Source organism: Polyodon spathula, chromosome 4 (genome assembly GCF_017654505.1).
Source record: "Polyodon spathula isolate WHYD16114869_AA chromosome 4, ASM1765450v1, whole genome shotgun sequence".
Classification (NCBI taxonomy): Eukaryota; Metazoa; Chordata; class Actinopteri; order Acipenseriformes; family Polyodontidae; genus Polyodon; species Polyodon spathula.
In genome coordinates this window covers 92064914-92190874 of record NC_054537.1, presented here as the reverse complement: position 1 = coordinate 92190874, position 125961 = coordinate 92064914, and the positions used below count along the sequence as shown (strand labels likewise).

At 38.0% G+C, this 125961-nt stretch overlaps 4 protein-coding genes across 5 annotated transcripts; 2 read left to right on the top strand and 2 right to left on the bottom strand.

The window, feature by feature from the left end:
- Nucleotides 1–46591: 46591 nt before the first annotated feature.
- On the bottom strand, nucleotides 46592–80206 carry plekha8 (pleckstrin homology domain containing, family A (phosphoinositide binding specific) member 8). The gene is made up of 15 exons (XM_041249049.1): nucleotides 80004–80206; nucleotides 74198–74314; nucleotides 72446–72601; nucleotides 71504–71581; nucleotides 71414–71472; nucleotides 70857–71018; nucleotides 64822–64862; nucleotides 64097–64227; nucleotides 62853–63078; nucleotides 56284–56369; nucleotides 54478–54536; nucleotides 52233–52363; nucleotides 51936–52006; nucleotides 48949–49010; nucleotides 46592–47820 (listed from the first exon to the last, which is right to left on the bottom strand). Exons 1-15 carry the CDS (start codon nucleotides 80041–80043, stop codon nucleotides 47623–47625), a joined length of 1617 nt encoding a protein of 538 aa, XP_041104983.1. The 5' UTR covers nucleotides 80044–80206; the 3' UTR covers nucleotides 46592–47622.
- Nucleotides 80207–80544: 338 nt separating this feature from the next.
- Nucleotides 80545–85030, top strand: fkbp14 (FKBP prolyl isomerase 14). The gene is made up of 4 exons (XM_041249048.1): nucleotides 80545–80871; nucleotides 82225–82376; nucleotides 83308–83435; nucleotides 84544–85030. The coding sequence occupies exons 1-4, from the start codon at nucleotides 80675–80677 to the stop codon at nucleotides 84700–84702; spliced, it is 636 nt and encodes a 211-aa protein (XP_041104982.1). The 5' UTR covers nucleotides 80545–80674; the 3' UTR covers nucleotides 84703–85030.
- Nucleotides 85031–85966: 936 nt separating this feature from the next.
- Nucleotides 85967–99958, top strand: LOC121313888 (secernin-1-like). Its single transcript, XM_041246673.1, has 8 exons — nucleotides 85967–86207; nucleotides 88071–88230; nucleotides 89427–89608; nucleotides 93081–93283; nucleotides 93692–93886; nucleotides 96335–96500; nucleotides 96907–97087; nucleotides 99137–99958. Exons 2-8 carry the CDS (start codon nucleotides 88072–88074, stop codon nucleotides 99320–99322), a joined length of 1272 nt encoding a protein of 423 aa, XP_041102607.1. The 5' UTR covers nucleotides 85967–86207; nucleotide 88071; the 3' UTR covers nucleotides 99323–99958.
- A 2060-nt stretch (nucleotides 99959–102018) lies between these two features.
- On the bottom strand, nucleotides 102019–124062 carry LOC121315122 (WAS/WASL-interacting protein family member 3-like). Of its 2 annotated transcripts, none has more exons than XM_041249046.1 (8): nucleotides 123850–124062; nucleotides 116540–116698; nucleotides 114484–114607; nucleotides 114262–114390; nucleotides 113167–113904; nucleotides 111248–111403; nucleotides 104683–104784; nucleotides 102019–103990 (listed from the first exon to the last, which is right to left on the bottom strand). In XM_041249046.1, exons 1-8 carry the CDS (start codon nucleotides 123904–123906, stop codon nucleotides 103950–103952), a joined length of 1506 nt encoding a protein of 501 aa, XP_041104980.1. In that variant the 5' UTR covers nucleotides 123907–124062; the 3' UTR covers nucleotides 102019–103949. The 2 variants fall into 2 exon arrangements, with proteins under 2 accessions (XP_041104980.1, XP_041104981.1); XM_041249047.1 differs by lacking the exon at nucleotides 123850–124062 and adding an exon at nucleotides 123612–123713.
- Between the last annotated feature and the right edge of the window lie 1899 nt (nucleotides 124063–125961).

Genomic DNA, 125961 nt, shown 5'->3' with positions numbered 1-125961 from the left:
GAGAAACCGTCATTATTAATCACAGGGTACAGTGCTTCCAATGCAGCTTGGAGGAGTCCTGCATCCCCTGTAGAAGACTCCCATACAGCAACCCTGGAATTGGAGCCTTACTACATTTAGAAGTGCCAGAAATATTCATGCTCGATAAAGGCAACTGTACTTCCCTCCCATTGAAACAGGTGGACCGTGAACTTGTGATTTAAGCAGAAGACAAGCTGCTCTGCCCATGGCTGTGAATTAAAGTGCTTGTTGTGTTACTGCAGGGTACACCAGGAATTCCAGGTGTAATGGGGCCAAAGGGGGAGAAAGTAAGTCCCTGTCTTGTTTGTTTATTTTCTGTATAGATATTTGGAATGTTTTATAAATTGCCAGGCCGGTATAAGAACGGAGGCCAGTATAAAGCAGTCAGTATGTTCGAGAGATTTTTCATTTATTTGCTCAGACATGAAGGTAAAATATGCTGTTGACTTAATTTAACTCTCCAAATCTTCAAGAGCACAGACAAAGTAACACGTGAAAGATACATGGCAAGGGGAAAACACAGGTACAAAATTCAATATTATACCAATTCAGAGGGTCCACCTTTTATTTTATTCACACGCAACCCTCAGTCTCCTGCGTATAACATCCAAAAGTAAATGGAGGCAAGGCAAGGGATGGTAAAGAGGTCATTACATTTTCATTTATATGCATATTCAATTAAAGAACACTTTTCTAGATTAACTCTGGTTGTGGGGCTTATCCCAAAACATAGCGACTGCCTAACTCCACAGTGCTACTCTTGGGTGTAGCTCATGCAATTCTGTCTGTGCTTAATATACTGCCGGTAACCAGAAGACAATAACTATCTAAATCCATTGAGCCCTAGTTAGTTCTAAAAGTCTGTTTTTGTTTCTGGTCAGACAGCTTGTATCACGTTATGCTCAGACACACTGTTTACTGGAGCCAGGGAATGCCAGGGAAGGCAGTTTTTAATGCCACTAACTGTATGACTTAATGATTAGCATACCTGTAGGTCCTTTTACACACTGGAAGGTTATTATGGGGTTGATTCCAAGCTGAATGATCGTTTGGAAAATTGCCTAAAAGAATTTAGCCAATCGGAGCCTGCAGCTTCCTGCAGGAGTGTGAGGAGGCAGGCTTCGCCAGCCTTGTCACTCAAACTTATTAAGCAGGGCTGTTAAACTTTATTTCTGAATCTGCATATTACTTTGGAAAATAAATTACGGGGAGTTTTCTACACATATTTAAAAGAAAACTAAATATGCACCTTTTAGAAGGAAGTTCACTGTTATATTTCTTTAGATGGCAGGATGACATCAATTTACAACTTTCTTTGCCAAGAAATTCCTTACCAGTCTTTGCCAAGTCATTCATTTCCACTATCCCAGCACAGGCTCCAGTGTAAGATATTTAAGGGTTAGACTGAACTCCTGCAATGGCCCATCTCACCTTGAAAGTGTGAGTCTGATCCAGAAGATCAATGGAAATACATTTTGATTTCTAAATACTAAGAACAACAGCAACGCTTTTTTGAGTTTTCCATTCAAAGTTTTTGTCTACAAATACACAGAATAATGCTGCCTTGTGGTTTTCTGTTTCTAGGGAGAAATTGGCAGACCTGGCTCAAAGGTGAGTATAGGCATTCTTTATTAAATTGTCTAAGTAATTGGATTTTCCCTGAATATGTGACAGCATGTATATTTTGTTGCCACTGATTTTGATGGATGGAATAATGCTTCTACTCAGCAATATGGGATTCTAAGTAATTCCAACCTTGAAACGGACTACAGGGACGGTCAATTCGCCTAAACCCAAAGCCAGTGCTGTAATCGACTCACAAAACATGGGACTCAAGTAGCGGCACAGGGGGGTAAGACTCAAGTTGAGTCTTTGACATGCCAAGCTCGAGTCGAGTCGAGTCGAGTCGAGTCACAGAGTTTGCTCGAGTCAATTCGAGTCATTAGTTCTGACAGATTGAGGCAGTTTGATTTAATCAGATTAGCAATCGAGAAGTACAAATAAAATACAATTTCAATTAAAAATACAAAAATGAGATGCACAATAATGTGGTCCTACTTGCCCCTATTCAGAAGCAGATTTTGTTATTGACCACACAGAGGTATTATCAGTTGGGTTGGATGTTCAGTCATAGATACCACAAAACAAAATAATGCATTTCCCATTATTTATAATTTTTCTCAACACTGAAACTCCCTGATAGTTTTTTTCAGATACCTTAACCATATGAAAGGACATTTTGTGGCATTTAATTTGATGTTTGATATAGAGATCTTGCTTCTAGGCCTTAAAACATAGCAGCTACTGAGATGAAATCAGTTTTAAAAGCATTGCATACTTGCACATATATGCTCCACTTCAGAATCAATAAACTCAACCTAATTTGCTTAATATTACAGAAAGAAATATATCTTGGAAGGCTAAGAGTTTAGCATAATAATGCATGTTACAAAGTAAGCTATTTTCAAATAAAAAAGGGTTGTTCACAAAAGCGTTAAAAAAATAGGGAATATATTTCACACAGAACACATCGCACCATAAACCCTTTAACTACCTATACCTAGCACAATCAAATCCCAGTTGTTTGTCAAAATAAAACCATTGTATCTTGAATAACCCTACCAACGTAAAAGACAGTTATTATAGCTGCTGTTTCACAAACACATGCAAAATACCCCAGCAGCACAAACAAACACCTTTTTTTATTTTTTTTACCAGTGTAATAATTAATCTGCTCACCCACTATGACAAAATCTACAGACCACTTCTTAATAATTAATTGAAAACAATGCAGCTCCTTCCTCAACCTCCTTTCTTGCAATGTTGATTGTGCCTGTTCTCAAAATCATGCTTCTGTGGTCTGGCCTGCCATTTTCATTCTTATGAATTTATTCTTTAAAAAAGCAAAACATTTTTAACCAAACTAACTCTAAAAAATCTATCCAGCATGCAAATCCTGATGTATTAAATGAATCAAACACATTTAATTATGTTAAATTATGTGTGCAAAACAATTTAAAAAAAGTGTATAAGCTTGTACATGAGTTTGGATTTGCAAGTTGTAGTTTGGATTTTAAAAACAACAGTTTTAGCAAAATATGGCTTTTTTGCCAGTTATTTTTTGTTTTCTAAAACAATGTTTTGTTTCTTTAAACATAGTATAACTTTAGATCAATATACAATAGACAACAAACACTAAACCCCATTCTACCGCATTTAAATTTTAAACTTACTTAGACAAAAATCTGTTGATTGACCAACCAAATAAGTAATTTATTATTGACACTTTGTAAGAAATAATAAAGACCAAAAATGATTTCAGTTGTTTTTGACACAGTTTATTTCAGTTTGGCACTGCTCAGTGCTGGCAGGATGCAGCCTGTTCATTTCTCTCCATGTCTACTCCATAGTTCTAGCGAACTCGACGAGCGCAGGCACTCTAGATTTACCTTCTATGCTGCTGACGCTCTTCTCTCTGTCTCTATGTTGTCTCGTGTTCCTCTCACTCAGAGGCAGGGCTTGTACGCATCAGAAGAAGGGCTGTGGTTATAGAAAACGAAACTGATCCTGTCATTTATTTTTCCATAAAGACTATAAAGGGTGGATAGTTTTGGGTCAGGACTCGAATCGAGAAGAGTCTTTGGAGCAGGGACTCGAGTCATTACAACTCTGACTAAACTATCTGGTACAGAAGGCAGGAAGAATAGAGTTCAGCCTCTTTAGGCAGCATTCAGGGTGAGGTACCATTTTAAAAATTGAAACAGTGGCAGATTAAAAAGGTAGTGCCCAATATTGTTTTACAAAATGGTAGTTATATACAGTTTTAAAGGTGGTTTCTACCTTGGTATCCTGTTAGAAAAAAGGTGTAGTAAAATCGGCAAATACATATTTTAATTTTTCTAAGGAACGTGGTTCTATTTATACATTGGTCCCATCTTGTTAACAAGGAACAAGGTGTGCTAACTTGACTTACTGTTTTAAATGTTGCTCCCAACTCACTCAATTTAATTGGAATGAGAAAGAACACCATGAGTTAATCTGTGTTTAAATATCTGTTCTGTCCAGCTGGTCAGTTCAAGCCAGTGATAGCACTGGTGACACAGCATGCTGGTTTACATGCCTTTCAGCGCATTAACCCCAGGGGGACTGTGTGTTCAAAAACAATTCAGGTTCCAAGTGGTCCCAACTTAACTCCCACATTAAAATCCATCAAACTCACTACCGTTTAACAAAAAAACATCTGTATTGCTTGAGCGAGGCCCAGAACTGAAGTGCAAGGTAAGGATTGAAGAAGCTCTCCTAAGCCCTGTCAGCAGCCTGCCTGATTGTAAGCAGTGCTGTTGCCCCTCACTTTTCACAAGCACATGGAACGCTGCCTGCAGAGTATTCACAGCACTGCGGTTTCATTTTGCTAAGTGCATGTGCAATAACATAAACCATTTCATTTACACGATTACCTCGCAGAGGTCATAAGATATTTTACAGGTCATCATTTAATTAGAAATAGCAGAATGACAGGGCCCAGTCGAAATAGATGCATCTTTGTCTCTATTATATAGAGTGGACATTAGATAGTAGTGCTGTAGTTTGCAATGTTTATGTTTTTAAAGAGAAGTTATGGGTCAGTCCATTCAAATTTAATAATAGATGTTGAGCTCAACTGTCAGAACAATGAGACTGTTAGATGATTAAAGACATAAGGTACAATTTGCACTACTTATCTGCAAAATGCAAATACTCCAGCAATTATATATTATAAAACTATTTAAGTAAGAAACAATTAGGTGGACCTCTGAGCTCCATTGCAAGTCCTCTGACAGGTTTCTCACTAGGTAAAGGTCTGCAAGAGTTTCCCAATTAGGCTTTCATGCTACTTGTTAATCATCTTTAGAATACTGTGTGAATCAAAAGATATATATATAGGTAGACGGCAATATATCCTTTTTAATAGGTATGTATATACTGAGCATCAAAAGAAATGTATCACTTATATTTGAGCATCAAAAGAAATGTATCAATTATATTTTAACATCAGAAGAAGCTTATCACTTATATTTGGATAAAATTCACTAGTGTGATCAAAAAATGACAAACTCTGTTTTAGAGCAGGTGCAGTGACTTTTTTTAGTTTGTGCTGATTAACAATTGACATCACAAAGATACTGCAAAATGATCCGTCAGTCTTGGGCAGCTGTTGTGACTCTTGGTCTCCCAGTTCGTGGCCTGTCATTGACAGAGTGTGTCAGGTTATGCTGTCTCGCCAGGTTTGAAATTGCTGTCTTAAGTGCATATGCTTCAGTCACAGTCACTCAAGTGTGTCATGGTCAAGGATGAATGATCGACTGATTAAAAAGAAACCAAAAACATTTAATCAATGTCCATCATTTATATACCTTTTTTTTTTTTTTTTTTTTTTTAAATAAATGTGTTATAATAGTGATACGTTTCTTTTGATGCTCTGTGTATGTGTGTGTATATTATATATATATATATATATATATATATATATATATATATATATATATATATATATATATATATATAAATAAAATATCTGGTAACACTATTTTAAGCACTACATATTAGGCATTTATTTTCTATTCTGAAGTGAAGGTTTGAGTTTCATTAATTAAGAGCTTATTAGAAGCATATAGGTCGTTAATAAATTATTTTGCAGCCCTTATTCTGAAGTGAAGGCTTCTTTTACATTAGCTAAGAACTTATTAGCAGCATATGTCATTAAAACAGTTTGGATCTAACAAATAATGCACAGAGAAGCAGTTATCACCAAGGCATCTTTAATCAGCTGTGCAACCTGAAGTATACTGAAGTGAAAACTCCAGGCACCCCATGAAGCTCTTACTCACATTGATGAACCTGACAGAATAATAAATAAATAAGTTAAAGTTAAAAAAAAAAAAAAAAAAAAAAAAAAAAAAAAAGCACAGTCATTTTAATTAGGAATGTATTTTTTTTTTTAAAGAACTGTTAATACTTGTAACAAATTGCTATATAATTAGTTTCCCAGTAAAATATATATTTTATTTTTCCAAAAGAGGTCAGATACATTCTGCATTCCTAAACAGATACACCACCAACTGGTGCAATGTATAATGTATCATTTTTTTTTTCTAAGTACATCAGCAATCTCTTGTATAGGGATAACATATTGTAGCGTGTACAGGGGAAGGCAGCAGCAGGGTGCACAGGGGAAGGCAGCAGCAGCAGCAGGGTGCACAGGGGAAGGCAACAGCAGCAGGGTGCACAGGGGACAGCAGCAGCAGCAGGGTGCACAGGGGAAGGCAACAGCAGCAGGGTGCACAGGGGACAGCAGCAGCAGCAGGGTGCACAGGGGACAGCAGCAGCAGGGTGCACAGGGGACGGCAGCAGCAGGATGCACAGGGGAAGGCAGCAGCAGCAGGGTGCACAGGGGAAGGCAGCAGCGGCAGGGTGCACAGGGGAAGGCAGCAGCAGCAGGGTGCACAGGGGAAGGCAACAGCAGCAGGGTGCACAGGGGAAGGCAGCAGCAGTAGGGTGCACAGGGGACAGCAGCAGCAGGGTGCACAGGGGAAGGCAACAGCAGGGTGCACAGGGGACAGCAGCAGTAGGGTGCACAAGGGAAGGCAGCAGCAGGGCTGGTAGGTAACGTAATCACATACAAAGAATTAAGCACGATATACGCTCCGTATATAGGAGCCAGCTCTTTTGTCTTTGTATGTGATTACCTCACATACCAGCCCTGCTGCTGCTCCCCCTGTGCACGCTGTACTATGCAATTACATTGTAAATTTAAACAAAGTTCTATCTATTTTTTCTGTATTTGGTATTATTAGCATTACAGAAATGGGGATTTTGAAAGTGATTTCTAACATGATTTTCAGCTTTAACATCAGAAATTAACATTAACAGTTAGGGCCCTATGAAAATCATTTTATTTTTTTCTGATTAGAGTTTTTACTGTTTAAAAAAAAAAAAAAAAAAATAGGTTGATTTAATTGAACTTATGGATACAGCAGATGCAGTGAACAACACAAAACCATAAATCTGCAGCTTATTTACCAAAAAATGAAAAGAAAAAGCATATTTATTTTGTTATGAGATATTGGGGAGTTACAGAGGCGGTCTCCTTTTAGAAGAAAGGCATGCTGGGATATCAGCTGATCCCTTGTCGGCTGACAGCAGAGAAGAATGACGGAGATCTGAGGAATAGAGTTTGGAGTGGGCGGCAGACTACAACACTTGGTATCAACAGGCACTGTGACATTTGTTCAAGTTTGTCTTTGTTATGCAAGATCATACATTGCCCCAGTTGGTGCTATATCAGTTTAAGAATGCCAGAATGTGTCTGACCTTTTTGGGAAAATATTTTAAGATTTTGGGAAAACAATTTAAGATTTTTACAAGTTTTAACAGTTAATTAAAAAAAAAAAAAAAAAAAAAAAAATCCTAATTAAAAGGATTTTGTCTGTTTCTTTTTTACTTCAACTTTTTTTTTTTTGTATTTTTGTTTTTTTGTCAGGTTCATTAATGTGAGTCTTCACTTCAGTATACAAGCTTCACCACTGATTAAAGATGCCCTGGTGATAATTTGTGTGTTAGGCTATTTGTTAGATCAGACAGTATTAATGACTTATGCTGCTAATAAGTTCTTAATGTAAAAGAAGCCTTCACTTCAGAATAGGAGCTGCAAAACCCTTTATTAATGACCTATGTGCTTCTAATAAGCTCTTAATTAATGCAACTCAAACCTTCACTTCAGAATAGGGGCTGCAAAACCCTTTACTAGTAACCTATATGCTTCTAATAAGCCCTTTATTGGAAACAAAGTCCAACTCTGGGACAGAGTGTAATCCATGCATGGTTCACTTTGTTTTGCTGCTTTATCACCAAGGTATTTGTCATATACAAGCAGCTAGCAGGACCGAATGTGGTCAAGAAGAGTCTTCATTTCCATATAAGGCATGCAAATCCTTTATTAATGTCCAGTAACCTATTAGTAACACATGTTTGAGAATAAGCGTAAGTACCTAACAAACCCTTATTAGGAGACTATACATGATGCATTATGTGCTAATTATGTACTAATTAGTCACAAATAAGTATAGTAAGCCTATACTTTGTCTTGGTTCTTACAGTGATTTTGCAGCAACAATGTGGCTTTTAATCCCCCTCTTTATGCTACAGGGAAGAACAGGCCCACCAGGTCTCCCAGGAAAGCAAGGGCCACCAGGGTGGTCAGGACCAAATGGGCCTAAGGTCAGTACAGTAAGCCCCTTTTTTGTTGGATAGATGTTTATGTGTCACACAGCCCCACTCTGTTCAACAAGCGGCAGACAGCTCCCTGAAAAACATTATTATCCTAATCCAACACAATGGCTAAGTTTCGACACCCCCCAACCTCACAGCCCACTACCCACAACAAAAAAATAGGTCAGTGTTGTAACCTAATCTATTACTTACTCCGCAGCAAGTCCCTGCTTATAATATGGAAAAACACAGGTTTTCAACGCTGTCAGAGAATTTTTAGTTTTTCACTTGGGGCCGGGCAAAAAACATGCAAGGCTTTTTTGTTTTGTTTGTATAACTAAAACAATACAGGCAATTTTGCTTTAAATTTACATACTTGTTAAAAAAACTGCTTCTGCAGTGCATTACTACTGAACTAGCTGCTTAAAGATGCCTAAAAAGATCTAAATCACCCCTGAGATCGGGTTAATGAGTTTGGCAATAGATATCCAAATGACAAAGATGAACTCAAATGTGAATACTGTTTTTTAGTGTTTATTATTACTACAGAGAAGTATTTGTAACGTGTAAAGTATAATGGTAAGTTTGTTTATATTACTCATTGTTGGCACTGGTGAGCGTGTTACTTCCTTAGAATTTAAACGTGTACTAATAAATACTTCTTGTGTTAACTGTTATTCAATAGTACTGTAACGTCGACAGTCTGCGAGGTAAATGTCACCAGACTCCCTGCTACAGGGAATGATTGATGGAGAGCCACCCTATAAGGAAAAGGAACAATGAACTAAGGCTGCTATGGAACACTGTAAAGGAACTGTTTGGGACTGGTGGGCTGACATTAAGAGGGGTGGGATTAGGGGCAGTATATAAACAGCTGCACACCTTCACCACGAGGAGAGTGTCAGGAGTAAATGAAGAGGCTGGTTAGTGTTGTATACAGCACACCGTTGTTTTGCGTGGTCGAGGCCTACAGCAAACAAATGCATTGAGAAGCCTGTAAACAGTTCATTGAAGCCTCTTCTATTATCAGTTTAAAAGGGACTGCCAGCACATTCAGTTGATACCCAGTAATTGTACAATAAATAAATTGCTTCTAAGTGACATCACTGTTGTAACCTAATCTATTATTTATGAGCTAGTGTAAGAGTGATATGTTTAAAAGTGGATACAGAGTCTTTCTGTTAACCAAGCAGAAATGCCTGTCTTTCTGAGACCCTGACCGTTGTTATTCACTCCTATGACAAGTAGCTGTGTGCCAAAAATGTGCTGCGATCTTCTTGGTTGCAGGTTGGCACATAAATGCTTCACAAGGGTACTAAGTCAGCATCCTCACTTTTGCTAACTCACTAAGACACACTTCTCAGTTGCATTCTTGATTGAAGTGTGCCATGTAAAGTACACAATACAGGGATACCTTTGAGGTCACGTCTAGCAGAATGCTTCCTTACTCATTGAGCTGGGTTCAGATCTCCCCTCGCCTTATTGATAATGTTTCCCTTTGACTGACAGCATAGGAGTCACATCCTTATACTGCACTGTAGGTGTCAGTCACCCAACATAAAAAAGGATAGGAGAATGTTTGCTTTGCAGTTTCCTTTTCCTGGCGTTATATGCTGCAGGGCAATGTCAGGGAACCCACACTTTGACACACTGGCTTATTTTATGTTCGATATAAGAACAGCTGCAGAGAATTAGTCCCAATGCATTTCCTTGCTTGATGATTAAATTCATGTACTGTTATCTAATGTATTTATTGCATGAAAGATGAAAGGAATCCCTGTGGTTGTTTAGTTTTTTCTTCTTTTTTATTTCAATATCACAGGGTGAAAAGGGAGATCCAGGGCTAATGGGACTGCCAGGTGTAAGAGGACCAGCTGGCCCCAAGGTTTGTTAGTCCAGCTGCTGAGCTATAAACACATTCAACACAATTAGAATGCAGCAGGGACAGCTGCAATGCCATTCTAGCTACACCTCTACTGTATATCCAGTACCACATTTCAGAACACTAGTAATTGTGAAGAATTTTTTGGATAGATTTATTCAATAACACATAGACACGTGCTGTATGGAGAGAAAAAAAAAAGTGTTTATAGTGCAATCTGGACTGATCGCCAAAAATGATTGACTGATTGCCAAAAATAATGGCACGAGAGCTTCAGGCATAGTCTCAGCCAATCAGTTTCTGAGTAGTGCGGTCATTAACCCAAAGGTAGATGCCCTTTAAAGCTAGTTTTAGGACTTTAGAATCTTGGAACTGGATTTTAATCAGTCTAAATATATATCCTAAAAACACAGTGAGGTGAAAAACCCCCTGAGGTGGTTATTACTTGTATTATTATTATTATTATTATTATTATTATTATATTTATTATATTATTATTATTATTAATTAGCAGATGTCTTTATCCAAGGCAACTTACAGAGACAAGGCTCTGTGAACTATGCATCAACTGCAGAGTCACTTATGCATTAAAAAATCAGAAATATGCAATAAATCTCAACTGAATGCGTAAAAAGTAGTAAAAATGTATAAAATTCCGCATAGCAATTTTGTTGCACAGCTTGTCTGCGTCCCCTCCCGCCTCACCTAAAACCTGCACTAACAACTACATCTCCCAGAATACAATGGCTTCATTTACTCGGAAACTGTACACAAGAAAAACCAACCCAGCAAACATGTTCCAATCTCTGGCTAGCCCTGTTGTGGTTGCAGCCAATCACAGTGAGAATAAGAACAATTACATTGCGTAAAGACCCCAGTCCAGCTACAAAACCAACTGGAACCATCGTCAGAGGCAAGTGCCTATAATATTAAACAAACTGTTTTAGAACTTATTCATTCATGCCCTTATTTTATTTATATGTATGGTTTTATATTGTAGTTCTAACTTGTTCACTGAATTTAAGAATTTAATGTTAAAATATAAGTAACGCAATTAATTTGCAGTCAGTGTGATACCTCAAAAAAAAAAAAAAAAAGCGCTGAGCCGATAAAGAACCTTGTAGAACACACGCTTGGCTGTACAGCAGTTCAAAGCAACATTGCTGTTAAAATGGAAGGCTCTTTTTTAATGCCTACCCCATTACCATAAAGGTTATAGAGTATTTATCAAGATTCCTCATGACTTCAAGGTACTGTTGCATTTTACTCTGTCAGTGTTAAAATTACCGGGTAAGTCACTCCCAGACCCAAAACCTTATCTAGAGCGCTGAGTTATACTGTTAGTTGGGTTAAAGATTATTTTTTAAAACGGCTCTTTTAGGTGACCGTGACAGACTAATGTGACACTTCTGTGAATATTGTTGTTTGGCACCAAAGGGCTGCACTTGTTAGACAACATTTGTTGATATTTTGGGCTCTCAAAATCTGTTATTTTCTTTTGAGTAAGCCACTCATAACATTTTGGAGATGGACTGTCATTGAGTTGTCTTCTTTTCCCTGTGTTGAGTGACCGTCAGATTCCAACAGAGATAAAGCTGCGTTTTTGTCCAGGCTGTTAGACCTGCTGTTAAATTCTCCTGGTGAAAGAAAGCACATCATTTTTGGTTTGATTTGCAGGAGTTAGAAAATGCTTAAGTTTCTCAGTCTTTTTTTCTCTCTCCCTTTACTCTAATTTTGAGAGCCAGATTTATGGTGATACATTTTTGAAAAGCTGCTAATGTCCAATAATAGCTGACATTTTGTGCAATGCATACATGATGACCCGTATAGGAGGCGTGTCGCGCGCACACTGTAGAAAACCTGTTCAGCACAAACTATTGTAGCATTGCGTGGAAATAAAGGCAGACTCACACCAGGTTTTTCAGCTTCTCGAATTCACGGTTTATTAAGCCAGGATCATGCGGGTCGGCTATGCCGTTTCACACTGCTTTTGATAAAGCAGGGTCGACCTGTGTGACAGAAGTAAGTCCACAGTGCACGTATCAATGCCCCGGAAGCAGCTTGTTACAGACGTTTCCATCCAAGCGTCTCTGGATTGAACATTCAGCCCAAATATTAATTAGAGCAAAGGTTTCTTCATCCCTGCTGCAAACAAAAATATGGCTAAACAGAAACACAGATGTTTCTTGCGGAAGTGAAACCTTCACGCAGGCATGATTGTTTGTTATTTCGTCAGCTTATGAACGGCCGTCATTCATTTTGTCTCACTCAACCCTGGTCAAAGCGTGTCGACCCACATCCTGAGGTGGGTTGCTGGGAACCGGGTCAGCCCGGGTATGACCCAGGTACGTGGCTTCACACTACAAAGAATTGTGACCCAGGTAAGAGTGCCAGTATGACAGGGGTTTAAGTGCAGTCTCAGATTTCTCTCTTGTAGTCTTGCTTCTCTTCTGCACTCTTTAGGTGTTGCTTCTGCGCTCTTTCTTTTACTCCAGCTTGTCTCTCCATCTCAGCAGCCCAGCAGCAGCAGAAGCCCGCTACATACCACTGTGTCCAGGGCACACCCCCAATTTTGCAACGGGGTACCACTCGCGCGGCAAGCTGAGCCCCTGATTGGTGGTGTTTCTCTGACGTCCCTGAACACATGCTGCAGTGAACAGTTGACCCTGGGTCACAGAACCTTTCCCAAAGCGGTTACAGCAGACCCAGGCTCGTACACTATTATTATCACCGTTCAGCCAAAACATTTTAGATTTTTTTAAGTTTAAGGTATGGTTTTAGTCTGACAAAATCATACATTAGTCAACAAATATTGTCAGAACTTCAAAGGACAAGTGCCCGGTTACAAAGAAACTACACAATAAAAAATACTTGAGATTTAAACAAAACAAGCTTTTTATTCAGTTGCGCGACTCTGCTCTGCGGCCAGTCTGATTAGAATGGTACACAACCTTCTGTTCTCTCTACTCTTTACCTTGGTAATACACTAGGCTGAGCTTTATACAATGTCTGTTTATTAAAACCCCCGGTTTCTTGTGTGGTTTGAGACTGAAGCAAATTATGTTATCAAGTAAATGCACCTTCAGCTTGGATATGAGACAACCAATGCAATGTGTTTTTATGTCTTCATTTAGAATTGAAATCAAATGTGTGAAAGAGGAGACTGAGTAAAGCCAGATATCAAAGTTACTAAAGAAGGTCGCTTTAACTCTTTTCACCATGTTGTTGCACTGGATGAAATTGCTTTCGGAAAAATAAGGCAGTCTTGACAACTCAGCACGGTTCAATAACCGACAGGCTCTTTATTTGCAACAGCAGGTTCACAGCAAATAACACAGCTCAGAACACATGATTCTCCACTCTCTGAATCCTCACCCACCTGATGCACCCTCTTTTATCCCCCCAATCAGTGCCCACTGACCTTTAACTAACAACAATGTAACAGATTATAACATTCCTCACCAATCAGAGTCCTGTACAGCCACATGGGGATCACGTGAACAGCAGCACCTGGTGACCACCATGTATACTGCCTGATCCAGCACCAACTCCCAGCACCCTGCCACATGATGCAAGCAATCAAGCCCCGCAAGTTTACAATTCCAGAATGCAATACAGCCACAAAGAAAACCGATCCCCTCCGCTACAATATACAATATAGCTATGGCCAAAAATTTTGCATCAACTACAATTTTAGGATTGAGACATATATATATATATATATATATATATATATATATATATATATATATATATATATATATATATATATATATATATATATATATAATTTAGTCATATTAAGATAAATGATAGGTCAAGAAACTGCAAAAGATAATAGTAAGTCTTACTGGAAGCCATAATAGTAATTTCAAGTTAAGTACATTGAAAACTACAAAGCGGTATGTAATTCAATATGATAACATAATATTTTTCAGCAGGTTTCATTTTGATTTTATGAAGCAAAATTTGTTAATTCTATAGGGTGATGCAAAACAACTGGCCATAGTGATCAGTTTCCAAACTAATACAAAGAAGTATAGTAATATAAAATGTGGTTTCATTTGCAAATACTTTTTAGATCATATGTATTATTGTCCTTCCGCAGGGTTTGCCTGGATTTAAAGGAGAGAAGGTAAGTAATTCTGTTATTTTGTGTTGTATTGGCTTTCCTCCTCATGACACTCCTTGTGTTCATGACTACTTTCAGCAACGCCTGACCTTTGAATCTGGGAAGACTTTAAACCTCACCTGCATTTGCCATTTTATATTGTTGACTAATCTGAAGGCTTACTTAAGATGTGTCAGAAGTGAAAAAAAAAAACAACCACAGTTGTGATTATGAATCAGAGTGCAATAAATGTGGCTCAATGCTAGGGCTTGCTAGGCCACATTTATCGTAACTATATAAATGTACAATCTGTGATATTTAATTACAACTGCAGTAATATTTGGGTCTTCTTAAATTGAAAGGTAAATCAATCATTCTAAGAAAATATGCGGTTAGAAAACTGAAAGAAATATCCTCTTTCCTACAAAAAAAAGTTGTAAAATGAACCTGAAGGTGTGCCCATGCAGAATGCTTGAGTAAGGCTGCAATTCCCTCCAATTGTTTTTTAGGGATCGAGAGGAGAAAGAGGGGAATCGGGCCTGAAAGGAGAGAAGGTAAGACTGCCAACAGACACTGGGTATTTTTAGAAATATTTTCAGAGCATGTGTCTTATGAGTTCCATGTCAATAGATAACTGAATGTCTCATTTTTTTTTAAAGAAAGCTTTAAGGTAAGTAGAAGGAATACAACAATGTTATTGATATGAAACTAGCAAGAAGCTACTCATAACACGAAATGAAATGTCTTTACTTGCAGCTACCTTGATTCTTGACTCTTGCTACATTGGAATTTGTTTTTCAGAAAATGTAGCTTTGCCTTTGCTTTTGCTTCAACATGAGTCCCAAAGTCAAATAATCTGATCTTGCCCACAGTCTTGGCTTTCTCTAAAATGAGCCCATTTGCTAAGAAGTCTGAGATCCAGACTCACTGAATAAGCAGCTACTTTCTAGTTGTATTCTGCAAAGTGGCAGATTAAATAAAGTAATGCTGTGCCCCCCAATGACAGCCCTGCATTAGCAAGAGCCTCAATCCTGTCTAGGAACCCTTAACTATGTACAGCACATATACTATATACTGCACAGCTGGAACATTTGATTAAATGCCGCCATAAAACAGGAATCACACACGTGCTGTGGTTTTTTTTAAAGAAATTCCCCCATAAGTAGTGACATACCTCTAGAAAAATATGCTTTTTCTTCTAGGGCAACATGGGTTATCCTGGAATGCTGGGACAGAAGGTTAGTACATATTTAAGAGAGATCCTCATTCATACTAAACAGCAAGATAAATAAAGCACATATATAAAATATATGGTACATTTAAACAACTCACAGGGTTTAGGATGTCATTTGACAATACAGTACAAATTAGATCAGCAGTTGAAGACACAAAACACTGATGCACCAATCTATCATTGCCCTTACTAAAACACTTTTCCTGTAGTCTGTTTCCTGAACCCACACGTCAGGAAACCTCTGACCATGTTGTCAACAGCTACCTACCTGAGCACAGATCATGGGCCTAATTGCACATTTGGTTAAACCACTTTGCATTAATCCTTATAGTTCAGCACCCACATATTCTAATAAAATTATCAGACCCTTAGATTATATATGGCTTGTTGGTAACGAATGCACTAAAGTTGCAGTATGTGACTCTCTGCTTTGCTTCTTGTTCTTTATTAAAGGGAGAAATGGGTCCAAAGGGAGAGCCTGGGATGGTAGGTCACCGCGGTCCGACCGGAAGACCTGGAAAGAGGGGGAAACACGTAAGAACACACTGCTGTACAGCTTTTTAATATCTCTTCCAAGCATGACGTCATCAGTGGAGTCCATCTTGAGCGTGAATGCATGGAAATTACTTTGGTTTTGAGGTGCAGTCTCATTTATGTATTTCATGACTCCCAAGCTATGACTTCTCATTGCTATAAGCAGTTACAGTAAACAAAGTTTCAAGTTGGTTTGAGGCCTGTGTGCCTTTAGGTAATGTAAACAAAATATACTGTCAGATGCTGTAGAGATGATCGGACACTGTCTGTCAGCCACCGGGTAGAATCTGCAAGTTCAGCACAGAAGGGTATACCTTCACTTTTGTTTTGGTGTTTGAAAAGGGCATACATGCAGTATGCAGTTACCAAACAGTTAACACTGTAATGTGATGTTGCTAAACAGCAATGCAGGGCTGATAAAGGGAGTCAATATATTACAATGTGTGGCTTACTATTTTTCAAGTATATTCTTATAAGGGATTGTATATTTCATTGTGTCACAGCTATACAGTATACAGTAGCTATAAATCATGTTGTAATTGTGAATAAGCGTCTTTGTTTTGTTTTGTTTTTGGGTGGAGGGGGTCATCTTGCTAGAGGGACTGTTATTGAGTAGTTTACCTTGCCGGCCATGTACATTACAGAGGCATGCAGCCAGATAGCAAATAGCAGTCACATGATACCCAGGTAATGAATCTCCTCCTATCAGCTGATGAGTTAATATTACTGACATCAACATGTGACCCATACTTCCCTCTTGACTATAGAGCTTGCTGTTTAGTTGAATGGTAAGATGTTAGTCTTTGAACCGTGTGGTTTACAATTTGTGTCCAACCCTTGCCTTTCCATTCAATTCAATGGGCTGAATTGCCAGATCATTACACCCGTTATCCTGTTTGGTGAATTTTAGAAGGACCAGATACAGAAAATGTCCAGTTATCCATTAAATTGGATCATCTCTGATCTTGTCTGCTTTCTAAAAAAATGGAGTACACAGAAGGCAATGGAACAACATAGTAAACTACAATTCATTCTTGTTTTAATGTACAATGGAAAGCAATATTGTAGCACAGCTGCTTTAAGCAAGATATGAATGCAGTGATTGCACATAAATAAGTAGTTTTGTGTTATATTGCCATTTTTTATTTTAGAAACCTTCTGACAAATCCTCTGCCAATTAGCTTGTTAATGTTAAGGAAAGTAACAAGTCTTTTACATAAGACAGCAATTAAAGCAGTGGTGGCTAACAGACCCAGCCTATAGTTTTCCTGCTAAGCAAGGCAGTTACTGTATCAGTGAAATGACAGCTCTATCTACTAAAAATATAGAAACATAATCCCGCTCTTGAGACAGTTATATATAGTTACTGGCTGTTGGGCAGTGGAATTGCTTGTTGAACAACATACTAAAGAGTCAGAGTTGCTATGATAAACAAGACACCTATGGAAATTTAACTTGTCAACTGTTTGTATTCCAGCATCAGTAGTTGACAAACTAATATAATATTTCAGAAATAATACTACTCTGCAGAAGGCTAAGGTGAGAAGGTATTGACAGGTGTATTTTAACATGAGCAAATTATATATATATATATTTTTTCTGGTGCACTGTTTCAATCCTTATATAGCTACCAAATAAATAAAGCCTGTGCCGGATTGTGGTGCAATGCACGGGGCATTCTGGTCTCTCCACTGTTCTACCCCACTCAGACTAGCAAGTTAACTAGCAATATGAAATTCTCAGAAGGGAGGGCTACTGTAATTGTATACAATTTAATTTCACACTTCATACACATGCATCTATTTCCTGTACCCACGCCTGCTTAATGTAATCCAGTACAGCCATGTTACTTATGGCACAGAGGGTTTAAGTTAATTTAGGAGGGACACTCACTTCCTCTTCCATTTCAAGCACCAGCTTTACCCATTAAATGATTTATTACCAGTTTCAAATTTGATCTGCTCTTGGCTTTTTTTTAGGGCGCCATTACTAATAAAGTATATTTTTTACTTAAGTCAGGTTAAATATTCCATGATTTTTGTGTTGACACGTTTGGAATGTTAAATGTCACTTTCACAGAGTTATACAGTTACATGGAAAAATCCCTTTTGCACTGGATGGCTCCCTGTGCATTGTGGCTCCTGTTTCACATAGTGGCACGGAGCACTGTGGGAAGGAAAGCTGATAGTAAGATAAGGGGCTGTTGTTTACTGTACTTACTGTAATTTTAAAAGTGGTATATCCCTGCCTGATCCAATATCTTGGACTTGAAACATCTATAATACTTATGTTAGTTAAGTCATAGTCATAGGCTCTGTGCTGCCTTCGGTGTTCAGGCTCAGCTCAATATAGGATTTAGTTGCTGTTTTTTGGACATTGCTGGTTGCCGAAGAGGGTCACTGATTTAGATATTTCTTGAAAGATCTGTGCATGTCCCACAAACTCACCTTTAGGTGCTGTGTTTGCACCCTGTATTTAGGCTCCCACCACAACATATATTTGTGTAAACCTCTAAAGTAACTGCAGTAAAGTATCCTGTTAAAACATAAAACGATAATTGAAAGTTGCAGTAAGCAGTACAGTACCTTCTGTAGTAAAATAAGGGCCAGCCTATTGACATTTTCGATCATTTGAATGTGTTTTTTCCTGCTCGTTTGCACTCATTTTCCATGTATTTAACTTCAGGAACATCTGACAACACACACACACACACACAGAGTACCTGACACAGTAATTGTACTAAGAAGTCTGTTCTCATTATCTTCTGTGAATGTCTGAGTGTACAGCTGTCACTCCAAACCTTTATTGGTGGAACAAAATGTGTGTCACCAAGAACTTTTTATATAAATAATAATAAATAAAATGTGTTTACTTACGCTAACATAGTCCGCCATCAATGCTTCCTTAAAGCTCATGAAGCATGCGGTATGATGTGCTGTTGTCTCTTCTGACTCACATACTGTACTGTCTGCTCACCTGCAGGGAGTAAAGGGTAACACTGGTGCATCAGGACCGCTAGGCCCTATGGGTCCTCCTGGTCCCACTGGGCACCCGGGCCCACCAGGACTTCCTGGAACAGGTAAGTAAACAGAATATTATAGAGCCTGCCTATGGGGAAATCGACCTGAAAACTGTTTGAAATGTATTTTAAGTTATTATTAACAATGCAACATTACTGAACAAAAATAACTGAGCCACATAATTGAATTCATTTGAAGTAAATATTAATAAATGATTCAGCGTTTAACCCTATTCATATGAGCGACCTTGTATATATGATCTAAACAGTGGCAGATCTTAATATCAGCTCTGCATTACCCAACTGGGGTTTTCATTATCAATGCATTATTGTGTGCTGCTTACATGATATGAATTACAATTACTAAATCATTACAATGTGACTACATTGCTATTAGTAGAACTTATGGCGTAACTATATATTTTGTCTTTTAGAAATAGTTCAGGGTCTTCCAGTGGCTCACCTGATAAAAGCACAGCCGTGTGATATGCAGGGTGAGTCACACAGTCAGGGCAGCGCAGGTTTGTGTTCTGGCTGTGCAAGTCACCAGTCTTTGCTGGGAATTCCGAAGGGAGTGTTGCATTGACTCTGACGCTCCCATGACACCTAGTGAACTTAAACTGATTGATAGAGCAAAGGAAATCCTTACAGAGGTGTGAAAACAGTATGTCACCGATAAAATGACATTTGGCGTCAGGGTCTAGATTACATCAGTAGGGATCATTTTACCCAGTTGATGAGTTACAAGCAAGAACTTACTAAAAAGTGAGGCACTGCCAAACTCTGTGAATTCACTGCTGCACCAGGATAGCAAGAAAAGCTGAAACAATTTCCACGTCTCCATGTTTACTACTTTTTTAACTACCAATATGTTGCATGGCATGAGTGCAAATGTTACATTTCTGTTGTGAAAATTAAATAGCCTGATATTTTGACTTTCAAGTCTGGTTTCGCTGATCTGAGACTAACTTACCGAATATAATGTTGTCCAGAGTTATAAACATTCAAAATTATGCTTAACATGATATGTGTTTGAGGAGTTATAATGAACTAATGCAATATGAGCTGTTATGAAGAAACATTTACAATCCACTTTAAGCCTTTCACCTTAAAAACTGATCAAGTCAGAGTGTAATAATAAAGTCAGAGTGTAATAATAAAGTTAGTGTACTGATAAAGTAAGTGTGTAATAATAAAATCAGAGTGAAATAATAAAGTTATAGTGTTAGAGTGTAATAACAAAGTCAGAGTGTAATAATAAAGTTAGATTGTAATAATAAAGTTAGTGTATTGATAGTCAGTGTGTAATAATAAAATCAGAGTGTAATAATAAAGTTATAGTGTAATGATAAAGTTAGCGTGTAATAATAGTTAGATTGTAATAATAAAGTTATAATGTAATGATAAAGTTAGCGTGTAATGATAGAGTGTAATAATAGTCAGAGTGTAATGACAGAGTGTAATAATAGTCAGAGTGTAATGATAGAGTGTAATGATACAGTCAGAGTGTAATGATAGTCAGAGTGTACTAATAAAGTTAGAGTGTAATAATAAAGTCAGTGTAATGATAGAGTGTAGTAATACAGTCAGAGTGTAATAATACAGTCAGAGTGTAATGATACAGTCAGAGTGTAATGATACAGTTAGAGTGTAATAATAAAGTCAGAGTGTAATGATAGAGTGTAATAATAAAATCAGTGTAATAATAAAGTAAGAGTGTAATGATAGTCAGAGGGTAATGAAAAAGTCAGAGTGTAATAATAGCCAAGCTGCTATTTCCTGCTGTGGTATGATTCCACACACTGGTGGCTCTGTCGCTGGAGTTTATTTGTTTCAGAACTCATTCTGGAGGGGGAGGGACTCGGAGGTTGAGGTGAAATGTATAGATGTGCATGCATTGTCAGGTTGTTGTCAGGACACAAAGGACACTGTTATAATGATCAAGGAATGATGGTATTGACTTAATAAAATAAGCACTCTGTTTTATCAGGATGTTTGCATTAATTTGAAAGCAATATTAAGAGCTTTTATGCTCATTTGCATACATCTTCGATTTACCTTCAGGAATATGATAATATACAGTTCCATGCGGGCTTTGAGATAGCTTATTTTTAGTAATGGCTTCCTTCTTGCCACCCCGCCATACAGGCTGCTTTTGTGAAGTTTTCTGGATATTGTTGACTGATGCACATTTTCTCCCATCTCAGCCATCTCTTGCAAAGTTGTCATTGGCCTCACAGTGGCATCCCTCACCAGTTTGCCCCTTGCCCGGCTGCTGAGTTTGGAGGGGTGGCCTGATCTAGGCAGTGTCTGGGTGGTACAATGCACCTTCCATTTCTTGATAATTGAGTAGATTGTGCTGACAGAGATATTCAGAGACTTCGATATTTTTTTGTACCCTTCTCCTGATCTGTGCTTTTCAATGACTTTATCCCTGACTTGCTTTGAATGCTCCTTGGTCTTCATGGTTGAGTCTTTGCTTGAAATTCACTACCTGACCAAGGAACCTCACAGAGACAGGTGTTTTTATTCTGAAATCATGAGAACCACTAATATTGCACACAGACAGAGGCCACTCAACTAATTGTGTGGGTTGTTAAGGTCATTTTGTGCACCTGAATTAATTTAGGTTTGCCACAGCAAAGAGTCTGAATATTTATGCAATCATGACTTTTCCACTTTTATTTTATATTAATTATCTATGTACTTCTTTCTATTAGTTTCTGCTTTGAATGTGTGGAGTAGGTTGTGTATATAACACATATTAATTCCTATTTCAAAGTGTCATGACTGCAAGTTTTAAAGCAACAAAATGTGAAAACTGTGAGAGGGTCTGAATACTTTTGCAAGGCACTGTATATACACACTGTACCTGTTTTTTTTTTTTTTTTTTTTTTAAAAGCCATTTATGTGGACACAAAAGCTTGCAATGTTACTCTTTCAAGTCGTCGTATATATATATTATATATATATATATATATAATATTATATATTACTATATATATATATATATAAAATAAACATAATGACTCTCACTCCAAGGACATGTAAAAGTCGGACCAAAGGGTGATAAAGGATCCCAGGGACGCCCTGGCCAGTGTTCCTGCAACGCCCCGGTGAGCCTGAACCACCGGCCCTATGAGGGGCCTTCACCTGAAGCCAACTACCCCAAAGTCCCAGCGGTATGTATACGGCACCCCATCTACACCAAGGTTAATGGAGAGAAGTCTGATCTCAGGAGAGTTCCATATTATTCCATTATTTTCTAAAGGATAGTCTACTAGCACATTGAGTGAGTATTATGTGAGGCGTTGATTAGTCTTAGGAGTAAGTAAATAAAGAGACAAGAGAGTGACAATTCAGAGGTTCAGAAAGCTAGAATGACAACAGGAAGATATGATACAGAAGCCACGCGATAAGGGAGCTAGGTGCAGGTTTCCTTCTGTGAAATGGCTTCTATGAAGCGACTCTAGAAGAACAAGTAAACACAGCAAATCTATATATATAATGTATCTATGTAAGCATCTTTTATATCTTGATAAATGTCACTAGGCCTCATCTAATTATAGTCCTGTCTCGTTCATTCTATGGCCTGCAATGCCAAACAATAAGTGGCCCTGCAACATGTATAATGATATTGTAAGTTATATTTCTAAAAAAAAAAAAAAAAAAAAACTGCATTTAAAGAACACATTACAAAAGTCCTTAAAGACTAAAGACTTATTAAGACATCGGCAATAAGCTTTAGTGCAAGAGGTCCTGGGTTCGCGCCCGCCCTCCGTCTGTGAGTGGATTGCCTCGCCCTGTGCTGCAATTAATCGCAATTAACTTCTGCGATTAATGAGTTCATTTGTTTGGATTTAAAACATTTAAAATGCGTTTGTTTTTATTAATTCTTGATGTTTACTTTTTTAAACTTATTTTTGTATTAGTAAACCAGGCTTTTATTAGCATCTAGTTGTTTGTGAGCTGCTCCGACTGCTTCCTGACTGGTAACAGAGGAAGCAGGTACGTTTTTTAAAATAGATATGTATATATTTGCATATCAGTGAATAAAAACGTTTTTGGTATATTAATGCTGACAGTCTATACATTACCGGGACCTGAAAACTTATCAATTAATCTCAATCTGTCACAAACTGTGTCACCAAAAGAAATAATATAGTCATCAGGGGTGTAGCCAGACAAAAAGAATGGTTGAGGCACTTCTCTGTGCTTTCTGTTTTTATAACGGAACAAAAAAGGTACAATATCATTAGTAATAGATGCTGTTTATTTAAATACAAAGGTTTAGTTAAAATTATTTTTTTCTGAATAAGCTATTATAGAATTTTGGGTATCTGAGGTTTTTATTTTGAGTATCTGAGCAAATTATAGAATTTTGAGTAGCTGAGTTTTCTAAAGTTGCAGGACCTGTGGTTTTGTACAGTGCAAACAGGTAGCTTTTTCTTTGCACTATGCAATAAAGAAGTATCCCACTTACTTCAAATGCAAAGTCAAATGCTTCTAAATACACCAGAAGGGATATTTAGGGTTTGTGGTTTTGGGGTTTTATTTTTGCGTGCTATATGCACAAAGAAGGATGAAATGCATTTTATTTGCGGCAAAGCAATGTGCAAAAGGGCCTAAATAAGTAATTATTAGTATCATTTTAAGCGAGGATCGAGCTGGCTATGTATAATTATGTACATGTGTGTGTACTCAGGTTCAGCAAGAGACAGCAGTGCATCTCCGGCCTCCGTAGAAAAAGCAGGCATGTGCATTGTTGTAACCAAGGAGTCTACAGGCCATGAGTTCTCCCAAAACTTAATCGAAAGTTTGCAGTTTCTGCAAAGTTCATCTATAAATGTAAAGTGACAAATAAGTGCCCCTTCATTGTGCCAGTAGCAGACATTTTTTTTAAAAATGTACCCTGTGTCACCGGGAGCTGTCCTGTGGCCATCAAGGAGACAAATATGTTAATCGTCATCTGGAAAATGAAACTCACCGAGCAAATAGCAGAGTAGTGTCGCTGGAGCAACAAATTCTTTTTGTACCAGTTTCGAATCTTCTCACTGATACATTAAGTATGTTTAAAAATAATCATAATTATTAATATTATTATTGTTGTTTGTAGTAGTAGTAGTTATTTGTATAATATTAATAACATGCATGCGGAAATATTATTATGGTACATTACATGTTTCATATGCTATATTAACAGGTGTACATTTTAAAATAAACTATCACAAGGGTCAGAGTTGAGAGGACCTGGATCAAGCAACGACACAGCACAGCAGCTGGAAAGGGTCATTCTTTGGTCTGAAAATCTCACTGTCTAGGGCTGGACGTCTCACTCTTTGGGACAGTCAACCCTTGGCATCTGTGCATTTATGGACTTGTGAAAGAAAGTGTTCTATAATATTCCAGCAAGCCAGCACAACAAAATGAAACAGAGAGCAATGCCTATGATCTGACTAATGACTACTATTTATTTTAATAAGATAATAATAATAATTATTATTATAAATAATTATATATATATATATATATATATTATATAATATATAGATATAATATATATATATATATATATTTTATATATATAGATTAATAGACACACACACACACACACACACACAGTGTCCTTAGAAAGTCTACACCCCCTTGAACTTTTTTCACATTTTGTTGTGTCAGTGCCTCTGAGTTTCATGCATTTAAATGAGGATTTTTTCCACTTATCTACACACTATACTCCGCACTGTTAAGGGGAAAAAAAGACAGCACTCTTCAAGTCATTCTACAAATTTTCGATTGGATTCAGGTCGGGGCTCTAACTGGGCCACTCAAGGACATTTACCTTTTAGTTTCTTAGCCACTCCAGTGTAGCTTTGGCTATGTGCTTTGGTTTATTGTCATGCTGATTGGTGAACTTCCATCCCAGTTTTAGCTTTCTTGCAGAGGGCAACAGGTTTTCCTCAAGGACTTCTCAGTACTTTGCTCCATTCATTTTCCCTTCTATCCTGACAAGTGCCCCAGTCCCTGCCGATGAGAAACATCCCTATAACATGAGGCTGCCAACACCATGCTTCACTGTAGGGATGGTATTCTTTGGGTGATGTGCTGTGTTGGGTTTGCAGCAAACATAACACTTTGCATTTAGGCCAGAAAATTCAGTTTTAGTTTCGTCAGACTACAAAAAGTTTTGCCACATGGCTGCCGAATCTCCTGATTTTTTTGCTTACTTCAAACGGGATTCAAGGTGGGCTTTCTTGAGTAATGGCTTTCTTCTTCCAACCCTACCATACATGCCAAATTTGTGGAGTGCTTGGGATATTGTTGTCACATGCACACTTTGACCAGTCTCGGCCATAAAAGCCTTTAGCTCTTGCAAAGTTGCCATTGGCCTCTTGGTAGCCACTCTGATCAGTCTCTTTGCTCTGTCATCCAGTTTGGAGGGACGGCCTGATCTAGGCTGGGTCTTGGGGGTGCCATACACCTTCCACTTGTTAATAATCATCTTGACCATGATCCAAGGGATATTCAAGGCCTTTGATAATTTTTTATACCCATCCCCTGATCTGTGCCTTTCAACAACTTTGTTCCGGAGTTCTTTTGAAAATGCCTTGGTGCTCATGGTTGAGTCTTTGCTTTGAAATGCACTACCCAGTACAGGGAACCTACATGAACTGCTGAATTTATCCTGAAATCTTGTGAATCACTACAGTTTAACACAGGTGGAAGCCACTTAACTGGGTGTGTGATTTTAAAGGCGATTGGTTACTCCTGAGCTAATTTAGGATTGCCATTACACTTATCCAACCAATCTACTAAAGTTTTGATTTTTAATAAATTTTCTACAAATTTCTAAAGTATTTTTTTTTTACTTGGAAGTTGTGGGGTATGGTATGTAGATAAATGAGAAAAAACAAAACAAAACTATTTTAATGCATTTTAATTCCAGGGTATAACTGGAAGATAGCAAAAGAGAAAAATATACCCCAAATTTGTTATTTTTTTAAAATCGCTGTCTTTAGCTCACTCACCCCAACTTTGTCACTTCAAATTATGTATTTTTGAGGGGTTTGTAAAGGCTAAAGAAAAACAGAAAAAAACACTTGTGCACATTTTCCACCTGTCTCTGACACAGACCTTGAACAAATTATTGAAATCCGAGACGGCGTTGAATTTATTTTTATTCCTCACGTCTGTTCTGCTCAGTGTGTCTGCACTGACAAGAAGAAGAAAAATAACTCTGTGCTGTCTCAACTCTGCCCTGTGGTCTGTTTTTTCAATGGTAATGTGCACACTATCAAAAAAATGATTTACTTTCTTTTACACTTTAAGTGAATTAATTTTTTTTTATTTTTTTAAGAACATAAGAAAGTTTACAAACGAGAGGAGGCCATTCGGCCCATCTTGCTCGTTTGGTTGTTAGTAGCTTATTGATCCCAAAATCTCATCAAGCAGCTTCTTGAAGGATCCCAGGGTGTCAGCTTCAACAACATTACTGGGGAGTTGATTCCAGACCCTCACAATTCTCTGTGTAAAAAAGTGCCTCCTATTTTCTGTTCTGAATGCCCCTTTGTCTAATCTCCATTTGTGACCCCTGGTCCTTGTTTCTTTTTTCAGGTTGAAAAAGTCCCTTGGGTCGACACTGTCAATACCTTTTAGAATATTGAATGCTTGAATTAGGTCGCCACGTAGTCTTCTTTGTTCAAGACTGAACAGATTCAATTCTTTTAGCCTGTCTGCATATGACATGCCTTTTAAGCCCGGAATAATTCTGGTCGCTCTTCTTTGCACTCTTTCTAGAGCAGCAATATCTTTTTTATAGCGAGGTGACCAGAACTGCACACAATATTCAAGATGAGGTCTTACTAGTGCATTGTACAGTTTTAACATTACTTCCCTTGATTTAAATTCAACACTTTTCACAATGTATCCGAGCATCTTGTTAGTCTTTTTTATAGCTTCCCCACATTGTCTAGATGAAGTGTCAAGACATTTGAGTCAACAAAAACTCCTAGGTCTTTTTCATAGATTCCTTCTCCAATTTCAGTATCTCCCATATGATATTTATAATGTACATTTTTATTTCCTGCATGCAGTACCTTACACTTTTCTCTATTAAATGTCATTTGCCATGTGTCTGCCCAGTTCTGAATCTTGTCTAGATCATTTTGAATGACCTTTGCTGCTGCAACAGTGTTTGCCACTCCTCCTATTTTTGTGTCGTCTGCAAATTTAACAAGTTTGCTTACTATACCAGAATCTAAATCATTAATGTAGATTAGGAATAGCAGAGGACCTAATACTGATCCCTGTGGTACACCACTGGTTACCACACTCCATTCTGAGGTTTTTCCTCTAATAAGTACTTTCTGTTTTCTACATGTTAACCACTCCCTAATCCATGTACATGTGTTTCCTTGAATCCCAACTGTGTTCAGTTTGAGAATTAATCTTTTGTGTGGGACTTTGTCAAAAGCTTTCTGGAAATCTAAATAAACCATGTCATATGCTTTGCAATTATCCATTATCGATGTTGCATCCTCAAAAAAATCAAGCAAAAAAATCAAGCAAGTTAGTTAGACACGATCTCCCTTTCCTAAAACCATGTTGACTGTCTCCCAGGACCCTGTTACCATATAGGTAATTTTCCATTTTGGATCTTATTATAGTTATTTACTTAACTTAGTGTGTGGTTCAAAGTTATACACAGGACTACTTTATTTGGCGTAAGGATATTTCATTAAAAAACTCTAATAATTTTTTGCCTTAAACATGATTTATGCTTTTTTTCTTCAAATTCACTGCTTTACCTGGATTATAAATGTAATAAGGCCCTTTAGGGCGTCGGTATATGCTGAATATACAGACTTCTCAGGGGTTGAAGGCACTCAACTTCGCCTTGTGAATCACTATGTCCCGTGGCATCTGTATATTCAATGTATGTGGATGCCAAGCCGGGCCAATAACGCGTATATCTATATATATATATCTATATCTATATCTATATATCGACTATCTATCTATCTACCCGAAGTCACTCAATGTCAGTTTAATAAAGTAGATCCCAAAGACTCTATGTATTATAGCTAATTAAATATTTGCAGTGTCTTTGGGCTTGTGGGTATTTTCAATATTTTCCTTCATGTATGGGAGACTGTTGGCTGACAAACTTTTTTTTTTTGCTGGTTTAGATATTTGTGGTGAATAATCTAGAGGAACTGGAAAGGCTGAACACTGATAATGCGCTGGCGTTCAGTAGAGATCAGCAGTCGCTTTATTTCAAGGACACTGAAAAATGGCTTCCAATTAAGGTATTTCATGAAATTACATTTTTATAAATGTAATAGGACATTTCTATGTTGTATAAACCCTTTATCTAAACTGCATGTGAAATAATGAGAATAAACAGAAGTTTGTGCATAGTGTTTATTCTTATGAGATTTAATATTGGTGGCGTGTAGTTATAAAGTTATACATTTTATTTACATTTATAATAGCTTTGAGATGGAAGTACTCTTTCATTTTTATTGATTATAAGTGCAATTCAAACGTCGATCTCTTGTTGTTTCAGCTGTCACCCTTCCAGCGTATTGAGAACCCCCCAGATCCCGAAGGCGTCTGTGGGGATGGGTTAGTTCAGGAGCACAATGCAGAGGACTGTGATGATGGTAACAAGGTCGTTACAGATGGCTGCGTCAGTAAGTTACAGGGCTGATGGTCAGGGCTGCTGGGACTCTTCTTACTGAGATCATCTCTTGCTCACCACGTGTCCGGTGTGACGAGGGTTTTACTTGGGAAGGATGCGCCAGTGAACACAAAAGCCATAAAACTGTAATTTGTATTATTCTTTTTTTTTTTTTTTTCAGGATGCAAAAATGCTTATTGTGGAGATGGGTATCGATATGATGGAGTAGAAGAATGTGACGGAAAAGACTTTGGTTATCAAACATGTAAATCATATCTTCCTGGGTGGGTACAATTATTATTATTATTATTATTATTATTATTATTATTATTATTATTATTATTATTATTATTATTATTAATAAACCATGTTCTTCTTCTTGTTTCCTAGGTCTTATGGAGAACTTAAGTGCACCTCATACTGTTTCATTGACTCTACAAACTGCAAGTTTTTTACATGAAGGATAAAACCAGAAGCATGGGTTGCATCCCACAGTGTCATGTACACCTGGTGCTATTACCCAATCAGAAAGACTGAGGCAATGCAAAAACAAAACACAAAACTAAACAAGGCATCAAATTCATACCCGCTGTTCTCTTGCTGCTGAAAGAAGTGTAGCTCATGGGATTTCTGTAACACAAATGTTCGTCCAGAAACACATAGGACCATTGTATTCTGTCTTAACAATATGTAGGACTCTGAGGCTCATCTGAGCATACCTGAAAATCATTTCTTCAACAGGGATGTCACTTTCAGGGTGAAGAAGATGAAGGTACCGTAGATGCGATCCTTCAGAAAGACTGGTATAGATGGAACAACATTACCTCGACGTAGCACTGTTAAATATACCATTCAGGTTTTTGGCACTGTTAAATATATCATTCAGGTTTTTAGCACTGTTAAATATATCATTCATTTTTTGGGGGGGACTCCAGAACACCAATATTCTGGGTGCTGTGTTAATAGAAAAATGTATCCTTTTACTTTAATGTGAAGTAATATGTATCACATCTGCATGAAGAATATTCAACAAAGGAAACTGAAGTCAGCGCCTGTACTCATGATATTGTATGCACAGTAATAATGCTTTAATCAGGGAGACACATATTCATCTGTTTATCAGTTTCTTGGGTGCCAAGATGCTAATTAAAAATACAAGGCCTGACTTCATGAGGGGTTAGGGTCATATTCAAAAATGTAAACATTCAAACTATGAGAACATTACCAAAGCTGCCAGGCACTGTTAGGAAATTCTCACCTGGAACAGCAAATTCAAATCAGGTCACACATTGTACACTGGCATATATGTCACTAAAGACAAATACCAGTTCTTCTGTAGTACTTTTTAATTGTATATCTTGGGAGCAGCTTTAGGACAGGTTCCTTTTAAAAAGTCAATGCTTCGTTTCATGGGCTAGTGATCCTACAATTTCATTTACTCAGGCAAAGACCAAAAACAGAGGACAGACCTTTACAAAATTGCCCAGCAACATTCTTTTAACTAATAATTCAGTAATATTGATAAATGTCAAGACTGAATGTATACTTTAAAATGGGGCCTTGTTAAAATTTAGCAGCAACCATTGCCTGGTTTGAATGATCTATTGGAATTCTGCATTCTGAAACTCTGTATGACTACATTAAAAAAGAAATAACACGCATAACTACATCTCTCCAGAGTTAGGTACTGTACATTCTTCAGGTTCTTGCAAAGACTGTTACTGTGTTTAATATCTGAAATGCTGCACTGCTATTATAATGCTTTTTGCTGCTATTTACCTTTGAAAGGCTCAGCATTTTCATAATTTTTTTCAGGGGCTGAAATGGAATGTGGCTATAACAACCATTTAGATGAAACCAGGTTGTTTATCTGAAGATATTTGCAAATTTGACATACATCATTGTCAATTAATTGTTATGTCAGCCATAATAACCAAAGTACCCAGTATTGTGGCATAGTTAGTGAAAAGCCAGCTAATCATTGATTAGTACTAACAGTAGTACTGTGTGGTTGCAGTACTAGCCTTTAATGTTCACACTATTATTTGTGAATGTGTTCCTGTGAAAAAAGCCCATATAACACCATGAAGCTTCGGCAATATGTGATTGTCTAATTGTGCACGTTTCTATTGACTGCAACATGTACTTTATATATATTCTATATATATATATATATATATATATATATATATATAGAGAGAGAGAGAGAGAGAGAGAGAGAGAGAGAGAGAGAGAGAGAGAGATTAAATAACATATCTAGGAACGCATATGCATATCTTTTTGACCGACATTTGACTCAACAGAATAATAGGAGCCAATAAGAGTGCTTCCCCTGTGCATGTGCTTCATGCGTCAGGGATGGGATTTAAAATGTTTTTTTCACTTCCTCTGCCAGTAATGTGTGTAGGTAAAATAGATCATATTAATGTAAAATGACATGTACACATCTTTTTGTTTAAGTGTTTTGTAAACCGTGGTGTTATGATACCTCTGCATGTTCATGTTACTGGCATTCAAATGCCAACAGAAATAATAAAAAAAATCAGTTGACATGAAATCACTGTGATTTTATATTAAAAAAACAAGCTAAAAAATATAAAAATGTTGTTGTTATATGTAAGTTCAGAGAGCTTTAAGGATCCTCATATTTACATACTGTACACACACACACACACACACATACGTAGTTTTTTTAAATTATTAGTCCTAAAGCAGCCATAGATGTGATAGTTTGACTGGGTCTGGACTACTCACGTGACCCACCCACACTCATCCACACACACTAAAAACTAAGTGAATAATTTAGCACCAGTAGGCTCTCTGGTACTGACCTTTCAAAAACAGTTTAGCACCAAGCTTAAAATCAATGTGTACCCCTGGAATATATACTGAGGTACAATGCCTTTCAAAACAACGTGTACCCCTGGAATATATACTGAGGTACAATGCCTTTCAAAACAGCGTGTACCCCTGGAATACATACTGAGGTACAATGCCTTTCAAAACAACGTGTACCCCTGGAATATATACTGAGGTACAATGCCTTTCAAAACAACGTGTACCCCTGGAATATATACTGAGGTACAATGCCTTTCAAAACAACGTGTACCCCTGGAATATATACTGAGGTACAATGCCTTTCAAAACAGCGTGTACCCCTGGAATACATACTGAGGTACAATGCCTTTCAAAACAACGTGTACCCCTGGAATATATACTGAGGTACAATGCCTTTCAAAACAACGTGTACCCCTGGAATATATACTGAGGTACAATGCCTTTCAAAACAATGTGTACCCCTGGAATATATACTGAGATACAATGCCTTTCAAAACAACGTATACCCCTGGAATATATACTGAGGTACAATGCCTTTCAAAAGAAGGAGCCTCTGACACTATTTAGACATATTTTCAATACTAATAAACACATGTATTCTTTAGTCTGACCTTGATTTCAGCATACTTGCCTTAAAACAACCAAGGCTGTTTTTTTTTTTTCATGAACTCTTGCAACAAGCCTTGCAACAACTTAAACAGTATGTAAGGTTGTTGAGCAATGGCCTGTCCCACAATACTGTCCCTGCTTTTGCCAAAATATACATTTTCAACCAATACATTTCGTTTCATAATGCAGTTTAAAATTCTGACGTTACTAAAGTTATGAAACGGTCCTTTAAAAATCCCATGCACTGTGGGAAACCCAATTTAAAATGTGTACCTGGTCCGTACAGTTTGTCAAAACAGAAACCAGCTTACATCTGGGCACACAGAACGATTGCACAGTACAATAAAAAACCTATTGATTTTTAAATCAATAAAATAGACATTACCTACCTAATATACTGGTGACAAGATAGGCTTTGGCTAGCACTGGCCCTGCATACTATATTACAAGTGCAGCGCTACTTCTGTTTTATCTTAGTATGTATCTATTAACAGAAATTTATTGTGCAATGAGTATGGCCTTCTAAACTAAACCAGCAAATCGTTTAATTAAATTTGAATAAGGCTGCAGTATAAAACACAAACAAATGCCTCACTGTCGTTTCTTTAGTATTTTCTTTGGAGTGAAGTGTCACTGACTCGTAAATATGGCGACTTTCACCAGAACCTTTGTTTTACCCAAAAAATACATTGGAAAAAAAAAAAAAAGTAATTTCTGGCACAACATTTTACTTCCAGGAGACACTTTCTAAACCATTGTCTGCCTTTTAATGTGGCTGCACCACCCCGTTCTATGATGTTACCACTCTGTGTCAGTCCACTGGCTGCAGCTACGTCTCTGTGTAGATCTGCTACCTCTTCACACTTCTCGGTCGCTGTATATTTTAAAATCCTACAAACAAACAATTCATATTAGTACAGCACTTTTCATGTAGCGCTGTAGATAAGGAGTTACTGCACTGGTATCTTTATATCACTTTGGTTTTTTTTTAGCTGTTTTCCAATTCACACTGTAAGTACTCAGGCAGCAAGACGCTCCCTGTATTACTGTTAAGTTCAAGAGCATGTCTTGTACAGCAGCAGCTGAGTCAGAGCCATGGGTTATTCACACAAGCACGCTGTTCTCATTATTCTAACACACCATGCTTTATGCAAGACATGCATGAGAATCACAGTCCTCTGATTCATTTTGCGAATTTCAAAGGAGTACCACTTCATCTTTTCTATGCCATATACTTTTTCAAATATACAATACTTATTATAATATGTTTTTCCTTTTTAAGAAATCCATTGAAAATGGATTCCAATCTTCCGAACAATGTGAAGCTCCACTCAAATAAACGTCAACCTATATAAGAACTTTCTCAGGAAATTAATTTATTGTCCAAATGTTACCAATTACATTAACAAGATGTTGTGGACAACTACAGAGACGTCAAGATGAATAACCTCGTCAATCCATTCTTTGAGATAATAGAGTAATGTATACAATAAGCTGCAATAAACACTAGCCTCCAAGATGGTGGAACACCATAATGCCTGAAGGCACTACATTTTCCAATGCCAAAGCCTCTGAAGCCATATTTCCACATGCTCACAAAAGCATGTTGTTTCAGGGGCAGTTTAAACTCAGTTCAATAATGAGTGAAGATACTTCTATTACAAACGTCTAAATAAAAGTTGAGGTGCTTATGAGTGGACCAAACTACTAATATCTGTCTGACAAATACAAACACACAGCAACAAGTTGCAGTAGTTTGGCTGTTCAGATGTTGTTTTGATGTGTCGCAAGTAACGTTGAATCAGCTAGGCTGGTCAGTAAAACACTGAATCCATTTTGTATGGAGAATCTCAGTAGCTAAGGCTCATGGTTCATCAATTGATTCAGATTCAGTTGTATTGAGTTTGCCCACTGATGATGTGAGGCAGAACAGTAATTGGATACCAGAAAATATGAAAAACAGTGAGTTTTGTCCTTCTTCAGTATTCTGGATGGAAGGCATTACTCGCAAAGTGACCTTGTGTGAGCAGAAAGAAATGTATAGTAACAATGTGTACAGATCCAGAACTATCATACACGGTGCAGAAGTAACCCTGACACATAAATTAAAACATAATCCTCTTGTTAATTGTGCATGTAATATGTGCCAAAGCAAGCCATCAGTGACTGGGCCCAGACTTTGTCCGGCATGCAGTCATTTGGCTAAACACTGTAGAATCTTGTTTGAATGCAATGATTCTGTAGGAGTTTCTTTCTCTCATTTAAATGTAACCCCAAAAAGATATTAAGAGGATTGAATGCATGAGTTGTGAAAAGGTCACTTAGTGAAATGGGCACATCTGGGAAAATTAGAATGTGAGGAAGGTGTCCCTGCTAAGCGTGTGCAAGTGTCTTGTAGGTACGAGACGATTGATTTGAGAGCCTATTGTCGTGTTCGCCAAGCCAACCCGAGCTGAACCTGAGAACGAAGTGGAGTCCTGTTGGGAGTGAGCTGAAACCTTGGACATGGACTATTTAAAATGAAATGCATTAATGCAATAATATGTGTTATAACCCTTTGTAGTGTTTGTATAATCTTTAGTTTGGAAAATTATGTAAGTCTGTAATCAAAAGTAACGCTTAATGCTGTTTTAGTCAGCAATTGTGAAACTTGTATATTTTCTTTATATAAAATCATGCAGTAGAAACTGATATAGTTTGATACGAGTGGCTAGTTTTGGGCAGTTTTTTATCAATATGGGCTTGATTCCCAGAATTGAATCCTAAGTTTCTACAGCACTCTTTTTAGCCTAAGAAAATGTTGTTAAATGTTGAAATAAGGTTTAATATGCTTGCTTTTTACTAAAAACTATTTGTGTGACCATATGCTTGACACTGCCTGTTATAATAATATACATGAAATTGTTTCTCATCAAGATAAGTTTACATTTAAAATAGTTAGTAATCGTGTGCTATAGGAGATAAACTGTCTAGTTTGACTCTGAGTTAAAAGATGATGCAACATAAAGGGATGTTGTTTGAAAAATAAAATAAGAAGCTTAAACAAATAATAAAAAGTAATTTTAAAAGTAGAGGATAGGTTTTGAAAAAGGTAAACTTTATGTGACCTTTCTTCCCGAACTTTCTGTGAGCCTGTTTTTTAAGAAAAAACCATACCTGGTAAAGGGAGGCATACTTGGCACGCAGAGCGAGAATTCTTTTATCAAAAAGATTATAGCGTCAAGGTTAAAATTTAACAAAGGAAATTATCTTCTCACCCTAGAAGAAGGGGGAACATTGCTAAAAGACATTAATTATCGCTGGAAATTAGGAAGATTGGTGTACCATTAGCGAACCGGTTTTAGCTGGCTTGTGTGCTACTGAAAAAATAAGAGGTCGGCCAACCTTACACTTAAATAAAAACCAAATAGATTATCCATGAAGAGAAACTCTATATTGGAGAAACATAAGATGGAAGTTCCCTATAATATCTGTTAAGCACACGTCTGTAAAGAGAGAAAGAAAATTAATTTGAAAAATAAAATGGTGTAAGGGAATATGTATTTAGGCACCAAATACACATAATCAAATATAATCATAACTGATAGTGCTGTATATATTTTAAACAACACTCATATATTCAAAATAACATTATTCTCTTTGTATAAACATATAAAATAAAGGGATAGCAAGAATCTTGTGAACTATGTTTCACCTAACTTTTTAGATAAAGGAGGTGTCGAGAAATGAGTGGATGAGATCATGGTCAAGTGTTTGGAACAGGTGTCATATCTTGGAAAGTTATTGGCATCTGGCCCTAAATTTTTAGGTTGTTGCGTGCCAAAGAAAGATAAGAAGTGGATTTGATAAAGTCTCTCCATGTATTCTAGTGGAGACAAAAATCTATAAAACCTCATGTCTTTTACAATGAGGCACCACAATCAAGACTCAGCTTGGCAGAGTGACGTGGTCCATCATTTGTAGATCTCCACAAGACAATTCTGATTCCTTTGTTCACGTTACTTTTCCTTATAATAGGAGGTAAGAATAGTATCTACAATATTATATCTCACATGTATTGGTTGTATTGCTATAAGGTACTGAAACTATGTTTTCGTTTTTGAGAGAGTGTTATAGTGAATGAACTGAAATATAGACGTGGGTGCTTTTAGACCGCGTGTATAGCTGGCCCGGTGGCTGCACAAATACATATAAGTGTATTAGGTCATTGGCGTGTGTATAGCTGGCCCGGTGGCTTCCCTGATGTGCGAAGATGTATCATGCCAATTGAAGTATTAATGCCGAATTTGCAACTAACTTAGAAACGTTAATTCTTATTGCATGTTTATGGATTTTGGTGGTGTGCGCAAATTGCCTTTTCATTATTAAAAGCATTTTAATAAAGCGAAGGAGCATTGCTCTGATTCGTAAAACTTCAAATGAACGAGTCTTGTGTGTTTTTCTTGATTAAAATATGGGTTATAAGGACATACATACAAGCTCGCCCAGTGCTTGACCATAAACCAGTAGGAGTTTGTAACATCTCTGTCCTCCTAAAGTCTCCTCTGAAAGTTAAGAGTGTGTGCAGAGTAAATAGAAAAGAGTATGTGAAAATCTGTGAACGCAGCAGACGTGACAGATGTCACCAGCATGTTCTCCATAATGCTAATTATTGGTTTTCCAATGAGAGCTGTTTCCGCTTTGACAAGATAACATGTTTATATATCCATTCAGTATTTACATTGGCCCTTAGACCTCAATGACACCTCTACCAAGAATGCGGTCTCCTCAGAGTCCATTTCATTAGGCAGAAGACAGTGACTAATAGGGGTTTTGATTTGCTTCCAATGGGAGGGCCACAGTGCTGGCAACACAATGAAATGATGGAAGTGAACAGTGAAAACCTCTATCAGCAGTCCAGCACTAAATCACTGTGGTCTACCAATCCATTAGGGACTACAGCAGTTACAGCTTAATCACAGTAATAGGCTGACACAAACAGCCTTAGCAAGCAAATATTCAGCACCGTGTGCAAGCAAAACTCCTTGGAAAAGCTGCAAGCCAACAATACTGTTCTGAAGAGTAGTTTTTTATTTTTTTTATTTACTGGCCTTACGCCAAGTTTTTATTGCATATGCAATTACTAAGTCAGTCAAGCAAACAGAGTACGACCCGTACAGGGAATGGAGATGCTGTGTGTAAAGCAGAGCACATTTTTAACTGCATTACCAGGGATCACTTTTCTCATAAATTATATTAAGGGCATTTGCTGGCAAAGAAACAGCTTTGAATGGCTCATGTATGCTTTTTTCTTCAATTACCTTAATTTTCTCATGGCAGCCCCATATTTTATTTGGAAGGTCCAGCAAAGATGTTTAATATCTCTATTTGGCAATATTGAGGATGACATTCATCATATTGATTTATAAGATACTGGAGTCGGTCTGTTTGTGTGTCTGTCTATCTATCTATACACCCACCCCTCGTTATATCACCCCTCGTTATATCACCCCTCACTATGCTACAGATTCTGATATATTGTGGTCCTGGAGTTGGCTCCCCATTTTTACAGTCTAACTGCGCATGCCTTAGCTGCAATATACATAGACAATTACACTTAGAATTATTGTTTGTTTTATTTCGTACTGCACACAACAAACAAAAATGCACAAAACAATTAAAAACAAAGCATTAGTATCATAGTGTTATCATATACACACACATCGCACAATAGCACAAAACAAATTAAACATCTACTTGCTGCAGTGTTTTTTATTTTAGCGAACAAGGTGTTCACATGTGGCAGCAATGCACTAGCAAAAGCCGCAGGGCAGTGACGTCAGCTCCCTAGCAACAAGCCTGCTATGTTGAGAATTGATTCTTTCAATGCAATGGATTTGTGTAGTTGAGAAAGGAGAGGAAGACTCATGAAATTAATTGGGGACTTAAGTTGATGAGATGCAATTACCCTCCACAGTATGAATTAAAACGGTGTGCTGCTTTTTATACAAAAAATGAGAAAAAGCAGGTTGCATAGAGGATTTATACTGGACCCTGACGCCCCCGATAAAACGAGGGAGTGGTTGTACAGTATTTGTTAGTCTATTTGTTTTTCTATATATATTGTAACATATGTAGCAGGAGAGGGGGCCTGCAATATAAAAATGTTTTGTTGTATGGCAGAGACACAGTAAAAAGCATCCCAAACTACGGCCAAGCCGCCGGCCAGCCAGCGAGTAGAATAAAATATCTCTCTCTCTCTCTCTCTCTCTCTCTCTCTCTCTCTCTCTCTCTCTCTCTCTCTCTCTTTCTCTCTCTCTCTCTCTCTCTCTCTCTCTCTCTCTATATATATATATATATTATATAATATATATATATATATATATATATATATACAGCTCTGGAAAAAATTAAGAGACCACTGCAAAATTATCAGTTTCTCTGGTTTTACTATTTATAGGTATGTGTTTGGGTAAAATGAACATTTTTGTTTTATTCTATAAACTACTGACAACATTTCTCCCAAATTCCAAATAAAAATATTGTCATTTAGAGCATTTATTTGCAGAAAATGACAACTGGTCAAAATAACTGCTAATGGCTGAAATCCACTTTCCCGCCTGTCTGGCTAAGCAGACAAGAGGGACAAGTTGTTCTCCTCTTTTGTTGGTGCGTCCGACAGCACAACACACATCTGGCATTGTAAAATCGAAACTTTAACGACCGCGCTTAGTTAAATTGGCATTGCCCGCCAATGCTTTATGACAGCCAATATGTCCGAGCTGTGCTGTGATGACGTCACATGAAACACCTCACTAGATGAAGAAGCATTTTATTTACAGGAAGCAAATTCTGATGTTCCACGGGGATTTAATTGTAACCCCAACATTAGACACACAGAAACAAACTATGTTCATGTGTTAGGTGCCTGTTTTTTATGTAATTAATATATAATTAGGGCTTCTGTTTTTCGGTCTTTATTTTTTAGCTCTTATCAAATTTGATGTAGATACCCCAAAATTTTTTTTGGGGGGGCTTTCGCTTTTTAGATACTGTATTAAATTATTGTTTTCGGTTACTTTTTTCCTGGTGCAATATGTATAGTAACTCAGCAGTACCATACTTACACACCACCTTCTTTCAATCCTTATGGTCACTGGCATATTCTGGAGTTTTTGTGTGTAGCTATTATTTTAAATTTCAACCACAATTTGTAATTCTGTTTTAAATCCTGCGAGCAAGAACAATCTTCCTTATCTAACTGTAATATAGTTTTAAAATTGATGCTGGATACAGGTCAGGAAGGAGGGACATTGCCTAACTGCACTGGGAAAGGTAGGGTTTTTTTCAGTAGGAAAGTGATGAATTCAACAGGAATTGATAAACATTTCCAGTTTTTCCAGTGTTTACTGGATATACATTGATTATTATTATTATTTTTTGTATTGGGGGTGTTTTATCAGTGTTTATTGGTTGAAACTCAAAATCAGAAACCCTATGTATAATACAAAGAAAATAAAGTATCCAGATCATGTCTGGAGAGATCTCTGAAAAGGAGATGTGTGCTTTGTGTCCTCTGCTGGACAAAAATGAAACTGCAATGTTTTGGTTACAATAATGTCTTGTGATTGACCTGAGAGGAACTATGGAATTATTGAGATATGGATTTTATGCTTCTAATTATATTTGACCAGGGTAAAGTATTGTTAATACATCATGCAAGCATAGGAAAACCTTTTTAAAAGGTACGTTTTTATGAGGAAATCAGCAATTGATAGCTTTTGCCTGCAGCCAAACTGACATTGTCTGGGACAGTCTTGGCCTTGTTAATTAGTAAATACATTTTTAAAGAAACCAAACATGTATTTGATTGCTAAATGCTTAAAATTAGGTAACAAATCCAGACAATGCAGTATGGAAAGCTAATGGAAGTTATTAAAGAAAAAACAAATCTAAATCTATTTTAAATTTCCAATGTTTGCTAGGGTGCAAATGAATACTGCAAATGAAAAGTCACTGCATTCCCTGAAGCCAGCTATTCTTTCCACGTGTACACCTGCTCCCCGGTAGCTTTTTGTTTCTGTATCGTGTTTTTGTCTTCGCTTGTGGACGACCCAGCACTAGTTCTAGATGTTTAAAGCACAGCTGAAGGTATACAGTCATGTTTTTCTTTCCCATACTTTGACATTCTCTTCCCATACTTTGTCCATTAGAATAAGAGAAATCCCAACCAACCCCTTGTAACCCGTTTTTGTTTAAATTGAGTTCAACATCCGCTCTTGTTAGCACCTCTGAGGGTTCAAACTGGATCCCTCGTAAAGGATGTTTAAATAGGACCAGTACAACTAACGCTACTTGTGATCAACAAACACACTAGTTTCTCTTGTAGTTCAGGTTAGTTTATAATAACATTCTAAATCTGACTTCATGGACTCTCCTGATAGTCTTACTGGCATTGATCATCTGTCTAATGTCTCCCTGCTGCCCTCGTAAAGCCGAGGGGACAGTGGTCTATGTTGCTAGAAAAATGTAGAACGGGCTACTTCTTTGTAGAAAGTGACCTGCAAGCTACAAGGTTCAGGCAACTTTGTTGCAAGCCACTGTATCAAAGGACTGTAGATCTTGTAGATGCAACATTATGTCATAAAATAAACAAGCCAATGAAAGTGATGTAAAAAGTGACGTGACTAGCTTCTTCACTGGAGGAGAAAATAAATGCGAAACTGGCATGGGATATTGTGAAGGAGATTCTCCTTAGCGATTGTTTGGACAAAATTATTAATATTATATTCCTTGAAAAAAAAAGATTTATTATTATGAGCCATTTTAAACATAATGCTGTGTTGGCATTGTAGTCTAATATTAGAAATTACAAAAAACAAAACAAAAAAAGGCCTCTCGATTTTAGTGGTGCCTAATTCTAGGTACACCAATCTCTCCCTGGAGTTTCCATGCAACGCGATTCTAGATGCTCTTTTTCCACCATAAGACTCCAGGGGCCTGTTGCATGAAGGTGGTTTAATGAGTTATCCGGATAACTTCCAGGTTTAATTGTGAAAGTCAGGCTTATTCCATTGCACAAAACGAGACAACAATAACTCAGGCTTAAATCCATGGTAACATCACAATTAAACAAACCTGCTCCAGAGTAGGATAACTAAGATTAATCCTGACTTTTAAAAGTAAAAAAAAACAAAAAAAAAATCCCTGTAAAATGGCATCACCTTTTATGCAGAGGAGGAACTGCCCCCAGGGATTCCATCTATAATGGGACACCCCTTATTGGTGGTAAGGGCTAGCTCTTCAGCTGGAGTGAAGTCAGGAGGGCGTGGGCGCTCTCCAGTCTGTCTCTTCTGACACTTCTTCTTGTTTGCTGTAATTCAAAATGATGCCATGAATCTATATTTAATAAAGGTGACACTTTAAAATGAGTGCCTGTAATGAATACAAATAAATAAACACGTTTTCAATACCGCCACTGAGAAACTCTACACGCATTATTTTGAAGTGTTACCAAATAAATAATATCAAATTATAAAGAGGCACTTATTAGGTCAGGTTTAGTATCAAATATTGACTGAACATTAGCTATATATAGTTCTATATTGTTGCCATGTTCTCCTCACACCAGCTGGATTTGACCTTTACAAAAACATAATGCTTTTCATCAGCCTCTCTTTGTAACAAAGTTAACGCAGCCGAATTAATGAAGTTAATTCCATCCGACTGTGTTGTTTAAAAGCATCACTCATATAACTTACTTAGCCTATGCACTGTTGGAGTAATGTAGATTTACTCTTCGTGATATGTGTCTATAAATTATGACCATAAACAATTATGATTCTAAATACAGCGGCACAGAAATATAAAAATAAAGGGGTATGTGATTTTGTGCTTACTAGGGATACTGTATACTTATGCGCTGACAGAGTCTGCTATAGCTTGCCAGGCTGCCTCGCTGGCAAGCTAGTGTTTATTTTTGCTAATAATATTTCTTTCACTTACTCATAAATAGAAATTAAAACTTGCTGCTCGGAGGCAGTAAAAAAAAAACGCACTCTTTTCCATTTTTTTTTTCAACTGCTGTGTAATAAAGGTTACCATGACAACATACACACGAGTGCTATGGAAACTATTGGTTTCCAACTGTCAATCTTTGGTTCCACATACACAGATAGAAACATTAGCCCGGCTTGAGCTATCTAGATAACTTTAAACTCGATCTACGTTGTTGCAACTAGATTAGCGTGCTAAATTATAACCTGTTAATTCAAAACAGATTTAAACTAAACCTGGCTAAACCTTAAACCATTAAAAAAATTAAACTAAACCTTAAACCACCTTTATGCAACAGGCCCCAGGTGTTAAACAGTGGTTCATGGAGAATCATGTTGAAAATGTGCAGTATCTGGCAGTGACAGTTTAAAATCCATCAAACCACTGTGGGACGTTTTGAAATGCCACCTAGATATCGGGGCCCCTGGTGGAAACAAGGACCCACTGCATGTTTGCTTAATGTAGCTTGAAACTTGATCATTGTTAACTGTTTCAGTTCCTTTAATGACAAAATAGATTTTTCTCGACGACCTATGAAAATCTTGTTTTGTTTTATTAAAGGCATTTTGTAATTTCAAATTGTATTTACAATTGTATTTTGTATTGAAAATGCAGTGTTTCCAAAGTAGTGTGTATTTTGTATTTGGATACATTTTTTTATTTTGTATTGAAAATACATTTATGGAAGTATTTTGCCGAAGCCTGGGTATACATTAACTACAGCCTTACATTTGAACTGTAGTCTTACTTTGAACTACTGTACCCATGCTTGCTCTGACAATACAAATAAAAACAACAATTATTCTTATTTGCTTTATTGACCACGAACAATATGGCTGTGAAGCAAATACTCACCACACTGTTTTTAAAATTCAAACACTGCAAATGGAATATACTTAACAAAAGGCTTGCATGCACATAAATACATTTCTAAAGAATCGATAATATTGTATTCCTGACTGATCGCTTTGCTATAGCAATATAAACCACTCAGACTTTCTCCAAAATCAGGAGAATTGTATTTATTATAAATGTATCTTCTAGAAATTCGGTTGACAGATAGGTAAATTGGTAGGTTAGGTTGAGGCGGACTAAGATGACACCGACAAATCCAGAATCCAAAATCAAGAAGCCTGATGCTTATTCGCCAGCCACAAACATGCATTGCAAGTGAATGGATTCAACCATACTTTGTATTTATTTATTTATTGAAAAAACAGACTTTTGTTTCTGGTAATTCCCAGACAGGCTACAAGCTGTCCCATTATTTCTCTAGCTACCGCATGCAGGACATTCACAAACGACCATTGACCAACAAAGCTGTCAGCATAATTGCGTATTTATTCTGCATTAAATTTAAATATCATACATAATTCACATTTTATTCAATGGAGCCCTGGCCTTGTTTATTATTACTCCTTTACGTATTCTCTGGGGTTTGAAACAAATGCATAAAAATAATAATTAGCAGTGGCTAGCCACTGATCAGATAATGGGATGCAAAGCAGTCAGAATCTGACAATGATCACAAGTTACTAGTTAGCCATGGTGCCCATAGCTGCAGATTGGCAGCTACCATTCTAGATTGCCGTTGGGGTCTGACTGATCTTGGAGGTATTGTGGTGACCATTGCCAATCAAGATTTCTTGTATATCCTGGTATATATGTTTTTATTGCCAATTCATTTCCTGTTTGAACCTACTTAAACATTTCAATGGGCCCACTTTACACAACTTTAACTAGCGAGATATTTCAAGAATGCTATCATTTTTGATAAAATGTGATGGTCTAGAAACGTTTCTACCATTGTTAGATACTTTTACACCAGCCTCACAAATACAAAACTGTATTTAATTAAACAAACCCCCCCCCCCCCCCAAAAAAACAACAACATTTCAATCATGTTTTGAAATTGTGCCCAATATGTCTCTGGAGGAGTGCTCTGCCCCTGTGCGTGTGTTATTGCTGTTTTATGTATGTATTGGTGCATGGGGTATAGCTTGGGTTATGTAGCATGGGTGAGTTATAATGTATATTTGTATTTAGGCACAGGGATTGCACAATCACTTCACGTGCAGAATAAAGTGGGTATTTCAATGGAGGCACAGGATGTGCACAATTCGTTCACGTGCAAACTGCCGGGATTCAAGTGAATGATTAATTAACAATCGAGTCCCGGCACAGCTGTAGATAAAAGCAGCACGAATGCCTCACTTGGGGGTTGGTGTGTTCAGAGGCAGAACGAGTCGGGAGATAAAAGGACAGTGCTAAGAAAATTACAATTGCTATGCATGCTGGTTAGACCCCAGCACGATACTTATTTGTTTTGTTCCGTGTCCGTTTATCTGTCTGTTTTGGCCATCGTGCCGTTATGTTTGTGTTCAGTGTTTTGGTTCCTGTTTGTTCAAACCTTTTATTTTGTTCATTTATTATTAAACATGTGCAACAGCGCTTTCATACGCTGCAGTACTGACTGTCTGTGTCCATTCTCTTCCGGTTCTAACTTCAGCCCGAAGCTGTCCAAGACCGTGACAGTCTCATAAAAGTTGATGTCAATACTGCTGTAATTTAACAACACCTTAAATTGGAGAAATAACAATCATTTTGCACTTATTAGGTGGCTAATGCCTGGCATATCCTATAGGTCATAATTTGCACTGAGAAAGCCACAGACCTAAACATATTCAGCTATTAATATAGCTCTGCATAACCTTAACAACACAATATTCCGTTTGCCATATAAATGCTTCATGTGATTTTATACTAGTGTGGTCTATGACCTTGTAGCCAGTAGCTTTGACGCAGTAATAGTATCAGGAAATAAATTCAAGCTGTCAGTTTTTTTTTCTTCTGTAAAGTGTATGATTATTTTAATGTCTGAGCTTTCCCTCAACTATCAGGTTACTCTGAGAGGCCCGCAAGAGGGCCTGAGTGCGGATATCCCCGCTCTTCACCACAATCATTTTCAGGGGCTCAGTTGCAGGAAGGCGGCAGGGCACCAGCTGTTAACGGAAACCTAGTGGAAAACGATGACCTATAGGAAACTATGCCAGGCATGACCACTCTCTGAAGAGCACAGATGAACTGACAATATTGGTGGTGCTTGCTAGAAACATATGCTCAATTAGATGGAACACACTTGTCCTAGTTTTCCAGACATGAATACAATACACAACACATCAACAGCTTTTCAGCTGCTTGTTTGTGTGCATGAAAGAATACACCCTCTGGAGTGATGCTAAACAAAAAAGATAGCACTATGTCTTATTAGAATTGTTTTCTATTGTTTTAAAGGGATCAAACAGAAAGATTTAGTACGAAAAAATGCTAGCAAAAGTTGATTTCAGGGTGTTGTACTACTGGTAACTGAACAGCATGTGTGTGTGTTTTATTTTAACACAGGGCTGTGACAAGAAATAGATGCAGCTGCCATAATTAACTGTAAATAAGGGTGCAGAGCCTCCATGGGCAAGCAGCACGGTACTGATTTGGTGCACCAGGTCTGTAAATAACTTGCCTACATTTTTCTGAACAGATACAAGCCCATTCTTTCATGATTACCACCTCTAAATAATTTAGGGAAAGGGAGGTGGTAATCTGCAGTGCAGCATGTTCTCTAGAACGGCTGGCTATAGTCATGTTTTACTTCTCCTCGTGAAACATCAGCGTCTGCATTCTACCATAAACCTTCAAAGCTCACCCGACTGATCCATCATGAAGTAAAACAACTGGCAGACAAAGATGTATATATATTCCATGAGTCTATAGTTTAAAACAAAAAAATAATAATCTGATGAACATTATTATTGTCACTGTAAAGCCTTGTGCTTGGCAAGAATAAATCTGCAAGTATTATGGCTTACCTTCTCCTTTTCATTCTTTTTTTGAGTAGCCTTTTTAACACTAACTCTTGAAACTGCATGTCTATTTCTGCCATTACTACATGTAAAATGAGAAGATATGAAGGGGTCCCATAAACCCCAGCTGTTTTATGATTACATGAACCACCTGGCTGTGGTTTATCCACTATTACCACTAAAAACAAGTGATTGCTGAAGTCCATGTGCTTATACTGGAGAGGTATGCAGAACTGTGAGCATCCTGGTAGCATACAAGTTGATCATATCAACCCCTTAGTCAAGCAGTGCTAGTTAGCTCATTTCTTTAAAACAGTGCTATGTCATGTTCCTTCAACATGGTTTAGAAACTGTATGTCAGAGATATTAAACGTGTCCATCAGATCTTTTAATACCGCAGGTATTTGACTTCCAACTGTCAATTTACTGTATTCCCCCCATTATGACAATACAAGCTGTCAACAGGGTAAAAATGCCTTTACATTTTACTACCACAATGATTACCGTACAGCTCAACAAACAGAATTGAAGGGTTTAGGTTTAATAAAACTGTATAAAATGAAATACATAAATATATATTACAAGTCATTTGTAGTGTGCCATACAAGAGAACACATGCTCAATAATATTTTAAAAATAACAGATTACAATATAAACAGAGAGAGCTCAATCTATACTGTAAAACAGAAGAAATAACTTACACACATGAAAATGTCCCTTTGCATTAAGGTTACATAATTACACTGAATCTAAACAGAATTAAAAACTAACACGTACCATTATTAGACTAATAAACATTGTTGAATCTCTTATGCACAATGAAAACAGACCCATAGGCTTATAATGTGCATCAGCAATCTTGCCACAGTTAATGGAGGAAACAGCATGTTTGGCTACATCTCAGTATGCCAAGATACACATTTTGTAAACAAAAGCAACATGAAATAGTAATAATAATAATAATAATAAAAAGGACAGGTACTTGGCTTGGTCATATTACCCGAATGTAACTTCCGAATGCGATACCTGTAAACTGACATTGAATCATGTTCCATGTGTGGGTGTGGTGGAATCCTTCTACATGTTAAATATTTCCACTGCATTCCACATCCACAAACGATCAACCCAAATTGAGTCATTTTCTTGGTATATTGTTTTAAGATGAAATCCTGCAAATCTGTTTCTGCTATTGCCTTCATGTTGTCTTCATGTAATTTTAACTACCTGGATCAATGTTATTTTATTCTTACGCTGGCCTTTACCTATTCAAGACAATGGATTAAAATAAGTTTAGACTAAAGTAATAACCCACGATCTAATAACTTAAGGAAGTTGCTGCATTAAGCCTTTACCAGGCAAAGGATTACATTATCTACTGTGGTTTTATTTAATTTAAGGCAACATACATGGATTAAGTATACTTGGTTTCATTGTGCTTAAAGGTAAAAGCCATCTTTAGTCAATTGTAACACTGATGGAATAAAATATCAAATACAAAACAAAAATCTCAGCATTTGAAATCCCTGCTGTCTGGTTTTGTTGCGTTTCCCCAATCATCATACAACCTCATCAGACTCTAGACTGTATTCTTCATACATGGCGTCTAGTATTGCCAACTGGTGCTCCATGGCCAGCAAGTAAACATCAAGGTCCCTGTGCATCCCCTTGGGAAATCCCACCTTTCTCTGGTCACCTTCGTTAGAGACCAGTGCTGCAGCAAAGCCTTCATAGGAAGGAGCAGCCCTCAGTGCCAGCTGAAAAACAATTTAAAGATTGTGGACTGCAAAAAGCCTATAATCCTGGAAAAAACAATTCACCTGAGGACCTACATTACTGCTGGAATAACCCTTACAACACTATACTGCCACACAGAGATTAGAGCAATAAGCAGTTGTGCCACTGGAAAGCTGGAAAATAGTGGTTGCTGCATTCCATACTAAAAGAAACAATGTTTTGACTAGAAGTTTTTCTTAATGTTTTCAGCCTCTTGCAGGTATTTCATCCATAACAATAAAACACTCAATAGTGCAGTAGTAGTAAAATAAACTTTTAGAATTACACTTTTAGTCAAAACCTTTGTCATTGGATTTTAGATTTGTTTCCCCCAGTGATTTATAGTTATGCACTAAAACTTATTGCTCAACAATGTGGTTTGTTTTGTCTTTGTAAAATGATTTGATATTGTGCAGACAGCATGTGCTAAAAATGCACATACCAGTGGTGATTGACAGTCCTGAGGTCAGAAGAGACTCTTCATCAGGGGTAAAACCAAACAGTCGACTCAGAAACTGATAGTCGACCAAAGTAGTACACTTCAATTTCAAAGGAGTAGCAGCAGCAATATGGTAATGTGTTTGTTGATTTAAAGTGTGCACTAGTAGTGAAAGAACAATGTAAACATTTTACACTGAATTAAAGAGAAAGAGTGTGGCTTTAGATGGATGGAAAAGGCAGATGTGGGTGCAATCCATTACATAAAAATGACATTTTAGAAAATTCATATAAAAAATCCAAGCAGTTTTAAAATAAAGTGCACAAACAGCAGTGTTACAAAAATGCACGGATGTAAATAGAGAACCAGACATTATCAAATACATGATTTAACTGTGATCAGTCAACTACGAGTACCAAATGTTGGAGCATGCCTCGTGGTTTTGTAAATAATTGTTACAAGGCATGTCATTACTTACAGGGAGTCTACTAATCTATTAATAGCCCTGATGTGACCTGCGACCACATGCTGCAAAGGTTAAAAGTTTGAAGTGGATATTTGCACTCTTTCTTCTGTAGAATAATTTATAGAAACTGGCATTTAATTCTATGAAAAACACAGGTTTCTAATATTTTCATTAATTGTAAAAGGTAAATATTACTGTACTCACAGCAAAGACTCCTCGCACAACCCAGCCGTGGTACTGCCGTAGTGTTTTACCATAAGCATTATCTGAAAAGACAAATCTGTGCTTGATTCCAAAGCCTATACAAGCAATACAAGAAGTTAGGGACACAGTAGAGCAATGCAAATGCTCTTGAGATCTAATCCAGTTACCAGGAGTTAGCTATTATTTAATTATCCCCTAGCCTTCATCTTTAGTCATCTTTAGTAGTAAACTTTTAAGACCAGGTTCAGGTGGAGGTTTAAAAAAAAAAAAAAAAAAAAAATTTTGTGAAAAAAAAAAAAAAAAGCATCCAGTTTTAATGCAAGGACAATAACATATCTGATTCAACACTTTGTTAACGTCTGTGTTCTGCCGTTTCCACTCTTGGCTACAGCTGCCCACGGCAACAAAAAAGGGCATTTCCATGCTCGCCCGAGTCGCTGAGCATGGCCCTCTGGCCAGGGTTTGTATCTCAAACTCTATGCAGCCAAACTGGCCAGGAGGAACTGCTGTTTTGGAGAGGGATTCATTAAAAGCTCTACACCAGTTTACAAAGCACATGCCCCAGGGAAACCTTCACAAACACTGACATAGGCAACATAAAGGAAGATTAAAAATAAGATTTCTATATAGAAACTAATTTTATACAGTATATAGAGAAAACATTTACTAATTCCTCCTGTCCTCCCTCCATCCATATTGTTCTATTAGGTGACTTCAACATCCACCTCTCCAACCCTAACCACTCTGTTGGATTTCTTCCCCTTCTTCACTCCTTCACCTCCTGTCTCTATCTACTTCTCTCTGTTGCTCCCAACCCTATCTACTCCGACCAGCCCCTATGTCTTCCCTCCCCACTCACCTCTTCCAGGCTGCTGCCCCTGCGCAACTCCCTTTCATTTCTTCTCTTCTCAACACCTCTACTCTCTGGCTCCTTCCCCTCTGCCTTCAAAACAGGCCTGCATCACCCCCATCTTAAAAAAAACCCTCCCTTGATCCCTCATCCCTTCAGAACTACCATTCTGTCTCCCTTTTCCAGTTCCTCTCTAAAACTCTTGAGCGAGTGGTACATCGCCAGCTCTCTGCTTTCCTGTCAACACATTCTCTGCTCAACCCCCTCCAATCTCGTTTTCGCCCGGCACACCGCCGCCTCCTCCTCTGTCCTAATTCTCTTCCACCTCTCTGCTGCCTTTGACACAGTCGACCACTCTATTCTCCTGTCCTCCCTCAATAACCTGGGAGACTCTGGCACTGCTCTTGCCTGGTTCTCCTCCTACCTCGCTGATTGCACATGCCGGGTGTCCTAGTGTGGCTCACCCTCTGCCTCTTGCTCTCTTTCGACAGGTGTCCCCCAAGGTTCAGTCCTGGGATCCCTCCCGTTTTCTCTCTACACCAGCTCCTTGGGTCCCCTCATCTCCTCCCATGGCTTAGCATCATTTCTATGCTGCTGATGCCCAGATCTTCCTCTCCTTTCCCCCCTCTGATGCCGACAGTCCTCCCGTAGATCTACCTGCCTCTCGGCCATCTCCTCCAGGGTGCATACACATCATATCAAACGCAGCCTCTCCAAATCAGACCTCCTTTTCTTCCCCCTCTGCTGATCTCTCTCTCTATTCCTCTTGAATCCACCACCCTCTCTCCTTCCTCATCCTCCAAGAACCTCGGTGTCACCCTCGACCCCTCCCTCTCCTACTCTCAGCACATCTCTACTCTGGCACGCTCCTGTCGCTTCTTCCTTAACAACATACGCAGAATTCGTGCCTTCCTCAGACTATTCTACGCAGCTCCTAGTTCAGGCCCTGATACTGTCCCACCTTGACTACTGCAACTCCCTCCTGGCTGGCCTCCCTGCCTCTGCCATCCTTCTGCTCCAGCTCATCTAAAACTCTGCTTCTTGCCTTGTCTTTTCTTTTCCTCGTTTCTCCCACGCTACACCACTGCTCCGCTCTCTGCACTGGCTCCCTACTGCTGCTCGCATTCAATTCAAAACTCTTGTACTCGTCTACCGTTGTCTTGACCTTTCTGCTCCCTCCTATCTCCAGACATCATTTCTCCCAACACCACCTCTCGCCCTCTCCCCTCCTCCACCCCCGGCAGACTAGCTGTACCCCCTCTCAACTCCTCCGCGTCCAGAGTCTGCTACTTCTCCACGCTTGCCCTTCAGTGGTGGAACGACCTACCCACGGATATCAGGAGTGCTCAGTCCCTGACAACATTCCGGCGCCTCCTCAAGACACACCTGTTCAGACAGCATCTGTAAACCTCACAACTCTCGACTATACTGGACTATATGGCACCCTATTGTACCAGAACCTGCATCAGCTTGTACTTGCACTGAACTGCTCCATACTTTGCCATATTCCACTACTGCTCTTAATTATAACTATTTACTGTATCTTGTATTTGATTTTACTCTCATAGATATCTCTATTCAGGTTTTTTTTGTAATTGCTCTTATTTTAAATCATTCTCATCCATTTATTGTACTTACTATGTGCTCTTAATGGACTTTACTCATATAAGCAAATATTTTTACTATATGTTAACTGCTCTTAGATGAACTTGCGCTTAAATGTAATTATTTACATAATTATCTTTATTTTGCTCATTTGAATTTGATCTTATTTGCTACTGATTTTATTGTACTTTATAACTGCTATCTGTAATGTCATACTCTGTAATGTCATATTTTATAATGTGATCATTTGTAATAATTGTAAGTCACCCTGGGTAAGGGCATCTGCTAAGAAATAAATAAATTAACCAATCAATTAATTAATTTAATAATAATAATAATAATAACTCATTTAAATTGTGTTTTTCTGACATTAATTCTACTGCCCTATATACTGGCAGTTGGGATTGTATTGCATCAGAAGTCCTATATTTGTTATATAATACAAAGAGCTATAGATTTAATAATAACAATATTAACCACCACCTAGGTAATAAAGGGTTCTGTTAGCTGAAACAGTAAAAATTGTACTTACTTAGTGCTGCACAGATATTTTTTTCTCCATTATTCACCTCTGCTAAAAACTCTTTCAAGAACTTTAAGCCCCTGCAGTGAACATACACAGGAAAAAAAAAAATTGAAAATATAAAGAATGGAAAACATGTTCACAGAACACAACTAAAACCATATACAGGGTTGCAAAACACACTGCGCAGAGCTGTTGTCCCTCCCCGCCAGTATAACCAAGCTTGGTGCCCTGAAACTACATAGATTAAGGCAACAGCAGAAATGTTGTACTCTTAAAATGTTACCTTTGAAATCTATACTTTACCTTTTCAACCAAAGAAGTGCTTCTGTGGCAGAGTTCCTAACCTGAGCCATGTTTGTCTCCACTTCGTACAGAACGATCTTTTGCAGAGTTGTGAAATTTTCTGGATCGCTAATGTATTTCTGATTGATTTTCTAATGAGAAAACAAATACAGTAAGGCAGTGACTGGGTGGGATTGTTAACCAGCTTCGATCCACATACACTGGAAGGCTAATCCCAGTATATTAGCTAGGAGTCAACAATTAACCATGGTACTTCAGGACCTGGACTTGGGGCTAATCGTTTCAATTCATTATTTAAGCTAACTTTGGTTGAAACAAAAACCTGAAATTGAAAGGACATCTTCCCCAACCTTGCTCCAGACATAAGAAAAAAGGGTCCTAAATATGCTAGTACTGAAGATTTTGCATGGATAATAAAACAGTAAGCAATGCTGCGCCACAATGGAAACTACCAATAACTAGTCTGAAGAATTTCCTATCCACGTTTTATTACAATGGGATAAGCAGCTCTACAGATATATTTAAAACTCTGAATTTGGAAAGTTACCGAGAAGTCTCTGTTGCTGTGGATTCACATCCCCAACGAGTGGATAATACCTGGTTTATTCTTCATACAAAATAAGCTAAACGGTTCACCTGCTTTATTTATCTATTGCCTCAGTGGGGGTGGATATTGTTCAGCACATGTTTGGTGAATATAAAAGTAACAGCATTTGTATGATATTCATCTGATTCTGAAAAGTTCTTATTTTAGCAATGCAAACTTCTACAGTATATGAATCTAAAATTATGGTGTTTTTTCAATTGATTTTTCCTTCACCAATGGCATGAAACAATACCGTTACATAAGCTCCAACTGTCTTTTGAACTAAAGGCTGGGTTTTTTTAAACTACTGTTACACAGATTTGTGTCCCATTCCAACTGTGGGTGTCTTAGCAGGCAGATAGTGACCTCTAGTGGCAGATAAAACTGTTATTGCTGCAATGTACACAACAGGCCTTTTGTTTCTATTTGGTTTTTTATTGACATTTTCCTATAACATATCCAGTTAACGAGGGATTTGAAACTAGCTTTAAAGCAGCAGCATACATTATAGGCACAAATAAACAACCCAAAATAAGCACTGCGCAAAACACTTTGACATGATAATAATAGCATGTCCTTCTCTATGGTGATTACCTGTAGAAAACTGACCTTTTCATTAAGTGCCATGGCATCAGAGATTAATGCTTACGTAGATATTGATTAAATAGGCAAGTTGGCGTGAATGATTTGTATTGTTTAACTCTAAAGTGAAGCAAAAGCAAGAAGAGGCACCTCCACTACACCTAGGATGTTATTTTAAATAGATAACTCAGGATGTTTAGTTCCCACATGCATTTAAGTTGTTTCTTGCTTCTATATCTTTAGAAGTGGTTTTCTCTCTTTTTATGAATTGTTGGTGCAAACTTTGTCCTGGAATAAAGGCTTAGTGAATCTGGCCACTTCAATTTAACAGCTAGGAAAATACTTTCTATTAACAGAACGTGGTGCAATCTAATATAAATAGAATACTGTATGGGTCAGAACATATTACCATACAATAATATGTCTAGTGTTGGTTTTGGGCAGTAATGCATGACTGGCAAGTGGTTTGTTTTTAAATAAAGATGCCAACCACAGAACATCGTGACCACAGTTAAGAATGTATTTTTAATTTTAATTAAAAAAAAAAAAAAAAAAAAAAAAATTAGTTGTCGGCAATTATTATTTTCTCCCCAATTTAGTAGTGTCCAATTATTTTTAGTCTCAGCACACTGCTACAACCCTGTGCTGACTCGGGAGCGACGAAGACGAGCACACGCTGTCCTCCGAAGCGTGTGCTGTCAGTCGACCGCTTCTTTACACGCTGCAGACTAACCATGTAGCCACCTCAGAGTTACAGCCTCGGACGACAACCCAGCCCTGGGCAGCTTACAGGCAAGCCTGCAAGTGCCCGGCCAGACCACAGGGGTCGCTGGTGCGTGGTGAGCCGAGTACACCCTGGCCGACCTAGCCCTCCCTCCCCTCGGGTGGCGCTCGGCCAATTGAGCGCCAACCCCTAGGAACTCTCATTCACGGTCGGCAGTGATATAGCCTGGTTTTGAACTTGCGATCTCCAGGCTATTGGGCACATCCGCGCAGAACGGTTTTTACTGGATGCGCCACTCTGGAGCCCCCAAGAATGTATTTTCTGTATATACTTATGTTATGATTACTACTTACCTTAATGTTACCTACAAAATCTATTTTAACAGGAGCAAACACGGTGGGTCCAAGCTTATCTAAGGAAAGAAAGTTTAATTTGAATTATTTTTTATTGTATTTTACCTGAAATACAATTAATATTCACACTGCTGATGGGCCATGCAGCAGATTAACAGCTCCACTATGTGCTGTATGATGAAGCTTTTTTCAGTTAAATGGTAATCTAAGGCACAGTAAAGGAATATATGTGTGCAGAAATGTCTGTTGTAATTCTGCTAAATGTTAAATGCATTGCTTTATTTGATTTCAATAATAATAATAATCCCAGTTATAAAGAGCATGCAACAACCAACGCTCCACAGACTCTGTTTACAACATCTTTTATACTCCTGTGTGGATTTGTTCCTATTTATATGAAAGGAAAATCTTTTTAATTTTTTAGAAATTCAGAAGCTTAAAAAGACCTGGAAGTCCTCCAAAGTTATTTTGTAACAATATGGGAGTGCTTTGCTGTAGGGTGATATGGTGCACATGCCACCCTGCAAGAAACAGCTTTGCAAAACTGGTTAGGGTCTGAATGTTTTTCTTTCATTTAAGCAGTTCAGTTCCCATGATCTTACTTCGTTTCGGCTATCGTACATGCGCTACTCTTACGCAGTATTAACTGCTTTTTATCTTTACTTTCTCTTAAATGTGTGCTATACCTCCTTAAGGGTTTTTTTTTTTTTTTTTTAACTTGTATAAAGATAGAAGTGCACATTTCATGTCTGCAACCATTGCTCACTTTTGCAACGGCATGCAGTCTAATTGTTGTTCAAATAAATACGTAACTTGCAAACAGACAAGCCAAGACTGTCAGGAAGGGGGGGGTTAGAGTTACTTTTAATGGTATTATTCATTCAAAGAGAAACACTCTCAGCTAGAAATAACAACCAGCCAAATGAATCATACATTGAATCCTGTTTCTTAGAGATTTCATTAAGTCAGCAAAATTACTTTTTGGAGGCTTAAATAAATCAATAGCTTAGAGCGGCATACAACACATGGACTAACTTAACTGAAAGCTGTAACTGCTTAGCATTGTAACCAAATGACAAAATGCAACTAATTGTCAATAGCAATACTCAGAAAGGTCCATACAAATATCTGAGTGATCCGAATTCTCAGTTTAGCTTTATGTCAATGGAGTTTCTAGGGATGTCTCCCCAAATTGTCAATCTGTAGCTACACTGCCTGCAGTATTAGTGTTACAACTAACTAGACTAGATGTATTCTGCTTTTCAGGTTTCAGAAAGTAGACATCTCATACCACATCTCACAGGATGCAAGTCTTGGTAAAATTGTATCGGGGATGTTACCACAGAACTTACAAAAACAAATCATGCAAAAACAAATTCTGCATAAAAATATTAATTCAAAAAAACAATGTCTGAATACTCAAAGAATGTCAGTTGTTGGCTAGCCGATGTGGGATACTGTATTCAGTTTTAATATTATTGGGAATTATCTGCTTGTATGTACATGATGAACCACCAGTCAGTGCAAGACCTACCCCCTTCCCCCATGTCACATGCACAAGCATATATTTAATACACTGTGTTTATCCATAAGCCTCTATGTGGGCATTAAACAATGTAAAATGGGTTACACATAATCATATAGGAAAAAAAGCAGTAGGAATTAAACCAGAAACATTTCATGCACCCAGCATTAACAGCTACATGAGTTCTTAAAATGTGTGCCAGATAAGTAAAAAGCTGCATAACCATTGCATGCAGTGTTAATAAGAGCCCGGTATGCAAAGGTGAATAGGATAGTTCCTACCTAATACAGGGACTATTGCATAACAAGATTCCAAAAATGGCTCAGTTGGGATACCACTGCCGTCTTCCAATTCTATATCACTAAATCTAAAATTCAAAAGAGATTTGCAAACAGAAAACACAATTAGTGAGTCTTCATGCTGTACTTTTAAACAAAACATTACTACAAACAGGGAGAGGGAAAAGTATGCACCTTTGGATACCTAAATACCTTTTCACGCAATACTAAAAATACAAGTATTTGGATTTAGTTTTTCTTTACACTCAGTGTCACATATCAATCCAAAGTTTGGTTTTTGCAGGGATTTAAAGCTTGGTTAATTTTACTGCAATTTAATAAAACCCTTTGGACCCTATGCTAAATTTATCATGAATCCTACCCTGCAAAAACAAAAGCACACTTTGAAAAAGAAAAAAATCTTCTAAATAAATAAGTAAATAAATAAATAAAAAACAACGATGCTGGAGTCCTTTTTTGAAGCAAAAAAATCGGTTCAATAAGGATTGGTTTAAAAAAAAAAAAAAAAATACCGTTTTACTTCAATTTGGCGCCGCCCTCGAATTAAAGACGCCCTTGTATTGACGCTGCAGTCATAGATCAGCTTTATAATAGAGGCCGCCCTCGAATAAACGCCGCTATCAATAAGGAAACATTAAGTTAAGTATTTTTTTTCTCCCCCTTCTAAAAACACACAGTAAACAAACGCGCAACACTGACTATGTACATGTAACACCCCGAAGAGACGGGAGCCTCAATCTAGCAGGTAAATTACAGACTGATGTACACACATATTAAGCACATTTTATTTTATGGTAGTGCGGTTCTGAAAGAAAAGGCAAGATAAACTACGTACAGTCCTTCTTAAGTTCTTATAGGTGGTTTTGTTTTTTGTTAAATTGTAACTCCTGTACAAATAAAAACGATGTGCTAGACAGAAAATAAGCAACAGCAATACTTCTAAAATGTCATAAATCATGTAATAAAATTTCATAAATCATGTAATACAATTTTGCAGCGTTTGAAAATCGTAGTATTATTAATAAATGTCGCCCACTTAAGTGCCGCAGTCATTTTGATCCATTTAAAATAAACGCAGCGGCACCAAATTGAATACGGTACATATAAATTACTTGCAAGGCTTATCCTGTTAAAATAATGCAATTCCTTTTGGTAAATGTGCCTCGGTTTTGCAATTGCTTCAAAATACAACCCTTAGTTCATAATTAACTAGTTACAAATATTCTGCACCCTTAAACATGAACACAAGTCCAAACCAAAGTGCACAGCAGTGTTTTAAGTGGGTGGTGCTCTCAAGACATGACATTAGCAAGGGTACACTAGTACTCGGTGTAGGACTCTTAAGGGCCCTTTCATACCTAGTTCGTTTATAAAGATCTGGTTCAGAATTTACTTCAAAAACGTTGCCATTTTGCTTTTACTGGTTTCACACCAGAAAATTTAAAAATGAACTGCGGTTCTGCTCCAAGTGAATTCAAGTTCACGTTACTGGGTCCTTCACCACTATAATTGGTTTGCTTTCACATTGCAATTTTTACAAGTGAACCTGATCGTCTGGATGTATGCAGCTGATCAAAATGCTGTCAGACGGCTGTTCGATACAGGGAACGCATATACTGTATATAATAAACCGCTGATCAAATCAGCAAACTTATTTACTGTATATAATAAACATGGAAGTATCTGCCTGCGTCAGGCTTGGAGGACAGTGCTAGCTATGTTTATTCACAATCTGCTATTGGTAGAAAGGCACTACGAGTCAGGTTAGAAATACATTTTCGTTTTCAAAAGGTGACATATGAGAAGGAATACTTTATTCTGTGAATTTCTGTTGGCTGTTGCATTGCCACTGGCATCAGTAAATTGTAGCACCAACCAATCCCAAGTTATTCACAGCGAGAGACCAAACCATCTCTGTCTCTCTCTCTCTCTCTATTAGGGGCTGTCAATTAATCGCAGCTAACTTCTGCGATAAACGCGTTCATTTTTTGGAGGTTAATCATTGAACTGCGTAATGGTGCAAAGGTGGTGTAATGGTGTATTTTTTTTATTAATTTTTTTTATGTTCTGATGACTCACTGAACAGAAAGACGCATACCTGTCTACTGTGAAAGTGAGTTCCAGTATCACACACAAGTACATCTAGTCTGCTGAGTGCTGAACACGCATTCACTTCTCAAAATACACTAACAGCTCCTCTGCTACCAACAACAGTACAACAACAAATTAAACCCACCAGTTTTGACAAATTCAGGATCGCTGCAAGCCCATGACTCAAGTAAAGTATGATTCTTTTTTTTTTTTTTGGCGTGTATTATGTAAAGCCTACCAGTTTTTGTTAGTTTGCAGTTTTTGGACACAATGTTCATTTCATTTAACAGTTCATTTCCTTGAAATGCTTACTGTAGCTGCATATTTATAATTTCATTAAAAAAAAAAAAATAATAATAATTTACTCACATCCATGATCACATTTAAAAATAGATATTTATTCTGTTTTCTGATCTCTGTATGCTGCTGATCAAGGTTGAACCGCATGTTTCATTGTGTTGGTTGTGTTTGTAATTTCTAAATTACTGCTCCTAGTAAATTTTGGTGACAGTCTCAATGGGTGCACTTTCTTGTTAAATACATACATTTTAAACAATTTTAATTTACATAATAATAATAATAATAATAATAATAATAATAATAATAATAGCATCAGTAATAAAACTAATTGAAAATTAGACGGATGTAGTAATTTTATCAATTAAATATGCGATTAAAACCAAGATTAACTGATGTATTTTTTTTATCTCAAGATTAATCGTGATTATAAATCGTGAAAATTAACGAACTTTTTAATGCTTGACAGATATATATATATATATACTATATATAGATATATATATATCATATAATATATATATATATATATATATATATATATAAAAAATCACATGTAAAAATAATAATACAAAATATGTAAAACACGTACAAAAACAGACATCATCTCTGTGGGTGTTAGAGCACCCCTAAGGTTTATTTACAGCGCTAAGCTCCCCTGCAGTGCAAAATGAAGATTTAGGTGATGGAATTGCTATCAGTGTAGACTCTATACTGGCTATTTTTTGCAAACAAGGGACACTGGAGGCTAAATTAGGAGACTGCAAGAATGAAATGCGAGTCTGGTCTCACATTTTTGTCTGAAACGGCTCCTCATATGAGAAACTGTATATTTATGCCTTCTTTCTTTTAATAACTTTGCTCATGTGGACGGTGGGTTATGCATTACATCACCACCAGCTGGATTGGTTTCTGCTGCGTTGTGAATTCTAACAGGATTGGTTTCACACTGCCTGACTGAGGGAGAAATTAATTGGAGTCCCCTCTCAAATCGAGCTGAGACCACCTTTTCAAGTGAATCCCAGTCCCCATCATTTGGTGTGAACTTGGATGCGAACTGAAGTCTAGTGCGAATTATCCACTCCAAACTAACTAGGTATGAAAGGGCCCTAGGATTTACATAGAGTGGGGATATTTTCATATTTAAAACCACATTTTTATCAAACATCATGTTACACTGTAGACAGTACATGACAACTCATTATTTGAAAAGACATACTGTTGCAGAGATAACTACAGCAAATCATTTTCTTGAGAAGTTATTTGATTTCATATTGCATTATGCCAAAAAATCAAAACACCAAACAGCAAACCAAAAAAAAAACCCAAAATTCTAGTTCCTAACTGCTTGCTTATTACCTGTCATGTTACTATGTGAAGTGCAGTGTAAACAGCGAACAGGGAAGGAAAATGCAGAATCATAATTACATCAAAAATGTAAAAAAAAAAAACAAACAAAAACAACACAAAATGGTGAGAATCACTTAAAAAAGAACTCTTATAGTTATTAGTGTATTTTACATTACGGAGTTCTATGTACAGTAAAATGCATTCACTAATATATATATATATATAACTATAACTGGTGTTCACCATAACAGAATCAACAACATCAATTACCTTGCATTAATATTATTCATCTCGACTGATCCTAAGTAAAAAGTACCATTAATGAGAACTTAAACACTGGCCTTTGTCCAGAGAGAAACAATTACACTCTGGATTAAAATACTTAGATAATGACGCTTTAGAAGACAACTAACCTGAAAAAAGTCAACTCCGCATTTTCAGAGAGGGATTATAATTGAACTAAACTGCAACTAACCCTGGGATTTCATTGTAATTACAGCAATGCTATCCCTATTGGGGCTTTTTAAATAAAAATACCAATTAACACCACTAGAATAGCTGGGTGCAACTATATAACACTGCAGAACATGTCAAAACAAGTTATCATATTTATCACAGTTGTTATTGGTTTGTTATTTGGTACTTAAAAAAGGATTAGAGTAGCACTACAACTCAAATGTAATCCCAGGGTTAGCAGTTTCTTCATAGTTTTAATATAATTTATTCCTCTCAGAAAATATGTTCTTTCCTCCAAATAAATAAGAATTAATACATTTTTTAATTAGTTAACGGTTTAAAATTCTGTAACGTAGTTAGTTCATAGTAACGACCCCAAAACACTAGCTGTAAGGCTATAAAATTCGGATATCAATTTTACAGATCAGGCGTTTAGGTAGAAATGTATACAGTCTTACACACACACGCACACGCACACGCACACGCACACACACACAGAGTCCCTCTACTTCTGTAAACATCATTAAAAGACTAAGTATATTATTACACGTTGAAATGATATTGCTGGTCTGATAGAAAACTATGGTAACAGTTTTCTACTTTTTCATAACTAACCTGGCACTTTAAATGGCTATCTAAAAAAAAAGTGTATTGTTTTAAAGGGTTACACAAGCAACAGCGCTGCATCATAACATTCACTCTTCTGTGCTTTGAAATTGTTCAGGTTATAAAAGAGCCCTGTAGCTCTTTCAAAAAACACAGCAAAGGAAATAGTAATCCAACACAGCACACAGGTTAATCAGGCCTGAGTCTGGATATGACCTATACAATATTATAGATATATATATACACACACACACACACACACACACACACACACACACACACACACACAGTTGTGGTCAAAAGTTTACATACCCCAATGGAAATGCATAATTTCAAGAAATTGAGAAAAACAAAGAATTATAGGAAAAATCATTTTGTAGCAAAGGTTTTGCTTTAGATGTCTACAATTATTTATTTCAGCAATTTTTTTTGCAAAGCTCCAACAATTCTAATTCAAAAGTATTCATACCCTGACAAGGAAAATGAAATATTCTTTACTGATTTTTGATCATTCTTCAATGTAAAATTGTTCCAGTTCCTTCTCTTGTGCACAGCGTTAACTCATACCCAATATTCTCAATCAGGATTCAGATCAGGACTTTGACTAGGCTATTCCAGAACCTTCTTTAACCATTCTGAAGTAGACTTTGATGTGTGTTTTGGATCATTGTCATGTTGGAACGTCCATTTGCTCTGTGCCATTACAGGAGAAACATCCCCATAGAAGGATATTACCACCTCCATGCTTGACAGTAGCTATGGTGTTCTTTTCTTTGTAAGCCTCACCAGACTTTCTCCAAACGTAACGACTATCAGCGTGACCAAATAGCTACATTTTTGTTTTATCACTCCACAAAACCTTTGATCAGAACATCATTCAAATGCCGTTTTGCAAACTTTAAGTGATTGTCCTTGCAATGTTTTCCTAAGAATGGCCTTTTCCTTGGCCTACAATCATTGAGACCTTCACCATGCAAGACCTACCAACCATTGAGACCTTCACCATGCAATACTTGACCTATGGTTGAAATGGAAACCCCAGTCACACTTGCGCTCAATTCACTTTGAATATCTTGAACAGTCAATCTCAGATTGTTATTAACCTTCCTCACAATTCATCTACTTGTTCTTGTTGAAAGAAAACTTCTTTCTTCCAGACCGAGGGAGCGTTGTGACCTACTACAGCTTTATGACAATAAATCATTTTCTGCCCAAGGTCTTCGGATAGCTCTTTACTTTTTCCTGTATTGACTTATTGGTAATGACGGCAATCATCCTATGCCTAACCCTTTTATGCTCTATAAGAATGTTCACCTACAATCTAGCATTTTCTAGACCTCTCTAGAATTAGGTTCTGCATTATCATATTGAAATTTCTAGCACCTTCTAGAGAATACTATCATAGCATGAAAAGATATGAATACTTTTGAATTAATCCTAAATCCTAAAATTATTTATTTGAGAAATTTCTAGAAATGATACGTTTCAATTGGGGTATATAAACTTTTGACTACAGCTCTGTACAGTTATATAACAGCTTAATGTGGCTTAGTTATTGGGAATTGTAACCATACTGTAAAATGTCATCCCGTTACCGTACTTCAAATATCAAGGTAACATTATAATTAATTTCTGGCAAAGTGTAAGTCACAGTAACAGAAAAATGTAAAAAAAGAGAAAACACTGCTTTTCACAGTTCTAGAACTAAAAAATGAATTGTTTGGGATGTTCACTGAGGTGGCTCTTCATACCTGTGGCCCATTGTACTAAAGAATGTGTCAACTTTCTCCTCCTCCTCCTCTTGTTGTTGCACACCCTGCTGAAGAGTGTCACAGTCCTTCTCTTCAGCACACCCAGCCTGTGGATCCTCAGCGCTCACTGCTTCAGACTGCCCTTCTAGCTTCACAACACTGCCCCCTGCTGGTGTGTCGTCACACTCTTCCCAGTCTGTGTGCTTCACATTCACTGAGCTGTCACCTTTCAAGCACCAAAACAAAGACATCAGACAGATCTTATATAATTAATACAGTGCTCATTTTCCTATTTATTTTTTTTAATGTGAATCGTTAATGTGAAAATATTTTTCACAAAATTAAAATAAAAAGCGGCAGTCCCATTTAGTATTTGTTTTGCTTTCACTGAGCTTAAGTATGTCAATTAATTAATTAATTTTTTTTATTAAACCAGAACCCATTAAGATAACCATCTCAGTTAAAGTGTTATTTATCCTCCTAGTGCTGTAAGCAGTTAAAAGGGCTTACCTATTTGTTTTACTGATACCCATTTACTCCCAAGCTAGAATTTGGTATTCACTTCTTGATTAATCAATGCAAAATTGCTCCAATAGAGGGAACAAGCCTAGAACTCGCAGTACAGTAAAAAAAAAAAACCCAAAAAACAAAACAAAACAAAAAAAAAAAACACCAGCTTACATACTGAAAACTGTATTAGACAGCTCGTGTCTCTAAAGCTAAAACACAAAGTCACAAAGGTCTGCTTTCTGATAAAGTAGGAGACCCAACAGGCTAAACAATGTAAGAATGTATCAGAGACACGACGGAATGATATCTAAATGCACTTTACATATCGTCACACACACCTCGCATGCTGTCTGCAGCAGGAGTTTCACTGTGAAACACTGCACTTTACATATCGTCACGCGCACCTCGCATGCTGTCTGCAGCAGGAGTTTCACTGTGAAACACTGCACTTTACATATCGTCACGCGCACCTCGCATGCTGTCTGCAGCAGGAGTTTCACTGTGAAACACTGCACTTTACATATCGTCACGCGCACCTCGCATGCTGTCTGCAGCAGGAGTTTCACTGTGAAACACTGCACTTTACATATCGTCACGCACACCTCGCATGCTGCCTGCCGCAGGAGTTTCACTGTGAAACACTGCACTTTACATATCGTCACGCACACCTCGCATGCTGCCTGCCGCATGAGTTTCACTGTGAAACACTGCACTTTACATATCGTCACACACACCTTGCATGCTGTCTGCCGCATGAGTTTCAGCCTCACTTGGTTGTTCTAGTTCGCTTTGCTTCTCTTGTTCTTCTGGGTTCAGTTTCTCGAATGGTGCTTTGTTTCGATAGTTGTTATTCAACTCTTTCTTTCTAAAAGAAAAGAAGATTCACATCAGGGATATTCTGTGTATGCGGAAATATGCAAGAACCGGCCTGGCTGGTCTAAGACCTCCCCAAACCTTCTAAGGCAATACTGAGTGTCTTTTAATCTGCATTCTGAGCTTGTTCCAAGTAATTTATCATTCTCCACAAACTTACACTTTGATATTACATTTCTACGAGTTATTTCCCCTGAAAACAAAAAACATATAATTAGTAATAACGGGTCAATAATATGAACGGCCAGCTCTGGGAGCTACTGTTTGTGTTTAAGCTGTTGCGGAGCGATACAATGATTACTTTCTCTAATTTCTTCATGGAAGTTGTATTGAGGGTTGGAAACCTGTGGCTAAGCCTGTCTTCAGTACTTTTTGCAGTTTTAGATACAGAAGCACATGACAAAGCCACGTGCTTCCCCGGAATATAAAAGTATTTGTGAGTACAAGTCTTCTTTAGATTTTTATCACAAATAAACATAACAGCAACAACTGTGATGACATTGTAATGGCCTGTACTGTTTCCTGCCAATACAGAAGACGTCAGACTCCTAATTTATCACGTTATCAAGTATTATAAACACCTCACCTTTCTATGATGCTGTGACTAGATGGGTTGCTATGTTTGACCTTTAAAAGAGAGAAAGCACATAGTTGAATACTTTTAAATCATTATAATAGTGAATCACAAATTAATTAATTTCTCCCCAAAATAATTGTTTCACTGAAGTTTAATGGCAATGAAAAAGTGTTTAGAAAGCACACTTGCATATTTTAGGTGATATACGTTTTTTTTTCTTTCTTGAGAAAACAGACCAAAAATGAGCACAATGGCCAGGTTTTCGAAACGGGTTTCATTTTCGTTGGAAATGGCAAATTTCCTAACATGATCCCCTGTTTTACCTGCCGGCCGATCACACTTCATGCATCATTTTCTGCGTTTATAAATGAATAAGTAATGAGTATTTAAGCAGTTTTATGTGCCAGTGGAAAACGTAAAAACGTAAATGCAAACACAAGGGCAAATTATTTTTTCCATTCAGTCTTACCAATCACTTGTTTAAATTAGGACAACATAAAATAAACAAGATCGGAACAAATCATGGCAGTTAAAGGCTTGAAAGGAGGTTTAACTGCAGTGTACAAAAATATAAATAAATGAAACCTTTTCTTTTTTTTGATGTACACAAAAGGTTTAAATGAATCATTTATCATTTATTTCAGGATGCTGCATTCATTGACATTTTTTGAAAGACGAAACCTTATTCAGCTTGTGCAGACAATTTACTTTACCCAAAGCCGACCTGATTAAGAATAAATACCAGAACAAGATCTGACCACCCCTTTGTGTTCAAGTGAGACTAGTTTGAATTATTTTCAGTTGGTGGCCCCAAATGTGTCAAACTATACTTTGGAAATACAAATTTAAAAAGTAATGAATAGATAAGTAAATAAATAAATAAATAAATACAATGCATTGCGGACATATGTTTTACTATAAAAGCAAACTATCCAATATATTTATTTATATATTTCAGAAGTTCTAAAGTATGCTAAGTAATGTTTAAGTCAATATTGTAACAAGCATATCAAAATATTCCCAAATCATAAATATGAACAAAAAAAAGGAACAGTGCTAAAACAAAATTTTACAGCAAGTAGCGCATATGCATTGAAATACTGAATACTGTATTGTTAAACTGAAGACGGTCCCTGAAGAAAAATAAAAGCTTTGTATTTATTGTATGTTCATCCACAACTTTAAACACTCAATTATAAATCCTGCTTAAACCTAAAAACAACATTGTACGATTCTACTCCAATACCATGTTTATATTAGGTGGCTGCTTTGGTCATTTTATTTAAAAGCATATGTCTGCAACGTATTTATTACCACATTAACATGATGCTGAAGTTGACTTCTTATTCGGCCAGCTTCTTGTTCGCATCCCAGCTTCTTATTCACTAATATGCACAAATGTAACTACAATGGAATAAGTAACTATGCCCTAGGGTATTTCAGGGGATACATTGCCTCGGGCGACTCATTTCAAAGTCAATACAAACGCAGGGGAACCCCTGTACGTCACCCAGTATTTATCCGTGCCCAAAACAGAATTTGGTACAAGAACAGCAGGCAAACATGGCACACATAGCAATATTTACATTGGGGTTAGTGCAGCATTTCAAAGCAGGCATAGAGAAGTGGAGACCCTGTGCGTGACCCATATCTATTCTTCCCTGTTCAACATGGGACTGGCTTTCCTTTGTTATCTTGTCTAATAACCAGTTTGGTATTTGAGTTGAGTTAAAATTTCCAAAATTAATTCATTAAGAATCTGTATAAATAGCCATTTGAAAAGAGATGATTTTAATTAACGCAAGAACAGCAAAAGATACGACCATGCCCCACTTGAGAAATGAAAATTGCCTAGCTGCTATCGGCACGATTGAAGGCGGCCTGTCTGTGGGCCAAAGAACATCCAAGGTGGTCTTCTGTGGGCCAGAGAACACCTGAGGTGGCGGCAGAGAGAGTGGTGGAGTGTTTTATTCACCGATGAATGCCGTTTTGCCCTGGACAGACCTGATGGAAGACGTGTGCGGAGACGTCATGGTGAGCGTTATGCTGACTGTTGCGCTGTTCAAGCGAACTGGTGGGGCGGAGGAAGTGTGATGATGTTGGGAGGAATCTCCTTAACACAAGAATGCCTTTGGTGCAGATTGAGGGCAGCCTTACTGCTCAGCGATACATTCATGAAGTCCTTGAGGCAACAGTTTTTCCATTCCTGCAAGCCAATCTGGAAGTGTCGATTTTCCAACAGGACAACGCAAGACCACACAGTGCCAGGATTACAATTGCACGACTTCAAGAAAACAATGTTGAGGTCTTGCTGTGGCCAGCTTTTTCTCCTGACCAATAGAATATCTGTGGGACCAAATCGCCAGTGCCATCCACAAGAGACAACTGCGACCAGCCAACCTTTGCCAGCTGGCTGCAGCTGCACAGGAAGAGTGGCGGAACATCCCACAGCAGTCCAGAGGCTGATCAGGTCTATACGTCAACGCTGCCAGAACTGTGTTAATGCTCAGGGAGGTCATACCCGATACTAACTTTGTAATGTTTTCATTATGACAGTATGTCACATTTCATACTGAAAATTTATCATGATTGCTTAATCTGTATTTTTGTTCACATTTTCTGTGTTTTTGTTTGATATCTATGTTTAATATATTTGATTAACTCCATTAGACATTAGAGTGTTGAGTTTGTTTTGTGCATCAGTACAGTTTCCTCAAGAATAGTTTGCTATTAGACAAGACAAAAAAGGAAAGCAAATTCCATGTTAGTCAGGAAAAAATACATATGGATCACACACAGGGTTTCCACTTCTGGATACCTGCTTTGAAATGTTACACTGACACCTGTGTCAATACTGCTACGTGTGCCATGTTTGCCCGCTGTTCTTGTGTCAAATTCTGTTTTGGGCCGGGATAAATACATGTGGATGACGTAGAGGGGTTCCCCTGTGTTTGTATTAACTTTGAAACGAGCACACCCAATTTATCTGCTGATATAGCCAAGTTACTTATTCAATTTTAGTTACACTTGAGCATAGGAGCCTTGTACCAGGGCGGTAGGAAAGCCCTGCACATAAAAAGTGGGTATGGCAAATCCCTGCTGTGTAAATATGTTGTTTCTTTATTTTTAAAACTGAGTCTACCCCTCCGCCCCTGTGTCTTCTGCAGAAGGTGGCCATCTCCAGAATTAATTAGGTGATAAATTTGTTGCTAATCGGGAGATGGTCACCTGTATAAACCTGCAGCTCTCTGCACTCTTGGTGGGTGTTCGAGAGGAGCAATGAGAGCAAGCAAGGAGCGAGAGAGAAATTTAAAAATGAAACGTACAGGTTCAGTGGAATAATTACCCAGCCTGCCTGGGTTTTGTTATTATTTTGTGATCGTGATTATTTTGTTTAAACTTATTTTGCTCTGTGTGTTGTTTTTGTTAAAACCTTTTATTTTATTATTGTTTGAAATAAACAGCGCAAGCGCCCTTTTTCACCGTACCTGCAGTGTCTCTGTTTTTCGTCCTGTATCTGGCCTGACATCACCACAACGTCATTCCTGTCACAGGCCTACAGTGGCTTGCGAAAGTATTGACCCCCCTTGGCATTTTTCCTATTTTGTTGCCTTACAACCTGGAATTAAAATTGATTTTTTGGGGGTTTGTATCATTTGATTTACACAACATGCCTACTACTTTGAAGATGCAAAATATTTTTTATTGTGAAACAAACAAGAAATAAGACAAAAAAACAGAAAACTTGAGCATGCATAAGTATTCCCCCCCCCCCCCCCCCACCTTTTGCAGCAATTACAGCTGCAAGTCTCTTGGGGTATGTATCTATAAGCTTGGCACATCTAGCCACTGGGATTTTTGCCCATTCTTCAAGGCAAAACTGCTCCAGCTCCTTCAAGTTGGATGGGTTCCGCTGGTGTACAGCAATCTTTAAGTCATACCACAGATTCTCAATTGGATTGAGGTCTGGGCTTTGACTAGGCCATTCCAAGGCATTTAAATGTTTCCCCTTAAACCACTCGAGTGTTGCTTTAGCAGTATGCCTAGGGTCATTGTCCTGCTGGAAGGTGAACCTCCGTCCCAGTCTCAAATCTCTGGAAGACTGAAACAGGTTTCCCTCAAGAATTTCCCTGTATTTAGCGCCATTCATCATTCCTTCAATTCTGACCAGTTTCCCAGTCCCTGCCGATGAAAAACATCCCCACAGCATGATGCTGCCACCACCATGCTTCACTGTGGGGATGGTGTTCTCGGGGTGATGACAGGTGTTGGGTTTGCGCCATACATAGCATTTTCCTTGATGGCCAAAAAGCTCAATTTTAGTCTCATCTGACCAGAGCACCTTCTTCCATATGTTTGGGGAGTCTCCCACATGCCTTTTGGCGAACACCAAATGTGTTTGCTTATTTTTTTCTTTAAGCAATGGCTTTTTTCTGGCCACTCTTTCGTAAAGCCCAGCTCTGTGGAGTGTACGGCTTAAAGTGGTCCTATGGACAGATACTCCAATCTCTGCTGTGGAGCTTTGCAGCTCCTTCAGGGTTATCTTTGGTCTCTTTGTTGCCTCTCTGATTAATGCCCTCCTTGCCTGGTCCGTGAGTTTTGGTGAGCAGCACTCTCTTGCCAGGTTTGTTGTGGTGCCAAATTCTTTCCATTTTTTAATAATGGCTTTAATGGTGCTCCGTGGGATGTTCAAAGTTTCGGATATTTTTTTCTAACCCAACCCTGATCTGTACTTCTCCACAACTTTGTCCCTGACCTGTTTGGAGAGCTCCTTGGTCTTCATGGTGCCGCTTGCTTGGTGGTGCCCCTTGCTTAGTGGTGTTGCAGATTCTGGGGCCTTTCAGAACAGGTGTATATATACTGAGATCATGTGACAGATCATGTGACACTTAGATTGCGCACAGGTGGACTTTATTTAACTAATTATGTGACTTCTGAAGGTAATTGGTTGCACCAGATCTTATTTAGAGGCTTAATAGCAAAGGGGGTGAATACATATGCACGCACCACTTTTCCGTTATTTATTTTTCAGAATTTTTTTAAACAAGTTATTTTTTTCATTTCACTTCACCAATTTGGACTATTTTGTGTATGTCCATTACATGAAATCCAAATAAAAATCCATTTTAATTCCAGGTTATAAGGCAACAAAATAGGAAAAATGCCAAGGGGAGTCAATACTTTTGCAAGCCACTGTATTAGCGAATAAGAAGCTGGAATGCCTATAAGAAGCGGTCGAATAAGACGCCAACTTCAGCATCGTCACAGTAACGTTTTTTTTTTTTTTTTTTTTTAATAATTATTATTATTTTGTACATTTACAAAGTAGCCCATAATTTGACACATTTGGGGCTACCCTGGAGAATAATTAAAATTACTCTCACTTTGACATGAAGGGCTGGTCGGATCTTCGTCAGATCGGTTTGAGGTAAAGAGAATTGCGTGCATTGCAATGGGACTGTATTTCAGCTTGGGATCATAATACACACGCATGCACGCTCATCCGCTTCTAACATAGGGTCCATGCTGAATGCCAGGGAGATTCGGGCTGACTTGCTGTCACTATTTTTTACTGGCTGATAGTCATAGACGTAGGTGGGTAGCTAACTAGCGGAATAACTAATGAACCAAACCAGTGGATAGACCCCTGCCGGTTTCTGCAGCGTTAGAAAATACTGAATTGGTGGGAAAAAAAAAGGAGGGGTGCAGAAAGAAACCTATCAAAATAATGCAGTCCTCTAGGGGATCTCCTTCGAAAATAACCACCAATGTCTTGAAAAGAATCATGTAGCTTTATAAATGCTGAAGGAAAACATACTCCATTATTTCTGAAGCCAAGTGTTTAGTGAATTAATAAAGAACATAAATAATGTGGTAAGCAATTTCAGTATCACCTGTCAATCTGGCAATATAGATTAATAAATCCTCAACAAACGTACACTTTATTGTTCTGCATGTAATGTATTAATTTCTTTGTACTAAACCACACCTAGCGTGTCTCCTGAAGATTGTATGAAGACAGCAACTCTCCACTTGCATGTTACCTTGTCTGGTTTGATAGCTGCCACAGGTGGAGAGCCTGGGGTTGTCTGAAGCAGCAGATCAGAGTTAAAGGTTTTGGTTGCAATCTGCATACATTCCTCTAGCGTCTTCAGAAAAGTGCCGCAGGTGGACTTCACAAGGGTTCCCGTTTCGATGTTCTCCTGCTGTTTAAAAAGAAAGATACACCCTATCTAGATTTACAGTAAAAATGTGGGATAATTGATCAAACATCATCCTTTGCTTTTCATCATTACAGTACTGGAGCAAAGATACACTGGAAAAGGGGGGAGGGAGGGGGCTTTGATGATGACCCATGATGGGGGTGGGTCAAGGCTCTGATAGCATGATCAGAAACATCAAGACAATTTTTTTTTTTTTTTTTCACATAAGGTTGGTAACTATCAAACCCAGTGAGAACATGTTTTTATTGGGCTGAAGATGAAACAGCAGGAGGGGGGGGGGGGGGGGTTAAACATGTAAATTGTCTTAAACTTGTTGTAATACATGAGCATCCTTCGGAACTGAAAAACTCCCAATCAGAATTCACTTAGCCACTCACTTCCACACCAGTGTCAGACACAGATACTGCAGCCGGAGAACCTTCTTTGATTTTATGAACTTGTTGAAGAAGAAGATCACAGTAAATGAACTTGTTGAAGAAGAAGATCACAGTACAACCGCAGTTCAGACATCTTGGTTTTCAGAGCCTCTGTGTTTTCATGCAGCTCTACGTGAAGGTGGAAAAACATGTCATTTGAGATTCTCACTGGCTAGAACATGAGGCTCCATTCACAAGACGAAGGACAGTTTTAACAAATGTTTTGTTAGAGCATTGTTTAAAGCCCATTTTAATGAATTAAATCGAGGTTACATTTTTTCACTTTCCAAAGCAATTCCCCCTCATTCTGCACTGCACACCGAAAGTCTTTTTAAATTAAGGCAAATATTATTAAACCCACATTTTTAAGAAGTACCTGCATGCAGTGCTTACTTGTATTATCTCCTATTATTACTTTTCACCCCTCATCATTTTAGATTTTTCCCCCTCATTCTGCACTGCACACCGAAAGTCTTTTTAAATTAAGGCAAATATTATTAAACCCACATTTTTAAGAAGTACCTGCATGCAGTGCTTACTTGTATTATCTCCTATTATTACTTTTCACCCCTCATCATTTTAGATTTTTTATACCGATAACATTTTAGTGGAAACATCTAGCTCTCAATTTTACCACTGAAACACACGCACAAGTTACTGACCCTTCTTCCATACTGTACAGTTCATGTTACAAACAACTCAAAACCAGATCTGCAACACAAGGTACAGTAATGGCCCAGAGGGATTTGAGGTTTATCAATCACAGTGGAAATCTGTCAAGTCAGAACACAAGAGCACTCTATTGAAACTGATATTGCCTCAAATTCCAGCTGAACACTGCTACCCCAGTATGATGTAATGAAAGGCAATGGAAAGACTAATACAGGCCCAGGCTTTCTTTGCTGTAACTGGTAAAGCTCATTGTTCAGAGTGGCTCTTGATAAAGACAGAAGAACCTTTGTAAAATGTATGCACTATTAATAACAGACTTACCTTTTTCTTTCTTTGTCCTGTTGTCAGTGAGGCAGGCTTTGGCTGTGCCCAAAGCAACCAGCCATTTCTGTCTCTCTGCAGCATTTATTGCCTTCAGGTAGAAATACTGCTCTCCTGGAATAATCAAGTCCACCCGCGTATTGTCTGAGGAATGGACTGCAAAAGAAAAGAAAAGAAATTCTTCTTTATTTAATAAAGTGGTGCTTACAGGTGGGGATGGGTTTAATTCCTATCCCTGCAAAATACATGTGAGAATGTGGCTGTTCCCAAATAAGATAACTGATGTCAATTGGAAACAGCCACAAATAAAAAGAGAGATTAAAGCTCCATTAAGCAGAGGACTGTCAGCGAGCTGGTACTGTGTGTCCAGAAAATAAGGTATTGTGTGGTTATACCTGAAGTATATGTGTGTGACCGGTAGACAGCTTAGCGTCCGGAGGTATACAAAGTTAAGAGTGTTTTTTGCTGGGTAAGAAAGTCTGTGTTTAGTCTCGGTCTCCAATTGGACATAGGCTTTTGTTTTTTGTTTTTTTCTGTATATAACAAAAAATTGCACAAGAGTGCAATTATATATATATATATATATATATATATATATATATATATATATATATATATATATATATATATATATATATATATATATAGAGAGGTCGTGCCATGGGCTTTTGGACCGAAAACCTGGGTATCTGTCTGGTTTTAAATTACCTGAGGTCTCTTTTTTACTACCCGGGTATCGATTTATTAAATTTGAGAATTTAAAGAAAGTCGAAAATATGACAATACAGCTGTAAGCGAGGGTCTCTGTCCGGCGTAATAAAGAGAAGCCTTTGCTTAGCTGACACGATATGAATGCTTTACAGAAAACAATAATACAGCGAGCGGCAAGTACACCTCAACAGTAATAACTGCAGCGACTGTTCTTCACAGGTACTAAATCGGAAACAAAACAACATCCTGCTGGTTTATGTCAGTGATAACTCTTGTGATCCATTAATAATAATAATAATAATAATAATAATAACCGCATGGCTTCCAAATACAGAATGTTTTTATCTCCAGTGATTGCACAGATATAGTTTCTTACCAAAAAGGTAAAATAAGTAGCCTTTGCTTAAAAATAAACAATGTGGAGCACATTAAGTAAGTGAGCTTCCTCCTTTGAATGAAACATTTCCTTGGCAGAGTTTGCAGATTCCTTTTTCTCCTGCTTGGTAAAGAAATTCCACACAGTGCTTTGCTTGGATGCCATTGTCATGCATTCACAAGACAGAATTTAGTGATCAGGAACGGCACTTTACTGTTACAGCCAAACAGTCTCTTTTGCGACTACCGTCAAAACCCAGCTCCCTCAATTTACAGTAACTATTAAGACAGTCCATAATGTAATAGTGGTGCTGTACTACTGCATTAGTTTTAAAACTGAACACAACAGCCATGTTAGCAACAACAACAGCGGAATGTGGCCAATATATGCCGTAAAGAATCCCACAGCATGATGCACATTTAACATTAATAACTGTATTTAAACAGATTTTTGTATTATTATTGTTTTAATGTTTCCAGTACTGAAAAAGGTTACACAAGTCCATAGATCTGAAGGGACTAAATACATGTGTACTAGGCTATATAGTGTTTAAATATGTATCATGCACTTAAAACATTAATATATGTGATTTTTTTAAATTATTACTCAAAATCCAGGTATCCGGGTATTTTTCATGTCGAGTACCCTTACAAGTACAAGCTTACCTTGTATTTCACACACTGACATTTTAATACTGCCTTTGCACCCTTTCCAAGCATCTTCTTGAGAATCATAATATGATAAAGTTCCTCCCACCAGTACAAACCAGCGAGGCTGCCAGCCTGAAACAACAAACAAAAAAGGCACCTGCCATGTAAAGAGCAAGTTAGCGCACCCTGCATGTATTTTTTCACCAACAGCACAATAAGCACCTGCAGTTCTTGGTGCCATTATAAATAGCACTGTCAGATTACAGTAGGTGACACAGGAAAATAAACTGACACTGCACATGAAGGTTAAGCAGGGCAATCCATCGATTAAATATGTAGTACTGTGTGGTTAAGTGTCTTCAACCACACAGGGTGTCCAGACATTCATAACTACCATACACACTGAAGTGTGTTATTGCTCTTTTAAAAAAGGCAAATATATAAACAGAACAATTATATGTTTACATTTAAAAAACATATACATTTTATTAAATATCATTCCGCAAGTAAATGAAAAAAACATACAATACAAACAAAACAAAAAAAGCACAATATTAAAACGTCCAGATTAATTAAACACTTAATTCATACATGTTTATTTATTTATTTCTATACATTAAATTGCACATTGTAAAGGTCTGAAGGTTAAATGGCTGATGGCTTAAGCTGTGGTTGTATAAGCTGCAGCATTGCAGGCTGTTCTTTCAGTTTCTTTTTTGCCTGCCGGGATGCTGCGCCACTGTTTCTGGTTTTGCAGGGACACTGTCCAGTCATTGTTCAGGCTGCTTTCTCACCTATGCCTCACTACAGCCATTATTTCTCAAGATCAAAAAGTATATAAACTACCGTACTTTTAACCGTGGTTTGTATACAAAACCAGGTATCTCGTCAGCTGTTTTTGGGGGATTCTTTTCAGATGGAAATTAAAAGTGGTAGTGTCTGCTGGAGTCTTGCCGTCTTTTAAACTAGTAGAAACAGGGCACATCCTGTCTGCAGCCTGGTCTAACAAATATGAATCCACGATGGCTGTTTGTTTTTGCGATTTGTATTTGTTTGTTTAAAACAGAGAGACATATTCTAAACTATTTTCATCATGCTTTGCTTCAAACTTTTTTTTTTCTTTTTTTTTGTTAACGATCTTATGGCCTGCTCACATCTGTGCTTCGCTTCACGTCGCGTTGCTTAACTTCACGCAGCATCACTTTTTGATATAACGGATTTCTATGAGCCCTCGCACACTAAGGCGTTGCGGGAGGCTCTCTGGGTCAAAAACGTGTTATTTAGTATGCATGTCAAACATTTAGTATATGTTCTAATTTGACAATAGTACATGTTGTAATTCTAATTATTACAGTACTAATTTGGCCATTCAGATCACTGAAAATGAAATAAGAACCAATGAATTTAAAGATAATAGTACGTGCAATAAATTATTCAATTAAAAGTCACCTTACATCTGCCATTCCCGCCCAATTTGTGGCGATATATGGACTTGGCATTGGGGAAAGTCTAGAGAGATGGATCGACCCGGACCCTCCGAGACCTGCAGTGTCAGAGCCTTAAAAATCGATTTAATTCAGTGGTAACCCCACTGTAATTAATGTGTAATTTTAAACAGGTGTTGAAAGATCTGACATTGAACCTATTACTAACTATGGTATCAATATTTTTGTGTAAAACTGAAATAAATATAATTAGAAAATAAAAAAAATGTGTATATGTTGTTAGTACAAACTGAGCTGTGTCACAGTCAACATTGTTTGTCTCAAGAAGTCGACAGCACTCAGCAAATCTATATTTGCACCATAGAAAAAAAAATCTTTCACTGTCATGATTTGCAATTTTCCTTATTATTGATTTTTTGTAAGCATATTTCTTGTCATGAAGGTGATTGGCTACTCTTAATTATGCTGCATGTCTGTGAAATGACCAGCCCCTATATAGTTGCTACTGTAAAACCCCTATGCAGAAAATGTGTAGTTTGTTTACAATATTTAGAACACTTAGTAATTTAAGTATTCTGTAATGTTGACCGTTAATGTGTTGGGACAGAAAAAAGGCAACCACGTCATTCTGAAATGCCTAACTTGAACAGTGCCTAACTTGTTGTAAATGCTGTGTAGTGATTTTTATATAGATTGTGTGTATATATCTTTTTTTTCGACTTGGAATGTAATAAATGAGAATAAAAACAGTGAGTTTTTTCCCCTTCCTTTTACAACGCCATTTTCATGGTTGTTTTATTTGATGTGTTTAAAGTTAAATTTCAGTTTTCATTTGCTTGTTCAGCTGTATAAAGGCACAAGTAAACCTCATGTTATTACTTTATGAAAATGTGTCGATGGCCACTGTTTACTGTAAAGAAATGGCAATGGCAAGGAATGAAAAAAGTAAAAAATAAACAAAATGCAGTGACAACTTTATGTACTATCTATTTAAGAAATAAACAAAATATTTCACTTGAACTGCTATTTGGCATCCTTTGTTTTGTAGAATATTCACTGGGTAAGGCCTACACGGCTTACTCTTTACTCCTGGGAATTCGTTTCTACTTTAATGTGTTACCTGTTGTAAGGTCTTCTTGTAAATAAAGGCCCACACAGAGGGGCCACGCCCCCTGCCGCTATGTGGTCTCTGTCTGCGTGCATCTAATGCTTTTTGAAAACGAATGACTACCCGAACAAATATTTAAATTATGAGCGAATATCCAAACATGAAAATTCTGCGTTCCCTGCTCTATTTGAAACGTGTATTAAAAATGAAAAAATGGCTATAATGTCATTGCTGATATAAGTAAAACTAGAACTGCCAGGCAGCTTTCCGGCTTCCAGGCTCAGTACCAGTTGGAAATTTTGGCAAGATGTAGCATTGAGCACAAGTGTCAGCAACAGATCAGTTTTATGAAGCAGTTTCAATTCAAAATATTGCATTAGTTCATTATCTCATAATGTATTATAACTTTAAACACCATAGTAACCATCACCCTATCTACACACAGTTATATGCTAATTTTACATTTAACCTTAAGGAGGGGTCAAAGTTCACAGGCAAGGTCATTTTTGGATAGAGCACATATGGTTTACTTTAACCTATCTGTACTTTGTAAGGACATATAAGCTAGTTTTACATTTGACCTAAGATTGATAGTATTTTTCAACTGAAGCAGTTTTAAATTTAAGAAGAAAATGTAGGTCTGGTGGTCATCTTGTTTTAGAAAAGAACATCATTTTTCCCTATTTGAATTCCATTGTCTCCAGGATGACGCCTACCAAGTTTAGAGTAAGTTGGTTAAAAGGTCTGCAAACAGAAACATTTTGATATCTGGGTGCGTTTTAACGAATTTGGTGGCAGCCATTTTGACAGTAAGATTTATCGCAGCAACTTCTGCTTTGCAAAACTGAAACAGGTTTGGTTGCTGATGATGTATGCAAAGTTTCATATGAGTCGGTTCACCGGTTGCCAAGAAAAAGGCAACCAAAAAATGCGTCAGGACGCCATCTTGGTTGACGCAAGAGCGCAGTTTTTGCATCTGAACTGTAATCAACACGGGATGATACCTGCCAAGTTTCATGTGGACTTGGTACGTGAGAACAGGAGCAGGTTAAAGTTTTTGGAAGAAAAACAACAATACATATTTTATACATATATATATATACATATATCTATATACACACACACATAAATATATATATATACCAAAACACACATATCCTCGTCCAGAAAGTCAAACACACATTTTTCACCTTTTGTTGCCTTCATGTTAAATATTCATGTATAAATGCCTTAAAATGTGTTTGTGTAAATTGCTCGACATATATATCCCACAAATGTGTTTGTGAAAAAAAGATGCTTTCAGGGATTTTTGAAAATTATTTTGTTAAAAATTATAAACTGAAATAGCCTTGGTTGGATAAAATAGCAATTAAATTGCAATTTTAAATTTTCATTGCTCTACACATCCTACCCCACAACTTCTAAGTGAAAAAAATATGCTGGATTTTTTTTAGAAAATTAATTAAAAATAAAAACTAAAATAGCTTGGTTGGATAAGTGACTAGCAATTCCCTTGGAATAGCAATCCTAAATTAGTTCAGGTGTGACCAATCACCTTCTAAATCACACACCAAGTTAAGTGGCCTCCACCTGTGTTAAATTTTAGGGATTCACATGATTTCAGGATAAATTCTGCAGTTCCTGTAAGTTCCCTTGGCTGGGCTGTGAATTGTAAAGCAAACACTCAACCATGAGCACCAAGGAGCTTACAAATGAACTCTGGGACAAAGTTGTGGAAAGACACAGATCAGGGGATGGGTATAAAAAGATTTCAAAGGCCTTGAATATCCCTTGGAGAACGGTCAAGACAATTATTAAGAAGTGGAAGGTGTATGGCACCACCAAGACCCTGCCTAGATCAGGCCATCCCTCCAAACTGGATGACTGAGGAAATAGGAGACTGATCAGAAAGGCTACCAAGAGGCCAATGGCAACTTTGAAAGAGCTACAGGCTTTTATGGCCAAGACTGGTCAAAATGTGCATGTGACAACAATATTCCAAACACTCCACAAATCTGGCTTGTATGGTAGAGTGGCAAGAAGGAAGCCATTACTCAAGAAAGCCCACCTTGAATCCCGCCTGTAGTATGCAAATAAACACTTGGGAGATTCTGGAGTTATGTGGAAAAAAAGGTTTGTGTTCTGACAAAACTAAAATTGAACTTTTTGGCCTAAATGCAAAGCGTTACGCTTGACGCAAACCCAAGACAACACATCACCCAAAGAACATCATCCCTACTGTGAAGCATGGTGGTAGCAGCATCATGTTATTGGGATGTTTCTCATCGTCATGGACTGGGGCACTTGTCAGGATAGAAGGGAAAATTAATGGAGCAAAGTACTGAGAAGTCCTTGAGGAAAACCTGCTGCCCTCTGCAAGAAAGCTGAAACTGGAACGGAAGTTTACCTTTCAGCATGACAACGACCCAAAGCACACAGCCAAAGCTACACTGGAGTGGCTAAGGAACAAAAAGGTAAATGTCCTTGAGTGGCCCAGTTAGAGCCCCGACCTAAATCCAATCGAAAATGTGTGGCATGACTTGAAGATTACTGTCCATCAACGCTCCCCAAGGAAATTGACAGAGCTTGAACAGTTTTGTAAAGAAGAATGGTCAAGTATTGCCAAATCTAGGTTGCAAAGTTGGTAGAGACCTATCCCAACAGACTCACAGCTGTAATTGCTGCAAAAGTGCTTCCACCAAGTATTAACTCAGGGGAGTGGAGACTTATACAATTATGTTCTTTCAGTTTTGTATTTAATATATCATTTTTTTCACAATAAAAAAATAATTACTTTAAATTGGTTTATGTGATTTAAAAAAAATGAGATCCGCACGATCGCTAGGAACCAATCAGACAGCTTGGTTTGCACGTCCCGTTTATAAACGTTCCTCAGCTTGGGGATATTATATATATATATATATATATATATTATATATATATATATATATATATATATATATATATATATATATATAAAAATATTAAATACTGATACGTCCGACAGCCTCGTTCGACGTTTCCGTTTACTGTTAATACATAAGTTGTTGGAAACGGAAATACTCCAATATTAAAACAGTAAATTGTGGCAGCTTAAAAGCATAGACAAAAACAATGCCCTTTTTACTATAAATCTTCTTAATGAAAATCCATTCAGCGATACTTGTTTTATATGAATACTATACTAGTCAGTATCCAGACACAATACGAGGCTACACAACTCCGAACCATGAACCACAATAGCGCAATACACATAGCATATACATACCACTTAGATAATTGGTCCATTTATACAGCACCCCCTCCATGACTTACTTCACCGTCGCTGGTTAGAAGCTCTACTAACTAGTACATGATTTAAAAAAAAAAAAAAAAAAAAAACAGTGATGTCAACCACCCGAAATCCAACAGCAATTCTTTCTCTTTAATTCACAAATACTACTGCGTATTTTCCTTAGGCGTAGCATGTGTTTCAGAGCACTCTACGCATGGCGTTTGTGCAACCTCTTTTGCGAATTAAAATCATGTGATTTGAACTACGCTGGAATCCCCCAATGAGAGTGTAGGATCAAGCTTGATTGACAACCGGCCAGAATTTAAGAGGAGGATGCCTGGAGAGAAAACTTTTGCGACCCCACGCTAATTGGGTCTGTGAGTGCGTACTCTCTGAAGAGCCGGCTGCATTTCACAGGGAGCATTAGGTGGCAGCGTGGATGGGGAGGCGAGCTTTGTAAATAACCAATAGGCAGGCTGTGCTTTTGTGAGCATCTACCTATGAGCGCACAGAGGCGGGTCTTCATGCTGTGAGGTGGTCTTTAGGGTGGTTTTGGTTGCCACGTCGCTTTGTTGGCGTGTGGTTATAAACAGATAGCTAGAAAGGGGTAGTTTGCTTATTTGAAATTCATTTGCAAAGTAACTTTAAGTTAAGTGCATGTGGAAATGTTGCTCAGTACTTTGAATTTATTTTGTTATGTACTGTTGAGTGTTGTGAATGGAGCAAAACTCCCGGAGCCAGAAGTGAAAATCGAGGTGATCCACAAACCTTTCATCTGCCACAGGAAGTCCAAGTACGGGGATATGCTGCTTGTACATTTCGATGGGTACCTCGAAAGCAACGGAACATTGTTCCATTCCAGGTAAATATTAAGAATGTATTTAAAAAAAAAAAAAAAAAAACTTTGAAGCTGCGTTAATCTATGGACATCAACGGTTCTGTAAAAGTGAATCTTCTGGAGTTCAGAATTTTTCTTTTTTGGAAAGCAACGGGGGAAAAAAATCAGTTGCATGAGCATAATGAAAGGTCCACTGAGAGGTGCTATATAAAAGTAGATCTATATCTAATGGTAGATTTGCTGGTTAGTTACAGAAGTGTCATGCATGGGTCTGTATTGCTGCCCTTCGTCATCACAATAATCTGGATCCTCCAGGTAACGCCCCTGGTGGAGTCAGGTTTGCCATGCTTGCAAAAATGAAATCCCTTTCAGATTTATGGCTGTAGTATAGGCAAACTTACCAAAATGAAACACCGTCTCTTTCCTACTTTCACCTGAAAGAGAGACCTTTGAGGTCTTGAAAGCTTGTGAATATTTAGTTAGTCCAATAAAAGGTATCGCATCTACTTCTCTGTCTATCATCTCTGGACTAATACGGCTACCATTTCATCTATCAACAAAATGAAACAAACTCAGGAAACACAAAGCCATTTTTTCTGAGCGAATGTCAGTGATTTTGCCATGAAATTGAATGGTAGCATTTGCTGTCAATCACATTATTTTATTTATTTTTTTTATTTTTTGATCAGCTGTTTATAAAGAGGCGCTGTGGTTATACAGTGTATAAGTTAAATGTAGCCGTGTGAGTAAGTGTAAGTGTTGGCTTTTTTTAAACCAATCAGAATGAACTAACGTAGGGAGAAGATCGCTCAGTGTGACCTACAGCCTGCCTCCGTTCGTATCGTCTGTATGAATCATATGCCCAGTGTGAACCAGCCTAAAAGGCAGATAAATGAATCATGTTAAATATCATTATACACAACTGAATCAGCCTTAAGACTAAAACATTGCATGAAAAAGCAACAGCCACCTTGAAGAGCTTTTGTGGTAAATTACTTTTCAGATGTAACTTTTCTGTAAAGAACTGTCAGTGTTTGAGACTAACCTCCTGTATGGTTAAGGTTGCATTTGGCTATGATCTTTCATTTTGTGTGCCTGTCATGCTTTTCTGAGATCCCGCTATGTGCATGTACTGGTTTTCATATAAGGTAAAAGCTGTAGATACCAGAATACATGATTCCAGTCCATTTTGTTTGGGGTCACTGCTCTTCCTCTTAAACATAACTTTGCAATGTCACTTAAAATCCTCTTTGATAGACATTTGACTGCTTCATGTAAATACAACAGTTTTCAATCCTTTGGTAAATATTATCAAATGCATTTTCCTGTAACTTGCATGCATTCTTCTACACATTGAAATGTCATTTCGTTTTTCAGCCGTAAAGAAGGTAATGGCCAGCCTGTTTGGTTCACTCTTGGAATAAGAGAAGTTATTAAAGGCTGGGACAAAGGCATGCAGAACATGTGTGCAGGAGAAAAGAGAAAGCTAACGGTTCCTTCATCTCTTGCTTATGGCAAGGAGGGGAAAGGTAATTTCATGTTATAATATAAATGTTTTACAATGCAGCAACTGTACACAGTCAATATGCAGTATTGTCACAATGTTTATTTTAATGTCGTCCTGTCCACTTTATCTATAAGACACTTTATACATGCTTACTGTGGTAAAAGCGTAGCTTTAGTAAACTGCAAAATTACACAACTTTACTATGAAACTTCTGTAAGGTATAATCTTCAACAAAACATTATTATCCTTGTGTGCAAAGCCTTTGTGCATATCACAAGATGACTGTTATTAAAAGTACCATGTTAAACATTCATTAAGTACAGAATACATTTTTGTGTTCATTATTAAATTACTTTTGGAAAATTAATTATATGCTTTAATTTATAGTGCTAGAGATTTGTGTATTCAGAAATTGTTACAGTACAATGCATTCATTAAAAAAAGGCATCAAATGAATGATACCAACTCTTTTAGTGCATTGTTTTGTACAGTAAGTCCATTTCAGTGTTACTAACTACCTTTCTTTTTGTTAACACTTAAGCCCCTAGGTACTCTGTATAGCAACTGCATGCGTTCTGTGAAAAGATTGCTGGTGTATGAAGAAATGCATGTGTGCCGTTTTCTCTGTAATGCTTTTCTTCACACTGGTAAGCTTAGGTATATTAAGTGCATGCAAAATACCTGAAAGCATTATAAACACTTGACTGTAATTTTTAACTTTGTAAAACTTGGACATTGATTCGCCTAATAATGAAGTTGCATGACTGGTGTGCATTTTGTGATAAACATACTAACCTCTTTCCCATAGGAAGTTAACTTGCTTGTATATGTAGCCCTTATCATATTAAAATAATATCTAATTGCAGTACACCTCAAGTTGATAAGTACCTACCTTGCAGCAGGTTTTGTCATTTGAAAGCATCATTTGAACTGTGTCTACATGTCTGCATTAGGGAAGATTCCACCTGACAGCACTCTAATATTTGAAATGGAGATTTTGGAGATCAGAAATGGACCAAGATCCCATGAATCATTCCAGGAAATGGACCTTAACGATGACTGGAAGCTGTCCAGACAGGAGGTGTGGAATTCTTGAAAGTGCATATGTTTGTCAGGCAGGGTCAGGGTGCTGCAGTCAGAAAGGGTCCCCTTTCTTTAATGTTTGTTTTGCTTCTGGAGTTTCACAATTAAGAGTAGGAGTGCTGCACAGTGGCCCTGCTAGTAGGCTCTCACGTATACTGTGAAATCAAAGGCTTTATTTACCTGTCACTGTTTTAGATGAAAAGTTTTATAAATTACTTTTGCATGAAACAAACTTATGAGAATAGATTTACAAGTACAGTAAAACCTTGGTTACCAACACCTTGGGAATGGAGGTTGGTTGTAAGTCTGAGGTGTACGTAACTCTGAAAACGAGTTTTCAGTGGTTAAGAAATGTGTACCCCTTTTAATCTGGTGAATAATACAAGGATACACCACAGTGATGCAATACTCCTTATGGTTTAAAAGGCTTTTAAAACATACTGTACGTGGGGGGGGAAAATGCAACATTTAACTTGCTATTGAAATTGTAATTCCTGATACCGTATTCCCATTGTCCGGTAAGCTTGGTGTTAATAACAGACATTCTTCTGTATTAAGTAAGCATTCCTGTGAGGAGAGCTTTGTGCTCTTGTCAGTCTACCACTGCCACCAACACTGTTTGAACTGTTAAAACAGTGAAAAGCTCACTGTTATGATGGTCATATACCTTCATTAGTATGACCTAAAGTAATGATTCAATAAAGTGGTTATTTAATTGGGTGAACAGCAAAAGGGAAGGCATGTTTTTGTTATAAAGCGACCAGTAATTTTATTGAAGTTTCTTTGTATCTCCTGTAACATTTGAAATGTCGACTTCGTATTTTTAATGTTCTGGAAACTCCTTTGGACTTCTTGTTTTGCAGTGTTATGTAAACTATATTTTTATAGTAACACTTTTTTAGAAATAACTGTGCTGATAGCAGATTCCTTTTGAGCTTTTACTCCTTTTGTTGAATATTAACACCAGCTTGTGGCGGTGTGTGTGTGTATTCTGGTCTGCCATTTATCACAGGAACACGCAACTTGAAAGTAATAATTTTCATTAACTGTTTTAATATATACATAGTAATTTCTAGTGCTTTATAAACTTTTTTTTTTTTTTCCAGGTAAAAGAGTATTTGAGGAAGGAATTTGAAAAACATGGATATGCTCCCAATGATACCCATCATGAGAACATGGTTGAAGACATATTCAAGAAGGAAGATGAAGACAATGATGGATTTATATCTTCCAGGGAATTTACCTACGAGCACGATGAGCTGTGATGTGAAAAATGATTGACTTGTTATAAAAAAATAAAAAAGGACTAAAGAGCAAGGTTTCACTTTGAAAATACACAACTTGCTTTTATTTTGGGCTGATTTTAAGAATCCCTTGTTTTTATGCCTTTTACTATTTTTCAATGATTGTTTTAAATTTTGTTCTCAAATGACCCATTCTAAAGAAACATGTTTACACAGTGTAGTTTGGTGTTATATATGTAACTTTTGAAATAAACAATTTTGATGTAGAAGTATTTTGAGTTCATGTTAAAAATATGATTATTTTTCTAAAACAAAGACTACAAGCAATGCTATATAAATGAAGAAAAGTGTTACTGTTGTGATGTCCTGCCTTTTTTAGCTCTGTATATTCCTATGACGGGCGGGGGCGGGGAGGGGGTCATACGCAAAAAACACCCATTATAATCGACATATCTCATCAACACGACACAACCATCAAGACAGTAAAAATAGACATAGTGAAGCGTTCTTACCTTTGTATAAGTTAGAAATCAAAAGATATGTCAGTCGCACGAAGGGCACAGCGTGGGGTTTCCTCTATACTGTGCAGAATAAGTGTTTTTTTTTTCTTCCTATGGGTAAATATCGGGACTGTCGCAGCCATATAAGGGACTGTTGGCATATATGGGTCTATTACAGCTAAGCGTCATAAATCAACATCTGCTATTCAATAATAATCCGGTCACGTCAGTTTTGTTGCCACTAGAACGTTATTTTTTAAATCTGTTTCGAAGTATGACCTGCAATTAAACTCTTCTGAGGTCCCTTTGTTAAAGAATATTTCTCTTTTATAAAAAGAGGCTTGTTTGTTAGAAAAGTTTTTTTTTTTTTTTATTTCTGTTAATTATTTATTTTTCTCTAAATGCTTTATAAATTGTTTCATCATCACAGGGGAGTAAGTGTCACACGCTAATCAAAGTATGCAAATAAAAATGTGAGAAGCGGCTTGAGAGAGAGAGAGAGGAGAAATTCATTAAGATGAGTATCTGCACTAGACCACTGTGTGGCACTGCCTGTCTCCGTGCAGCACTTCTCACAGCACAGTGATAGTACAAATACAGTTATGTATATTGTATAAACCTGACTGGCAGCACACATTTAATAGCTGCTCCTTATTTAAATGTAATTAACATTGATACTAACAATGTTATCATATTCCCAAACATGCACACATAATTCATTTTGCTAGTTACCACTATATACCATCGAAAAAACGTTTAGACTCAACCGTCATTACATTTCTTTTAGCCTAAAAACTAGGATGCAGCAGTTTATCGTGGCATTATATTTAAAACATTTACATATCCGAAATATAACCAGATATATCAATGTAAATTTACCATCCCACACAATACATTAGTGTTGTTTTTTTCCCCCAGAAATCAAGTGCTATTCCTTCCTCGGCTTTAGCCAATTTCGGTCACGTCACGTGACTCACTACCAGCAGCTACCTTGAGCTATAGAGACAGAAGAGCAAGGCTGAGCAGGTGAGACATCCTTCTTTCTTTTATCTTAAAAAAAAAAGAAGAAGGAACAAAAGTTGAGTTCCTGTAAAACACAAGAGAAGCATTGCAAATGCATATTGATTTGATTTAAGTTGTATAGTAATTTCATAATTGAGATTTCTAGTAATTGTACGTCAGGGGTTTTTCGGGTCTGGCTGTGTATGAGCAGACGCGAAGGACTCGAACGATGCCCACGTCTTGATTCGTTTTAAAGTACATATGTATATATCCTCGTACAGAACACTAAACGTTAGTTCTATATTGTTCATTTGTTATTGATTGCAAATTGCACCTCGGAGTCTAACCTTGGTTGCCCATTTACTGTTGTTGTTGTTGTACGGCACGGTACTTGCTTGTGTGTCTTGTTTAGGATTTACGGGGCAGTATTATTTTAACTTGGTGTATCCTTTGCATGCCAGCAGTAAGTCGTTGTGTTTAGAAAGCTCACAACGTGAAACAAGGTTATATAGTTACATCTCGCCATACAAATATTGTTATATCTTTTTTTTTTTTTTTTTTTTTTTTTTTTTTTTGACACACAGCTGTATGTATGCATATTTATAAACAAAACCTATGAGTAACAGTGTAGTGGTGTTGGGGACTATGTTAGCATGTTTGGAAGGACCCATACGACCCTATCTGAGAGCATCATCATCATTATATTTATATATATATATATATATTTTTATATATATATAATTTTTTTTTATCCACAGAAACAGGACAAAATGGCCAAGTCAGCTTGAAGTTAATAGGGAACTATTGGCCAGCTATCTCTGTACATTATAGCTACTAATAATATCATTTCAATAGCTTTTAAGCACACTCAATGACTGAAACTTATTATAGATCCTCTCTGGTATATTGATGTAACTAGTATTTCATATTTTTGTCAAGTAGATGTTACTTTACTGATTTATTGCGTAGTGTTACTGGGGAGCTATGCCTGTGTCAGTAGTGCGTATGCGTTATTACATTGTTCCCCATGGAAAGCAGATGTAATAGTTTACTAAAACAGACTGTAACATGCCAGGGAAAGAAGTGCTGTGAAACTCGCTATGAGACTGACACCTGCTTAAAGGAGGTAGTGCATGTAGACAGTGCTTCAGTTCATTAACTGCTTGACCAAATGAGCCTGGCTCTTTTGCATGTTAAAAGACAAAGCTACAAAGGGAAACTCATCAGGTTTTCTCCCCGGTCTCTATCTGCTGGTATAAGAGTTTCAGCTTAAAAAAAAATTAAGCATTTGTCATTCCATGTCAATTCAACACATTCATGCCTTTTTCTAGTGGTATCATATATACAGGCCAACTTCACTATAACAAACCCCCATGGGACCAGGATAAATATTCCTTATACCAGGGTGTTCACTGTAATAGGGTTTGGTAATTTGCTGTATCAGAATAATAAAAAAAACATCCAATTTGAATTGAACTTTAATATATTGTAGTAAGTAATGGAGATTACTTCAACATTTAAATGGTATGTTTAAAATAAAACAACAAATACATAAAAAAAGAAAAAAAGGACACATGCTGAATACAGTAATTACATGGCATGTCCTTTCCCTTAAAAATAATATCCAGTGCAGATTGCTTCATATTTTTCGTGTTTTTCTCAATGCACGGTTACAGTTTGTGTGAAGATGGCGGACAGGCAATGATTGCATACGTCATGCATGACTCGCACTACAATAGCTTATCTTTGAATTAGATTTGTCTTTGAATTAGCTAACCATGGTGTTTGTTTTTTTATGAAATATGTAAATGTTGGTGTCAGGATTAAGACCAAAAACTATATGTGTGTGTGTAATGTATACGTAATGTTTCTTGTTTGTGGTTATAGGATGGCTGTGGCTCCCCCCAGTTCAAGTTTTGTTGCTTTTCCACCTGCTGCGGAAGCTGGTCGTGTTGTCTTTGGGAAAAACTCCACAAGGCCGAGAGGTGAAGTCCAGGAGGTGATGTACTTTCCATGTGCTGAGTATGAGCCTGGAGATCAGGTTGAGGTAAGAGTTGCGCGTGGAGCTCAGGTTGAGGTAAGAGTTGAGCGTGGAGCGCAGATTGAGGTAAGAGTTGAGCGTGGAGCGCAGATTGAGGTAAGAGTTGAGCGTGGAGATCAGGTTGAGGTAAGAGTTGAGCGTGCAGCTCAGGTTGAGGTAAGAGTTGTTGAGCGTGCAGCTCAGATTGAGGTAAGAGTTGAGCGTGGAGCTCAGGTTGAGGTAAGAGTTGAGCGTGGAGCTCAGGTTGAGGTAAGAGTTGAGCGTGGAGCTCAGGTTGAGGTAAGAGTTGAGCGTGGAGCTCAGGTTGAGGTAAGAGTTGAGCGTGGAGCTCAGGTTGAGGTAAGAGTTGAGCGTGGAGCTCAGGTTGAGGTAAGAGTTGAGCGTGGAGCTCAGGTTGAGGTAAGAGTTGTTGAGCGTGGAGCTGAGGTTGAGGTAAGAGTTGAGCGTGGAGCTCAGGTTGAGGTAAGAGTGCTCTGATATCAGCCCTGAAATGCAATGTCTACTCTGGGTCTAACTTTACAGGAGAAACCTGTTAATATATACTGTAAGATATTAACACAAAACACATTCCATTATCACATCAAGCTTGGCACACAGAACTCCACTCTCTTTGTACGTTAGTTGGCCACAAAGCCGCGTGGGATAGACAGTGGTGAAATGATGTATCTGGAAACAGCTGGGCTACTTCATGTATATGTGATGTACCAGGTGTACCCAAATCCGCTGTGGCAGGCATATAAAAAATGAATCGCTCCTGACTGTACACTTCACTTGTCTCCAAGAAAAGGTGCAAAATTAAGCTGTAAAAATTAAAACTTTACAGATATTAAAGGTATGCTAAATACAAAATCACCAAGTTTTAAAATCCATTTTCTTGCCTCTACCGCTAACAACAAGGCTATCCCTGGTTCCTCTTGTCTTGTGTTGAGGATCTTTTTGTTTCTTTGCTTTGTTTGGTAGATGCAGTTATTTAAAGACAACACAATAGATAGGTTATCATCTTCCTGGGGTGTGGGCTTTCTTTTATCAAAGCAGATGTCACTTTGCACAATTTAAGCTTTGCTTAGTTATTCTCTCACCCAGACTGCACCCCATGACAACATGAGACCATTTGAACACAACATATTAATTAATATGATGTCAAATGCTGTGTGGGTATACAGTGTGTTTAATGATATCTCTTTTTCTGTTCTTGCTATTAGTGCACTTACATTACAATTAATCAAGCTGAAAGGACTCACGCTGTTGTCCTAAGCAGACCTGCCTGGTTGTGGGGGGCTGAAATGGGAGCCAATGAGCATGGTGTCTGCATTGCTAATGCAGCTGTTGTAACAAAGGAGCCTGGTGTCCGGACAGAAGCCTTGCTTGGGATGGATCTTGTCAGGTAAGCGATTGCCAGAAACCAGCACACTAGTAGCAATAATCAACTATAAATATTGTAAAGCCATCTATTAAATTAACTACCCCCCCCCCCCCCCCCCCAAAAAAAAAGAGAAATGTTCAAGTTCCTGTAATTGGTCAATTCTCTGCAACACACAAAAAAAAATAATCGTTTTATCAAGGGTTGTAGTAAACTGACGGAAAAAAAAAAAAAAAAAAAAAAAAAAAAAAAGCTTTAGCCTTTTCTTCAAGTTTTAGAAGAATTGTCTATTTAAAAATGAAGTGGAAAAGGGAACCTGGACATTTTATATGTAAATATTCTGCACAGGTACTGTATGTTAATTACACTGTAAAATAAGTTACTTCAGTGTTATCTTGCATGTCCACGTCAGGAGTAGATAGTAAACCTTTCTAAATTGTGTTGTCGTGTAGCTTTTATGCTCCCAGCTAACGTATGCCCTTGACCTTCAGTGACGGGTGGGAAGATATAACATTTCATTTTAATGACAAGGCATTGCCTTATATTACAAAATCAAACTGTAATCCGGATCACATACAGCGCCCTGGAACATTAATATATGCTAATGTTGTGTCACTGGCAGTAAGTCTGCTGCCACTGAATCAATCAAAAGTGACCATGTAAGCAGTTGTGGGTGCAGACAGTGCAGTCATTTCAATCCTGATTTAACCATCAATTGAATATTGTCAAAAGAAACTAATTAAACCACTTCTATTTTATCCATCTAGTTATATTTATTTGATCTTTCTTTCAGATTTTAGTTTTTAATTTGAAAGGATCTGCTCAGAATATTCAGTGCTCCCTCACTATAAGGTTCTTGATTATAACATACCTTGGATATAACGCTCCTACAGCATGTCCCCCAATTCCCTATACTAGTGATTCATGCAATATTTCTACAGTAAAAACAGTACCGGTGTTGTTCAAACTGTAAACATCTTTTTAATCTAACTTCCATTTCTGTCTCTCCTTTTTGATACACAATCTGAACTGAAGAAAAGCTGCGCTGGCACTATAACACAGACTCTTATTCAGCATTCATTTTATAACTAAATAAATATTAGGCCTATTACATGGTTATCTTTCCTAATATATTTTAGTTTTTTGCTGCGAGAGGAGCTGCAGCTTTCTCCGAGACAAGTCGCTTCAGCCCCACTCCAGCAGCTGACCGTGGGGCGAGCCCATTCCCTCTTCCTCTCGCCCGACCCACTCTCCTTCTCGCACTTGGTTTGCTTGTCTGTTGCTTCGAACTGAACTCCCGTCTGCCATTTAGCCAGGCTATTTATATTTTAAAATTATTAATTATTGTTAATTAAAATGATCCACAAGTGGGAATGTTATCTTAAAAATATAGCTTTGATTACATGATGCTTTATGCATGGTTAATTCACGGAAAGTTGCATTTTTGCTTCACTGTATGTACATTATAGAGATTGATTTTATTTTGTATTTTAGTCAGCTGTGTGTCGTTATGTGCCCTGTCGCACCCCCCACCCCCTCCCCCGTTTATAATGCTCTTCGGTTATAATGCTCATATTGTGTCCCCCCCGAGATCCGCTTTATAGCGAGGAAGCACTGTAGCATAGACCCCAGTAATTCACCTGCCATGGATTCATGCAGTCATGTTTCGAATCCCTGACATGCTGAGCTGCCATGCTTGACTGGGGACTCACAGGGAGTGCTGGTTAGGGGGGAATGTCAGGCGATCTGATCATTTTATTTACTCTGAAAGAACTGCATAATTGCTCTCGTATTATTAGTTTGTTTTAGTATAGGAAAGATATTCAATTTCATGCTTCCCCATAGTTTTGGTGAATGTATTTATGTACTTAATTAAGTCAATATCATTGTGAGCAGTTGAGAGAACTATTTAGGTTTTAGGAGCGTGGAAATCTCATCCCTTTTAAATGCTGTGACAGAGAAATTGTCTGGTGCTCTGTAACAGGGAAGACATGTCTTCAGAATATCATTTCAGTGCAGTGTTTTTTTGCTCCATTTTTGCACCACAAAATCAGGGGCAAGCGACATTCTCAACTGCACTCGCATTTGCGTTGTGATCAGAATACAGACCTAAGAGTTTTAGTTTATAGACAGTAAGAGTTTAAGATGTTTGTGTTAATAAAAGGTTTTTAAAACATACTTTTCCTGTGAAACTATATAAAATAGGTAGTAAATGAAAAAACGATTTAAGTCAATGATTAAAAAACCCAAAAAAAACAAGTGATTTAAATCAGTGATTTAAATCAGCCGATCCTGAGGAAAGCTGAGAACTTTCTATATTCTAGTGTAGTAACAGATGCCACATTTTAAAGGGAAATTCATATTTGGTATAACGTGTTATTTTCAAAGCGGCATATTTTAGATCTATATACTGTAGTGAATGGGAGTGCTCAATAGGTACGATGCATTGTATTGTTTTGTTAGCTACAGTCACTTTAAGCAGTAAGAGTTGCCCTTCTTGCTAGGACTCTTGTTCAACCAATCATGATCTGCTCACTCAAGCCATTTAATAATTCACAACAGTGCACACCCTTATTGTCATTATAAAATGATGAAGGAAAATGTATAACATCCTTGCCATCCTTGAATTGAGTAAAGAATATGTTTTAATTTGTAATTCTACAGTATATCTTGCAGAAATGGGTTTAGGATTAATATGAATCATATTTCAAATCTATTTTTAAAATGTAATCCATTGCTGTACGTTCACTGCTGAAAATGAAAGTCCTCTTGGATATAAAAATGATCTGCTGTGAGTTATGGCAAGTACAATTTTTGAAAACCTTTTTTGCATATTAAGAAGTTTTATCATCAGTTATATTGAGTGAGAAAGGGGAGTGTTAAAATCAAACATGGTAGGCGGTTACAGCCTCCTAATATATAAGCCATGGTAGATTAAAAGATTTGGAGTACCAAAGAGTCACCAGCTATTTAATGAGTCAGCAGCTGCCTAGTTCTTGTGTGTTCTCACTTTTCATCAATTCTTTAGCTTGGTTTGGTGTTGTATAGTAGTTTTTGGGGTTGTTGATTTGAACTCTTCCCTTATTATCCTCCGCTGGGAGGCAGTTGTACTGTACCTATGTTGCTCTTTACACATTTTTCTACATATCTGGAGAATCGCTTGCCTGTTGTCATGGAACTTGGTTTTACAAATATTAACATATGACATTGAGAATACTGGATTCTGACTATATATGGGTGTGTCTGTCTATCCATCCATCTGTACATTTTTTAATATATCTGGAGAATTGCTTATCAAAGTGTGATTAAATATTGAATTGCTACAGCAAATACTGTTGACAGTCATGGTCATTAACCTTTTTTTTACATACTGATACATCTCATTTTTTTTTACATACTGATACCTCTCCTGGACAGGCTGTTTTGATAAACCAACCCACATTCTGAACACATTCAGTTCATTAAAATCTCAGAAACATTTTGCTTTTTATTTTAGACTTGGATTAGAAAGAGGATCAACAGCCAAAGTTGCCTTAGACACCATAGTGTCCCTTCTGGAAGAGCACGGTCAAGGTGGAAACTATTCCGAGGATGGGAACGCCTATCAAGCCTTCCATAGTGCTTTTCTGATTGCTGACAGAGAGGAAGGCTGGGTGCTGGAGACTGTTGGGAAATACTGGGCTGCAGAGAGAATCACGGGTTAGTAGATCCAGACATTCTGTTACAATCAGCACTGCTGCTGTCAATCTCAGTCTGATCTCGTTATCTCCCTGTGAAGCATCTCTTTCTTGCTAAAGAAATCGTTCAGATGATTGTAACCCAAAAATGCTTGCAATGTGTCAGGCATTAAAAGGGTTGTGCTTTTTAGCAACAGCAAGGAAAACACACGGCATAATTGGGATCCAGTATGTTCTAGAATTACAGTCAGAAGTGCATCACAGAGATCTGTGTTAAATCTCCCAAAATCTTGTGAAAGAAAAATCTGTTTTTCATATAGAGCTTTATTTTTTAATTTAATTAATAGCATTTGGTGTTTTATTCTGGTTACTACAGCTGATCATGTATTTTTTACCCTTTATACTTGTATATTTGTATTTCTTTTCACAGAAGGATTTAAGGGCCTTTGCCGGCACTTGTCTATAACTACAAACATTGATGCAGAGCATCCTGAGCTTAGACTTTATGCACAGGAACAGGGGTGGTGGAGTGAGGGACAGGAGTTCAATTTTTCTGAAGTTTTCTCATCACCAGATGAGGAAAGTAGCCCCTGTGCTGACAAGGAATTCCTTGGAAATCAAGAGGGTAAGAAGGGTGAACTTTATAAAGAATCCGCTTTCAGGGTCTGAAACTAAGTGTGACATTTCTGAGCCGGGCCAATTTCACAACACATAGCAACACATCCTTAAGGGAAGTCAGAGGTTAATACTTGCATTTGTCATGATGAAGCGCTTGTGTTTGCTGTCTAATTAAAGCAATACACAACATTGTGTTTTCTCTCAATGTTTTGGCCTGCATCTTAAAGTATAGTGACGCATGTATTAAAATAGTCAACAAAAGACATGACTGCCCGAGTACACAGATAGGAACGTAACTGACTGCCCGAGAAAAGACGAACAAAATCTCAGAGAATGATGACTAGGAGAGATTCAATGTTGTTACAGGCATGATAATTTATCAGTATACAATATGCTTAACCAATATGCTAAATAAAAAAATTCTTTGTACAGGTAGTGGACAAAAAAATTGAAACACCAATGTAAAGTCACTTAATAGGGTGTTGGGCCACCACGTGCAGCCAGTACGGCCTGTATGCACCGTGGCATAGAGTCTACCAGCCTCTGGAATTCTGCAGGAGGGATGCGGCACCATTCTTCCACGAGAAAGTCAATCAACTCATGCCTGGTTGATGGAGGTGGAAAACGCTGACTCAGGCGTCGTTCCAGAATATCCCATAAATGCTTGATTGGGGTCAGATCTGGTGACTGAGAAGGCCATAACATATGGATAACATCAGTGGCATGCTCATCAAACCACTGGGCAACCACACGTGCTGTGTGGATGGGGGCATTGTCATCCTGGAAGACCCCCCTCCCCTGGGGGCAGGAAAAAAAATGCTGCAACGTGGGTTGAAGATGATCACTCAGTACCATTAAGTAGCAATTAGCATTGACCTTGCCTTCTAAGGGAATGAGTGCTCCCAAACCATGCCTGGAAAATGCACTCCAGAACCCTTCAATCAGGGCAGTAGAGTTCTTTAGGTTGGGGCCACACGTGCACTCTTCCATTTGTCGAGAACATGGTGAAGCTGTTTGCACCACTGGACTCGCAAACGTGCATTGCCAGGTGTGATGAGTGGTTTGTGCACTGCAACCTGACTGGTATCCTGCTCTGTGGAGTTCTTGGTGGACCTTTTTTGATGAAACTGGCTGCTCGCGCCCCAAGTTGAAATTTGCAGTCAATTGATCTGCAGTTGCTCGCCTGTTTTGCCTTGCACTTCGATTTAATACACGGATATCACAACATCATCTTTGACACTGCTGTTCGTGTAACATCAGCAAGTTGAGCTGTCTTGGTCACTGAAGCTCCTGCCAAGCGCACCCCAACAAACATCCCTCTTTTCAAGTCACTGAGGTCTCCTCTTGCAGGCATGCTAGCCATTATTATAGGCAACCAGGCCTGTCCAGCATTTTTAGACATGACCCTAAACATGCTGGGATATTATTTGCTTAATTAACACATGAGCCAAACCTGTGTGGAAGCCCTTGCTTTCAGTGTACTTGGTGTCCCTCATTTACCCAGGTGTTTCAATTTTTTGTCCACTACCTGTATGTGTAATTGAGGTTGTATCTTTATAAATGCATCTTTATTTATTTCATGTTTTAGTTTTTTCTCAAATTGAGGGTGTGAAATTCTTAAATTCGAGGTTGTCTTAAATGTGTCCTTTTAAATAAACAAAACAGGACCCTTTCTGACAGAAGTACATTGCAGAGAGACTTTTGCACTGTTAGATGGTTGATTTGCATAACACTGGGACCCAATGCACATGCTTTCAATCATCTCAACAGCTGTATTTAGTCCAATTCATATAATCTGAATAGACCCCAGTGTTCCACGCTGCTTTAACGTCCTGTAGCAGAGGTCGTGCTATGGACCTGCTGCTGCCAAAAGCTGTTCCTGCATTTCAGACACGTATAATTAAGAAGGAAGTCAAGCTCAGAATGGTACTTTCGTTAGTCAGCAGGCACCCTGGCGTTTCATGATTGACTTTGATGACATCCTAAGTTAAATTATCATTTAATTGGCGGTAGAATCTTTTATCTCGGTACGTTACAGTATATGCAGAAACCAACAATGATTGATTCCACTTCAGAGTGCAACAAGTGAGGTTGTCTGGGTTATTTATTGTAATTTAATTTTCTTGGCAATATAGTTAGTTATCCACCTAAAGAAAATCTAAAAATATACCAGAAGTGGGGGATAAAATTCAATGGGACACTCCTTGTGAGGAAGGCATTCCCGAGACAAGGACCACTGAAAGTACAGATTTATGGACAAGTTAGCAGTATATTCGCTATGGATATAAAGCTCATTTTGCACCTCGAGAGTACTTTTTGTTAAAGTGCATTAAAACAAGGCGATTCAGGTGGTATACCAGTTGTCTCTGTCGGTTACTCTTTGCTGTAAAGCCTACATGCAATTTAAACGTTCCACATGTACTGTAAGATTTGGTTTGCTCTCCTTGTTTTGCAGGAGGCCTGACAGTGCAGACAGTGATTGATGCCCTTCGAGACAAGGATACTGGTGTGTGTGTGGACTCGGAGTCTCTCCTCACCACAGCCAGCATGGTGTCGGTCCTGCCTCAGAACGTTGTCTCCCCGTGTGTTCACTTCTTCACTGCCACGCCTGACACAGCAAGGTGAGCCAGCCAGGCACACTCTGTTTCCAGATTCAAGGAACAAAAACAGTGAAGAAAATAGTTTTTTTAAACACAAACTCCACCTTAACAGCACTGGGTTGGTTCTGTGCAAGGTCCAATTAAAGAGCAGTGTTCCTCAGTGCCCTTACCCAACTAACTAATTTGGACTAGATATAGAGTGTAATGCTGGAAAGAAGGTTAAAACTAAAAATAACATTTTTAAGGGCAATGCACTGACATCCAGAAAAATTACAAACTGTGAGATGCAAATTAAAAATAGACTGCTGCATTGTAGGAAATGTATATGATATTGTGTAAAATTTTAGGTGTTAAAGATCTAGTTTCAACATTACCAGCTGTTTGGTAGTTTACCTCCAATGCTAAACTATTCTTTGTATCTTTTAAGGTCCATATTCAAGCCTTTTGTCTTTGTTGACAATGTGAAGCTAGTGCCTCAAGCACAATCCCCCTGCTTTGGGGAGGGGGACCCAGTAAAGACACAGCCTCGCTTTGAAAGCAAAGTTGACCGCAGACATGAGTTATACAAAGCCCATGAGTGGGCTCTGACAGTAACTGATACTGAAGAGGTAAGGAACTGCATGCTTTTCTTCATCCTCATTAATCTGAACAAGTGAATTGCTTCTCAGCAGACCAAACTGTATTAATAACTTTTAATGTCCACATAGCCTGCAGCTACAGCATTTCAAAGCTTTCTTCCCTTGGCACCAACTGGGAATTAACATAGTTTGAATACATATAAAAAATCATTTTTGGCAGTACAGCACACCAATAACTCTTTCGACACCGCAGACTTTCACACAGGTCTGGGAAAGATAACTGCAGGCCACTATTGTAGGCTGCAGAGTAATACCATATCAGCAGCAACAAATAACACAACATGTTTACAGTAAACAAATAGATAAATAATATACACCAGGCTTACATTTGATAGCTATTTTCAGTGTGGTTTTCTATTGTACCTGGATATCTCTGCCTGTTATGGTGATTATATAGGGGAACCTGTTTCATAATAAACGAGTTTCATGGTGTTTAAACAAAACCTCTGTCTGCTGAAAAAAATATATTACTCTGAAATGTAAGCTAGTGTAGTATTTTGAACACCAGCAATAAAGGGCCCTATAAAAATGTTATCCTGAATCATGTTTCTGTAGTCTTGAAGAGTTAACGCGTGCAGAAAGTTGTTTGAACATGCAGTGAATTAGCCTAATGCATGACAGGACAATTGAGCTGTCGTACATGCCTGTCATGGTCACGTACATGTCACTCCCATATGCATACCTGTGTTAGCTAATGGCTGGCACATGCTTTTTACTGTGCGCTGTTTCTGCACACCAAATCTGACTGTCCTGCCATAAATAATTTTGATTCTACAGCTTGATGAACTGTTTTTGCCCTATACGTCCTTAATTATTCACTTGCATAATCTGTTGACTGGCCATAAACAACATATGAGGATGCTGCTTACACTTACTAAGAGCTGTAGATTAATTACTAAGACAGCCTGAATGGTTCACCTGGGAGAGATTGTGTTTCTTTAGAGGAATGGAAGGCAGCCTGAATGGTTTTCTTTAGAGGAATGGAAGGCAGGCTGAATGGTTCACCTGGGAGAGATTGGGTTTCTTTAGAGGAATGGAAGGCAGCCTGAATGTTTCAACTGGGAGAGATTGGGTTTCTTTAGAGGAATGGAAGGCAGCCTGAATGGTTCACCCGGGAGAGATTGTGTTTCTTTAGAGGAATGGAAGGCAGCCTGAATGGTTCACCTGGGAGAGATTGGGTTTCTTTAGAGGAATGGAAGGCAGCCTGAATGGTTCACCCGGGAGAGATTGGGTTTCTTTAGAGGAATGGAAGGCAGCCTGAATGGTTCACCCGGGAGAGATTGGGTTTCTTTAGAGGAATGGAAGGCAGGCTGTCTTCAGGGCAGTTGTGCTGTCGTTGTGCTGGCACATCAGTTATAGTGATGTAAAATCAACTTGTAAGTCATCTAAAGAAATGAATATGAAAAACTGACAGTGGCTTTTATTATGTCAACTGGCTGAAAGATGGTTTGTGAGATCTGAATTCATATTTTAGTTTGCACTGTGATGCTAAACCACAGTTAAAAAACTAGCTGTTTTGAATATACTAACTTATATTTTGTAATATAACTTATACTATTGTAATGTTTAAGCCTGAAGGCATTCACTCTGGCTCAATTTTGTATTGAGCTTTTTTAATTGAACAGTTAAGATTGATAGAGCTAATAGAGGCTGTCTGTCTGTGCGACCGACTGTCTGTATTGCCCATCTGAATCTGGAGGTACAGTATATGGATGCACTTTTCATCCATATCTCACATGAGGTTATTTTATATATTCTGAAAAGCATTCAATTGTGATGACACATCAGACATTATTTTGTACAAGTGTTTCAGATTGTGAGGATCTGGCATATGAAGGCCTCTGTCCCCAAGATTTTGACATGTGCATACAGTCAATATATAGGTAATTGTGATATTTTTAAGTTAATGATACCTCTAACTTTACTGCAGTTGAAAATATAATGGTATACAGAACTGCGAGATTAGGAAATTGCCCAAATTAGACAAACGCTTCAAAATGTCCCCTCTGTTCTTTGAAGGAGCCAGGTCAGAAGCTCAAAGAGACCATGCTAGATCTGGAGAAGCAAGGCCTGCAGGCGATGGAAGACATGCTGCTCAGCACAGAGCCTCTAGACCCTGCTGAGGTAGCTGACCTCTTCTACGACTGTGTTGACACAGAAATCAAATTCTACAGAGAGGTGTGCCCTTTTAAACACAACCAGTGAATAACAATCTGCATAAAGGTGGGTATGTAAACATGTAGTTCCAGTGCATCTTATACTGTACATAAAACAGTTCCTGAATGTGACATTTTTGTGATTTATAATTGTAATTATAATACACTCCCAGCGATAATTTCCTATAATTTTTGGTGTTTTACAGTCTTGTTATACACGATGGTGGGGCAACCTGTCTATAATATGATTAGGTGGTGGCTCAAGACCTTTGTTCAATAAGATTGCCTGTGTATAATAAGGTTGGTAATAAAACTGCTAAGCTCAATTTTCATCACCAGTACATGAAATCATCCAACGCCAACCAAAAATGGCCTAGAGAATGTTCTACTCTGATTATTACTAATAGTGTTGTACGAAAAAATAAGCATTTCAGTTATATTTGTAAAGAATATATGCAAAAGGAGGAAAATCAGGTTGCCAAAATTTAAAACTAAAAGCATAACATGCTTTCCTATAGCAATTCATTTTATGTTTTTCATTGCATTTTGTGTATTATCTATTGAAGCCTAATGAAGAAGGGAAAGCTACATCAAAATTAAGTGTAGTCCGCCATGATCAGTCTCTTCAGCAACGTTAGTTTATTATTGAACAGGGATTAGTTCAGAGATTGTAGCTCATACCAGAGTTTTTGTACACTGTGTTGTATGTGCTCTGTGCACTGCTATTGCTGGTAATGTCACAAGCTGTTCAGTGTGTTGATATGTAAATAAGTCCTGTTCGCCTGCGGGGAATTACAACTTCAACCTCTGTCTCGCTCTCCTGCACGCACGAATGCACGCACCCACACGGCAGACAGTTTCCCTGTCACAATACCCTGTATCTTTCTAAATAAGAGATTTAGGGAAGCTCCCTAATGAAAGCTGAATCTCAAAACAATAATTGTGTGAATATAGGAATTGTTACAGTTGTGTATAATGGTATTTAAAACAGGATTTATTTATCTGCCTTTTTACAGATCCGCCCTTAAAGCTGGTTCACACTGGGCATACAATTCAGACAGACGATACGAACGAACGCAGGCTGTAGTTCACGCTGAGCGATCGTCTCCCTGCGTTAGTTCATTCTGATTGGTTTAAGAAAAGACAACACTCTTCTGGATGTTCAGGGAGTTGTGCACACATCCTCATTTAACTTCTACACTGTATAACCACAGCGTCTCTTTTTATAAACAGGTGATCTAAAAAAAAATTATTGTGTTTGACAGCAAATGCCACCATTCAGTTTCATGGTAAAATCACTGACATTCGCCCAAGTCTGTTGAGCTGACCCACTCAATTTAATCATCCCTCTTTAATACATAGGCAGCTGAGACAAATCTAACATGGTTTAAATTCCTGAGCTGTTAGTTTTCATTCTGATTATTTATTTATTTATTTATGTTACCATACATGCTTAATAATAATAATTATTATTATTAGTAGTATTAGTTCTTTACACATTTTCCACTACACCTATACAAGTATAATTTATTTCAAATAATAAACAATAAATGGTATTATTTTTAAAATTCTAAAGGAAAGAGAAAGGCATGTGATTGGTTGAACGTGAGTGACGTCACCAACTTGACACTGAGAAGTTGAAATCTACTAACTCGTCTGCAGCATCTACGATTTGAATGCAAGTGGTGTAGTTGTAGCGTCCATCTGAATCGTATGCCCAGTGTGAACCAGCCTTTACTCTGGTCCCACCGCAGTCCGCTACGCGATTACTGTATTGGCTTACTCATGAGAACATTTCGTGTGCTAATTGCGTTGAGCTTTTGTAAAAGTAAAAGTAAATTGGGAATTACATTTTAAAGGCAGTAATTGTGTTATTAATTACCGTGTAAGAGACACAACCACTATGGTGCTGCACTTGTACCAATATTAAAATGACTTTTTTTCTTTTTGCATTGTTGTTTGACAGTGGAATTCTATTTCCATTTATATCAGCCATTACTTGAGAGGCATCACTGGAAGTAGTGTTTTAACAGCTGAAATAATCACAACTATGAGGTCTAAAAAGTCTGTGTGAAATTAAAATGAACGGTTTTGATAATTACCTTTTATTGCACATTGCTTTTCTTAATTGTCTATTGTTGGTAAATTATGCAATAGTGCAACTTTAGAATTGCCTTACGCTTTAATGTGTGCAAACCTGTTGTGAGCTTCATCTGTATTCCTTAAAGATGTTTTAAAAAATAAATTATTGAAAGCCTCAGAGCATAAATTGCCTTTGGGTATTCTGTACTTATGGAGGTAATAAGGCACATTGTTTGGTCTGTGGTGCAAGCTTCTAATTTTGTGTGTACACAATATTGTTCCTCAATACTGTATTCGTACTAACAACAATCCTTCTCTTTATATAGAATGTACAGTGTGTCAATATGTATATATTGCATATATTTACAAAGTAATACAAATATACATTGAAAATGCAATTTAGAATATTACTACTCCATGGTACTGTTTGTATGTCCAACAAGACCCAAAATAAGCTATTCATTTACAGACCAATGCGGTATGTTTTATAACTTAGTTTCCACTGAAATGGCAGTACAGTAGTCTCTCAAATGTACACAATATTATAGTTTTTATAAACAATATCATTTACTAATGTTTACGATAGCTTTTTTTTTTCTTTTCAATAAAAACAGACATCTGCATTTTACATTTTTATTAATACAATGTTTAAAATACTTCCAGTTTGTGGTGTGTTGTGTTACAATCATCTCTTATCTACACAATGCAAGTACTGTTAGTCATGGGCCTTACTTCAAAGCCATGTTTGGTAAATTAGTTAAGATAACCATATAAACACTAATCCATTAGAATGACTTGTGTTCTTTGGTCTAAGCACAACAATGGATCGTTGTCTCATCTGCTACATTTCTTGATATTTGTATTCCCAAACCATAATTATAAATTGTAATTTAATTAGAACTTAATTGACAGTGGATGTTTTTTGTTGTTGTTTTGAGCCAACCAGGAATTTGACAAGGACCTCAAATCTCCCGTATATGCACTAATCCCAATAAAAACTGGTTCGGACAGTCACGCTGATATACATATACATGATTGCATCATAATTCCCCACGGGCAGTAGTTTAACATTTGAGCTGTAGCAAAAAATAACTTTACATAAAGTCTGAACAGTAATCTTGAAACACCCCTAAGAGGAAGTAATATTCAAATATTGTGCACATGAGTAATTTTAGGTGCTTTTCATCCACATCAGGAATTTGTTTACAAGCGCAGGAGGTTTGCTCGCTTGCATTGGAGGGGACTGTGCAAACTAAAACGGATCATGCAAGTGATAAGAAAAGAGGGCATTAACCGGTCTCCAAAGGAGGTTATTTTCAGGCATCCGGGACATAACAGATTAAAAAGAGATGCTATTTAAAAGGTGTTTCACTGGATTGTTGACCCTGCTATTTAAAAAGCAATCAAATGAAGGGCAGTGCCTCAGTTACAGTGTGAAAAGGGAGATTCTCACACAGGCCAACAACTCACAGGTATGTGTGAATAATGCCAGGGGCTCCTGTCTGTGGTGCCTCAGAATTCTGCCACAGTGTCACCCCTAAACCAGTTTATATGTCTTTATGGTTTATATTTATTATTTCAGAAAAAGTGTTCTCTGTACAGCAGGTCACTCATGGCTGAGAGTGAGGACATACATTTCTACTTTTCTGGAAAGACACACGGGACCAAGTACTTTTAAAACACCAGCAATGTTACCCATTTTCCAGATGTACATTTTAATTTCAACAGAAAAACCTGCAGTAGAAAAACAGCCAAGTATTTAACATTAATAGTATGTTTAACTTGTTATAATAAATCCTATGTAGCATATTTAAATTTATTAATGGTAGCGTATATCACTCTATTGTATTTTAGCTTCATAAATTCCTAAGCATCCTTTACCATGTTCTTGATTATTCTACAGATTATTCTATAGATTATTCTATAGATTTGACAAACAACCACCATCCCCCTGACCTGTTTTACATATAAATTCTCAGACGGTAAATTAACACCAGTTTAATACAGCTAAGGGTCCCAAACCAAAAAACAGGAAACTCAAAAGCAGAGAGAAAGGACTGAAAGAAAACAATTTGAAATCTCATGTTCTGCACCCCATTCCGGTGATACCTTTTAAAACAATAATAAAAATCTCATGTCATATTTATTGCACATGTGTGTTTGTGTGCTTTAATTCATGATTTCACCATTTTGCGTTGCTGCTGTCAGTGTGCCTCACCTAAATATATTTTTATTATGTTTTACAATCCAGAGTGACAAGTTGGAGAAATTGATTAAGAAATGACCCTGCATGCCAGCTCTTGGGAGAATAGATTTAATACTGGGGGTGGTTTAGTTCTGACAGTTTTTGGGTGTTTTGTTCAGGTGCTTACAGTAACACAAGATATCTTTATAATACAGGAATAATAAGCAGTACTACTTATTGGGAAACTTTCAAACCTGGGTTGTAACAGAAATGCAGTTTGTAAAATTACCAAGAAGTACACATTTACGGATGATTATTTGAGACTCCGTGCTTTGCTCTTTCAAGGTAAGGACCGTCTCCATGTTACTGTGGTGCAATTTTAACACAGTATTTACACCACTGAATCTGTTCATCTCAAATGTGTTCTTATTGGAGGTGGTTGTGAGTTAACTGGAATAAAAAAAAAAACATATTTATAAACATTCAATCCAATCCTAAATATAAAGAAAGGTAGATTGATAGAGAAAACATTTTAATATAGTACAGTGGAAGATTGCAAAACCACCCAGATCAATTAACAACCTTGCTACATAAATAAATAAATAAATAAATATTAAAACCAGGCTAGAGAGTAATGGCATTGACAGCAATGTGTTTATGTGATCTGCACGTTTGCAGATACTGGCAGCATGTTGTAGCTTGTAAATGCACTTGAATTAAACAAAGCAAGCTTCATAAACGCAATGCTTACCAGCTGTTTGTTTAAAATAGCCGAAGCAATATCCCCCTGAAATTGCCTTTTTGTTGAGCTCTTGGCTTTCATTAACTAAACAATTAAGAAGTGCAATAAACAACTGAAAGCAATTTGAACTGGGGGTAGCCAACTGGTTTTCATGTTTAATATACAGGTTACAAATGCGAGTGGTGTCACTATTTTGTATCACTATACAGATCGGGTTTCTTTTCATGCATGTATGTATATATGTACAGGTTTTACACTACAAGGTTTTTCTTTTCATGCATGTATCTATCTGTGTGTAATATATCTATATATATATATATATATATATATACATATATATCTACAGTACACATATACAGTTTTTACACTACAGGGTTTTGCTTCCCCTCTCTTACTGTACCTCTTGCCTCTTTGCTTGGATATACTCTGGAAAATTGCTTATATTCATCTGGTGGTGGAAAGTCATCCATTGAATGAAACTTAAACTTTGATTCAAAGTCATCTGAAACAGTTAAGGAAGAAACAAAAAACATGCTTTCCATCAAATCATGCCTGGGGGTAATCACTGTACTGGAGATCATTTCTTTGAGCCTGTTTGGGGAAATGCTTTTCAGAGTCTGCACATCCACAACCATAAAACAAATAACCATTGCAAATGGCACTACTTCCTGATGCCACCTTCCAGAAATGACCAGGAGCCATGGACCCATCCTCTAAATCACATATTCACTTAACAATGTTATGTTCTAATACAAGTGATTAAATAAATATTGGTAATAACATAGTATTAATCGTTTCATAATTAGTACCACTTGTAACACATTTAAATTCAAACAACTATTGTAAATGGTAGATTTTCTCTTTACTAAGTGTTGCAGTACTAATTGCCCAGTTTTGGGGTTTGCCTGTAATATACATACATACATACATATATATATATATATATATATATATATATATATATATATATATATATATATATATATATATATATATATATAGTGGTGTGTGTGTGTGTGTGTGTGTATATAGGTCAGACCCCTGACCAATTCTGTCATAGTATTGAATTACAAATGGTACATTGAAATTTCTTCTGTTCGATATTTTATTTTAAGACTCTTAAACTCAGAATCAATTATTGTAAGGTGGCATTGGTTTTATGTTGGGAAATATTTTTAAGAAAAATAAAAAACTGAAATATCTTGCTTGCATAAGTATTCAACCCCTGTGCTGTGGAGGCTCCCAGTTTGCACCGATGAAAGAAATTGCCCTAATGAGGACACAATTACCTTACCATTGGCCTCCACCTGCGAACTATTAAAGTTGCTGTCACATTTTCGGGATAAAAATCCCACTCATTGGTAAGGCTGTGAATCTGAACAGCATTCTACAGAAGTTAGAGATAAAGTAATACAAATGCATATATTAGGGAAAGGGTACAAAATAATATCCAAGTCTTTGGATATCCCAGTGAGCACAGTTGGATCAATAGTCAAGAAGTGGAAGCTGCATCACACCACCCAGGCACTGCCAAGAAAAGGCTGTCCCTCAAAACTCAGCGCTCAAACAAGAAGGAGACTTGTGAGAGAAGCCACAGAGAGGCCAACAATCACTTTGAAGGAGCTACAGAGTTCAGTGGCTGGGAGTGGAGTAATGGTGCACCAGTCAATCATATCAAGAGCTCTGCATAACACTGGTCTGTATGGGAGGGTGGCAAGAAAGAAGCCATTACTCAAAAAGTACCATCTGAAAGCACATCTGGAGTTTGCCAGAAAGCATAACAGTGACCCAGCTGCGATGTGGGAAAAGGTTTTGTGGTCAGATAAGACCAAGGTAGAGCTTTTTGACCAAAAAGCGCTATGTGTGGCACAAACCTAACACTTCCTGCCTCAAGACACACCATCCCTATAGTGAAGTATGGTGGTGGCAGCACCATGCTGTGGGGATGCTTCTCATCAGCAGGGACTGGGCATCTTAAGAAAGAACATAAGAAAGTTTACAAACGAGAGGAGGCCATTCAGCCCATCTTGCTCGTTTGGTTGTTAGTAGCTTATTGATCCCAGAATCTCAGCAGCTTCTTGACGGATCCCAGGGTGTCAGCTTCAACAACATTACTGGGGAGTTGATTCCAGACCCTCACAATTCTCTGTGTAAAAAAGTGCCTCCTATTTTATGTTCTGAATGCCCCTTTGTCTAATCTCCATTTGTGACCCCTGGTCCTTGTTTCTTTTTTCAGGCTGAAAAAGTCCCTTGGGTCGACACTGGCAATACCTTTTAGAATTTTGAATGCTTGAATTAGGTCGCCACGTAGTCTTCTTTGTTCAAGACTGAACAGATTCAATTCTTTTAGCCTGTCTGCATATGACATGCCTTTTAAGCCCGGAATAATTCTGGTCGCTCTTCTTTGCACTCTTTCTAGAGCAGCAATATCTTTTTTATAGCAAGGTGACCAGAACTGAACACAATATTCAAGATGAGGTCTTACTAGTGCATTGTACAGTTTTAACATTACTTCCCTTGATTTAAATTCAACACTTTTCACAATGTATCCGAGCATCTTGTTAGCCTTTTTTATAGCTTCCCCACATTGTCTAGATGAAGACATTTCTGAGTCAACAAAAACTCCTAGGTCTTTTTCATAGATTCCTTCTCCAATTTTAGTATCTCCCATATGATATTTATAATGTCCATTTTTATTTCCTGCGTGCAGTACCTTACACTTTTCTCTATTAAATGTCATTTGCCATGTGTCTGCCCAGTTCTGAATCTTGTCTAGATCATTTTGAATGACCTTTGCTGCTACAACAGTGTTTGCCACTCCTCCTACTTTTGTGTCGTCTGCAAATTTAACAAGTTTGCTTACTATACCAGAATCTAAATCATTAATGTAGATTAGGAATAGCAGAGGACCTAATACTGATCCCTGTGGTACACCACTGGTTACCACACTCCATTCTGAGGTTTTTCCTCTAATCAGTACTTTCTGTTTTCTACATGTTAACCACTCCCTAATCCATGTACATGTGTTTCCTTGAATCCCAACTGCGTTCAGTTTGAGAATTAATCTTTTGTGCGGGACTTTGTCAAAAGCTTTCTGGAAATCTAAATAAACCATGTCATATGCTTTGCAATTATCCATTATCGATGTTGCATCCTCAAAAAAATCAAGCAAGTTAGTTAGACACGATCTCCCTTTCCTAAAACCATGCTGACTGTCTCCCAGGACCCTGTTACCATATAGGTAATTTTCCATTTTGGATCTTATTATAGTTTCCATAAGTTTGCATATAATAGAAGTCAGGCTTACTGGTCTGTAGTTACCTGGTTCAGTTTTGTTTCCCTTTTTGTGGATCGGTATTACGTTTGCAATTTTCCAGTCTGTCGGTACCACCCCTGTGTCAAGAGACTGCTGCATGATCTTGGTTAGCGGTTTGTAAATTACTTCTTTCATTTCTTTGAGTACTAATGGGAAGATCTCATCCGGCCCAGGGGATTTGTTTATTTTAAGAGCTCCTAGTCCCTTTAACACTTCTGCCTCAGTTATGCTAAAGTTATTTAAAACTGGATAGGAACTGGATGACATGTGGGGCATGTTGTCAGTATCTTCCTTTGTAAAAACTTGTGAAAAGTAATCATTTAATATATTTGCTATTTTTTTTCTTCATCTACGATTTTGCCATTTGTATCTTTAAACATTTAATCTCCTCTTTGAATGTTCTCTTGCTGTTGTAATATTGGAAAAACATTTTGGAATTGGTTTTAGCTCCCTTAGCAATGCTATTTTACTCCAATCTACTTCTGTTAGTCTCTGTTTCATACCTTCATAGTTTGCTTTTCTAAAATTGTAAACCTTAGCTTTAGTCATTACTTTTGGGGTTTTAAAAAACACTTCAAATGAGACCATGTTGTGGTCTGAGTTTGCCAGTGGTTCTCTGACCTCTGTTTTAGTTATTCTGTCTTCGTTATTTGAAAAGACTAAATCAAGGCATGCCTCCCCTCTAGTCGGTGCCTTGACAAATTGTGTTAGGAAGCAGTCATTTGTCATTTCCACCATTTCTATTTCATCCTTCGTGCTACCCACCGGGTTTTCCCATTTTATATGGGGGAAGTTGAAATCCCCCATTAGTATGGTTTCTCCTTTGCTACACGCATTTCTAATGTCATTGTATAACAGATTATTTTGCTCATCGTCTGAATCTGGCGGTCTATAGCACGCTCCTATTATTATGCCCTTTGAATTTTTGTCTGTTTTTCTGACCCATATTGACTCTGCTTTATTTTCTTTGTCCAGGTTTAACACCTGGGCTTCAAGACTGTTTCTTATGTATAGCGCTACCCCTCCTCCTCTTCTGTCCTGCCTGTCTTTCCTATACAGTGTATACCCATAAATATTATATTCGTCCCCATCACTCTCAGACAACCAAGTTTCTGTAACACCTATCACATCATAGTTACTTGTTAGTGCAGTAGCTTCAAGTTCTAGAATTTTGTTTCTGATACTTCTAGCATTTAGATAAATACATTTAATGGTTGTCTTACCTGAGTTGTTGTTCTTGTTTTGATGCGGTCTCCCTTCTGTTTTTTTGTTGATTTCTCTCCCCTTCCTTTCTATTTTAAATGCTTCTGAACCTGCTCGAGGATCTTTTCTCCAAGTAGACTGGTTCCCTTGTTATTTAAGTGCAGTCCGTCCCGTCTATACAGATAGTCCTCGTTGTAGAATGTGGTCCAATGATCAAGATAGGTGAAGCCTTCCCGTGTGCACCACGTCTTCAGCCATGCGTTTTGATTAATTATTTCCAGCTGTCCATATGGTTTGCAAGGTGCCGGTAGTATACCAGAAAATACCACAGTTTTGTTTTTCTCTTTTAATTTCCTTCTTAGCTCTCTGAATTTGTTTTGCAGAGATTTTGGTCTGTCTCTTCCAATGTTGTTTGTACCGATGTGGACGACTACTACCGGGTCGTCTCCTGTTTGTTCTAGGAGCCTGTCCACGTTCTCAGTGATGTGCTTGACAGAGGCTCCTGGAAGGCAGCACACTGTTGTAGTAAGGGGGTCCAAACTGCGAATTGAACTTGCTGTGTTTCTCAATATGGAGTCCCCAACAATCATGACCTCCCTTCTTTTTGCTGTCTGGTCACCACTGTCAATAGGGTCCTGGATGTTGTTCCTTTCATTCTCTTGTTGTTGGTTCTGCTCATCAAAATTGTGACTCAAATTTGTTGGTTGTTTTGATTTCTGGTAGTTGTGTTTGACGAAGTTTCTTTTTACCCCCTGCTTCTGCCTACCTGAACCCAGCTGTTCTGACCTTCTATCTCCCTGGTGACTTTCAATCTGTTAGGGGTGATGCAGACTTCCATGAATTGTGGGTGTGCCAGTTCCTCAAGATCCTGTTGCTGTCACACTTCTTCCAGCTCCATTTCTAGCATACTTACTAGTTTATGCAAGTCCTGGATCACGTGGCACTTTACGCACACTTGGTTTAGCTCTGCTGGGTTTTCTCGGATTTCCCACATCAAGCAGGTGTCACAGATTACTGGCTTGAAGACCATGTTGAGGGTTTTTTTTTTTTTGAAGTTGAGTTTCTTCTGCAGCTGTCAGCCTTCTTCCAAACTGCTTCTAAACTGCTCTGTACTTTTCCACGCCTGTACTTCTCCCACTCGCTGTCGCTGGGAAGACTGCCTCGTTTAACTGCGTTGTTCTGCTGTGCTGTTGGCTCCTCCCCTCGCCCGTGTCTCAGAACGGCGCTGAATTTGAATCAGCTGCTCCGAGTTTCAGCTTGTTTGTTATCAGAAAAACACACACATGGCTGTTTGACTTTGAGCTGCTGCTGTGTTTCCCCAATGTCCAGTGTTTTCTGATTAAAGCAATTAAAGATGCAATTTCTCCTTACTGCTTCTAAACTGCTCTGTACTTTTCCACGCCTGTACTTCTCCCACTTGCTGTCGTTTCCACTCGCTGTCGCTGGGAAGCTTGTTACAACTGAAGGAAGAATGGATGGGGAGCAAAATACAGGAAAATACAGGAAAATACTACAAGAGAATCTGCTTCAGTCCGCTGAAAAACTGAAGCTTGGGAGGAAATTCACCTTTCAGCAGGACAATGATCCCAAGCACAAGGCCAAAGCAACATTGGAGTGGCTCAAGAACAAAAAGGTGAATGTCCTACAGTGGCCCAGTCAAAGTCCTGATCTCAATCCCATTGAGAATCTGTGGCAGTATTTGAAAATTGCGGTCCACAAGCATCGTCCAACCAACCTGAACAACCTGGAGCAAATCTGCCAAGAAGAATGGGCTAAAATCACTACGACACTGTATGCAAAGCTGGTACATACTTACCCCAAAAGACTTAAAGCTGTTAAAGGTAGCTCTACCTGTGGGGGTTGAATACTTATGCAAGGAAGATATTTCAGTTTTTTATTTTTCTTAAAAATATTTCCCAACATAAAACCAATGTCACCTTACAATAATTGATTTTGAGTTTAAGTGTTTTAAAATAAAATATCGAACAGAATGAAATTTCAATGTACCATTTGTAATTCAGTAATATGACAGAATTGGTCAGGGGTCTGAATACTTTGCAAGGCACTGTGTGTGTGTGTGTGTGTGTGTGTGGCAGAGTAGGGTAGGGGAGGAATCCTAGAGGTTCAAGACAATCAGGTCAAAATGTTTGGTCTGTCTGTGTGATGGCTGAGGCCTGGGGAGAGACCTGCGTGCAAAACTGGAAAGCTTGAAAAGTATATATGTGTTTTATTGAACCAGTAAACAGCATATCCATCCAGTTTTTGATTAGCTAGAAGTTTAGTTTAGTTAAGGGTTTTGTTTTGTAAATAAATACATATACAGGCATTGTCCTGTTGAAACATCTAGTTTTGAGTGTTGTTCCTTTTAGGTAATGTCTCTTTTTCTCTCTCTCTCTTTCTCTCTCTCCCTCTCTCTGTCTCCACATATACCTGTATATATGCTTACCTAAATTGTGCATCTCCTCATTTTTATGCGGATGTGGAGAGGGAGGGGGGTGGCTTAGGGGCCAGTCAGGGCTGGCTGGGCTCTGATTCCGGCTGGACAGCTCTGTGTTTGGAGATCGAGCAGGTGGTGCTGGAGGAGGGGTTGGTCTTCCACCCCCTGCAGGGGAAAATCTCAAATTAACACTTGATTGGAATAAACAGTGAAGCTTAAATTTTGCCGCTTTGACAATGGAGCAGTCTTTTCTACAGAATGTCATCAAGTATTTGAAAAAGCTCAAGGGAATATTCCCAAAACATGCCAGCTCTTCTGCAGTGACCTTGTTCAGCCTCACATCCACCTTTCCTGAAACCATCTGCTTTTCATAGAGTTGGGTCAACCAGGGGCAGATCTCCAATATCACACTGCGCTTTAATGGCCATCTGCATTTGCAAAGCAGCATCACCTTTTCAAAATGTGAGAGTACCTGTTTCAGTGGGTTAAGACAATGCTCAGATGCAACAGATGGGTTGAATGCTAAGGGTCTAGGAAAGGCAACAGAGAATTGTATATAGGTCAGTGTCTGTAACTGAATGGTAGTGAATAGTCTCTCAGGCCTGTGTGGCTGACCCATGTGTTGTGTCATTCAGTAACCTACTGAAAACCATGGATGTTTCTTGGTGTTGGTTAATGGCTGTACCATGACACAACACCAATCCGTAGCTCTTTAGTTTAAGGTCTGTGGGCATCCAGAAAGGTATCCACAGACAAGCAATGTTTAAGTGTTAGTAAATATTATCTGCTATAAACTACAGCCTACAGCTGCACTATGCAGCAGGCCATCGCATACTGCACATGTAAAATGAATACATTTATTATTTAAAATTGGCTATCAAATACATTCAAAAAATGCAGAAGAATGTGATGAGAACTGAAACTGTAGCTGATAGTGAACAAACTTTAGCCTGTTGTGTTCTGCATTTAAGTGGCAACAATAGACCAATTAGTGTCGGTTACTTTTTCTTGGAGATCGAAACTGTCTGAGTATTATGCGTGTTCTTGTCTTCCTGCAGCAGAACAGGACTGCAAACAGTAAGAGCTTTCACAAGGCAGTATTAGGTCATTTCAGATTAGTTTAACTGTGGCTTTGAAACAAGCTGTTAAACCTCACATTAAACCCCATACCTTCAACAAAATTACTCGTAACTTTTTTTCCACATCCACAAAAGCAAAACTTTTGCTACAAAAGATTTTTCCTATAATTAATTTTTTTTGAGAAATTTCTAGAAATTATAAATTTCCATTGGGGTATGTAGATAGATGAAATGGTAGCCGTCTTAGTCCAGAGATAATAGACAAAGGGAAGGAGAAGTGATATCTTTCATTGGACTAACTAAATAACAATTATTCACAAGCTTTCAAGACCTCAAAGGTCTCTTCTTTAGGTTACGGTTAGGGGTTAGGGTTCGGGGTTAGGGTTAGGGGTATGTAAACGTTTGACTACAACTGCACACCAATGGCTGATTTCACAGACCCAGATTAGCGCTGCTCTTGGACTACCTGATGTTAATTTAGCTGAGCTAGTCCAAGAATAGTGCTAATCGCGGTCTGTGAAACCGACTGTAATGTTGATCACTGGTGCACTACGATCATTGACTTGTGCCACTTTTTTTTAGACACGACCCTTTTTAAATATCAGCTAGCAGTGTATTCTGGCCTATCTGTCACTGCAAGCTCTCCCGCCATCAGAATGTTTTTCTCAGATGTCAGTATTTGGAGCACCATTACTGACAACAGCATGTGTGCACAGTAAATCCATTAAAAAAGTAATGTAAATAAATATAATCAATGAACCTCTGTGTATTTACTTGTTCTAACAGAGCGTTCCTCCCCATTTGTTTACTTCTTTACTTACACGATTGTCAGTCAGATTGCTAAATTACCTCTGGCTCTTGGTACATCAGGTGGCCTTCTAGGAAATCCAGCCATGGGAGGTGTGAAAGGGGGAGGAGGAGGAGGGAGAGACATGCCAGACTTTGAGGTTTGAGAGGGGGTCGATGGTAGCTTGGGAGACATAGGAAGTGTTGCGTGCATGTTACCCCAGTTGCCACTAGAGGGCATGGGAGAGGATCTGTTGGGCCTAAGAGATGAAAAGGAGGGAGGCGGTGGTGGAGGTGGCAGTTGTGAATTAAGACTATCCATGAATTGGCTATTATGGGGAGGGGGAGGGGCAGGGAAGGAGAAACTCCCAGATGATCTGTCAGGGAGACCAGAATGGGACATAGCAGGGGGAGGAGGGGGAGGGGTTGAGGGTTGATTCTGTAGCCAGGCAGGTTTGTTACTTTGAGGGTGAGGAGGAGGAGGAGGAGGAGGAGGGGGTAGAGAACCAGAAGGAAGAGACAGTGTCTTGCTAGGTCTCTCCTGGAAAGGTGGTGGGTGGGGCGGAACAGAGGAGGTGAGAGGCACACAGGCGACTGATTTGGTATAGGCAGGGGGAGGGGGAGGTGCTAGCATGCTGGGTCTGACTGGTGTCCCTCGAGAAGCATAAGGTAGATCCAAAGGCTTTGCTGGCCTCGGAGTCTCGGGTTCAATCGAGGTGGTGGCAGCAGGTCTTGTGTTATTGACAGGAAATCTTTGTACTTGCTTTCTGATGTCACCTGGCGAATGGGCTGGTCTGGAAACTGAAACAACAAGTGGAAACTGAATAGGTTATTGTATCAAAGGGTCATTAACCACATAAACTTAATAAGGCATTTGTCAGTAAAAACAAAGAATATTTAACTTATTTTTTTTCTAACAGAAAAAAAAAGAAAAATTGTTTAGGAAGTTCAGGACATCTGTTTTATCAAATTAATAAAATACTTTGTAATACCAGAGAGACACACCCAAACCCTGTCACACTGCACGTCAAAACAATATAGCGTACTATACAGAATACTATAACCCAAGTACAGTACCCTGCACACCCCCCACATATGAGCAACCTATATATCTAACATGCAAATGACAGTAATCGGAGATGAGTGGATACTCCTTACCGGGATTGTCTCTCTGTCCTGCAGGTCTCAGGACAGGGAAGCCTCCGGCAAACAGGCCTCCCAAGGGGGCTGCAGGAGCTGCTCCTCCCCCCACGGGACCTGCACTGCTCCCTGCATCTCGAGCTGCACCTTTAGCCGTTGAAATCCAAAAAACTATATTAACTACATTTTTTTTTTTAACATTTTCGGGAATTGCCGTCATAATTTTTTTTTTTCACTTACTGTCGATCACTGGTGTGCTACGATCGTTGACTTGTACCACTTTTTTCAGATGCCTCCCTTTCTGAATATCAGCTAACAGTGCATTTCGCCCTTGTTGTTCATCCTTTGGTGGCTGACTACTTCCCTGCAGGCCAATAACAGAAATTTGAGTAAAACTCAACATTGTAGAAATTGAAAAAATAAGTTATGTTTTCTACTACCTGATTAAGTTCCTGAGGTGCAACAGCAGTAGTACTATGAAATGACTCCCCTGGCGTCTGGAAAGCAATTACAATGAGGCACTGAGAACCAGGGCACTCATAACTGATTGCTCATAAAACGATAGCAACTAAAAGCTTATGCACAGGAGGACCTTGTGCCGCTAGTTATTCTTACAACGAACTTCCTACGGATATCAGAACTGCCCAGTCCCTGACCACCATCTCGCGCCTCCTCAAGACACACCTCTTCAGACAACACCTGTAAAACTCAACTCTCCCCTTCTGGTCAATATAGTCTTTAATGCACTTTAACTTGTACTTATCTGCTCCCTATTTTACTGTATTTAATCCTCCACTTAACTCATTCTGTAGTATCTTGTATCTCACTTGTACTCGTATCTAACCCTGATGTATCTATCAACACTGTTCTCTGCTCTTGAACTGCCGTGAAATCGTACTGTGTTTTATATTTGCTCTTATTAGGACTGAAGTCATTGTATTTTGTATCTTGCTCTTTATTGTACTGTAATTCTTATATATATATATATATATATATATATATATATATATATATATATATATATGGCATATATATGACTATATAATTTCTGCCTGCAGCACTAAAAGAGACTAATTTTCTCTAATGTTAGAAATCTAAACCCAAGTGTAATCTTTAACACATTCAGCTGTCCTGTTCCGCAGCCCAGTGCTCACCATTTTGTTGAATTATGCAAAATAAGGATGTTTAAGTATGTTTTGCTTGTTTGCTTTGTTGCTGCTTACTAGGAATACAGAACAGAGAGTTTGGAAATACACTGGAACAGCTCTGATTGGTCATTCAGTTCTGGGGAATGGGCCATTGTCCTGGTATTATACAAGTAATTCTCTCTCACCCATATTCTACATGGTTAATCTGCACCTGACTGTATGCTTACTGTATCACAGCTCTGTATTCTGCCTGCCTGCTAGTAAGTTTGTTTGGGTTCAGCAAAGTGATGCCTGTCCTTATTTTAAGTCAATTGTGAAGCTGCGCTGTGCTGGGCTACAAACATCTGTGCAACAGTCAAGGAATAATCTAGCCTAAGATGTGTTACTTCATAAGCATGAACTAGACCAGACACAAATCTGCAGTACATATACTCTGCAGTTACAAGAGAGAGATCCAATGAACATTAGATAAGGCTGTTCTTACATATAGTCTTTTTTTTTAACACCTTTCTGTTGTGAATTTTGGTTTTTCATTACCAATACAATGAAAAGCCTCCTGAAATAGTACAACAGCACCATAGAAACAGTTCTCATAGTCTGGTTAAAACTCCTGTCCAACAGGGACCCCCGCACCTTCACCTCCAATATCCAGACCAACATGGAACACAACGAATGCTGCACCCCAGTTTGTATTTACTCATTTTTAACTTTTAGTATAAAATGTAAATAAATGGTCTGTATTCTGTCAAACATACAGATATGGCCAAAAAATTAGCATCACTATAGAATTAACACATTTTTCTTCATAAAGTCAAATTAAACATGCTGAATAATGTTACATTAACATATCGAATTACATACCTATTTGTGGTTTTCCTTATACTTAACAAAAAACTGACACAAACTGAAAAAAATGTGACATTTTGAAATCAAACATGAAACACTGTACTACTACTATGGCTTCCGGTAAACTTTTGCAATATAATTTTGCAGTTTCTTTAATTATATCTAAATTGTATTCATATAGTTTTTTATTTTTTAAATCAAGTCTCAGTCCTTTTGGCCACAGCTGCATATATTTTTTTTTTATCAATGTAACCAAAGATAATGATAGTGACTTATACAGCGAATCAGAAGTGCAAGCATACCTGAAGAGGAGGAGGTGACCCAAATGCAGGAGGAGCTGGAGGGGGAAGTGGAGGAGGAGGAGGAGGAGGAGGAGGGACCAGCATGAGTGGAAGTGGAGGAGGAGGAGGAGGAGGTGGGACCGGCATGAGTGGAACACTCTGCTGATAAGATTCCTGTTCCTACAAAGTCAAAAACAGGAGGCTGTTACCCATGAATAGACAGAAAGATAACAACATTTTGCCAAAAAACAAAATTTCAAGGGAAATCCACCCAATAATAATCTTTTATTTAGCACCTTTCATAGTGGACCACCATCACAAAGCACTTTACAAGATACAAGACTAGGGTGTGTGAACTATGCATCAGCTACAGAGTCACTTACAACAACGTCTCACCCCAAAGACGGAGCACAAGGAGCTTAAGTGACTTGTGCAGGGTCACACAACGAGTCAATGGCTGAGCTGGGATTTGAACCCAGGACTTCCTGGTTACAAGCCAGTTTCTTTAAACACTGTTGATAAATTCAGTCGCTTGTCTTATAACATCCGTGCGATGCTTAATCATTGCCGGAGTAACAGATTTCTCATTGAAGAGAGGTAGGAGTGCATTCACAGCTGGAGGGTCTTCGACAGGTTGCAGAGAGGCAGCCCATGCAATGGCTTCATCACTAGTGAGCTGGTCTTTGTCAACAAGTTGCAATGCATGAGTCTTCCAGTAGTCCTCCTGGGCTTTGGCCTCTAATAACAGCTCTGGAATGACCTAATTTCACACTCCAGTATGGCAATAGCAGTTGTCTCCTGAGCCACAGCTGGGACACAGGTGTAACTGTCAGGGAGAGAGTGTCTTTGAGTTCCAGAAGGTGGTATAGCCACAGGTGGTCTGCATTCCCCGTGCTCTGTCTTGCTGGGAAATTGGAACAAACTAATATCTTGTCATCACTTGTTTCAGGGACATTCAAAGGGCATTTAAAAGGTTTAGTAGTATTTTGCTGGCAATTAACACAACTTGTGTGTCGACTTGCTGAAAACATTCACAGTTTACCTACAAACAAGAATATATGAACATAAAACAATGTTACAATTTCTGTCATGGAAAAATAATTCTACAAATACAGAATGATTGCATTGTAATAAGCAATTTGTTGGCTGTATGCACCATGGTATGACTATATAGGTTACTATTCAAAGAGCAATTGAGTTTATCCTCCCAGTAACGGTAATTCTGCAATTAAAATGAAAGACAAACTATCAGATACAACTCAAGTTTTATTCAAGCACATCATATCAAACATCTGCACAGCTGAAACACCGTATTTAAATGAACAATTAAACATAAAAGGGTTTATTTTCTAACTTACCACATATGAAGCACTACTTCAAAAAAATGAAAAACTATAATAAACATTTCAAAAGAAACTAGTGTGTAAACAGGTGTGAACAGGTATATGTACATACAATACTGTAAAAACAAAAGTAGTTTTTAATTTAAAAAGAAAGTAACATATGTTTTGTCTTGCGTGTCACTCCATGCTACAGAGTCCAGGTTGAGCTTTTGCACTCTGCTGCTTTGCAGTTTTCGAAATGTTTCTGCCAAAGCGCTGTGGCTAGCTTCAAGATGAAATCTCTCCTACTGATATTTTTACCTGGTGCATTCCTTGTACAGAACGAAGGAATTGATGGCTGCCAGGTCCAGTAGAGATAACAACAGGCTTGTATATAAAAATAAAATAGAATACTGTAGGTTATGCTTAAAATAAAAACATATATTGTAAAAGGCAGTCAGAATGACTGCTCTGGCGGTTCTAGCTAGAGGGGATTACAACTTTTTTATTTTTGTGATCCTACCTTCAATGACATCAGGAGTAGTTCCCTCTGCCTTAAAATGGCTGTGGTTATACCTCTGGTTAAGAAACCAAAGCTAGACATTACTGCTTTAAATTTTTCAAATCTGCCATTTCTAGCTAAGGTTATAGAAAAATAATAGCAAACCAAGTAACAAGGTGCTTGAAAAGTTTCAGTTGGGTTGTCCGTTCTGTGCACAGTACAGAGACTGTGTTCATCAGAGTGGTGAATGATCTACTGTTAAGTGCAGACTCTAGCTATGTATCTATTCTTGTTCTTTTAGATGCTGCATTTGATACAGTGGACCATACTGCTTTAATTGATCATCTCAGAAGTTGGGCTGGATTGTCTGGTATTATCTTAAAATGGATCAAGTCACTAACAAACAGCAATTTGTTTCATTAGGAGACTCTGTGCCTGGATTTTCCTAGGTTGCCTGTGGCATTCCCCAAGGCTCTATACTGGGACCCATTCTTTTCTCTTTGTACATGTTACCGGTGGATGAGATAATCTATAAATATGGTGTTAACTTTCATTGCTATAAAACCTGATGATAATCTGGCTCTATCAGCCTTAGCTGAATGCTTTACTGATGTGAAGAGGTGGGTAGGTTCTGTTATTAGGTTCTCAGCAGCAACAAGAAGCCACAAAATCTCAAAAAATAGCTCTGGGCACTGTATGCAATCGCGCATGAGGATATTTTATGTACAGTGTTTTTTTCACATTGAATTTGACACATTCTGAATGAGTAATAATTAAAAAGCAAAGTACTGATTCCTTTAAGCAGTCACGCCATGATATCCCTGTCATACCGATACGACGATGAAGAATGCTGAATAAATCACTCTTAAAAAAAGACTGATTTATTCATCATAAAAAAGGTTATTGAAAAATGCCATAGTAGTTGGATACTGTAGTGTTGGGTATGCAGTCTTGGCCAATTTCTCTTTTCATTTAAAATTTCACATTAATGTAAAAGGTTCAAAAACCAAGGCTGAGATTTGAGGGCCTGGTGACCTAGATGTTTTTTGTCAGGTTGTCCTGTTCTACAAGACAAGCTACCCGCCAGTGGCATGCAGTCAGGGGCAGCAAGGAATGCACTGCATGCCCTATCGGAAAAATAAAAAAAAGGTTCTTTCTAGTTCCTACATTTACACATATTTAATTTTTAAAATGTGTTAATTGTATGGACTTTCTTTGTGCTGTTATTCTCACGTCATGCTGCGCTAGCTCTGCATCAGGTTGGGTGACTCGGGTCCCAGTATCCTGCTCTCTGTAGTGACGTCACAGACACGTTCTCGTGGTCCAGCCACAAGTCATGCTGCTTTCACCCTGCTGCTTACCCTACTTAGCAAGCTAAAAGTCAGGAGAGCTTTTACACGTTGTTACAGAAGAATTTGTAAAGCTATATGCTATATATATTATAATATATATATATATATATCTATAATATATATATATATATATATACACACACACACACACACACACACACACACACACACACACACACACATATATATATAATTTCTTGAGTTACATGTTGCATTCATATATTAGTGCATGCTCTACTTGAAAACCCACCGCACGCCACTGCTATCTGTGTAGGAATCTTCAAGTCTCAGGTACCTGTAGACTTTCCTACAGAAAGAGGTTGTCATAGCCATGGGTCAATCAGGTATTGCTAGCCCTCATACTGTTAGCTATGCCTTGAAAATGACTGTCCATGCCATCTACCATGGGGTAGTGTGTGAGCCCAGAGCCCAGCTCCCAAACACTGCTCCTAACCATACTGGGAACTATTCTACTTCAGTGTTCTTCCAATAATACTACAACTTTAGTATTAATTCACTTTAAATATGTAATTATTACTTTTTAGCACTGTTTCTAAAAAGTTTGTTGACTTATCAAGAACAGCAATTACAAGTAATAAATGTACATTTAAAGTTAATTAATTCTGTCCGATAATTAAGATTAATGGTTAATAAAACCTTGAAGTAGACTCCTCTTTAATGGATTTGAAAATAATCAATTACATTTGACAGAATTACAGATTGGTGCTCCATTAAACACTGGCACTGATTTAATACTTTTAAAAAAGTGGCTGTCTGCAGACTACATCTCGTTAACGACCAAACTTTGGCAACATAAAAAAGTTACAAAATGCATTAGATAATTAGTCTGGACCTACATCTGCCAATATCATTCTCATGGCTTTAGTTCAGTTGGTTTCATTGTTGTAGACAATTACAACATCTCTTCTAACTGGACTGTTCGGCTTATCCAGGTGAGAGGCAACAGGCACATGGCACAGAGATCCTGATTCATACAATGATTAAGTTCATCTGAAAAGAAGATTAGACAACTTCAAATATTTTATTGGTCATTGTATAATATTGTCTGCAACATCATCTGCAGATCATCAATAATAACCTTTTATTGTGAATACATGATGGTCGTATTAGAGTGAACTTCTCTGTCTGTATCTGAAACAAAGCAATCAGATGAACAGCCCACACCAACGTTTAGTAAAACAGAGCTGTGTTCTGACTGCTGTTTCCTCTGCTGTGATCCATTCATGGCAGGCTAGTAAAACAGGATTCCTGCCATGGCAGCTCAATAACTCAGAATGGTTCACATTTACAACCAAGGTCTGTATAACACTTCTTGGTTCAATTTTCCTGAAAATTAAAAAAATCAAACATGGTCATGTGTTTTAATTTTTCCATTTTTTTGTCCACAATTGGAAAATTTAAAAATTGGAATTTTGGTAAAAATTACCAATATTTTCTTTGTTTTTTTATTTCTTTCTTAAAAAAAAAAAAAAAAAAGTCTGTGGTTTGAAATTACACCTCTTTCTTTTTTTTAACTCCAGTTCTTTTTTGTAACTCTTGAAAATACTTGCTATTTGCGTAATGAACAAAGTGTTACAAAGAGAAATACAAACTTCCATGTAATAGGGTTTATTAGTTATCCACTTACTATGCAAAACTTTATAATTCTGGAACTGGAAATACCTGCTAGGTTTCTATAGCCTTTAGATCTTTTGGAATCTAATCATATAGTCATTTTCGAATTATAAAAATACAGCTGATGTTATTCACCTTACATTTTGAAAGCAACATTTTAAACCAACCTCAACAGGTATTTTTTCCAAACTGACAGCCAGATTATGTTGGTGCTTTCCATATTAATATCTTAACACAACATTGCATTTATTACAGAAATGAGAACAGCTTCAAGTACGAATAACATTCAAAAAATAAACTGTATTATTTATTTATTTGTACCTCAGAACAGTTAAAAATAAAAGCCCTAAAATCAGATCCACCAATTATTTTGGTTTCAAAACCACCACTTTATCTTTTTTTTTTTTTTTTTAAACAAAATTAATTAGAGCATGTGAACTACTGATTTATTAATTCATCTTGTGGAATTGCAGTAATTCAGTTGACCACCCCAAAACACTCAGTCCCAGGACAAATACAACATTTGTAATTGAATGATCCATTTGAAGATTTGGAAAATACTTTTCAGTTCTCAGAGAGGGAGACTGGTAAGTTACTGTAAATACCCTTTGGTAGGTCAGTGTGGGAGTAAATGGTCAAAGTACAATTGTTATGCGGCTTACAACATGATGCCAGAGGTAATGCAAAATCTGGTGCAAATACTGCACTATACTGGAGTGCAGGAGTAAATGCTAGTGAATCTCTTTATTAGTGTACAGTATTTATACACTGTTTGTGAGCCATCCCCATACCCTCTTTACTTCAGTGGATCTGTTTATAACTCAAACAGTAGTTTTAATACAATCCGTTCTTTGTTCTCACTTGACATCTGACTGTGAGGGCTGCCCTGCACAGATGTCATTCTGCTGTCAAATTCCAGCAGTGTGTATTAAATGTTGTTCTCTGAATAGAATCTACAAAACAGGAGCCTTGATTAGCACATTAGCTGTGTGCATTGTATAGAGATGAGATGGACCACCTATTTGGCTGAAGGAAGAGGAAGCAGCTGGTAAATCAATTACAATTAACCATGCTCACCTCCCTTGCTGGATTTGCAGGAAACAGAAACATGATCCATATTAGTACAAAGCTAAAGAATAATAACAATTTCAAGAACCTTTATTTTCGAAATTTTTCTACATATGAAACCCAGAAGACACAGAAACGACTGAATTCCAAGTTCTTTGTCTGCTGTGCAGGAGAGGAAAAAAACACTACAAATATGCCACTGTGTTGCTGTAGCAACAGGCTTTTTAACAGTGAGAATTTCCTGACATACAGTTGCCCATTGAGCAAGTTGCAAGTGTACTGAAAATCTATTAGGATTTTCGAGGTAGAGCTAAGTATTTACATAGTTAATGTTACTTTACACAAGACGTGGGTATAAAACGACACATTATAAACGTTACGTGTTCAACTGAAGCACTGCCGAGTAGGCTAATCTGTATGGACACAATATAGTACGGTGGTTTTTAATTTTTTTTTTATCATTATTTCAAGGAGAATCAAACAACCTCAGTATTTAACTTCTATTACTTTTAGTTTTCTCAAGTTCTGTACAATTAACTTTTTTTAAAATTTTTTTATCTTAAAACAACAACAGCCATAAAACTATTTATGAAATACTGAGGAAAATCTTTCCAAATAACAATGCCTTCACAATGAAGTTACCGTCTTTTGCCTCTGTGTGCAAACATGATATACATCTGTTTGGGTTAAAGTGTCGCTTTCTTTTTCTCTATAGACAGCAGTAAGAAAACAACCGAATACCCGCTGTTGAACGAAAGGTGTCCACCTTCTTTTCTCTTTAGTCATCTGTCACAACTGCAATTATTGTACCCCGTTATCATTCAATAACCACCACCTGTCTGTAGGCTACAGCCTGGCAACAGTGCAAGATGTGCATAGCTGCGCTGCCTGTAGAGCTTGGTGACCAGGGAAAAACCATTTACTGTGATCGTGGACACGTTATAGGAGCTCTGCTATGTAATACAAAACAACCAGGCCGAAAGCAAGCTGAACGATCTGTCAACTACCCCTTAACCAAGTACCACTATGTCAAAAATGCAAGGATAGCATTCAACTGATGGCTACACGCACCGCAGTTAAAACCTTACACTTGTCATGCAGACTATATTCTTCAAGCAGCCATACACGAGGATGAAAAACACGGCGAAACAACATAACACTTCTTCAAAGTTTTAAACGAACACCGTTGAAAATATTCAGTCTTTCTTACTTACTGCTTTTCACAAATTCCACATAAGTTTTCTTAAAGTTACACAGCCCCGAATCCCAGTTGTCTCTGGACAGTGAAGCCGCATTACATTATGCAGATAAGCATGCATCGAGGCCACACCTGCTCCTCGCTCTCAGAGCCAACCAGCCCGCTCGATTAGGCTGAGTCCTGCAACTAGTAGCCACTAATGGACTGTCCAGAAACTGTGACAATTTGCTTGGAAAAAGAAAAATAAGTCTCACCTTTTTATCACTATATTTTGGTAGTATTTTTTGGTAATGTTGTGTGTATTCAGCCATATAACTTGTAGTTCCAAATGCAAATAACTTAATTAATATTAAAATACTGTAGGGTATCTTTAAGTATGTGTGTCGGAGTTCCAATTTGTCCTTGCGCGAATGCTCATATCGTACCGCTTTCTTAAACTGGGTTATCAACAAGTTTTTAACTCGTGTTAAAACACTGAAAGAAAAGGAACAGGAACAGAAACAGGAACAGGAACTGGGACAGGGACAGGAAAGGGAACTCCACCTTAAAGAACACCTTTTTGGCACAGCTGAACAATTTGGTGTTTCCAGTTCTGGTGAGTTGCTTCACCATTCTGTTAAATAATGTGCATGTCTTGTATGTTGCTGCTGCATTTATAACGTGTGTAGGGGTGCTGTGTTAATTTAATTTGACAGTTTATACGCGTTAGTTAGTACACTTACCTATTTGTTTTCTTTTACTTGTTCAGTTCATTTTATATGTTGATGCACTTGTGTCATGACAAGTAATACATATTGTAACAACCTCAGAGAACCTCCATGATGGACAGGTGGCGAGGACGCTGACTGAGCAAAGGGCAAAGGCTACCAAGAGGTCTCCTCCAACCAGATCTGAGAAGCGAGAGGGAGAGGGCCAGTATATAAGAGCTGCAGGAATGGAATCCACAACTCTGACAGCAACACTACTTCCAGGAACAAAGACCCAAACTGGCTGGGCACAGCCCCTTTTTATACCCTTGGTCCCACCCTCTTATATGCAAATGAGGATGCAGAATCCCACACAAGTGCTATTGGCACTACCCTTGACTTGACCCGATCTGAACAGACATTTTGACAGCCAATCACATCACAGCATGCCAGAGCAACAGTACAACTCAGTGAACATTACATTGCCCCACCTTATCTCTTTTTGTCCCCAAAAAGGAACTCAGAGTCTCGTCAGTCCATTCAGGTTGCCACCGCACTTGGCACTGGCAGTCACGGTTTGCAGCTAGCGAGCGTTGCAATGCTCCTTGTTGACATGAATTGTGGCTGTTGTGGATGGGGTGGTGAGCACGGGGGCGCTGGTCTGGGCATGGTGCAGTCATGGCGCTTGTGTTCGGGGGTCCAGTGGAAGCAGATGTTTTTCTCAGAGCTTTTGTCAAGTGGCTGGGCCATTACTACACAGCGAAGACCTTTTCAGGGTCTGTGGCGATGCCTTGCTCACTGATGCAGTGGCACTTGCCCGGGCACAGTCTGAATCCTCTTCAGCACCCACCACAGGTTGAGTGGGGACCCAGAAAAGGTCAGGGCATGCAACAGTAGATCATCCAGGTACACAGTGCACGCCTGCCTTGGAATGCCGTCCAGCACCCTCTCCATCAACCATTCGAATGTGGCCTGGGCATTGCACAAACCAAACGGCATGACGTTGAATTGCCAGAGGCCCTGTCGGGTGTAAAAGGTGGTCTCCTCCTCTGCCAGGTTCAGCAGCACCAGCTGGGCATTCTCTCTCAGTGCTGCTGTCAGCCTTATTCTTTTCACTCCAGCTGCATTGTCTGCCCAGCACCAGCAGTTGGGCATGAAACACCTCCCAGCTAGTGGTGCAGTCAAATCTAAACTGGGCAGCTTTGTGGTCCACCGTCCCATCATGACAGCGTCACTGTCGGGCTGGCTTGCCCGATGCTCCACTCTCAAGTTTTCCTACAGAACCATGGCTTCAGCAGATATAATCCTTATAGTCTACTTACCGAGCTAAAATACCAGGTTAATGGTATAAAAATCACCCAGTCAAAATGTTTAGTACAGTGGAGTTTTTAAAATATTGGTAGTAAATCAGGCTACCCTACTCGCCGTGTTTCACACTACATATTATTGTTTTTTTAACAAATTTGTGGAACCAAGTTTTTTTTTCTTTTTCATATTTTTGTACTGTAAAGCAAATCTTGCTTAATGGATTTACTCAAGCTAGTGTTGTCGGGAGATGGCAGCAATAATACAATGAAGCTAATTTAATACATATTTTGGTACAAACTTGACTTTGTAGGTACCCATGATAGATGGTACTTAAGCTAACATACAATTAATTGCATCCTTTTGCTATGGGGG

What these genes read in the sequence shown, in the direction of transcription:
- plekha8 (XM_041249049.1), bottom strand. Translation starts at nt 80,043, where the DNA reads ATGGAGGGGGTGCTGTATAAATGGACCAATTATCTAAGTG. An exon ending in CAGGACAAAGAAAGAAAAAG is followed by an intron (nt 71,582 to 72,445) that starts GTAAGTCTGTTA and finishes ACCTTCACGTAG; the next exon opens with AGCTGCATGAAAACACAGAG. An exon ending in AAATATCTGTGCAGCACTAA is followed by an intron (nt 49,011 to 51,935) that starts GTAAGTACAATT and finishes TTGTCTTTTCAG; the next exon opens with ATAATGCTTATGGTAAAACA.
- fkbp14 (XM_041249048.1), top strand. Translation starts at nt 80,675, where the DNA reads ATGTTGCTCAGTACTTTGAATTTATTTTGTTATGTACTGTTGAGTGTT. An exon ending in GGAACATTGTTCCATTCCAG is followed by an intron (nt 80,872 to 82,224) that starts GTAAATATTAAG and finishes TTCGTTTTTCAG; the next exon opens with CCGTAAAGAAGGTAATGGCC. An exon ending in GGAAGCTGTCCAGACAGGAG is followed by an intron (nt 83,436 to 84,543) that starts GTGTGGAATTCT and finishes TTTTTTTTCCAG; the next exon opens with GTAAAAGAGTATTTGAGGAA.
- LOC121313888 (XM_041246673.1), top strand. Translation starts at nt 88,072, where the DNA reads ATGGCTGTGGCTCCCCCCAGTTCAAGTTTTGTTGCTTTTCCACCTGCT. An exon ending in CTTGGGATGGATCTTGTCAG is followed by an intron (nt 89,609 to 93,080) that starts GTAAGCGATTGC and finishes TTTTTATTTTAG; the next exon opens with ACTTGGATTAGAAAGAGGAT. An exon ending in CAGTAACTGATACTGAAGAG is followed by an intron (nt 97,088 to 99,136) that starts GTAAGGAACTGC and finishes TGTTCTTTGAAG; the next exon opens with GAGCCAGGTCAGAAGCTCAA.
- LOC121315122 (XM_041249046.1), bottom strand. Translation starts at nt 123,906, where the DNA reads ATGGCTGAATACACACAACATTACCAAAAAATACTACCAAAATATAGT. An exon ending in CAAAATATAGTGATAAAAAG is followed by an intron (nt 116,699 to 123,849) that starts GTGAGACTTATT and finishes TTGACTTTGTAG; the next exon opens with GAACAGGAATCTTATCAGCA. An exon ending in TGAGGAGATGCACAATTTAG is followed by an intron (nt 104,785 to 111,247) that starts GTAAGCATATAT and finishes TAACTGTTTCAG; the next exon opens with ATGACTTTGAATCAAAGTTT.